The 102,646-nt window shown below is 36.1% G+C and overlaps 2 protein-coding genes across 11 annotated transcripts; both read right to left on the bottom strand.

Moving 5' to 3' along the window:
- Positions 1-33,806: 33,806 nt before the first annotated feature.
- dido1 (death inducer-obliterator 1) lies at positions 33,807-56,935 on the bottom strand. Of its 8 annotated transcripts, none has more exons than XM_056468132.1 (17): positions 56,835-56,935; positions 54,335-54,379; positions 51,633-51,746; positions 50,388-51,297; positions 48,252-48,594; positions 45,803-46,018; positions 45,232-45,445; positions 42,205-42,763; positions 41,789-41,948; positions 41,577-41,693; positions 41,335-41,499; positions 40,847-40,994; positions 40,289-40,739; positions 40,010-40,151; positions 39,835-39,924; positions 39,551-39,746; positions 33,807-38,720 (listed from the first exon to the last, which is right to left on the bottom strand). In XM_056468132.1, the coding sequence occupies exons 3-17, from the start codon at positions 51,712-51,714 to the stop codon at positions 34,273-34,275; spliced, it is 8,241 nt and encodes a 2,746-aa protein (XP_056324107.1). In that variant the 5' UTR covers positions 51,715-51,746; positions 54,335-54,379; positions 56,835-56,935; the 3' UTR covers positions 33,807-34,272. The 8 variants fall into 8 exon arrangements, with proteins under 8 accessions (XP_056324107.1, XP_056324113.1, XP_056324110.1 ...); XM_056468138.1 differs by having other exon boundaries at positions 41,383-41,499; XM_056468135.1 differs by having other exon boundaries at positions 41,335-41,496.
- Positions 56,936-58,405: 1,470 nt separating this feature from the next.
- zmynd8 (zinc finger, MYND-type containing 8) lies at positions 58,406-98,159 on the bottom strand. 3 transcript variants are annotated; one of them, XM_056467929.1, is made up of 20 exons: positions 98,051-98,159; positions 87,538-87,605; positions 85,978-86,129; positions 83,737-83,958; positions 81,456-81,569; positions 80,680-80,772; positions 80,510-80,597; positions 80,369-80,424; positions 80,214-80,291; positions 80,004-80,119; positions 76,469-76,965; positions 72,706-72,834; positions 71,836-71,994; positions 68,096-68,659; positions 65,546-66,049; positions 63,884-64,071; positions 63,702-63,782; positions 63,521-63,599; positions 61,624-61,863; positions 58,406-60,195 (listed from the first exon to the last, which is right to left on the bottom strand). In XM_056467929.1, the coding sequence occupies exons 1-20, from the start codon at positions 98,062-98,064 to the stop codon at positions 60,020-60,022; spliced, it is 3,618 nt and encodes a 1,205-aa protein (XP_056323904.1). In that variant the 5' UTR covers positions 98,065-98,159; the 3' UTR covers positions 58,406-60,019. The 3 variants fall into 3 exon arrangements, with proteins under 3 accessions (XP_056323904.1, XP_056323906.1, XP_056323905.1); XM_056467931.1 differs by having other exon boundaries at positions 83,737-83,880; XM_056467930.1 differs by lacking the exon at positions 98,051-98,159 and adding an exon at positions 95,110-95,258.
- Between the last annotated feature and the right edge of the window lie 4,487 nt (positions 98,160-102,646).

Below are 102,646 nucleotides of genomic sequence, written 5' to 3'. Positions count from 1 at the left end.
TGACTCAGAGTCAAATAAACAAATCGAGTTGGGTTCGGATCTTTTGTTTGATCGCATCAACGTTGATACGGTACATCACCAAATATGTAGTTCCACTTCCGTTAAAATGTGCACGCGCTTTCGGGACTGATCATGACGCGAAGATGATGATTACTGACAGATGGAGATTCGGCTGCAGGGAATAAAGGGTTAAAGTTCATTTTCACATTACCACAGTATAGCCAACCGTGCGCTGTGTCTGTTCCTGTCATTTTTCTGATTTTTTGATACAATAATCTACGCTGCAGGGCAGGATTCGTCAGCCGTTTGCTATTGAAGGAGCAGCAGAGACTATGGGACTTTGTCAGACTTTGACAGGGACTTTGTCAGTAACTTTTACAGTTCAAATGGACCAGTTTCTTCTTCCTCCGGATCATAACATGTGCGTGTCATTTAAATTGTTGCCTCGTTTTGTGTAGTTTGCAAAATATGTGTTTAATTGAGTGTTATAAGTTTTAATCGCCCCGCGCGGCTTGTAATCACTAATCTATTATAGATCAGTGCTTGTGCTGTATCTCTCAGGTCAAATCTTTATGGGGCTGTTCACATATCACGTCCAAAACCACGTTAAAAACGCAACATGTGCTTCTTCCTCTACCGATTTTAAGCGCGTTTCTGAACTGGCAATCCTCTGCTGTTTGCCTTTGTTATGGCTACCACCAGCTGTTCCTACACACGTGCGGCGTGGTCAAGTATCAAAATAGTTCAACTTTTTGCCATTGTGTGGATTAATACTGAATGTGTTTCGTTGTTATTACTTAAGGTTAGGTTTAAGAGTAGAGCAATATGCTGATCTTTAACTAAATTGATTTATTGCATTCCTGCATTGGGCTCTCATATAGACCAGTTACCAACCTGCGTCACACATGACGTCACACGGGTCCCCGGTTGCAAAAAAAACACAGGCTGCAATAGTAAAGATATCGTGTTGTGCGGAAGGATGCCCAATTCGAAAGTCAGAAAACGTAACTTTTACCATACACCACACTGCTTTAGCGCTAACTGCAGACGTCTTTGGCTGAAAGGGAGCTGAATGAAATGACAACCTTCTTCTTTCCTTGTCTTTGGCTAAGCAGAACCTCGGTTTTTAGCTCTACATAATGTTGAATCTGGTCATCCTGGAGTATTATTTCTTGCACATAACCACACAGAACAATATTGTTGGCATCCAAAGACTTGTAGATCTTTAACTTCTATCTTGTAAAATCACTTGGAGCTTCAATGAGATTGTATATTTGAGGCTGGATGCTTGGTTATTTCGTCTTACCCAATATTCATTGGGAGGGTGCTATTGCAAATGGACCTGTCACACGAACACCGCTCACTTTAACGTTAATTTTGCCGAATCACTGTGCTTATCATTATAATATGCTGAAAGCATTATGTAAATAATATAAATAATGTGTAATCAATATATCTTATTTCTAAGACAACAACAAACTCTGTACCGCATCGGATGTCATTCCCTCGCTGTAAATGCTAGTGCTCCCTGTTTCTTTCTTCCACCTCCCTGCGCGTGCATCCTGAATGTTTACAAACATGGTAATTGGTCTATACTCTATGGCTGCTATTTCATAGCCGTAGTGGGCTTTTCTCTCTGTCTCCTGCTGAACGCAGTCAACCAATTGCTACAGACTGTGTCATCGGACCAATCAACGCAGATTAACTTTGTGCTAAGGAGGGGTTTGGGAACAAATAAATCACTGAACGATTCATATGTAAGTCACCGGGATAATTAGGTAAAAATAAATGCACATTTTAAGCCAATTGAAGTGTTTTTTGAAGTGATGTTGTTGGAGACCCCTAAAACCAAAATATGACCTTTTTAATGCAAAATAGGGGCTCTTTAAAGCAGTTCACTTTTAGCCACATCAACGGGAGAGTTTTAAGATCTACCTGAGCTCAATCTCCCCTCTAGCCCTGCTAACGGGAGGGAGACCTGGGCTCGAAGATCCATTGAGCTCAGGGCTCTCTCCTGGGACAGCATGCCAAACAAGCTTATAAATGATCAGCTAAGTGTGAACTCTTGAAACATGAGTTGACACAAATAGATGGGGTTAGCAATAGCATATGCAATTCTACAGTTGTAAATTCATTGCATATGTAACAAAATCATTGCCAAAAGTATTGAATTAAAAAGCTTGTTGAATAGCACAAACTGAAAAAATAATACACTGAATTAACAAGTGCTTGCATTTTAATGACTTGAATTCTAGGGTTTGTATTTTTAGGTCCTGAAATTTAACAAAGCTGTTTTTTTAAGCAAAAATATTTCAAAGATGTTTTCATACTTATAAATTTACTAATTCATATTCAATTTCCAGATTTCACTTTAAAAATACGATGCATAATATTCAAAGGGCAATTTTCAGTATATTTTATTTCAGTTCAAATATTCGCTTTCATAAATTCAGTGGATCAAATTCGACTGTTAAAATTCTACATTACATCGGGAACTGCAGGAAAAGCAATAGATTGCAGATTGAAGATCACCAACTGATTTTTCACCAGCAGGTGAAGATGGAATAATTTAAGATATTTAACCCAGTAAATAGGCGAGAAAAAAGCTAACAAAGGCATAAAAGTAGCATTTAATAAAGATAGAGCTATCATTATTAAATGCTACTTTTGTGCCTTTATTAGCTTTCTGAAATAAAATGAACTGAAAATTGAATTCAAGTCATTAAAATGCAAGCACTTGTTAATTCAGTCATGGTTTCCGCTACATTCATTCTTCCATAGCGGGGCGCTACGCCAAAATTCATCTCGCCACGGCTACATTACAGCTTCTCATTCAAAACATTTTATTTTTTTAAAAGCGGGTGATAATCGCAGAAAATGTATTAAAGGGTAAGTGAATTATAACCGCGTGAACTTCTGTAACCGACCGTAGTAGTGCTGTGCGTTATTTGTATAACCCTTTAAGGTTACGTGCTGACTGACTGGCTGACTGACTGGCTGACTGACAGGTGCGTGATGCGTGAGGCCAGCAAACATGACGTATAGCTGTTTCACTTTACTTCAGGACGCATTAATGCCGCTCTGTAGGTCTATTGGAGACATTCATAAAATATTTCAAGCAAATCTAATAAATGTTGGAGACATACTCGTTACATAAACGCACTAAATCACACTTCAGCAGCGTTTAATTGAGAGCACAAGATCTGCGCTCAGTGTTGCCAGATGATGCTGACTGTTTCCAGCCCAAAAGCTGTCGAGATCACAAGCGTTTATACACTGTTCTAAGCATATGTATGCGAAGAACAGGGGCTATGGCATCTCTTTGGGAGATCAAAACAGGTTTATGAGGGCAGACCGGGGCTGGCGGGCACGCCGTTGCAAAACCGCCCAAATTTTCACTACCCGCCTTTGTCACTTTTTACCCGTAAAAATAAATTCAAAACCGCCCAATTGGGCAGGAAAACCGCCAAATCTGGCAACACTGTTTGCGCGCAAGAAGCTTTGTGCACGAGCAGAGGAAATCAGTGCGCAAGCAAAGAGATTCGCATGCTGTAGGCTATTACGTAAATGCGATCTGGACTCGTAAGACTGCGCTTATGACATTTGTTATTGAAATAACACCACAAGTAGTTAGTTGATCTGTGTAAAAAAAGGCTGCTGCCACAGCTGGAAAAAATCCTAGAGGAAACACTGTTAGGGTATTATTTTTTCAGTTTGTACTATTCAAAAAGCTTTTTAATTCAATACTTTTGGCATTGTTTTTGTTCCATTCATATGCTGTTGCTAAACCCATCTATTTGTGTCAACTCATGTTTAAAACACCATGTTTAGGTGCACTTCAAACTATAGCTACAGAAAATTCATAGCGTAGCACTCAGAAAAGCGCACCAATATGGTTCTTTAGATCCACCCACTCCCTAACCACTAAGAATACTTGAATTTTTGTATATTAAATTGTAATTGCAGCATTCCAGAATCATTTCGTTATATTAGAGAAGAAAACCTAATTGGTGTACATTCACAAATACTTCAACACTGCACAAAAGGTAATATTAAAAAGCATAATAAAAGTCAATGTGCAACGTGCTACTCAAATTCATTGAGCTTTTAGTTGACAAATTTGTCATGTTTTATTTCCAATTCTTGGAAGAGCAGTTGCAAGCCTGTTCAGACTGGTTAAAACACTGTAGGGGCTCTCACAATATATAACAACAGCATGATTTTATGAGTCTCATAATGTTTTTCTTCTAATGCTGAAGGGGAGAAGAACCCATAAAAGCACACAAACCATCCTCAGGGCATATACTGTCCACTGAGCTGATATTGAACCTCCATTCCCACTTCCAGCCTGTGTTAATGCTGCCACATAAAGCATTGCATTTCAAACAATTCTCCTTTATTTATTTATTTATTTAGTGTGTGTGTCTGATGGGGAGGACCACTACGGCGGTACATTATGCGTCTTTCATTATGCCGCTTCACAATCACAGGGTTAGGCTTGGGGTTAAAACTGTGGGAATGAAGACTGATCTTCAGAACATGTACTCCAGCAATGAGAGTGCATATGAAAAAAGGCCTTTTTTCTATTTTAATGTATCGACATAGCGCCGTGGAGCACACAAAGGGGGAAATGAATGATTTCTAGCTGTGTGGCAGCATGTGGAGATGTCTCGGACTGATACTGTGGTTTTAATTACCTGCCGAATGAAGCAACTGTAGTGGGCTGGAGCTAAGAATGTCTTTACTGTGGAATACAGTGGCCGAAAGAGCTCAGTCCACTGCATGCAATGCACTACATGCAGTTAGAAAAAAACACCAGCAAATTAAGAAACATCTTGGTTTGACAGTACACGTGTTGCACACAACACATATTTAGGTTATGTTTATTTAGGCTAATAAAATACAATAGACAAGGAAATCAGGATGTTAAAATAAACAAACAAAAAACTCACCTTTCAAAGATCACCTACAACTTCACTGAGCAATAGTCATGGCACAGCAGCATCCTTCACGTTTTTGGGTCCACTTACAACATTTCCGTTGTGTTTTTGCAAGTGTTGTCAATTTTTTGCATTGTGAGAAAATCCAGCAAGTTTTCAGATATTGTTTGTGTTGTAAGAAAATGCATCTAGTTTTCATAAATTGTTTGTGTTGTGAGAAAATGCAGCAAGTTTTCAGAAATTGTTTGTGTTGTGAGAAAATGCAGCAAGTTTTCAGAAATTGTTTGTGTTGTGAGAAAATGCAGCAAGTTTTCAGAAATTGTTTGTGTTGTGAGAAAATGCAGCACATTTTTGTAAATTGTTTGCGTAAATTGTTTGAAACTGCAGCACGTTTTATTAATTAGGTTGCATTGTGAGAAAATGCAGCGCGTTTTATTAATTTGTTTGCGTTGTGAGAAAATGCTGCAAGTTTTTGTAAATTGTTTAGGTTGTGTGAAAATGCAGTGCGTTTTCGGAAATTGTTTGCATTGCGAGAAAATGCAGCGCATTTTATTTATTTGTTTGTGTTGTGAGAAAATGCAGCAAGTTTTCATAAATTGTTTGTGTTGTGAGAAAATGCAGCAAGTTTTTGTAAATTGTTTGTGTTGGGAAAAATTGCAGCAAGTTTTCGTAAATTGTGTTGTGAGAAATTGCAGCAAGTTTTTGTAAATTGTTTAGGTTGTGTGAAAATGCAGCAAGTTTTCGTAAATTGTTTGCATTGCAAGAAACTGCAGCATGTTTTTTTATTTGTTTGTGTTGTGAGAAAATGCAGTGTGTTTTCATAAATTGTTTGCGTTGTGAGAAAATGCAGCAAGTTTTCAGAAATTGTTTGTGTTGTGAGAAAATGCAGCAAGTTTTCAGAAATTGTTTGTGTTGTGAGAAAATGCAGCAAGTTTTAAGAAATTGTTTGTGTTGTGAGAAAATGCAGCACATTTTTGTAAATTGTTTGCGTAAATTGTTTGAAACTGCAGCACGTTTTATTAATTAGGTTGCATTGTGAGAAAATGCAGCGCGTTTTATTAATTTGTTTGCGTTGTGAGAAAATGCTGCAAGTTTTTGTAAATTGTTTAGGTTGTGTGAAAATGCAGTGCGTTTTCGGAAATTGTTTGCATTGCGAGAAAATGCAGCGCATTTTATTTATTTGTTTGTGTTGTGAGAAAATGCAGCAAGTTTTCATAAATTGTTTGTGTTGTGAGAAAATGCAGCAAGTTTTTGTAAATTGTTTGTGTTGGGAAAAATTGCAGCAAGTTTTCGTAAATTGTGTTGTGAGAAATTGCAGCAAGTTTTTGTAAATTGTTTAGGTTGTGTGAAAATGCAGCAAGTTTTCGTAAATTGTTTGCATTGCAAGAAACTGCAGCATGTTTTTTTATTTGTTTGTGTTGTGAGAAAATGCAGTGTGTTTTCATAAATTGTTTGCGTTGTGTGAAAATGCAGCACGTTTTTTAATGTGTTTGCATTGTAAGAAAATGCAGTGCGTTTTTGTAAATTATTTGCGTTGTGTGAAAATGCAGCACTTTTTTTATGTGTTTGCATTGTGAGCATTTGCAGGACATGTGCTGTCAAATGGATGAAGACTGATCTTCATCTTTTCTTAGTTTGCTTAGTTAGATCTTTTCTTAATTTGCTGGCGTTTTTGTAAATGCATGTGGTTTCCACTGTTCTGGCCACTGTACTCTGTGCTTGATTTTATTTTTATTTACACAATTATGCCATTAAACTGTTGTATAAAAGCTGTATCACTCTTGTAGCACTGCAATATGGCTGTATATCAGCTCTGCTGTTATTTCACATAACAGCATAACAGCATTGCTCATACTCAGCTACAGTATATCACAGTGCTACAAGTGTGATATTCCTCATATATCTAGACTGAAATATATTTTGAGTGCACAATGTACTATAAAGCAATGTTTTACATTCATTTAAACAATATATAAAGACATCACTAAGGGATAAAAGTTGGAATTGCAAGCACTCAAGTATTGACGTTTGTATCTAATAGGTCCATCATGAAAGCCAACAAGAAAACAAACATAAAGATGATGAGTGGAACTAATATATGGGTCCTACAGATCGATCTGCCGTAAACTAACTTCATCCTGATTCTAAGCACAGTGTGAAGCTTTACTGTCTCAATTCTTTCACAGCCATAAACGTGCAGTCTAGACCTGCAGTGAGCAGAAAAGGTTAAAAAGGCTTAAAAGGTTTATGTGTCACAAAGGTTTATACAGTAGCAGATTTAAATACAATTCCTCACAATAAACCACCACACATATGAATAAAAAGATAAGAAGACCCTCAACGTATTAACACAAGCGAGAATTCAGTCAGTTATGAAAATGTGTGACAGCAAATGTGACTTTAATGCAATATTTTCTCCAGATGGATGTTTAGCAGATGTGTGAATGCTGTTTGTTTATACATTACTATAAAGCACTGTTCAGAGGAGAATTACAGGATATTAGAGGATTATGATTGCATGACCGAAATAATATTTCAGCTATTCCACGGTGACACACATTTGAGGAAATGTCAAATAGTTGTATTTTTTCGAAGGAAAGATTAGATAAAATTGGGATTTGCACAGATGGATTTGCTGGGATTCAAACACTGACCTGTATTTCACCTCGGCGTGAAAAAAAGGAAATAAACTATGATTAAAATGTCATGACTGTTTTAAGCCACCACCACATGTGAGCTCAGAATTCAACATTTTCAGTCACTGGCTAAATGCTGAGAAGATTGGATAATGGTATAATGATTTAAGTGATTAATGACAATCCAGCTTATGAACTTATGATCCACTTTAGGCCAAAACATCTTTACAATGTGTTTACTGAATATTGCATTATATTGCTTGGATCTACTGGACACATCAAGAGCCTCGTAATATGCATTTTTAAGTAGTTTTCTCATAAATGCTGCATTTTAAATGTTTCTTTGTACATCTGTTGATAACTTGATGGCCAATTTTTCAGATGCAAAAATATGTAACTCTGTTTTGATTATTCATCCATTTGTGTTTGGCAATCCACATCAGTAGTTTAATGCAGGCTAAATGTATCTGACAGTTCACACTTAGCTGATGATTGAATATAAAGCTTGTTTGGCATGCTGTCCCAGGAAAGAGCCCTGAGTTCATAAGATCCTCGAGCCTGGGGCTCCCTTCCATTTGCAAGGCGAGAGGGGAGTTTGAGCTCAGGTAGATCTCGAGAACTCCCCTGCTGTAGTAGCTAATAAACAGATAGTGATTGCTCTTAAGAGATAACTACTTACTAGGAGCATGTCTATGGTGCTGATTTGGATTAGACAAGTAACTTAAGTTGCGTGTTTTTGGATGGTGGGAGGAAACCGGTGAACCCGAGGGGGAACCCAAGTAAGCACAGGGAGAACATGTAAACTCTCCACAGAAATGTCGGCTGGCTGGGTAAGGACTAGAACCAGTGAAGTTCTTGAGGTGAGGCAACAGTGCTAACCACTGGGCCACTGTGCCACCCATCTAGGAAAGGAAGAGGAGTAGAGGTGGAAGGGGGGATTCTTCAAAATGAAGATGGCTGTTATTTGGAACTTAAGGTATTTATAGGGGCCAAGGAATCGTCTGATTGGTGAATCATAAATTGAATAATGCAGGGCCGGCTGCAAGCAATGATAAGCACGTGATCCTCTCGAAATTAGTTAATAAATAAACTTCACTTAGTATTGCGTTTAATATAAGTACATCATTTTGGTCTGTTTAAGATGTACAAATGTGTAAAAATAAGAGAGAAAATGCTCTTTCTTTACTAATAAATACCTTGATTCTGCTTGTGGCGAAAAGGTTGTGTATGGTTGTATATATATTTGTATTCATTCATTAATTTTCCTTCGGCTTAGCCCCTTTATTCATCAGGGGTCGCCACACCTGAATGAACAGCCATATATTTACTTTATATAAATATAAATTATATGTTAAAATATATTTATATAGGGCAACACGGTGGCTAAGTGGTTAGCACCGTCACCTCATAGCAAAAAGGTTGCTAATTCGAGTCCCAGCTAGGTCAGTTGGCATTTCTGTGTGGAGTTTGCATGTTCTTCCCATGTTGGCATGGGTTTCCTCCGGGTGCTCCGGTTTCCCCCACAGTCCAAAGACATGCGCTATAGGTGAATTGAATAAACTAAATTGGCTGTAGTGTATGAGTGTGTGAATGAGTGTGTACGGATGTTTCCCAGTACTGGGTATGCAACTGGAAGGGCATCCACTGTACAAAACATATGCTGAATAAGTTGGCGGCTTATTTTGCTGAAGGGACCCCTGACCCCTGATTTATATATATATATATATATACACGCACACAAAAAAACATTTTCCTATGCAAGGTGAGCATATTGTCTTATTGCTTTCAGTGTCAGCATCAGTTTCACTCTTAACTGGTCATCGCTGTAATTTTATGGCCAGCTTTCTAATCACAGTGAAAAAGGGCCAGGACAAACACTACACTGACCAACTTTAGCCCTATTCTTGGTACACGCTGTACAACATCAAACACAGCAATGAAAAAGTGGAAGTTAGTTGATAGTTATTATAAAAGTTAATATTGCTCTATTCTGACAAACAAAAAAAAACAATGTAAGAATGCAAAAAAATTCCCTGTAAGCTTTAGGTTTATGCTTTATTTAAACCATGCCTATGGAAAGTCACCTCAAAGGAAGTTTATTTATAAAGTACTATAGAATCACATGCTTATGATTGACCATGGCTGAACTCGTATTAACCATCGCATGATTCTCCAATCAGATGTTTCCTAAGTCACTATAAATAACTATATGCCGTGTCCCAATTCACAAACTTATACTATGCCCTAAAAGTATGTACTTTTTTGTGATGGAAAATATATTCTTTTGAGTGACATACTACTTCCTCATTAACAGATCGCTATATTGCGTAGTTATGAGCCCTTGCAATCAATTACACATCATCCACATTTCTGTCATAATTAATACCTTAATGGAGAAGCAGAAGCAGGATAATCTTCCATTCACGAGTCTTTCATGCAAATCTCCTCAGGTCTTTGAATAATTATGCACTCAGATGTTAATGTTCAATCATATCTTGATATACGTTCACATTGTTGTTGCAGATGAAATATAATATGGAAAACGCAATTTAATACTTTCCAGTGGAATAGATATTAATTAACAGTCATACAAACTTTCAAACTTTATCAAAGCCTCTCTACTTGACGGTTGGTCTCGCGCATCTGCCATGTTTGTAGTTTGTTAACACTTTTGTAGTTTTAAACAAATTCACGTACAGCACGTAATGTATTGTGGGCAATATCAGCGGTTAGCGTGTGGATGGTTCTACACTTCAAATTCTTACCGGAAATAGTAAATCATCCGGGAACCATTGGCATACTCTTTTCAACATACCATGATTAATTCTATTGTCAAATACTATTTAGGACGGATAGTAAGTGAAATGGGATGCAGCAATAGTCTTCCTAGCACAGTCATCTTCGTCTTGAAGAATCCCCCATTCCTCCCCCTTTTACCTAGATTGGGTGGCATGGCGGCCCAGTGGTTAAGCACTGTTGCCACGCAGCAAGAACATCACTGATTCTAATCTTTACTAGTCCAGACGAAGTTTCTGTGTATAGTTTACATATTCTCCCCGTGCTCGCGTGGATTTCTTAAACCAAATTGGCACCACAGTCAAGTTCTTAGCCAACAGTATTTTTCCCTCATAAAGCAATTCATTATTAGCCACAAATAAGCGGAGATCTACCTGAACTCAATCTCCCCTCTCGCCCTACAAACAGGAGGGAGCCCCGGGCTCGAGGATCTTTTGAGCTCAGGGCTCTGTCCCAGGACAGCATGCCAAACAAGCTTATAATCAATCATCAGCTAAGTGTGAACTCTTGAAAATCACAAAAACAAACGTGTGCGTGTGTGTGTGTGCGTGTGTGCGTGTGCGCGTGTGCGCGCGTGTGTATGTGTGTGTGTGTGTGTGTGTGCGTGTGTGCGTGCGTGCGTGCGTGCGTGCGTGTGTGTGTGTGTGTGTGTGCGTTTAAGTATGTATAAATGGACATCTATTATTTAGTTTGTCCTCTTGAGGTAGATCAACAAGATTTATCACCCCATTTCCCTGGCAATTTGCTGAAAGAAAAAAGAAACAATTTTATAAGAGTGCAAGGGTACAAATCCAGCAAGCAGTTATGGATTTACAGTAACTGTCACTCCTGACAGTGATCTATGATAACAGTGCAATCTGTAATACTTCTAAAAATTACAGAGATCAACCTACTTTACTGCATTCTTTTACAATAGCTACTAACACTGGCCATTGCTGTTTTTATAGTTTCATAAAGTGATCATAAAATTGACAGCAGCCGCTGTGGTATTCACAACTCTACACTCACAATAATCCAGACCCATATGACCCTCCACATTCACGGCTGTGATGATTTAGTGGCTTGTGGTGTTCACAGAGAAAGCCAAAGGTCTTTTGTCTCTTTAAGTGTTGAACATCATCAGTCATGACACTGAACTGATAGGAGAGACAGAAGAAAGATAACTGTGCTGTCCTGTTATGATGTCTGCAAATGGAGTGTGAAGGCTTCTTTTGGCTGCATCATTTCATGGCAGGAAACGGCTCAATGATAAGAAACTTGATGCTCTCCAAAGCATTTCTGTCACATGCATCAAAACACACTGGTAACATCAACCACGCTTCACAATGTTTCTTCCATGGCCTTCAAAATGTTACTAATAATCACTAATATTGTTCTTGGTTTGACCATATATTAATTACCATAAATATGCTTGCTTATCAAACTCATTCATTCATTTTCCTTCAGCTTAGTCCCTTATTTATCAGTGGTCACCACATCGGAATGAACAACCAACTATTCCAGCATATGTTTTACGCAATGGATGCCCTTCCATCTACAACCCAGTTCTGGGAAACTCCCATACACTCCCTCATTCACACACACTCATATGCTACGGCCAATTTTGTTTACCCAATTCACCTATAATGCATGTCTTTGGGATGTGGGGGAAACCGGAGCACGGGGAGAACATGCAAACTCCACACAGAAATGCCAACTAGTTTAGCTGGGACTCAAACCAGCGAACTTCTTGCTTTGAGGCAACAGTTCTAACGACTGCGCCACTGTGCTGTACTGCTTATCAAACTATTTGGTATTTATTATTTCAATTTCCAAACAGTCATTTTGCTCAAATTAATGAAAGGTGTTGTTTCCATTAGCAATGCTAAATGTGGACTACTAACCTATTAGCTGTTTGGCAGGGTAGCCCAGGCACACATGAATAATAGTCTCGATACTTGCTCTGCTCTAATAATCAATGCATCAGCAGCAAAGCAGATCTATAAATATAAATACAAATATTGCAGCTCATAAATATTACCAATATACACATCTCTCAGGGAGCTGTCATGACAGAACTCTAATCGCTTGAATAAAAAAGAAAAACTTTACAATAGTGTTTCATGACTCTCAAAAAGAAATAGAAGAGAGATCCATATTTTACAGAATTACCTATTTTTTTGTTATTGACAGCAAAGATTAAATAATAAAAAAATATTGCTTTTTAAATGTATATTTGTACATATATATATTTCAAGGATTTAAGATGCTGATGAATATTGAAACATGAAAAGAGTGTATGTGCATTTACTGAAACAGTGTCTTAATATGTATTCAGATATTCTTTTGGTTAACTTGAACAGTCTAATGTAGCATTTTAGTCTGTCTAAAAGTAGTATGATATGTTAACAACTAAATGAAAAAAATGATCATTACCTGCAGTTTCTAAACTCATTTGACTTTGGTATAGATTAGAAAAGTGCATTTAAAGTATTTCCTGTGTTTATTTATTTTTTGTTTTGCTTTGGTTAACTACCATTAGAGCCTAAATAAAATAAAAATTTTCGTAAACATTATCCAAAAGTATTTTATTGATATCAAATGTAAAATAAAAGGGAAAAAATAATTAAATTAGGTTTTCAGTTAATATTTTTAGAGGTTTGCAGGTAAAGTTCATGCATCTATTCACATTCAAAAACAAAATTATGCATTAAAAAGCTAAACAGATAAAATTTTGGTTTCATAATAATAAAATAACAATGTTGTCAATCAGTTTCAAGTCTCCATTTTGCAGCTGCACAGATTCAGATTTAATACCTCACATCACTGAGTGTTAAATAATGCACCAACAACTGACTCAATAATACACGTCTGCATAAGTGCTTTCTCTTTTGCCCGAGCTAATATGAAAAATCTTTTTCCTCAAAAAACCCACCCACCCAGCACAGAGTCCCGAGATTTACTCTCCTTATTACTTCTGTAGAGCATTTAATTTCCTGGGCATTTAGGGCTGTTATTGCAACAAGCACACACACAACGTCACAGTTGGCAATCACTCTGGGCAATGCAGCACGACAAAGACACACAGCTGCATCACCTCACGTGTGTGTGTGTGTGTGTGTGTGTGTGTGTGTGTGTGTGTGTGTGTGTGTGTGTGTGTGTGTGTGTGTGTGTGTGTGTGTGTGTGTGTGTGTGTGTGTGTGGTCCTACTATTCACTACCCACATTAAAAAAATCATTGAAAGTAAATACTACAGTGTTTTTAAACCATACTATGGTAAAGTTTATTTTAGTATTTAAAATGATAATGAATTATACTGTAGCTTTAAGTGAAGTAATGAACTAATAAATACTGAAGTATACTTAATTTTTACTACAGTAAATGGTGGTGTACTGTAGTATAATACTACTGAAAACTTAGTGTATTGGGTAATTTGTTTATATTACTATAGTTGTATTGTATATTTGTGTTACCATAGCAACTATAGAATTACCACAATCAATTAATTCAATCACTTTACTATTGTATGGTTCAAAAACACTATAGTGTGACCAAATGTCCCCACAAGTATAGCAAAACCAGTATATCTGGCCTCGTGGGGACATTTTCTTGGCCCGCATGATGAAAATATTTCACAAATCATACAGATTGAGTTATGTGAAAATGTAAAATTGAAGAATGTTTTCTGTGAGAGTTGTGTCCCAATGTGTGTGTGTGTATGTGCATTACACCAGATGCTTATACTGACTAAACACACTGGCTACCATCCATTACTTCATTGATTGGTGTTGAGAAACACCTATGCTTTAGAAAAAAAGGGGCAAATGAAGTGTGTGCCATGGACTGGATTGATTTCAATCAAAGGTCCTCAGAACAGTACTATAATGAATATGTTGTGAGCCTCTGAGGAAATTCTGCGGACTGGTTTGTTTTCTCTGGGGAGCAGGTTGATGATCTCTTTACTGGGCTAATCATAGTCAGAGCAGGTTTTCGTTATGTAGAAAGGTGCTATCAAAATTCTATTCCAACAATGCAAAACCAACTATTCTAGGATATGTTTTACGCAATGGATGTCCTTCCAGCTACAACCCAGTTCTGGGAAACTCCCATACACTCCATCATTTTGTCAATTTATATAGTAAAGTAAAAAGGAAAAAACAATAACACTTTATTTAGATGGTCTTTTTGAGTATTAGTAGACTCTCTGCTTAATATCTGTTGATACTGCTCCTTCAACAGACATTTAACTGACTATAAGAAACTTTGCAAGTACATGTCAACTTACACTAACCCAACCCCTGACACCAACCCTAACAGTCTACTTGTAATTTAATGAGAATTAGTTGGCATGTAGATGAAATGTAACTTAAATTCAACAAATGGACCATCAAAATAAAGTGTGACCGAAAAAACAACAATGGAAAATGTACTCATTTTTTGCAAGACATTGGACATTTCTGACATGTAAGGACATTTTAGTAATTTTGAAAGATGTTTGGTATGGTTATGTACATTTCTATTGTATGGATTTTTTTCTGTTTATGCATTATTTTCTGATACACACTAACATTTTCTGAAACACACTAACATAAAATGTCAGTAAAAGTCACTGTTAAAGTACAATTTTCAACATGTCAGAGTAAAGATCAAGCTCTCATAATGCCATTTTCACAGATGAACAAAAACGAGCTTCTGTTAATTAACACATTTTAAAGTGTGCAAAGGAAACATAAAAATAATCAAATCAAACTAATCAAGCATCAGTTGAACAATCATCCACAGACTCATCACAAAACCTCGTAAAAACATGTTTATGAGAGTTCATTTGCACAATGAGCTGCAATTTAGTTTAGTACAATACATTAGTTTTACAGTGTCAGCCTGATTACGCTGGTTTGTCAGAGGTAATGGGATCAGATCTAAACCATTTAACAGACCAATAAATATTCAATCTAACCATACTGCCTGTGTCTAAATAAAATCTATTGGCATGTAAAACATAAAGGGCTAAATTTCCCCATTTTCACCCTCCCCCTGTTTAAAATGTCCTCAAACGGGAGGAAGGATATACTCTACTTCCCTGAGCTCCACACCCTGCATGTGCTCCGCTCACGGGGAAAGAAGAGGAGAGAATTAAATAGTGGCTTAAAGACTCCCGGGGGGATTAACCTGTGGGTGGGATCCTTCACAACAGGCAGTTTGCTGGATCTGTGGAAGTGAACACATTCCTTCATCATCTCGGTGTGCTAAAGTACATCTATTAGCCTTGTGCTGAAAGTTTGGGCTAAACTAAAATTTGTTTGGTGGCAGAGAGAGCATTGCAACCAACCCAGGCTCATTCTGATTGCGTGCCCCTATATACATTTCTGGAGAGAGCCAAATACGTCCCAGGAGATACGTTTTTTGCAGTTTTTCATTGGGTGAATCCACCAGAGGCCGCTGTGTATGCTTTTTTAGATCTCAAATTTCTCTCGTGAGTGCCATTGGTGCCTGCTGTTCTCACACAAATCCACCAGAGGCCGCCGTCAACTGACTAAATTCCTGACTGATCAATTGACCGATCCCCCCACCCTCCCCCTTCCCTAAACCCAACCAATAGTGTTTTCAAAAGCACCGATCGACTTGCCTACCCACTTCCCTAAACCCAACCGCAGTGTTTTTAAAAAGCAATCCAGAAAAAGAATAGCCCCCGGATTTTTACTATGTTTTAAGATTTTACCACATTCTCACTCTGTTATTAACTTGTTTATTTTATTTTTCAGCTTTTGTTTTTGTCTTACCTGCTTTTTGGAAGTGTTCTTCACCAGACTCAAACCCCATTGTTGCGGCCAACTCTGCTTTGCTTCTCAAGTCCGCCGACGTACATGTCGAGCTACCAGACAAACTGCTAATTGTGGAAAAGATGTCCATATGAAGGTAAGCGGTCAGCTGGTAAGCGAGAAAAGAAATGGCGTCTTACTGCCTCGTAGCGTTCTTTTTAAAGATGAAATGCAGCCATATGTAGCAGTGGCTACACAATTTGCGATCTCCAGAAATGTAGATATGGCAACGTTTTCAGAATGAGCCTATGTTGATTGCAAGACATGCATATAGAAAAACAATAACAAACTGAGGAAACATATTCAATTTGACAACACACATGCATGTAAATTCTTACAACACATGCAAATAGTGCTGATGACAACAGAAATGTCTTCAAAAAGTGACTGCTGGCTGCTTCCTGTTAATAATGCTACCCAGGTCATTATTAATACGTGCCTCTGTATACACTTTTGGACAGCACAAAATACGTCCCAGAATGTACTTTCTTTTTTGCAGTTTTTGTTTTCGGGAATCCGCCAGAGGCCGCTGTGTACGTTTTTTCAGATCTCAAATTTCTCTCGCTAGTGCCATTCAAGCCTGCTGTTCTTGTGTAAATCCTCCAGAGGCTGCTGTCAACTGACTGAATGACTGACCAACTGACTCACTGACCAACTGACAGATCCCCCGACCCCAAACCTTCTCTAAACCCAACCAATAGTGTTTTCAAAACCACAGATTGACCCAATCATCCTCTTCCCTAAATCCAGTGTTTTCAAAAGCAATCTAGTAAAAGAAAAGCACTCACGGCTGCCTGAGTTCTACCACGTTTTCAGATTTTACCACATTCTCACCGTTATTTACATGTTTATTTTATTTTTTTGCCTTTTGTTTTTGTTTTACCTGCTTTCTGAAACTGTTCTTTGCTGGATTCAAACCCCGTCATCAGTCAACTTCTTACTGTGTCTCAAGTCCACCGACGTATGCAGCGAGCCATTGGGCATACAGGTAGCAGCAGAAAAGCTGTCCACACAGAGGTGAGCTGTCAGCTGGTAGCACGAAAAAGAAAACAGAAACCGTCAACGGCATCATACCGCCCTGTAGCGTTCATTTTAAAGACAAAATGCAGCCATACGTAGCTCTGGCTACATAATTCGCGCTCTCCAGAAATGTATACAGGGTTTTGTATTCACCATAAGCCTGTATTGATTTAATCAGTGGTGTTACCGGAGATCTGAGAGGTGAGTTGTTTATTATTTTATTGTCCTGATCATATGGTTCCTTGTTGTTTGTATATTTTTGCTTCTGAGAGTAACCCTTGCTTACATGACATTAAATTATCGTTTCATTTAATGTTAAGTCATTAGAGCTCAAAATATACAAACAAAAAGAAACAGTATGATCAGGACACTAAAATGAACAAAGGACTCACCTCTCTAAGCCGGTTCGTCAATTTTTAGGGTCCCCCGACACTCTTGCGTTGTCATCAACATTATATGGCATGTGTTTCTGTCTTTGCATGTGTTGTGAGAATTAACGTGCCATGCGTGTGTGTTGTCAAATGGATGAAAACGTTTTTACAATATGTATTTTTTTTCTACTTGCATGTGTTTTCTTAACTTGCAGTGGATTTGAGCTCTCTTGGTTACTGTATTATAGGCTAATGTAGTGTACATGTTTTCATTTATCTAGCAAACTAATAAACCATGTATATTCTCTAACAAACTAACAAGATGTGGACAGAATGACTTTTCTGAGGTAAATTGTACACTGTAACTAGCAAAGATGAAGGAATAGCTGTGTTCCCTCACATGCTTTTGCTTTTTGCATTTAGGTTCTGAAAATAACAAAGCATAGACAATGTCATTTAATTGTCTTCTCAGTAATTCCTGAGTGGCTCATCCTAAACATCTTCAGGTAAAGCAGAAGAGGAAGTAAATGGAGGTAGACAGGAAACAGGACGCAGAGGCAGGAATAAATGAGCTGAAATAGCGAAGCATGTTTTTTCCTTCACTCAGTGCAAAACTCTACAGAAGAATGACAACAACTCTGAACAGAAAAGTCCTCAGAACAACTTTTATTGGGGTCCTAGAGAGTAGCATTCCAGCCCAGAGTAAACAAATATCAATTACTCCGTCAATAATAAGAGAACTTTTCAAATAGGTAATAGCCACAATATGAGGTTGTTTTTAACCAAAATAAAGCTTATTATTATTATTATTATTATTATTATTATTATTATTATTGTTACTATTATTATTATTATTATTATTATTATTATTATTATTATTATTGTTGTTGTTGTTGTTATTATTATTATTATTATTATTATTATTGTTGTTGTTATTATTAGTATTATTATTATTATTATTATTGCTTTTTAGAGAAATAGTACATAGAATATTGTATGTTAATATTAAATAAAAATAAAATGAAAATAATATCATTGCAATATTCAAATATTATTAGCAGCAGTAAAATTATATATTATGGAACTCAAGAAACCTGGTTTATTTTAAAGTAAAATTACAAAATAGTAGAGGTATTTTTATTCAGCACTCTGTCATATAATAATAATTGTTGTTGTAGTTAATTTGTTTTTTATACAGTGATGTAGATATATAAATAATGTTTTTGGCCAAACTGTTCTGAATTGTGCAGCATTACTACTTTATTTGTTAGATAAATTAACTTTAGTTAAGTTATTCATTTTTGTCAGTGGGTGATCACACAAGTTCAGAATGAAAAGGCTTTATTCACCTGTATTTGTTTATTTATTTATTTTGATTGTTTGTATGGGAACAGGCTTCAGCAAATGTCTTCTGTTCCTCTGATACTCCTGCAATGCAAAAAATGTTTTCTGCAAAACAGTTTTATCTTGTTTCTAGTCCAAATATCTACAAATTCTTGATCAAGTGTACATTTCTAGACAAGTTATGTTTTGAGATATAATGTGCCAAAATTGAGTCAGTTTTTCCTTAAAACAAGCTAAATAATTTGCCAATGGAGTAAGAAAAACGATCTTGTTTTCGATTTAAAACATTATTTTTCTTACCCCATTGACAGATTATTTTGCTTGTTTTAAGAACAAACTCACCAAATTTTGCCATATTATTTCTTAAATAGCAATAGGTTTTGCTTGTCTAGAAAATGCTTCTTGATTTAAGAATATTTAGATATTCAGACTAGAAACCAAACAATAAAGTTAGGAAAGCATTTTTTGCAGTATGTGTTTCCTCCACCAGTCTGAGTGTTGCTGTGTCCCCTTCTTACAGTGTCTCGATGGGATGACCCAGCGGGACAAACACGAGGCAAGGTCACAGTCCACCCTCCACCCCTCCTGCAGGAAGTGCCGAAGGGCCTGGCCATCAGAGACAGGAAGAACGAAGTGCAAACCAGCATCCACAACCCACCCCTTCAACCAGGAACAACACACAAAACTCACCCTTACCCGCATACCAGAAACAGACCTTTAACATAGACTTTCACACACAGGGAGACATCCTATATCTTACAGGTCTACTTGACAGTTTAAAAACATTGTTACATTCTGAATGTGTTCGTTTTGTGCTGCTGCTGTTGTTGTTGACTTTGGGGGTTTTTTTACCTTCAAATGTGTGGGTCCTAGCAAATTGACCACATATATTTTATTCACAAAGACTCGTAATGTCTGTGTGAGACCAGTAAACTGTTATGAGAGACTAACGAAAGGCTGGTAATGTTTTGAGAGACTAGGGATCTTTATAAGAGACTAGTTATTTTTTTTAAAACATTCATTCTTTCGTTCATTTTCCTTCAGCTTAGTCTCTTATGTATCAGGTGTCGCCACAGCAGAACGAACCACTATGTTTTACCCAGCGGATGCCCTTCCAGCCACAACCCAGTACTGGGAAACATCCATACACACTCTCACATTCGCACACGCACTGTGGGGGAAACCAGAGCATCTGGAGGAACCCCACATGAACAGGGGGAGAATATGCGAACTCCACACAGAAATGTCAACTGGCCCGGCTGGGACTCGAACCAGCAATCTTCTTGCCATGAGGCAACAGTGCTAACCACCACTAAAATCATTTTTTTACAATAAAGATTAAATAATTTCTATTAAAAAGTCAAAAGTCAACCAACTGGCTGTATGAACCATCTGGCAACATATAATAAGATGTAAAATAAGTGTCTGATGTCCATAGAGTGTGTATGTTAAGTATCAGCTAAAGAAAAACACTCAAATAACTCTTTGAAACTGCCCCTTTTAGACATTGATCTAAATTGTGATGTTTTGGTGACTGTCGCTTTAAATTCAAATGAGATTGTGGTGTTTTTAAAGGAGGAGGGGGCTAAAAACACCTATGCATCACCATTACGGCAGATTCAACAGGACCAACATTATTTCTGTGATATACTGAAAATGTCAAAAGAAGTGTCTCAAAAGAAGGCCATCTATGGACTCCACATTTATACTCCTCTTAAGCCCTGCTCAGATCACACAATTTTGTCACGATTTCCTTGACGTAGGGAGTCGTGGGGAGTCGTAAATGACAAATTGGCATCATGACACAAGATTCAGTCGTTTCTTCTCGTGTAATGTGTCATAGTTCAGGACAGCCGATACCATATCATGTCTAGCATGTTTAATTTTTTTTCCTATCTTCACGACGAGTTCCATCACGTGGGTGACAGTGGACAATAGGAGCACATCATTTATATTTATCAGTTATATCCGCAGGTGCTGCCTTTAATATTTGGGTCAGATAATCAATAGAACAGGCTGCATATTTACTTATGAGAGGATCTCATCATTGGTTATGCAAACTTTAACTACTTTCTCTAAAGTATTAAAGTGTTTAAGCAATTTTATCTGACAGACTGGCACAAATATGCAGACATCTCCAATCTCACAACAAGTTTCTGAGTTTCTGAGTTCTCTTTGTCTTCCAATCAAGTTTGTTCTTCCGAGGTAATCTGGAAACACGTTCAGTGATGCTAATACTTTGTAAACGACTGTCTTGCTTGTTCAAATTACTTTATTAAACTAATTAAATTGAAACTCACCGACAATGGATGATTTTGTCATTAAAAATGAAAAGTTTAATACAAGTTTCTCTGAAACTGTGAATATTTCATTTTAATTTTATTTAGGCTAGATTATATTTTATTTAACAAACCAATTGATGTTTTGGTGTTGAAGCATATAGCGGACTTGTTTTGAAGCACTTCATGTTATTCGTTATTCTTGTTTATAGTAGATAACAGACCAACAAAAAAATACATTAAAAAATAAGGATACAAATTACACAAAATTTGTTTTAAAAAGATATTTTTCCTTGAAAAATTCACAAATTATATTCTAGTTTGAGCCTTTGTTTGTTTGAGTCTTTGTTTCGCTCTGTGGAAAATAAGGATTTAAATAATTCTTTACTGTAATTGTTGTATCACAAACCTCTGTCATATACAGTTGAAGTCAGAATTGTAAGCCCCCCTTTGAGCTTTTTTTTTTTTTTCTTTTTTATATATTTCCCAAATGATGTTTAACAGAGCAAGGAAATTTTACAGTATGTCTGATAATAATTTTGTCTTCTGGAGAAAGACTTATTTGTTTTATTTTGGCTAGAATAAAAGCTTTAGTTTAAATTAAAGTTTTTAATTTTTTAAAAACCATTTTAAGGTGAAAATTATTAGCCCCTTTAAAAGCTATATAATTTTTCAACTGTCTACAGAACAAACCATCATTATACTATAACTTGCCTAATTACCCTAACCTGCCTAGTTAACCTAATTAACCTAGTTAAGCCTTTAAATATCACTTTCAGCTGTATAAATGTGTCTTAAAAATATCTAGTCAAATATTATTTACTGTCATCATGGCAAAGATCAAATAAATCAGCTATTATAAATAAGTTATTAAAACTATTACGTTTAGAAAAACAAGTGAAGATTTTATCAAGATAAAATTGCATAATCTGACATAGTGACTTTCGTAACCGACAATAAAAATCATGTGATCTGACCAGGGCTTTAGTCATTGACATTATCTTCAGCAGGTGAAAACTCTAATAGTGGACGGCTGCTTCTCGCTTAGGGCTGTTTATGCTAATGAGGAAGAGATTGTCACTAATAGACAGGGCTTTCCCCCACAGATGACATGCACAAGGGGAGAATGCCAATCAACGTGTTTCTGCAGACTGTTTTTTAAAGTGTGATTACAGAAAAATAGAATAATAATAATTTTAACCACAAGAGGTCGGATATATTCACACACAACCCCTCATAAAAGTGATTTTTGAATAATAGGTTCCCTTCAAATGAACATATTTAGTTTAAAAGATCACTAAAATAATAATGTGTGGTTCCACGCAGTCTTCTCAGAAAAATGAATTGGATGAAGCGCACAGAAAAGTGGCCCAGACACACAACTGATGGCTGCTAAATGATCACACTCTCGGCAACATCTGCTTGAAGTAAACACATCCATCAAATATTAAATAACCTAATACGCAAAGTCCCCGCAACAGGGGATGATTCCCATTTTAATATGAGGTGTCAGTAGAGGGGAGAAAATTTATCGAGAGGACCGCCGTTTATGCAAACACCCTTGGCAGGCCTTTGTATGTGATATTTTTAGCATGCAATTCAATATACCCTTAGATTACACACACACACCCATACATTTACACACAAACACTCACACACAGATACTGTACATGGTGTAATGATGTTGTGAGTGGTGCAGATAAATCACCGACGCTTTAATCAAACCACAAAGGTATAAGAGAATAATCAATCATTCAGTGCTCACTCTCTCTCTCTCTCTCTCTCTCTCTCTCTCTCTCTCTCTCTCTCTACCTCACTCTCTCCTTCTTAAGCAGCATCCCTGCAGTGTCCATGGGTAATAAACGTGTCAGATCATTTCAAAAATGCTATTATTATGGTTATTTGTATTTGCAGATGGTGCAATTTGCTTCAAGAGCCTGGTGCACATAAAAAACACCAGTTTAACTTTAAGTACATAAAGAATGAATCAAAACCTCCCTGCATATCAAATAATCAAGGTACATCGTCTAAATTTCAAAGAAATAATTCACAATATCCAAAATGATTAAGACTATAAGTAAGACTATAAATATACACATCAACTGTGCCACATAGACACAATGGTAACACTTTACAATACGGCACACATAGTTAATGTTTTTACCAACATGATAAAAAATGAACAATGCTTGTACAGCATTTAATAATTGGTTCAATATTTACTAGTGCATTATTAAAATCCAACACTATGCTTGTTAACATTAGTTAATGCACTGTGAGATAACATGAACTAACTATGAACTGTATTTTTATTTACTAACATTAACACAGATGAATAAATACTATAACAAATCTATTGTTCGTTGTTTGTTCATATTATTAAGTAAAATTAACTGTGTTCCTGTATTTTAAATTGTTACCATTCATTTTTAAATGGCACCTATGATGAAAATCAACTTTTGGAAGCTCTCTGGAGAAGTTGTGTGTAGGTATAGTGTGTCCACTGTCTTGTTGGAGTGATATAAACACAACAAGTCTCTTATTTTATATTTCTTGACATTAAAATAGGACCCAAATCCCAGTGATTTTGAGGCCCACCTCAACATGACGTAGGAGTGCAGTTTTCCTCGCCCACCGAATTGATTGACAGGTGCCATGTTTCTATAATAACATATATATATACACACAAGTCCAGAGAATGTTTTTTTGCAAAGAAAGTAAGGTTTAAACATGTTAAACATGTTAAACAAGTCTCTATGATCATCGGCACTTCAATAATTCATTTTATAAATGTAAAATGTTTTTAAAACAGAGCAAGTTTGTAATAAAGACTGTAAAATCAATATGAAATTAACCGCTATAATCACCACGGCCCCATGGTGTCAGTAAATGGGTGTGTGTGTGTGTGTGTGTGTGTGTGTGTGTGTGTGTGTGTGCGCACTGCAAAACAGAATTTGTGTGTGACCCATCGTTTCAGAAAGGCTTCAATAAACTCCACCACAAATACATGAAATAACCTTACTTGGTATTTTTGACTAATGAGCTGTATTTCAGCTTCTTCCCAGTCTGTCTCTCCCACTGACAGTAGGCAGGGAGAAGCAGCTCAATTGGATTTAAAGCCACAGGCTACAAAAACAGCTATAGTTTTCAGACACTAAAATGGGCAGATTCTACATTGTATAATAAATAATCTGGTATTTTGAGCTGAAACTTTACAGATATTCTGGAGACACCAAAGTCTTATCTTACATCTTGTAAAAGAGGTAAAATAGGTGCCCTTTAATAAATAATAAATAGCTCATAACATAAAAGTTTAGAAATATTGCATATAGTATCATAAAGTATCATAAATCACAAATTCTAAGTATTAATATTAATTTAAAAAAATCAATAAACTAAAAAATATATACTCAACTGATTTTCCTGGAAGAAAATAAATATTTAAAAGCTACCTTTCAAGGTTTCATTACTTTTGACCACGAAGGAACCAAGAGTGACCACTAAACAAAACCACTCTGAACTGTTTTTTTGGCTTTTTTTGACATCTGCTGCATAAAACGTGCTGGATAAGTTGGCGGTTGATTCCGCTGATGGCTACCCTGGATTAATAAAGAGACTATGCCGAAAAGAAAATGAATGAATGAACCGTTGCATGCTGTTGGGAAGGTTTTTTAAATTTGGCCATAACCTTTTCCATGTTTCAGCTAGCGGAATGATTTTTGGTGACAAAATTTTTAATAAGCTCAATGACTGGAGTGTTTTTGAAGCTGCAGCAAGCGATCTGGATGACCTCACAGAGACTGTAACATCTTATATCAGTTTCTGGGAAGACGTGTGCATTCCTACCAGGACTCATCTCACATACAACAATGACAAACCATGGTTCACTGTAAAACTCAGACAGCTACGTCAGGCCAAGGATGTTGCTTACAGGAATGGGGATAGGGCCTTGTATAAGCAGGCCAAAAACACACTGGAAAAGTAGATCAGAGTTGCAAAAAGGAACTATTCTGAGAAACTAAGGAGTCAGTTCTCTTCCAGCGAGAACTACAAGACACCATCCCCCACCACTGTAGACAATGAACGACTTGCAAACGACTTGAGAAAACCCCCCACACCCACTCTGAACTGCTCTTCACGCCACCTTTAACACCTCCACCACCCCGCCTCCCCCATACCTGCACTTCAGTTGAGTGAAGATGAGGTGCGCCAGGTCTTCCGGAAACAGAAGAGGAAAAAAGCACCAGGCCCAGATTTTATAACACCAGCCTGTTTAAAATCCTGTGCTGACCAACTGGCCCCCATCTTCACCCTGATCTTCAACAGATCACTGGAGCTGTGTGAAGTGCCCTCCTGCCTCAAACGCTCCACCATCATCCCCATCCCAAAGAAACCCAAACTTACAGGACTAAATGACTACAGACCGGTGGCACTAACATCTGTGGTCATGAAGTCTTTTGAAAAACTGATGCTGGCCCACCCGAAGGACATCACTGAACCCTCACTGGACTCTCTTCAGTTTGCCTACAGAGCAAACAGGTCTGTGGATGATGCAGTAAATATGGGACTGCATTATGCTCTGCAACACCTAGACAGACCAGGGACCTATGTGAGGATCTTGTTTGTTGACTTCAGCTCGGCGTTTAACACTATCATCCCAAAACTTCTCCTGCCCAAATTAACTCAGCTCTCTGTGCCCACCTCTGTCTGTCAGTGGATCAACAGCTTCCTAACGGACAGGCAGCAGCTGGTGAAGCTGGGAAAATTCTCATCCAGTATCCAATCAGCACTGGCGCCCCCCAGGGGTGTGTCCTCTCCCCACTGCTCTTCTCCCTGTACACGAATGACTGCACATCAAAAGACTCCTCTGTGAAGCTCTTTAAGTTTGCAGACGACACCACACTTATCGGCCTCATTCAGGACGGTGACGAGTCTGCTTACAGACAGGAGGTTAAGGAGTTGGCTGTCTGATGTAGTCACAACAACCTGGAGCTCAACACGCTCAAAACAGTGGAGATGATAGTGGACTTCAGGAGAAACCCCCTACTCTCCCCCCACTGAGCATCATGGACAGCATTGTGGCAGCAGTGGAGTCATTCAGGTTCCTGGGCACCACCATCTCTCAGGACCTGAAGTGGGACACTCACATTGACTCCATTGTCAAAAAAGCTCAACAGAGGCTGTACTTTCTTCGTCAGCTGAGGAAGTTTAACCTCCCAAAGGAGCTGCTGAAACAGTTCTACACCTCCATCATTGAATCAGTCTTCTGCACATCAATAACTGTCTGGTTTAGCTCAGCTACTAAATACGATCTCCAAAGACTACGTCGAATAGTTCGGATGGCTGAGCGAATCACTGCTTGCCATACACTTTTATACACATATACACTTATTTAACAACACACTTTACATGCCAATTTGCACATAACAGCTGCACATATAACGTTGTATATAGTAATATAACTGTACATACACTTTACTACCTTTTTGTTATGTTCGAGATAAAAACATCCACTAAATCAAACTTCATTATTATTTAAAACTTTTTTTTACCATAAATCTGTTAATCAACCTCAGTCCTGATCAAAACTACTAAATGTTTTTAAAAATTACATGATTTCAACTCTTTAATTGCCAAATGCATAAATTATGTCACTCATTTGGTGAAAAAACTTTGAAATTACTTATTTTTAATATAAAAAGTAGTTGTGGACTTTTTTATACCTTTTATCACAGTCTTGGACATTATTTCAAAGATTAGTTATAAAGGTTAGTAGCAAATAGATTAGTAACAACATTGCCCAAAGGTACACTCAGAAATAAAGGTACATGAGCTGTCACTGGGGTGGTACAATTTCAAAAGGTACAAATTTGTACCTAAAAGGTCCATATTGATACCTCATATTAGTACAATAGTACAAAAGTGTTCCTCTTTAAATTTTATGCACTAATATATACTTTTGAGGTACCAACATGGACCCTTTAAGTACAAATGTGTACCTTTTGAAAAGGTACCACCCCAGTGACAGCTCATGTGCTTTTATTTCTGAGAGTGTAGTAAATTTGAACAGTGAACAAGGGTTCATCGATTTGTGTTGCACAACCTGCATGCATTGTGTGGAACCTTGCCTTTTTACAGTGTAGTTTTCTAGCTCCTTTTTAGATTTTCTAAACAGGAGTGACACAAATATTGAAACACCATTTCACTATAACAGAGAAGACTCATAAAGCCGTTCATATCAGTTTTTTGTTATTAATATAAATATATGTTTTATAAGTGTGAATATAAACAGCTTTGGATTGCTCCATTTACATAAGACTTACTGAAATAGCTGCATGAACAGATTTTCTTGAATGATCCTTTCATTAAAAATAAAGTTAAAACCACAGTTATCTGGGGTTTTTTTTTTTGGTAGTTGTTGTTGTTGTGGTTGTGGTTGCTGTGGTTGTTGTTGTTGTTGTTGTTGTTGTTGTTGTTGTTTGTTTTTTTTATTGGACAGCCAGCTGGTCTGGCAGCATAACCAAATAAAAGTGTTCAAAATCCCACACACATACAAAAAAACTGACTAGAAGTTCAGTTATAACAGACAAAACATGTTTAGACTGGTTTGTTTTTTTGTTTGTTTTTTTTGTTTTTCTTGATGGACAGTCGAATATCATCAACCTGTATTCTCAACACAGGTGTAGGAGGAGCAAGACTAAGGCCATTATTAAAAATCTCCAAACTCTACAAAAACCTCTTTTCACTGCTGCTGTTGACAAAATGTCACAGCAGCTTTAGGGCCAAACATGGGGCAGTAACTCCTGCTGAAGCTCTCCAGTGCTATCTAGATCTTTAATGAGGAGCCTGTGCAATACTCAGTGACCACAATACAGTAAAACAACAGGACAGACCATAATACAAAGCCAAGGACACCTTCATAAACTCTATAACACAAACACACTCTGGCATTTTCAACAATGTATCAAGTCTGGAACATCTTATCAATGTTTTGAATTGCTTATGCCATCCTGCAGCAGCCTTAAAGGTTTTCTATACTGCCATTGATAATTCCATGTAGAATTTTATTTTATTATTAATATTATTATTTGCAAATAGGCTCATTTTATGAGTCACCTGGAATTAAACAGTTAAGTTTTATTATTTTTCAATCAATTCAGCTGATCTCCGCTTCTAGTGGAAGCCCTTTTAGCATAGCTTAGCATAAATAATTGAATCAGATTAGACCATTAGCATCTTCCTCAGAAAAAAAACAAAAACTTTTGATAATTTTCCTATTTAAAGCTTGACTCTTCTGTATAATAAAACTGGAAAATTATAACTATTTTCTAGGTCATTATGGCTATTGATATCAATGTCAATATCGGCTGAATGGATTCCAAAATGGTAAAACTCAACAGTTTAATTCTAGGATAGTTGTAAAATGAACCAAAATAAAGTGGAGTGCTCCTTGAAGATGTTGATTTAATATAAAATATACAGAATAATGGACATCAAAACGTCACCATTTAATAAAAACATCATTATTTTAAAATATAAAATGTAATAACATTTAATAACCTATTCCAAAATTAATCACAAAGGTTTGTTATGCACAAATCCTTATTGAAGTCTATTTCCATGCTATCTCTGATATATTTAGGTTCTGGTGGGATTCACATTACAAACACGCAGATAAAGGTCACAGTATGTGTGTGTCCGTCTATAGGAGTCTATGTAAGACAAACCACCAAAGCTCACAGATCAACAGAATGATGGAGAGCTTCTGTAAAAGGAAAATGTTATTCTGGGTTCAGTGGGCATTTGGTGCTATTTAAACAGTCTGGCTGTGATAAATGATAAGACACCAGAACTGCACTGAAATGACATTGAGGGTATCGTTCTGAATGACCTTAAAAAGGGCAGGATTGATAGATATCACAGATAGATACCATACTTGTGCGAACAGGATTTAAAAAAAGAGAAAAGAAAAGAAAAAGCTGTTACAAGAATACTGGTACTTAACATCGAGTTAAAATGCTGTCATAAATGAGTTACTTCTAATAAATAAATACACACAAAATATTATTTATACATTTTATTAGATTTTAAAATAATTCTAAAGTTCTTGTTTCATTAAATTTCATGAAGAGTTCTGAATTCATCTAGTTGCATCTGTTTCTTTTCATCAAAGAGAGTGAGATTTAAAATATTACGACACACCATCCAAGCTCTGCCTATTAAGCTGTATTGGTTGATTTAACTCCTGTGATGCAGCGCTTTCAGTCTTACCCACAATTTCTTCTCTGAGCATTTACCACCACCTGCTGATGGGCTTTTGCAATGACACAGGATCATGAAAGGGATAGTTTACCCAAATATGAAACTCATGTCATAATTTACTCACCCTTAATTTAAACCTTTTTGAGTTTCTGTCTTCTGTTTAAAACAAAAACAGATATTCTGGAAAAATGTTAACCATTAACTTCCATTTTAACCATTGACTTCCATATTATTTGTTTACCCTATACTATGGAAGGCAATGGTGGGTTTAAGATATTTTTACAAAATCTTCTTTTGTGTTCAACATAATAAAGAAATTCATAAACATTTGAAACCCTCTGGGGTGAGTTTTTTAAGGTTGTGCTGTTAAGTTTTATAAAAATATATAGAGAGATTAAAAATAATCATCATATAATAATGTGTTGCTCTTAATTACAAATAGAATTTGCTATCAATGAAATACACAGTAAAAAATGGCCGCGATTTCAACGGTAAAAAAAACTGTAAAAATGCTACAGTACAAATACGTAACCTGGTTAACGGTATGTTTTCTTAATGGATGTTTCCCAGTACTGTGTTGCAGCTGGATGGGCATCTGTAAAACTTATGCTGGACAAGTTGCAGTTCATTCCGTTGCAAATGTATTCTAACATCCACCCTAATTAAGGAATGTTAGGTTCTTTACTAATTTTACTAATAAAAAAATCTTAAAACATTTGTAAATTGTGTAGATATAATAAAAACAAATGCTAAAAATCTACAAAACAAAATTCACAGGTAGGCTACACTAAATAAATTGGCAAATTTAAATCTACTAGCCATGTTTAACAGAATACATCATATGTATCTGAAAGACATTTCTTCAAGTTTGATACCAAAAGTAAATATTTCCATAAAAAAATTACAGATTTTCTTTCAAGTCATAATCTAAAACCTTTTCTTTATTTAGGACAAATGGTTAATTGGAATTCTGTTAAGGAAAACAAATTCCATTCGAAAGTTCAGTGGTTCCATAAGCGAATATTTTAAGTTTAAATGTTCTGTAAAGTGCTTTGAAATGTGCATCTTTATTCGACGTTTGACAATCTCAACTGAAAAATTAAGAGAGGGTGGGGCGTAAATATAGGTTAAAAGCTACTTGCCTTAACTCATGCAATTTATTTAAAATCTGGTCTTCATTGTATTATTGGTGAAACACAAAATGGTTTGAAAAATAGACATATTAGCTCTAATATAAGACTACTTGATCTTTGACTACTCAGAGACCATTGACTCAGAATCTATTATTTTGTTTTTAGACTTTTATAAAGCATTTTATTTTATTTAACTTTCTTAGAGCTTTTTGGGAATAACTTTGTTAATATGGTTAAAATGCTTTATAATGACATTAACTCTTCGGTTTTGGTTAATCTGCAAACCACTAAACGTTTTAGTTGTGATAGAGGTGTGCGCCAAGGCTGCCCCATTTCCCCATTTCTTTTTCTTTTAGACGTTGAACTGTTATTTCTTAACATCTTACAAAATCCAAATTTGAAAGGTCTCACTTTGTTTGACAAAGAATTAAAAATTTCTCAACTTGCTGACGATACCACTTTATTTCTTAAAGATCAAACTTAAATTCCTATAAGTCTTAGTATATTCAATCTTTTTCTGAAGCCTCAGGCTTATATTTAAATCTTACAAAGTGTTAAAATGTTTGTCTCTATAATACACAGTAATCCTACCTGTTAAAGAAAGATATGCAACATACCTGTTAAAGATTGTGTGAAGTACCTATGGATTTTCCTTACTAAACACAAATTATTTAATTCATGGCTTCAACGTGACTTATCATGGCAGGGTGCATAAATCCAAAGCTGAAGGGCTGTATCGTTGTGTTTATCCTGCGATGTCTCTTTTTGTCAGTGACAAAATTGCTGATAATGTAAAAAAAAATGTCATTGAATGTCATATAGAAGAAGAATAAATCCCATAAAATTAGGAAATCAGTCTTATCTAACAGCCGCTCAAAGGGTGGATTGGAGGTTTTAAATTTCAAAGATTTGATTAATTAGCTCATTTGGAATTAATTGGTTACAAAGATGTCTTCGTAGTAATTACTCAATTTGTCACTATATTCCCAATGTTGTATTTATATTTGTTATATTTGAATTCGTGGGAAACCTTTTTATTGATTGGTGGTTCGAAAGAGGAATTGTTTTTGTTTTGGACTTATTTCAAAATAATGGCAATGTTCTGGAATATGAAGAATTTATGATATTGTATAATTTTCCTCTCCCAGCCAAATCCTTAAATTGTGTTATAAAGAGTTTTTCACCAAGTTATGTGCATTTATTTAAACTGTTTCTTTACTTTAATGAAAGGAAACAATTATGCCTAAACTTTTTATGGATGGAGTGTCTTTTTTTGAAAAAAATAAAATAAAAAATAAAAATGTGACAACAGACATGTCAGACGATTGTTACATTACTCTGTATATACCTCCCCAAGATGTAAACTTTCTGGACCAATTTTTCTGACAGCATTCAATGGAAGAGAGGATGCCTGAGAAATTCAGCATATCCATCAAAATAAGAGATACATTTTAAGATCTTGCATTGTGTACATCCTACAAATTCCCAAATTGCTAATTATTTTGATACATCTAATTTGTGTACTTTCTGCAATATACATAGAGACTTTATTTCACTTATTCTATAGTTGCACTCACGTTAAACATCTTTGGAATAACATTGTTTTTATTCATCAACCTTATTTAAATACGATTTAAATTTGGCCATAAAAGATATATTTCTGTGTTTCTCAGGTAATGATCATGCTCTTGATCTTATTGTTAATTTTTTTGTTATACTGTTATTTTTTTATATACAAAAACAAGTTCCTAAAGGCAATTTAAAGCTTTCCTTGCTGAAATTTTGTTCAATATTGAATCTCTTGAGCTTATTAGTAATAAGTTTCTTAAAGCTTTTGATAATCTTTTTTCTTAATGATTGAGGCTTTTTTTATCTCTCTTCTTATTTTTTGTTATTGTATTTTTTCTTCAATGCAGTGATGTTATTCTTGTATACAATAAAAAAAAAGTGGGACGTAGTGTAGCCTCTTCCACTCTTAAAAAGTAGCCAGTAGAGTTTTGTTTTTAATCACAGCTCTGCCAGGTTTGATAGCTCCACCGCATCAAATGAAAAGCAAATGAGAAGCGTCTTGAAGCGAGCGGGGCATGTCACACTAGAGAGCATTTGATTGATTAAGTTTTGATGAGAAACTGAAGTATGAGGTGATGTGATTTTAGACAGAAGTAAACTGCAAGCTTTACATGTTTACATCGATTTTATATCTACTAAACGCGAAGTTTGTCACTGTTTTGGAGCGAACAAACATAGATGTCCTTAAAACTAACAAACTGAAACATCTCATTTTTATTAATTTTAATTTAATGTGACATTTAAGTGGGTGTAGCTATGGAGGTCTTGGCCAGAAATTACAGAGATTAATAACAGAAACGAATTGGGAGATTTGCCTTTTGCCTAAATTTTAATGCCTTTTCACAGTCCAGCAAGCTAAAAGAGACGGGGGATAGTTTGATGTTAAAGTTTATAATTAGCTTTAAAGCTATGTTTACCCTCGTTTACAATGTCGATTTTTAGAATATGGTTTTAAATGTTTTTTAAAATATTGATCGGTTTTAGTGCAACCAAATGTGCAAAACGTTGAACCTCATACTGACAACATAATGTGAAGCAAAAGTATACTATTTTTACAAAGTATATTGCTGACAATAACAAACATATACATACATAACCAATCACTGTATTTGTCAAGTTTGCACAATTGTTAAAAGCTGTGTCCTAGTGTGGCGGTTCCTATCTGACCCTTCTAGAATATATTTAAAATATGTATTCAAAAATAATAACTTTGTTTCTGTTTTGAAATCTGACCGTTAACTTTTATGATATATCCCCTATAGTTCTTTAGTAACAGTCACACGAGGCATTATGGGCAGCATTAGCTGAAAAAAAAATCCTGTATGTATATATATATATATATATATATATATATATATATATATATATATATATATATATATATATATATATATATATATATATATATATATATATATATATATATATTTATTTATATATAAATCTACTTAGAGTGGAATGATAAATTTTGGATTAAGTTGCTGCTGTTCACGACTGTGATGCCTAATCAACCTGCTGCACTGTAAAGTGTTTACTTCAGTGTTTAAAAAAAATAATAACTACTTACATTAATTTGTTACATTATATAAACAGACCATTCAGCCCATAAATTAATCATTTAAAGAATTAAAAAAAATACCTCAATAACTTAAAGATACTCATTATGACAGAATTTATTGAACAAATGTAATCTCTGAGGTCAATCATTAACAATAGCCTTTAGAGACATTCATTAAATGCTGGTTAAGCTTTTACCATACAAAGACCTTCTTTTGAAGACATTTTTTCCTTTAAACATAATTTCAAAGCTATATGGCTTATGAGCTCTCTATTTAGAAAAAAAAACAAGTAGTTAAAAACGTACCTGTATTTACACAAATACATACATATTTACATGTCCTGTTTTATCCTTATCTGTTAAGGTTTTCATAGTTTTCTTTAAAATAGCAATACAAGAAAAAGTGTTGTGCTGACAAAATTATCACATACAAAGTACAACGCTTGTAAGTAAAAAGCATAAAATATTCAGCAAGAAAATATACAAAAGAGACTTAAGCACAAAGTTCAAACCCATGCAAATTTAGAAAGGAAAAAGTATCACTCAAGATTGAATATGAATGACCTTTATGATGGGTTTTCAGAATCTGTAGACTTTGCTCTTGAGCTGTCAGATCTTTCCTTTCTGTCATCTTTCCTTTCTTTGCTCCTGCTTCTATCCCGTCTGTCTCTTTCTTTCTCCTTGCCTCTATCTTTGTCCCGTTCTCTGTCACGATCTCTTCGGTCACGCTCTTTACCACGATCTCGTTCACGACTCCTTGAGCGTTCTCTCCTTCTGTCCCTGCTATCCCGATCTCTGTCACGGTCTTTTTCTCTCTCTCTGTCTCTGTTTTTCGCTCTGTCTCGATCGTGGTCCTTTCTGTCTTCTCTCTCCCTGCCACGCTCTCGGTCTCTGTCTCGATCTCGGTCTCTTCTTTTGTCTCCATCTCCATATTTGTCGGACTCCTTGCCTCGGTCGGACTCCTTGCCTCGTTCGGACTCCTTGCCTCGGTCGGACTCCTTGCCTCGGTCGGACTCCTTGCCTCGGTCGGACTCCTTGCCTCGGTCGGACTCCTTGCCTCGGTCGGACTCCTTGCCTCGGTCGGACTCCTTGCCTCGGTCGGACTCCTTGCCTCGGTCGGACTCCTTGCCTCGGTCGGACTCCTTGCCTCGGTCGGACTCCTTGCCTCGGTCGGACTCCTTGCCTCGGTCGGACTCCTTGCCTCGGTCAGACTCTCTGCCTCTACTGCGATCCCTCTCTTTGCTGTGTTCTCTCTCCCTTTCCCTGCTGTGACCCCGCTCCCTATCTCTTTCCCTGCTCCGGTCTCTTTCCCGATCCCTTTCTTTGCCTCTGTCATACTCATGTTCCCTATTCCAGGCCCATGATCGTCCACCATGACCACTTTCTCTGTCTCTGTCTCTCCTCCTGTCCTCAGACAATTCACGCTGCCTCTCTTCTGACAATCTTGAAGGGGCATCTCTGTCACGTGGACCACCCTCAAATCTACTTGGGCGGGTATGTGACTCTGAACCATCTCTGCTGGAACAGCTTCGTCTTCGCATTTCAGGGGAGTGCCGTCTCCAGGGTTCATCACGGTGGGTGTCGGGGCTGTGTCCACCTATACGAGCCAGTATTGGTATAGGACCTTCAGGAGGTGTTGGTAGCAGAGGTCCACGAATAGGCCTAATATCTCTAATGTCTCGGATGTCTCGAATGTCTTTTAGATCTCTGACGTCTCTTACGTCTCGAACTTCTCTTGCATCTCGGACGTCTCGAACTTCTCTTGCTTCTCGGACTTCTCGAACTTCTCTTGCTTCTCGTACGTCTCGAACTTCTCTTGCTTCTCGGACGTCTCGAACATCTCTTGCATCTCTGATGTCTCGGACTTCTCTTGCGTCTCGGACCTCTCTTGTGTCTCGAACGTCTCGAACTTCTCTTGCGTCTCGGCCATCTCGAACTTCTCTTGTGTCTCGGCCGTCTCGAACTTCTCTAGCGTCTCGAACCTCTCTTGCATCTCTGATGTCTCGAACTTCTCTTGCATCTCTGATGTCTCGAACTTCTCTTGCATCTCGGATGTCTCGAACTTCTCTTGCATCTCGGATGTCCCTTACATCCCGAACATCTCTTGGGTCCCGGACGTCTCGAACATCTCTTGGGTCGCGCACATCTCTAATGTCTCTTGCGTCCCGGATGTCTCTAATGTCCCGTATGTCTCTAGGGTCCCGGATGTCTCTAGGGTCCCGGATGTCTCTAGGGTCCCGGATGTCTCTTGCATCCCGGATGTCTCTAATGTCTCTTGCGTCCCGGACATCTCTTGCATCTCGGACGTCACTCTGAGTATCATCTTTATAGTTAAATCGTATTGGCTGACCAACAGCTTCCTTATCATAATGTCCCAGTGGTGGACCTCTTGGCCCGCCAAACTGCGGCACTGCCAGTCCCAGGTGCCTTTCAAAGTCTTGAGATGAAGTTCCTCGTGGTTCCTCAAAAGATCCCCTATGCTGAGGTGAACTACGAAATTGGTTCGGAAGTGGAAATCGCTGCCCTGATATTTCACCTGTAGGACCTGTAGGTCCTCTTCGCCCATCAAAGGGGTTTGGTGGAGGGCCTCTAAAAGAAGAAACTTGTGGGAGTATCTGGGGCTTCTCTAATCCCTGACGATAAGTGTTTCCACTATCTTCAAACTGATCTGCAGACCCTCTTGTTATACTAGATGAAGGGCCATGATCCACAATGTTATGAAGCGCAGGCGGACCTCTTGTAGCGGAGAAGTGGGATGGTGGTGGTGCTCTATTATCAAAATGATTTGGAGGGGGACCGGGGAATGGTGGAGGTGGGCCTCTGGGTGCAGAGAAATTAAATGGGGGTGGAGGCCCATTAAACCTTTGTCCATCAAAATTGGGAAGGGGTGGCCCAGGTGGTGGAGGGCCTGGAGGTGGTCCTCTCAGTCCAATATGCTGAGGGGGCAGTGAATTAATAGAATTATCAAATATCTGAGGAGGTGGACCTCTCTGACCTATTGGTTGGAATGGAGGTGGTCCTCTTGGTGTAAAGTTTGGAGGTAGTGGAACTCTAGGAGCAGCATCAAACTGAGAATTGCTACTCCATTGATTCTGGAATAGTGGATAAGAAGATGGTGGTGGATATTGAGAATGATCCTTATCTCCAAGGGGACGAGGTGGACCTTGCATTGGGGGAATCTGCATTGATAGCGGTCCTGACATTGGAGGAGGGAGATGCATGGGTGGAGGAACAGTTATTGGTGGAGGGCCTTGTATGGGAGGTGGACCAAGAATAGGGGGAGGTCCAATACGTGGAGGGAAAGACATTGGAGGTGGAATGTTAGCAGGGTTTGTTGTTGGTATGTGTTGAATATGGGAACTAAGTGATTCCATATAAGACGAGTTGTCTTGGATAACATCTTGTGGCATTCTTGAGTGTGCAGATGCAGATAAAGTATTGATTGTTGAAATGTTATAATATGTAGTTGCAGTGGTCTCAATAGGGTGCCCAACTGATGTAACTTCATCAGTTTGAGAAACAGACAGTCCAGTGGACAAAGCTTGGTCAACTTTTAAAATACTGGCAGAATTAGGCCAAACCTCTTCAAAACTTTTCAACTCAGACTCAATGGGATTATCCTTAGTTTTGTGTTCCTCTTCAGGTTCTTTGTCCATATAACTTTCAACTAACTCTGGGTCAATTTTTTCCCCTAGTAACGGAATAGAAACTTCTGTGCTTTCTGTATCAAAAAAAGGCATCTCTTCACACTTGCTTTCTTTCTTACTCTCCCCTGCCTCCTCAGACATGGATACTTCAGGGTCCACAATGGCAGGCTGCACTGAATCCAAGGTGCTAGTGACTTGCATTATGGATATATCTGCAGCTTCTGAAGGTTCCTCTACTGATGTTTCCTCAGTAGGATCCAGTTCAGGAGTTTGTGTGTCAGCAGCTGTGGCAGTGCAGGTTTCGGTTTCTGATATCTCTGTTTCCTGTTGTGTGGATGATTTGTCTGTAGTAATAAAAGATTCCTCCTCCATTTCTGTGGAATCAGACATCTGTCTTCTACTTGCAGCTGTCTGTCTAGGGTCTCTACTCTGCCTTGGGTCTCTTCTTTGGTTAATTACTGGAGTAGCTGAACCCTTTGTCACCATCTCTTCAACCTTTTTGCCAAGTTGAAGCAATTGATTGTTAGCCAACAGAGATGTAATAGGCTGGGAAATTAACGTCTCTGGTATGTGCTGATGAACTGGTTCCTCATACTTCTGTTCCACCATTTGTTTATCTTCAAGCACTTTTTGATGCTCAGGTAATTTCTTTGAACCTGGATCAGTCTCAACCTCATCAAACAGAGAGTCATCCTCAGGGTCATAAGCAACATCATCTACCACAGACGAGACCTCTGCTTGCTGAACAGCAGATGCTTTTGTTGTATCATGGGTGTTTTCTGTATCATACCCAATGGCCGGATCATATTCTTCTTCAGGATCATATGGTCTATCATCCTGTACTACCTCTTTCCCCTTAATTATTGCAAACTGCTGAACAATTGGATCTAGCATGGACACTGAAGGCAGAGAGACATCTGCAACACTTTGATCAGAAGGTGATAATGAAACATCAGAATCTTGCTTCTTTTTACCAAAAAGTGTTTTCAGGATAGTCTGAAGTGGTGTGGAGGAAACTGCAGATGCTGCAATAGAGGATGGAGAATTACTGCCTGTGCTGACACCAGTTGCTTTCACAGAGGAGAGTAAGGACAACACAGAAGAGACAGAACTTGAAGAATCTGCGACACCAAGGGGTGGAGGGGAGCCTGGCGGTGTTGTACTTATAGCATCCAGACTAGATCGATGAACTTTGTCCTGTTTTATTTCAGATTTACTAATCGTAGATGGTTTTGGAAGGCCCGTCTCTTCATCTCTTAACGTTTTAGATCGTTTTTCTTCATTCTCTAAAGGGGCTCCAGAACGTTTCTTGTCTTTCTGGCAAATCAACAACCCCAAAAGCAGATTTGGACGAGCTGGTTCCAGCCCTGAAAAAAGAGAAGAAAAAGCAGCATTATTTTACAATTGATTATTTCCAGCTCTGTGATAAGTATCATTACAGCTTTTTAAGATAACACCAATATTCTATACATTTCAGGTAGATCTTTAATAGGAAGGAAAGAGCTTGATCCATAAAATACAGAATCCTACAAAATGATAACACAACCTGTAAAAACCTATTCAATTTATTAACCTTCAAGACATATGCATGAGTATATGAAATATACTCAATGCAACCTACAATTCCCATCTAAAAATATTTACAGCAATATAAAGGTTCTCTTACACACCATTAAAAGCTCTAACAATTACCCATTGTTTCTTTTTCTGTAAATTATTTTTCTAATTATGTAAACTTCATGCAACAATTTGTCTCAGGATAAGAAACTTGTTGTTGAACATCATAATCACTGCTTGGGCAGATCAGACATCTTGTTTTCTTTGAAGGAATAGATGTGGTCCAGCATACAACTTACAGCTAGTCTCAGAGAATGTTTAGCTGTCATTAGTTAAATTTATAGCTCGCCAGTTTATTATTAAACTTATTCATAGAGTAAAATATAAACCTAGGAAAAATAAGACTGACAAAAATATCTAAACGAAAATCTCAATTGGATCCAGGACATAATCAGAAATACTTTATAAGGAAATACATGACCATTTGCTAAAACATCACGAAAAAACAAATCTGTTTGAAAGAAAATAATATAGCAAATGTTGTGTGAAACAAGATTTCCATTCAAAGAATAAACTGTTCTGACAGGCTTTAATCATACTTTTTTCATAGAGATTTTCAAAAATGATTGTGTATGCTTACCTGGACCATCAAACGGCAGAAGCTTTGAAGGAAGTGGATCTTTTGAACTTAGAGGGATGAGGTAAAGGTCTTTAATTCGCTTGTTGCCATTTGCCACTACTCCAAATCGCTTGCGGCTACTGAAATAAGAAAACAGAGACACGTATGCCACCTCCTCCTCCTCAGTCGCTGGATGGAAACGAATAAGACTTAGTTCCTGAAAAAAGAACAACACTCCGTATCAAAAAAACCCCCCAGCAATCAACATATAATTAAAGTACAAGTTAGAGTTCATTTTTTCATACTTTCGATAATGAAGTCTTCAACTTTCCCACATAATCCCACACAGTGTGCGGTAATATTCTACCACCAATGTGAATGGTGTCAGGCAAGTCCTGCAAATAAAATAAACAGTTGTTAAATGAACCAACTTAACATGAATCCCACAAAGTAATATGAAGACTCTTAAATGAAACAGACCTCTTTAATATGTTCAAACGATCCAGAAACCAAGTAGGCTTTTGTGACAAACTTGGCCACGGAGTGCATGTTTATGAATCCTTTCCACATCATTTCTTGTCCAGACAAAAACAAAGCAGTTTCACCTTCAGGAGGGGGCTCACTGATGAAAACACAACAGAATTACAAATATTACTCAATTAGCAGCAAGCTAGAGAGAGAGAGAGAGACGTTTAGATATTAAAAAGATATTTAGATATTAAATATCTAATATGTATTATATTAAACAGAGTGATGTACCTAGTTGGTTTTGGCACCACAGGTCTGGCTAGAGATGCTGGGGCAGGAGGGGGCATTGGCAAAGGAACCTTTGCTTCCACAACTGCAGGTTCAACAGAGATGGGAACATTTGCTGGCATAGTAGGAACAACATCAGGAACTATTTGTGGCACAGATGATCGGTGACCAGCAGTACGAGGGTCCCTTCGAGTTATTGTTACAGAAGACACTGCCGGTACAGCAGCAGCCACTGGGGCCTGAACTACAGGAAAAACACTGCTCAGATCTTCCATCACAGTCGTTGAATCAGGTAAAGTTGTCTCATGACCAGAATGAGAGGAAACTTGAGGGAAATCAGCAGGGGGTTTGGATGGTCGTGGCTCTGGTTTAGACTTAAAAGATGGCTCTGGCTTTTTAGGTGCAGACATTTTGGTTTTCTTAGATGGCGGTTCATCCTCTGCAGACTTCTGGCCTGAAAAGTTCATTTGAATTATTAGCAATTACAAATATATAGATATAAATTCAATCAACAGTTCTTTCCAGATAGTAAGTGACTTTTTTGTGGTGAAATAATCCCACCTGTACAGATCTTGCAGTTCAGGTCAAAGAGATGAGCCCGGTGCTCTGCTGTGGTGTCTTTCAGCATACTACTAAAGATATCTGGCATCGAGTTACCTTTCCCAGTAGAAGCTGGTGCTGAAGTTGGTCGTGTGTCCTCTTGGGAGTCCTGTTCAAAATAAACAATTTAAAAGAAAAAATTAAAGATCATATATATATATATATATATATATATATATATATATATATATATATATATATATATATATACACACACATACATACACATACATACATACACACACACACACAGAAACATAAGTCAGTAAAAACTAAAATCACTTGATATTCTCACTCAACAATCAACATTCATGTGAAGAAAAAAACATTACGAGTACTAGGCAGTTATGAGAAAAGCAAGTCGCTTTGCGAAACTGAAACGAAGGAGACATTCAGAGAGGTGTGTGAAAGAACATACACATCAGGAAAGCAAGAAAGCTAGCACTTACAGCAGCAGAAGCCAAGTGAGGAGATTGGGAAGTGGCAGGCATACATACATCTCCGTCAGACATTGGAGGAGCTTCCTCCATATCAATATCTAGGGGAGTAGCCTCCTGTCTGGATCCACTTTTGAGCTGTCCTGACTGGGATCTTCCACTTTTATCCAAACTCTTCTGTATACATACACAATTTATGTAAACAGCATGGCAATCATTTAAATTTACACCAACAAACTCAATACTCATTTTACCTCAGAGCTCTCAGATTTTCTCCAGTCTGACAGCTCCTTGGACAGAAGTTCTTCTGGACTCAGTCTCACCAGCCTAAAAGGACTGATTTCTCCCCCAACTACGCGGTAGAACAGGCCCTATCGCACAGTGAAGTAAAAGAACAGAACTATCAGTATAACTAATTTCATCAAGCTGATTGAGACCAATTTTCTATTCAACAAAAGTGATTAACCTTGTTTTTGGGATCCTTGAGGTTGAACATAAGGGATCTGTACTTGTTTTTGTACTTGTTATCAGTGTTCATGCAAAGGTTAAACATCTCCTTCTCAATGCCTACGGCCAACTTTCCCACTTCGCTCTCAGACATTGAGAGATCATCACTGTCACTCACTCTGTGGCACAACAACAAATAGAATATTAAAAATGCCTATCAAAACAATAGGTGTCAGAAAAGTTACAAATAATTTCATATCAAAACATGCAAATAGACTATTCAGGAGAACATCTAAAATGCAAAAGCACTACAATATTACAGACTTTTTTCTTTTTTGGTTACCTTAAATTTGATCAATTTTAATGTGTATTTTTGATTAAGTTTCATATTAACAGACACTATTTTGATCCAGTGAGCAAAAAAAAATCTCTCACCTTTTATACAGAATATCAGTCAGTGAGCGTCTGATGTTGGATCTCATCTGGTTGTTGGGTGGTGCCGATGGAGGAGCAGCAGGAGGGGTAGGTTTAGGTGGTGGGTGTTGGGTAGATGACAGTGACGATGGTGGGGTTCTAGAGGTGGGTGAGGGACCCGGCTCTGCAGATTCCTTTTGCCCTGCCTGTGGCTGTTTTTTGGGTATAGTAAAGGTGCTCTTGGTCACGCGAAGAGCTCCAGAGGCATGGTGACGAGATCCAGGACCTGATGGAGATAAAAGTGGAACTGGGGGTGGTGGAGGTACCGGTTTCTTTGCTTTGGCCGGTGGTATCGGCTGTTTTCTTAATTCTCTGCCACTGCTCACAGGTGTCGCACTTGTTTTGCCTTTGGGAACAGAGGAGGCCGCAACAGGTGTCTTTGTCCCTTTAGAGCCAGGGGACTTTTTACCACCTTTGGGAGTAACATTTGGGGTGGGAGCTTTCTTGTCAGGGGTTGCAGTCTCCTTTTCTGGTTTGGCTTCTACATGGTCCTCCTTTTCTTTGTCTTTAAGGGCAGCTGCTGGAAAACAAAAATAAACCAATACATGACACAGAAATGGCTAAATCACAAAACACCAAGAGTTTTAGAATTTATGTAATTTGATTAGGAAAATTTTGTACAAAAATTAATAATAAAATACAAAAGAATGCTATTGTAGTGCCTTGCCTTGATATTGTAATAAGTTTGAGCAGTTGCTGATACGAAGACATCAATTTCCAGTGTAAAATTGGTTTAAAGACAAAAAACAGGAAAAGGTTGATTGTATAAGCTTTATTTTTTTTAAGCTTTTACAATCATTTTTATGACAGTTTTAAGAGTTAAGAGCCGACTTGCATAACATAGAAATACTTCCAGAATATTAATATAGATTACTAAGTTGGTTCAATCTTTATTTACACACAATTTGGAGCATATATTACATACATAATTAAAATATGCAAATTAACAAATGTTTTAAAAATGTGAATAAATTTGAGGTACAACAGCTCATATAATGTGCATCTCACAAAAGATTTAAAAAAGAAATTTCCATATAATTTTATGACATGCACTTGTATCCCAATTAAATCATTTGAGTAAAAAAAAAAACTATATTGTTGATTACCTGCGAGTAACATGACAGATTTGGCATGTCAAACAAAAGTGACATACCCAATCTATATCCCAATAATTTCATATGTAACCCAATAATCTATTAAAAAGACCTGTAGAAAACGGATATTTAATCAGTTGTACATCAGATGTCATAGAATATTCAATATTTCAAGATCTGCATTCAAGCTTGTAAGAGCATTGCAGAAATAAACCCTTAAAAAACACATTTTCAAGTACATGTGCACAATGTGCCAAAAGCATCAAAGTAATGCCATTCATGTGTTATCTACGTCAATCCCCATATTTTTTTTTAATCAACAAAAGACAAACAACCCAAGATAGCCTCAAACAGACTAAACTTGCATTCAGAAAAAGCTTTTAGAACAAAAACAATTTAGTGGCAATAATTTTAATTTTCTGACTCATGATTTTATGTATCAAACAAAAGCCTACAATAAGCCTTATCAATTTTTTCTTCCTGTTTTTCATATTGTGCTTTCCAACAGTCAATTTTTTCTTCTTCAAACTCATGCTCTGTAAAATCCAAAACAAACAGCACCGAGACTTCACCTGGTACATCTCAGTAAGTCCTTTGATCAAATATATAAATGAAGTAAGCCTACCAGCATGTGTCTACATTGTGTGTACATGTATATAAATGAAGTCAGCTTGAAATTTCCCTTTGTGCTGCAATTATGTGGCATGTGAATTCGGTCGTTGTCTGTTGTGAGGTGTTTATGATGTCCTCAGCTGTTCTTCTTTATGGTGCCTCTTTACATTTTTCTGGGATCTTGGACTTTCCTGAAATGCCACAACTCTTCTCACTGGCCGGCTCCAAGGACTGTAGTCTTCTTATGTCAAATCATGCCATGACATTTAGCAGATAGCTGACAAAGGCCAAAAACAGACAGAAGCCCCGTCATCCCATGTTCTCATCCAACAACCAAGACTTCTCTCATAATTGAAGCACAGGGGCCAGCAGAGTATTATCCGCAAATTCACTTTATTTTGAATGCCACGTTTCCACTGAGAACGCATAAATTCAGTGCATGCATGTCAAAAGAATATCAGCTGTTAATAAAAGGTACATGGTTTCATTATTATGAAACAGCAGCACTGTGGTCAAATGTCCATGTTGGTTTAGAGACGTTCTATTTTTAGTCAGGAAGGAGGGCAGGAGAAAAAGACACCAAACCTACCTGATCTGGTGTGTGGTCAAGTACATCTTTTCGGTTGAAGTTAATGCCCCGATGACAGCAGGGATTGGAGATAAATGGCAATGGTATTCCATACATTAAGAGATTTAAAAATCACATGCAAAAATCCTTTAAAATGCTGTTCAGAAAGCTTTACAAAAGCATATCATGGCAAGGCACTACAGTCTGGACTCCGATCCGTAGGATCTACATTATTAGGTCACTTTAGCATAAGACTTAATATTTACTTAACTTAAATATCCAACTATAGACAAAGAAAAATACAGTCTTTATGGTTTTGAGATCTTAAATACCTAGTTTGTCAAACTTTTTTTTTTTTAATTACAAAAAAAAAAAAAAAAAACTTACCTGTTCTGCAGCTCAGAATAACCTGATACAGGTGTTTTCCAAATATTAGCATCTTGCAGTGTTATATAAAAAAACACTGACAAAATATTTTAGGATATAGCACATGGTGCCAAACTTAAACTCAAATTTCCAGCACTAAAATCACTTCACAAAGAATTTCAATAATTTCAGTCCAATTTACAACAGAAATGAAATGCGTTTTAGATGTGACTCCCATAGGTTGCAATTTCAACAATTTCAATCTGTTGTTCTTGACAGTTCAACACCCCATCATCATTAGTTGAGATAGGTTAATAAAATGTGGAAAACCCTCAGAAAGATACATACACGCTTTGTTTAACACAGATGCTGATATGGCTGTAGTCTTTTCAGGCGTTACTGCAATGTAATTATGGTCACTGGACCAAGACGACATGGCTGGTGGTGGTGGATGCTCCTCTGCGTGCTTGTCTTCATAGTCGTCATCTTCCTCAGCCCCAGATGCTGACTCCTGCTCCTGACCTTGGTTAGAAGAGGACCTCCTTTCAGGGCCAGAGCTTTTCTATTGAAATGAACAAAAAAAGCACTATTTAAGCAAATAGACAATACAGCAGTTCATTACACCAAACATTGACACATTTACAGCAAATTGTTACTTCAGTGCATTAAAAAAAAAACTGAATTTAAAAATCACAAAGAAAAAAAAATGATACGATACCAGTTTTCCTGATTTTTAATGCACCTGAATTAGCAACTACTGGATTATCAACTTTGGTCACTTCATAAAAATAATAATAATGCAAGTGTATCCTCACAGAACAGTCATTAATCCATAATCTATTTTCCATATCCGCAGCAAGCAATCCTACGATTAAAGCCTATAAAATGTATATTTTTTTCAGGTGCAAGTAAGTAATACCTTCTGTGGTGATTTATTTGTGGTCTTTTTCTGTGCTTTGGATTTGCCCTTCTCTTTCTGCTTGGAGTCTTTTCCATCTGTGGTGATGGTCTTCATGGCGGCTGCAGCGTGTCGGAGTATGCAGTCATTTCCACAGTACACAGAGTCAGGGAGGGCATCTCTCTCACAGCCAGGCCCGATGCACTTTGGGAGGGATGATCCCTCTGCTGCAGGCACCTGATGGAAACTCAGGGATGTCAAACTTCTGTGGCCACTAGATTATGGCAACAGATCAACATACATCTGTACTGTCATGTATGCTAAAAATACTATCAGACTTTGCAATAAGGTTCCATTAACGTATTTACTAACATGAACTAAGAACGAACAAAACTTGCCAAGAATTTAATAATCAGTTCAAGATTAACTAATGCATTATTAAAAAGCAAAGATGTGCTTATTAACAGTAGTTAATGTAAGAAAACAAAAACAAATAATGAATGACTTCATTTTGAATAAATACTGCAATAAATGTAGTGTTCGTTCAGGTTAGTAAATATATAAACTAATCTGAACCTTACAATGAATGTAACCCAATATTCTAAAAAGACTACTTCCATTTAAAAATAGGCACGGTTCAGTAAGCATTTTAAACTGAATCCAACTTGATGCCACGTGACACTCAAAATAACATTATACAACATCTAAACCTGTTCTGATGAGTTAAAGAAAACTGTGGCCAACTATTGATATTACTTCAAAGGTCATTCAATGCAACTGAAATAACAACTTAAGTCACAGAATTGTTAAATACTACTTTTAAAGCACATTTTAGTCATTCGAGCATTTTATTTTGTGTATTTTATAAACTGAACTGTTAACAGAATTATGTAGCATAAAAGTTGCACGCTAGTATGTGTAATAGTAATTCAAACAGTCACAGACATTGAAATTCTAATTTCTCAAAAAAAAAAAAAAGAATTCATTTTAAATAGTTTAAATGCTGTTTTAAAGATTTGATTTAAGATGTGGCACCAAAATATTTTAAAACAAGAATTTACACATTTAAATCATCTTTAAATAAGCAATTATCATCAACAGATACAGCACAAGATTAATTAGGTACGGCACTTTCTAATTAGGTAATTTAGAAAGTAATGGACATTGTTTTTAGACCAAAAACTGTACAAAATTTGAGGGCCCCCAATTACAATCACCTGTTAGTTTTAATATTTCAAAAGCAAAATCAAGGTTTCTCTTTACTTACCACACCTTAATAGTAAACATCTCTTAGGAAGTTAATTTCAAGCGAATTGATTACAAAGTCCCTGTATATGATAGAAAAACACCCAATAATGATATAAAACCCATTTCTATTATTACTAATTCATTTATACAATTGAAGTCAGAATTATTAGCCCCCATTTGAATTTTTTTCTTTTTTTAAATATTTCCCAAATGATGTTTAACAGAGCAAAAATTTTCACAGTATGTCTAATAATATTTTTTCTTCGAGAGAAAGTCTTATTTGTTTTATTTTGGCTAGAATAAAGGCAGTTTTTATTTTTTATAAACATTAAGGTCAAAATTATTAGCCCCTTTATGCTATATTTTTTCAATAGGCAAGTTAATGTATACCGATGGTTTGTTCTGTAGACTAATTACCCTAACCTGCCTAGTTAACCTAATTAGCCTACTTATGCCTTTAAATGTCACTTTAAGCTGTATAGAAGTGTCTTGAAAAAATCTAGTCAAATATTATGTATTGACATCATGGCAAAGATAAAAGCAATGAGTTATTAGAAATGAGTTATTAAAACTATTATGATTAAAAATGTGTTGAAAAAAATCTTTTCACCGTTAAACAGAATTTGGAGCAAAAAATAAACATGGGGCTAATAATGCAGAGGGCTAATAAAAGCATTCTGACTTCTGAATTAATCTGAATTAATATCCCCCTTTTTGAATTATTTTTGTGTTTTTTTTATTATTTCCCAAAATATGTTTAACAGAGCAAAGATATTTTCACAGTATGTCTGATAATATTTTTTTCTTCTGGAGAAAATCTTATTTGTTTTTTTCGGCTAGAATAAAAGCAGCGTTTAATTTTTTTAAAACAATTTTACTGTCAAAATTATTAACCCCTTCATGCCATTTTGTAGTGAAAGATTGTAATTACTTCTAAACTTATAATGCACAACAATTAAACTAAACATTGTACACACCTGACAGCCTTAAAAATTTGCTTATAAAAGCCTAAACATGTCAATCAAATACTTATCGTAAACATATCAATCCATAAGTGAAACTTGAATGCATCAGACAATATCCTGTGAAAAAAGCTCTCAAACCTCATGCATAAAAGCACAAACAAAAATTAAAATAAAACCAACAGAAAAAATTCTTTCACCTCAATAAATTAAATGTAAACAACAGCGCAGCATTCAGACTTGTTCATACAGAGACATACCGGCTGGAAAATCTTTATTTTCTTTTTCCCACTAGGATTGGTAGCCTTCTCGATCCTGCCCTTGATGCCCAGGTCATCAGCTTTTTCTTCTGCGGCAGCTGCAGCATTGCTAGATGGTGCAGTAAGACCAGTCTCTGTTTTACGAGGGCCAACTACTGGCCGTTTGCCATTCTCTGCAGCTGCAGTGGAGGAACCGGCCTTGGAAATCTGTCCTTTTTGTGTGTAGCAGTTCGGACAGACATAATCCTCTCCATTTCTCTCCATCAGCCGGCCACGTGCCTCAGAGATGCCAACACAGTCACCATGAAACCACTCCTCACAGCGATCGCAGCAGATCATGAACCTATGGCACAAGGATTTAAACAATGACCAAACACACGGAATAATTATTAAATCCACATGAAGCAAACTCTGCTAAAGCAAGCAAGAATCTGAATATCTCTGTATCAATTGAATAATACAAGTCTGTACTAATAGCACTTAAAATGATATCCAATTGCATTGTTTGGTCCCTTAATGTTGCACTTTTTTTATTGAAGAACCATTACCTAAGTATTTGAATTGTGCTATGAACACAAGTAATGTGACCAAATCCTCATTGCTGATCTTTTGACATACAATCAAAATAAAAAATAGCATAAAGATCATGCTATAAAAAAAATTTTTATAAAAAAAAAAAAAAAAAAAAAAAAAAAAAGTGTAGAATCTTTAGAAATTCTCGTCAATGAAAATGCACCATTTACATGTTCCTAAACTATGTGTGGTGTAAAAATACTGACAAGTTAGTAAATAACAGCAACATTATTATTGCACTTGTTATACTTAATAATACTTCAATAAAATATGGACTGTGACATTTACTTGCTGCTGATAGTTTGGATAAATTGATACCAAACACAATATAACATAAGATAAATCTTGAATAAATCCTGAAAAACCAACATTAAATGACTAAAAAGGTGCATCTTTCTGGGCCACACTTATGCTTACATCATATGCATATACCATGCTATGCTATCCAATACTTGGTGTGATTTTCATGCATCTACCTCATCCCATATAAGGGGTTGTAATGTAGCACTATGCAAAGCTGATTTTATTTGTCCAGTGTGCACGATACTAATGATTTTCCAAAGATCTAGTTTTAGCATGCAAACTACGTTCTAGCACATAATATATTGATTCATCTTGTGCCTAAAGTCAATATAGGCATTAGGCTTTAAGAGAAACACATAATTTAGTTTAAAATAATCAAGCTGATACATACTTTATTTTATTACTTTTTATTTATTTCTTTATTTATTTTAATGCAAAGCCTAACCAGGGACAAGGGCTGCAAATTAACTTTATGCTAAATGCCCCATGTACGCAACATCGGTTATCTTTGTATAACAATGTCAAGTGTATTGTCCCTGTAAAATAAACACGCAAATAAAAAAATAAAACTCACAGGGTATAAAAATATTAGAATTTTAGTCCTTTAAATTAAACCACATATCCATATATTCGTTGTTTCCATTAAAATAATTAGCTTAATTATTACAAACTCTGCTGGGATTGAGCACTTAAGACATTTAAGCTCTTCTTGACTAATAAAAGTATCATGACATGTGCGCACATACATTAAATGCAATTAGCCCACACAGCATTGCTTTGAAAGTTCAGTAAGTTTAGTCATTTATGATAAGAATCAGAGGGGTTTTTTTTATTTATATTTTTTGATCTGGTGTTCTGTTGATTTTGTCCTACCTTGTCAGATTGTCCTTCCTCCCAATCAAAAAGTAGGTAGCACATTTTGATGACGCAACCCATTAAATTTTGCTACCAATGTAAATTTTAATGTGGATTAGTGTAATATGAAGCTGTAATATCGTCCTAACCAACCTAATCACTAACCCCAACCTCAGAACCAATCAAATACAGTGTTGGTAGCATAATCTAAAAGGTAAAATAAAATGGCAGGACACCAGGACTGAATGGCTCACTTTCTTTTTTTGATCTTGACCAAATAAGCCAAGTTAACCAAACTACAATTGTAAACATTATTAAACATTTAGATTTTAAAGTCACGCATTTTACAAATTCTAATATAAGTAATGCTATTGGCCACAAATACTGGTACACAAAGAAACATACCTTTTGTTGTGTTTCTGCCTGCAGATGCAGTAAAGTGCATTAGGGTCATACCCATCACTGTCGGACTCACTGGATGACGATGACTCATCATCATCGTCGTCATCATCATCATCATCATCCTCCTCCTCTCTTTTCTCTTTGCGGAGTTTCACTCCTACTTTGGGTTTAGTGTCTCGTTTAGAGTCTTTACAAGCTCTGGTAGGACGTTTATTTACAGACTCGTTTAAGGACTTCTCATCATTCTTACTACCCTCCTCCAAATCCTTCTCTTCTTTTGTTACCACATCTATTGGTTGCTCCTCTTTTGCTTCCACATCCTTTGCATCTTCAGCAAAGGCTACAGTCTCAACATGTTCTTGAGTGTCTTTAGCTACCTCTTCGCCAGCCTCCTCTTCATTTTCAGAGCTGCCATCATCATCACTCACAGAGCCTCCACCTGCTTTGGGCTTCACTGCCCTCTTTGCCCTTCCTTTGCCCCTTTTCTTTTTCTCTGGTGAAGCTACTTTTTGTTCCTCTATTTTGGCTTCTGCATTTCCATCAAAGCTGGCCTCGGAAGCAGTTTCAGCATCGGTTGGGGTCTGGGATGGAGGATCCCCTCCCTCAATTCGTGAAGGGCAACTTCTCCTACCAGCTCCTCTTCCTCTCTTCACTGTGACCAGAAACTCTTCCAGTTTGTCTGTGCGCTTCGCCTGTCGGCCACTGCGACGGACAGGTGCGCCTTTGCTTTCTGGGGTCTCTGCTGCCATTTCTCCAGGGATTTCTCTCTTAGCAATGGTGGTCCGACGAAATCCCCAAGTCTTCTTAAAACCACATGCAGGCTTCAAGGATTTGTCAGGGTCTTCTACTTTGTCTTCACTAATATCACCATGCTCCTTCTGATCTTTGACTTCTTCTGAGACCGGTGATGGTTCTGTGTGTGAGACGTAGCATAATTACAGTTGACAACAAATGTTTAATTGTCAGAACGCAGCAGATATAAAATGTGGATCACAAAATTATGATGTGAATTTAAGATGATCAATCTAAATGCCAAAAAAAAAAAAAAAAAAGTATGTTGACACCACATTACACACACAAAAAGGCTTACAACCATTTACAATTTTCCAGTGCATGCTGAGAAAAAAATTAACCAACATTTAAATCTCAGTGATTGTATCATGCTACAGTAATTTCCCAAATTAAATCCCTGATTATAGTGAATCCCACGGCTCTCTTGTACAGGAGTGCATGTGGTGGAGTGGGCACCTTGTGAGCTGGTATCCACGGGATCCTGGCTGGGCTCAGGCACAGGGGCTTGAACCAGCTCAGGGCTCACACTCTCCTCCATAGCAGAGAGACACTATTGTTCAAACAGAATATCTATAATTAAGAAAGAACAAAGATTCACTGGAGAGCACAACTCCAAAATATTACTACAAATTGTTATGCGTACAGTCTTCTCAGCTGAAGTCAAGTGGCTTCCTAGTAGAAGGTGCCAGTCAGTCTCCTTCCGATGTGTAGGGATTTGGTAAGTTGTTAAATTAGATTTTAAAAAAAGATGTAACACGCTACAAATGAGCTTCAATGTCTGATTTATTCATTAAAGATCTGTCAAATCAACAGACACTGCAATAGTGTAAAGTGGTTCCCAACCTTTCGTCCTTGAAGAACGCTCTCCTCACAAATAAGAAAACCTTATTCATAACAGAAATGTTCATACACTATTCTCATGTTTAATATGCACACTAAGCTGCATTAAACCAAAATACTTACACATTCTCTCATTCACCCTCCCACCTAAAATTAATAAAAAAGTAGGTCATCTTTGTTAAAGTTTAATTAGTATAATTGCCAGGTGTCAAATCCAGTTCCTGGAGGGCCGCAGCTCTGCAGTTTAGCTTTAACCCTAATTAAAACACACCTAATCAAACTAATCAAGTCCTTCAGGCTTGTTTGAAACCTACAGGTGTTTCAAAAAATATATATACCCTTAACACCAACAACACCCTGAATGCATAATTAAACATTTCCAAACAAATGACAAAATCTACTGATTCTCAAGAGACAGTAAACAAGATTTAGTTTTGTCTGTGAACCGTGTAGAAGTTAAATTAAAAACAACTGAAAGCATACACACAGACACAAATGTTTGCTTGAATAATAAAGGTTTTCTTTTCAAAGAAATTAATACTTTTATTCACTAAAGGCACAAATAAATGTCCATTTTGCCATTACTTTATATGAGAAATTATACCTAATCAGAAAGCATTTTGTAATATTAATATTTGTTTTACTGTATTACAGATAAATGCAACTTTGTGAACATCAGACTCTTCTCATAATCTCATTTATAGCCACTCACATAAATATAATACCACTAAACGTCTTATAAAAAATATTGCAGAACAATTTTCTTAAAAAACAAATATATAAAACTAAATATCAGTAGGGAACATGATCTATTAATTTCTAGACAAGGGTTTCACAACACAGACCATGTGACTTGCCATTTGTGTGTTTAATATACATTTCACCTTGGAATATCCTTCTGAAAGGGACTTCAGAAAACAATCCATACTTGTTCCAAATGAGGATTACCACTGAAAAATTACTTTTGCATGATAAGCTACACCAGCAAGAAGGCAAAAATTATTACAATGGGTATTATAGTGGTACTCAAAGAGAAATTGTTTATTCTTTGTAGGGCTGCAAAATATACTGAATAACTGGCACTGAAATATTTTATTTTTTGGTGATGTGAATACAATTTCTAAAGGTTTCTTAAGTCTATTGGGAAAGAATTAATTATATTGGAGATTGCATCAATCATGAATTGCATAAATATGATAAACATTACAAACACTGACACAAACAATAGAGCAAAGATACAAATTAAATAAGCAGTGCTTTATGGAGTCTATTCCTGTAGAGAAATGGAATAAATCGGCTGGAAATGAACACAGTATAATCTTCACTGTATAAATAAACTATAATTTCTTGTGCCCAAATGGTTTACATTTGCTTGAAACATTACACCGTCACAGGTATTAAAAACACATCCAAATTAAAATGGCTTCCAATATTTGGGTTAAACGTTACAACAACTCCACAAATCATGTGTTCTGAACTATGGTTACTGGTGAATTATAATCCCAACTCAACATTGCAAATCCTGCAAAGTGACTTGCCAATTCACAAATTGCAATATTTATGCTGAAATGGTATACTGATAATTAATATTTTTTCTCCAACAAACAAAATAAATTAGAATTACTGAGGTGAGAATGTGACTATCCACGGGCTCTGCAATTGGTACTCCACCCAAGTAATGTTATTTTAATGAAGCACTTTATAAAGTAGATTGCTTTAAAACAAGTAGCTTTACAGTATTAACAAAAATGCATGTGTCGCTATCATAAAAATAATTTCAGTTTAAAGCAGATTATTCATGTTTATACATTTACTTGTCAATATTTGACCTTGGCCATCTGAACAGGAAAGATTTCCATGTCACAGAAGGTGGAGCTCCACAGCCACACCTACCTACTACCAGGATCAATGGTAGTTCAAAAGTCGATAATGCATTTTGATCTTCACAATGCATTTTCCAAATGCATTTGGTTTGGGGATAACAGAACTCAGAAAATCAAAATTAAAGCTGTTTAAATGGCAACAGATGCATGAATAAAGTCTATAAATATCTTAAACCTAGAAATATCTATAAATATCTTATATCTAGAATGCAATCTAGAGGGAAACAGAACTACTGTTATACTCGAGGTTGACTCTTGCAGGCACTAACATGCATTTGGCAACAAAGACAAAGTATAGGTCACATTTATTAGATTTTAGTTCCCAGGACACAACTGCTGCCAAACATTCTCACTGTAATAAACAGTAATAGTGTGACTTCAGCTGTGTCAAAAATCATGTGGAGTCTCATATTATCATATGTGAAATGCTGTTACCTGTTCGCTAAGATGATGATTGGAACTCTTCGTTATGAAGCTGATCTAAAGACAACAAAAATAATAGTTAAAAATTAGCAACAAAACCCTCCGCTTGCATAATATTAGCTTGTCCTTTCAACACAGCAAATAAACTGTTTTTAGTATATATAATCGGTTCATATTCAAACAATTGAAAGTCTACCAAGGAACAAAAACTGCTCCATGCATCAAACTATTGCATAATGTAACAAAATATTAAATGACTTAACAGTGAGCATGGCTTGTTTTTCTACTGCGAGCTGATCAGATGCAGTAAACAACGCATTTCTTTCAGAAAGATGGGGAAAAGGGTTTGGGAAGAGCTATTACAACCTAACAGACACCTCCTCCTCACCATTTCTGTTTGTTGCCAAAAAAGACAGTAGCAGTAATTTGTGTAAATATGTATTAAGTACATATGTTAGCCACACCCATTACTAAGATCTACATAATCTGACAAATTAACCGAAAAAGAAAGTGCTTTAACAGATTTCAATTTAAGATTATACAATTGTTTTTTTCTTTCAATGACATGCACAGACGAATTGTTCACCACAAAACTGTGAGCTAACAAAATCATATGGTTAGTTTTTTGGGGACTTTAAAATACTGATTAACCAAAGCACTATACACAGACAACTAAAGCTGATGCCAATCTTTAAACTTTAAAAATTACTTTTACTAATATTGTAAAATATGCATTATATTTTACACCAACACAAACAAGTTCATAACAGCTCATACAAAAGTGCTAAACTATTACAAACGCTCTCATTCCTCTGACACATTTACCAAACATGTAATACAAGAAAAAAAATCAATGCACATTTCAAACGTTTGGTGTCATTCAGATTTCACAAAGCAATGCAACCGAGATATGGAAGAAATTTGCTTTTGAAATCTTTTTAACGTTACATTTTAAAACGTGTTCAAGGCCCAGTTTTCAAACGTGTCTGATATTCATTAAAATCAACCTTTCAATAAAGTCTGCTGTTATTCTAATTAGAGTAATCCACTTTCTCGGGGACTCGAAGCACAAATCCTGCACATTACATTAACGTTAGTCGTTTTAATATAACGTTAAATACAGCATTGGTGTGCGTTGGCGTGGCCGCCCAGTGTCATAGTAACACACGTAACATTGTGCAAACAAAACTGACCGTCACGAAATTAACATGCCCATAATACATAGAAACGACAAAATGAGACAAAGCGACAGCTCTGGGGATTAAATATCGACATAAATTACTTGCCCGTTAGCTTTAGCTAATAGCTAGCGCGCGACCTCCATTTCGCTGTCCCGTTTGTTCGCAGTCGCTCTTTACACAAAACAAGAAATCATTTTCCGGCAGTTTTGTTCTTTGGACTCATTTGAGTAAATCGTGCAGATGACGTCAAAATAACTCAATGTAACTATTTTAGCATTACATCTTATAGTAGCGGTGCGAAATCTAACTAATCCAGGAATCGGTTCATTCGAGCAGTGAGTTTCAAAGAACCAATCCAATCCGATGCTCTTCTTCGATGTAATCACGTGGTTCATATAACATGGCGTTCCTTGTAAACAATTTGTACGTTCATATTTCTGTTTTTAGTACGTGTTTATTATGTGTAGAACGTTATGCTATTCTGTGCGTCGTAACAATAACGTTATAAATTCAAATGAGTTTGTAATAACTCAAAACGATTTGCGTGCAAATCATAATATATAGGCTATGAAGTATAGGTTTCGGTCACGGATACATGCCACGTGAGAACGGTCTGCACATAATATATATTGTTTAATGCCAAAGTAATTAAGAAAGTTCTTGTTAATGCAAAACGCGGACAACGTTTAAAATGAATTTAACAAATAAAAGACGCACATCGTTATTTGCATGGACTCTCTTTCCAAAAAATTCCATTCGTGCAAAAAAAATCCACAGCTAAAAAACTGCAAAACACTAAATTATTGACGTTAAGCAGACCAACAACAACAAAACACGTTTAACGTTAGCATGAAACCAGAGTGCACACACCCACTTTGTCGATATGACTCAAATCAAAAGTAGATTGTATTTAAAATAAAAAATAGTATTATTAACATTTAAAAACGACGCAAATAATACAATCAGACACACAGAAATCTGTTAGTGGTTCAGAGAATAAGTTAACGTTACGATCAAACTATAGAAAAGGCGACTTCCACGCATTTAAAAACAATACAAAAATGAGCATTCAATATGAAAACAAAACTTGTGTTTTATTAACATCCAAAAAAGGCAAAACGTGTGCTGTGTACTAGGTTGTTAAACTCTACCTGGAATAATCTTTCTTATCGTATCGCATCACATAAACATGGAGGCTCGTGGCGCCATTACTGTAACGCGCGTTTCACTGCTGTAAATCTGACAAACGGCGTTTAATGTATTCATTTAGCACATAAGAACGGGGAAATAGTGCGTATCAGTATTTATTACAACTGCAACTTTATACTCACTTGTTAGCATTGGTATCGTTTAGCCTGCAGTCAGTGCAACGGTATGACCTCCATTTTCTTTTCTTGTTGATGATGGTGGCACATGCAGTATTCGCTTTCGCCTGTAGTGCTCGAACCAACAGATAGCATGAGGCGAAGCACATTGAGCTTAAAGTTCAAGTACGATGTCGGACAGCGACACGGTGTCGTGGAGGTGAAATGCACCGTACAAAGGTGCACAAATGCGCCCTCTAGTTTTGAGTAATAATTGACCACTTCCGGCAGGTATCTCTGAAGGGATATGTCACGGGGGTATACCTAAAATAATTTGAGTTAAATTTACTCACAGACCATTGAACATTGGATAATATCGAAGTTTTAGCAAAAGGACGTTGATTTGTATGTTGCCTGCACTTTCAGAGAAGAAAAACATACAAGCAAAGCAGAAATAAGGCATACCCTAACCCCCCCCCCCCACCCCCGCCCCACAATGATATTTTACTCACTGTTTACTCACCCTCAGTTGGTTCCTAAACCTGTAAGACATTTTGAAGAATATTAGAAACTGTAAACATTGACTACCTTGTTAGAAAAAACTAATTGGCTATGACAGTCAGTGGTTAGCCTACTGGTTTCCAACATTTCCAAAATATCTTGGAATATTAAGGGTGAGTAAATGGTGAGACCTCTCAGTTTTGGTTGAACTATTCCTTTAATAGCAGTGGCTCCTAATGATACATTGATGAAGTAGTCTACATTGAAATGTCGTAATCTGATCAAGGACTTAGGGACTTATCATTGTTGAGAACATACTTTATGTCAATATTTGATTAACTATTTCAGTTAAAATATTAATGTAACTGGTCACATTTTATTTATTTTTGATTACTAAATCACAACATTTCTGTAGTATTCAACACATTGTCAGACTTTCAAAATCATTCATTGCTTGAATTAAGCTGATAAGAATTTAATTTTAGAGCACAAAGCCATTACAAAATAATTTTAGCAGTACTCTTTGAGATTATTTGGAGGTTAAATGCAGATTTAAAATCATAAGATATAGCTTAATAGCTATGAGACTAAAAATTCCTTGGAAAATACCTTCGAGGCATTGTGCATCAACAAGTGAACATTATTCTAATTAACATCCTTGATTTGATATAGAAAATGTTCACTATAAACCCCTTTGAAATTAACATTTTTTAAACAAGTAGCTGTAATTAAATTACTTTTATTTTCTCAGTAAATGTAATGGATAGCAGATAAATTCATTTAATTAAAATACATTACATGTAACTATATTATTCCCCAACAGTGCAAATTATTAGAGATGATATTACACACAGACTCAGACGTGCCCTTGTGTCTTTTTTCAGATCTAACCATTGTTAAAAGATTTGACAGCAATTCTAACAGTTAGAATAGATAGAATATGTATAAATACTTTAGAATATGTTAGAATAATGCATGTACTAAACAATATTAGTTACCTCAGCTGAAACACTACTTTTAAGAATTACATTTACACCTAACAGGCTTAATAGTGACATCCAGAGTAATCTCAATCACTCATCAAAGTAGAACTTCAGTTTGAAACGTTTGCATCAGGTGTTCTCTTTAATACACTTGCACCATACAAAAACTAAATTACAATTTAGACCACCAGATCTTTATTTATATACAATATGTAAACATCTATTGGTTCTTCATTAGACCGAAATCCCCTTTGCTTTTTTGAATATGGTTTGGAATAACATATTTATGCACTATTAACAGCATAACACAGGAATGTTTCTGTTTGCGGTTCACATATACAGTATCTTATGGGGTCAAACGACTTTGCTCTTCACTCACAAAGAATACAGCATCAAAATGAATGATATATGCAAAATTATAATTGACAAAAACAGCATTAAACAAGTTCCTCCTTACATTACATACATCATATGTGAAGTTACAGTCATGTTAAAATCAGATTTAAAAAAAAAAATCTGTAAAATTGGCCAGTGTTTAAATAAAAAATATTCAGGTCTTTTGAGAAGGACACATATGACAAAAACATTTTTGACACCAACAATATAGTCATTCAACACTGAATTTTCAACTTTAAGGCAAATTTAAATGAAAAATAATTTATACTGATGACAAAAACTATAACATCAACAGTATCTCAGAGGTGAACAAAAATTGAAGGCATTTAAACAGATGGTTCATCCCAAAAAAAATTTAATTCAGCTATCGTTTACTCACCCTGCACTCCCCCCCCCCCCCCCAACAACAAATCAGTTCATTCGAACAGTACATTTCAAAGAACCAATCCCATCCGATGCTCTTCTTCGATGTAATCACTTGGTTCACTTAACAATATGTACGTCCATATTTCTGTTATTAGTACGTGTTTATTGTTTATAAGCAAAAGAAAGAATCTCTTACGTGCTTAAAACAAGTGGAAGGTGAAAAAATGATGAGAATTATCATTTTTGGTTGAACTATCCCTTTAAGACACAACCGGAAACCGGTCTCAGATTTATAATACTCTTTTCTATCTGTGATAAAAGATTTTTCAGCATGTCGTTGCATCCTCTTTTCACAGAGATGGACAACTGAACAAGAAAATAATCATATTTTTTGAAACAGTGTTTAAACTCGTCTAAGTGAAGTGTTGATAATGTAGTCTCATAACCAAATGGTCTTTTCATAAATTATCATAAATAAGATATTCTAAGAAATACAGCACAGTACTGTACTTTAAAATACAAAAAATAAACATTTCTGATCTGAAATGAAGATTAAAAAAAAAAACTGCCACTGTGAATGATCTTGATGATATTACAAATAAAAAACAACAACATTCTGTACTAGTTTTTCAGACTGAACATAAACAATTGGCTGTTACTCATTCTAGAAAATTTTCAGACAATTAGGTGTTCTCAATATTATAAATATAACTTTGGCGACTCTAACTAAAATGTCAACAGACCTCACATACGCAAAAGAAATAAATTTGACAACTCTCTCAGTTCTACAGCAGGAAATAATCTAGTGGTCTTAGATTTGGAACATTCAGACGTAGTCGTAACATAAAAGTACATTCAAACAAGACAAACGTAGTTAAAAGGATATTGTAATGAAGAGCTTGACAACATCTATGTACAGCTGTACAGATGTAAGTGCTGTTGTAGTGTGCGTTTTGTACATGTGAGCTAGGACATTGTGACAGTGACATTGTCCTTGGCTTTATCCACTTCACCGTCTTTGTCTGCAGGTGTGGAAGATACAGTCTCTCTGGGTGAGTTGGGTCCATTGTTTGGCTGCCCGGGAGCCTTTGGAGTAACATCTGTGCTGCCTTCTGACTCTTGTTCTTGCTGCGATGATGTTGCTGGAATGTACAAAGTATATTCATTATTTAGTTCATTCTTTAAAAGTATTGTATCCATATACACAGAGGTAGAACAATTTATAAACACTTTAGTTTTTCAGAAATAATGTTCATTGTTTCATGCTTATATACAGTTATTATATATAAATTATTAGCCCTCCTGAATTATTAGCCCCTGTATATTTTTCCTCAATTTCTGTTTAACAGAAGAAAGAACACATTTTTAAACATAATAGTTTTAATAACTAATAACTGATATTCTTTATCTTTGCCATGATGACAGCACGTAATATTGTACTAGATATTTTTCTAGATACTAGTATATAGCTATAATGAAAATCATCTTTTTTTGTAAGCTGTTTGGAAAGAACTGTGTGTAGGTATAGTGTGTCCACAGTCATATTGGGTTGATTTAAAGACAATAAGCCTCTTTTTTTTTTCCCTGACGTTAAAATAGGATCCAATTCTCTCTCATTTTAAGGCCCATCGCATTGTGACGAAGGCATGTGGTTTTCCCACCCCCAATTTGATTGACAGCTGAGTATTAACATATTTTTGTTGTAATGCATATAATCATATCAACAAGACAGGATGTGCGCAAAGCAACTGGGACTCTGTTGAGCTCGCTGTGATCATCAGTCATCATCAATTGTGATCAAGAATGAGTTTTACAAGTTTGAAACGTTTTTAAAACAGTGTATGTTTGTAATAAAGTAAAGACGGTAAAATCGCTGTACTTTATCACCACAGCCGTGTGTCAGTACAATTATAAAAGAAGACGCTTCAATTCAGGTTTGTGGATGTAAGAAGGCAGAAGGACTCCACAACAAATACATCAAATAATCACTGATAAAGTTCTTACTGTAGTATTTCTCACAAACGTTACGTGAGATCTGCTTCCTTCATGTCTGTCACTGTGCTGTTTATCTGACGCAGCCTAGTCGGAGATTGAGGCACACTCTGACAGGCACATGGGAACGGTGGGCGGGGTGAACTAGCATTAAAGGCACAGGCCACAAAAACAGCTACATTGTGTTCAGAGCAGAAAATTTGAATATTCTGAAAGGTATTATAAATAATCTGATGGGTGTTTTGAGCTGAAACAGACACATTATGGAGACACAAAAGACTTAACTTAAATCTTGAAAAATGGGTAAAATAGGTGCCCTTTAAAGTGCAATCTAAAGACTTAACTAGGTTATGTAAGTTAGGCTAATTAGGCAAATCACCGTATATTAACGGTTTGGTCCGTAGACTATCGAAAAGAAAAATATTGCTTAAGGAGAATAAAATTAATGACCGTAAAATGCTATATTTTATATACCAATATTTGGAAGAGAAAAAAAATATAACAGGAAGGCTAATAATTCTGACTCTTTTTTACTCCTACTACTTAAATGTTGATTCTGAGCATCTGCTACATCTTACCAGACTGTGTGCAGGACTTCATGTGTTCAGGCCAGTGTGCTTGCTGGCAGGGGTAGTCGCAGTAGCTGGTGTTCCAACAGCAGTAGAAAATGGCCTCCTTTCTGCAGTTTGCACACCACTGCTTCTTTTTAGTTTCATCCACAGCCTGCTGTTTCTCCACCTCCATCTGCTTCTTGACCTCAGCTACGATCCGTTCTCGCTCCTGCTCGAGACTCTGCCTCATCTCTGCCATGGTTAGCTCTGAGCAGATCACATTTACCAAACATAAAAATACAAATATGGATTATGGATGAAAAGCTAAAATAAAGGATACACAATATATTGTAGTAATATCAGTTCTCAGTAGGGATGCTCCTATCAGAATCTTTGCAGCTGATACCGAGTACCAATTCCTTGTCATAGTGATTGGCCAATACAGAGTGTCGATTCTGATGCTTCAAGCTTTATAATGCATAAAGCACTTTTTTCCTCTAAGTATGATAATTAAATGGAGATCTCTCCTTACTTAAGAGAATAATGCATATTCTCATAATGCATAGGAAGTTAAAATGCACACTTATAAATCCCTCACTTCTTTACTAACAGGAAACTGTTATAAGTTTTGTTGATTTTAAAATGTCTATGGATCCTAATGTTTCCTCACAGAACTATCAATGCCAATAAGGAGCCTTTTATTTATAAGAGTGGATCTGAATTTGTATTTAGGAATAAATAATCTACACAAAGTCACGAAATTAACATTTATTTTTCACATTATACATTAAGATGTGATTCACTTTTGAATTTGAGCATCATAAATAAACGACTTCAGGTTTTTATTTTGAATTTAAATAGAAAAAATAGAACTGTAATATCAGCAGATTTATATGAAAGATTGTTTCTGCCATTCAGAGTTTATATTTCTCAGTTGCATTCATGACTTTCTCATGCAATTCTGAGATTATCTCTTAACATTCAGAAGTGTGAGCTATTACTTCAAAAATGCAAGATAAAAAGTCACATTGTGCGATTTAAATTTTTGATTCTGTGGTGGAAATGGGCTTCCATACTCCCATACATATCATTTAACTATATAACATATACAGTGCTCAGCATAATTGAGTGCACCCCATTTTGAAAATGAATATTTTTATCCATTTCTCAGTGAATATAGGCAATTTATTTTGGTGCATTTAAACAAAACAGATTTATTAAACAGATATATTTAATAAAATAATATTTTAGTCACCAAACATATTTAGAAATTGAAAGATAATGTCGGCACAATAGCCAAGTGGTTAGTGCGCCCACATATGGTGCAGTAGCACGAAAGGGCGTCCTGAGTTCGAATCCCAGCTTGGGGACATTTCCCTACTCTATCTCCCTCTTCGCTTCCTGTCTCAATACTGTCGTATCTTATTAAGCCAAAAGTTCAAAAAATAAATATAAAAAAAAGAAAGAAATTGAAAGATGATACAATTAAATTCAAGCAAAAAATTGCTAAATAAATTACAACCTACAAGATTTCAACTACATTTTTCAAATTTTTTGCTTCTCTTGATTTTTCATCTTTTTAAAATTTGTATTTAATATTATTCTATAACAGATAAATTTGGGTGTACTACTTTTTGGACCGTTATCGCAAGTTATTTTGTTAGATAAGCTTCAGATTTGGCTTGAGTACTGACTAATTGAATGTATATGCACAAATATAATATTGTATAGCTTCCTATTAAAAATATGAATTTAAAAGATCAAGAAGTGTGAGTGGTGTACTCATATATGCTAGGCACTGTAGATAGTTAACTATATGAGCTATAACAAGATTTTAATTATCACTTCATTGGTCATAATATTAATGCTGGTGCATTCATAAGTTAATAATAATAACAAAAACAGTATAACAATAACTACATACCTAAATTGTGCTTCATCTCTGACAGCTCTTGTTGATGTAGCCACTGCAGTTTTTCAATTTCAATTCGCAACCGTCTAATCTGTAACAGTGTAAAAATGCTGTATTATTCATATCCTCAAGTTGTTAAATTATTCACAAACAATACTTTGTTCATGTCCCGAGTACCAAAATAAATCCTAACCTCAGCTATTGTGTTTCCTGATGTACTCTTGGTAAGATCATTATATATCTCATTCATCGTTCCTTTAATGGCATCCATGATCTGTTAATAAAACACAACCGGTAATAATCAGCTATTATATTTATGGGCCAAATCTAAATGATTTTGTCTTCTGTTGTTAATGTGAACCCCAGCAATCTCACTTTGTTAGTGTACTTGGCTATATCAGCCGCTACGTCTGCAGAGGTGGTGGGGATCTGGAAGTCTCCAGCTGTGGCTGATGTTGATGAAGAGCTGACAGTGGATCCTGCCATAATGGTGGCCGACACCGGTGTGCTGGTTACCAGTGTGACCGCAGAGGTGGAGGTGGTGTGAGAGGAGTCTTTCTGTACTGTTGAACAGAAACACACCACAGATTATTATTTTTTTTATAATGGTATTCGGGGCTTAACATTAAAATAACACTCCACTTTTTTGGAAATAGGCTTATTTTACAACTCATAAACAGTTGTGTTTTACCATTTGTGAATCCATTCAGCCAATCTCCGGGTCTGGCAGAAGCACTTTTAGCTTAGCTTAGCATAAATCATTAAATCGGATTAGACCATTAGCATCTCGTACAAAATTTTTTTTTCAAAAAAGGGTTTTGATCATTTTTCCCATTTAAAGCTTGACTCTTCTGTAGTTACATCATGTACTAAGACCTATGGAAAATTAAAAGTTGCTATTTTCTATGTCATAAACTACACTCTCATTCTGGTGTAATAATCAAGAAATATTGCTGCCGTACCATGGCTAATGAGCCTATTTTCAAAAAAATTGTGTTCCTTTAACACCTGCCAATCCACCAAATGCAAGTGGATTTCAGATGTGTGTACCACTGACAATTGCAGGAAGGATTCGCTCTACAGAATGGGGCCATTGACAAAAATGATCAAAGTAAACAACTCACGCTTGAGAAGACGCAACAAAGAACTTCATTTGATACTTCTGTGCTGTTTTCTGTGCCCTGCACAAAAAGGCTGAGATAGTGTGCAATTACTTTCTCATTTGTGTGTTTTTAGTCCATAGACAGACAAACACAAACAAAACTTTGTCAAAATACCTGTCTTGGCAAGTTTTCATGTGAGCATAGGTTATGCCCTAAATAAAGATTGAAAAGTTCAGGAAAAGACACATATGTATCAGTCTACTGGGTCTGTGCTTATGTTACATTAGTAAAGATTAATTTATATAATTCGCTGGATGACTTTAATCATACAATGTTACAGCACATTACATGTAATTTCCTAACAACAAATTGTGGCCAGAGAGCAATAGGTAGCACAATTGCCTAACTGCAAGGTCGCTGGTTCGAGCCCCAGCCGGGTCAGTTGGCATTTCTGTGTGGAGTTTGCATGTTCTCCCTGTGATCACATGGGTTACCTCCGAGTGCTCCGGTTTCCCCCACAAGTCCAAAGACGTGCTATAGGTGAATTGAATAAACTAAACTGGCTGTAGTATATATGTGTGTGTGAATGCAAGTGTATGGGTGTTTCCCAGTGTTGGGTTGCGGCTGGAAGGGCATCCGCTGCGTAAAAACACATGCTGATAAATTGGCGGTTCATTCCGTTGTGGTGACCCCTGATTAATAAAGGGACTAAGCCGAAAAGAAAATGAATAAAGGAATGAAATTGTGGCCAGTGAAAATAATGAACAGCGTTTAAAATAATTGAATGCAATAACTGAATGCAGTCATTATATTATGCTGATTAAAATTGCTATTCATATTTTATATTTTTATAGAAACCATTATTTTTAAAATCATTTTATGGACAATTAATGTAACAGTATTAACGGTCTTCATATCTACTATGACTGCACACCTTTCATAGACTGTCGTGTTTGGTATCTGGTGCTGGACGAAGCCTGCTGTCCCGACGAGGAAGAGGAGACCTGTGCCTGCTGCTGGGGCTGCTGGTTGCGCTGCACCTGCGTCAACACCTGGGCCTGTGTGGCCGGTTGTGTTTGGCCCTGCTGCTGTCTCTGCACCTTCTGCATGTGCCACTTCTGACTGGACGTCTGAAATTTAGTGGTGGGGTTCCAGACGACGGCCTGCTGCACCACAGGTACAGTCTCTCTGGGCAGTAAGGGTCGCTGTTTCTTTACTGTGCTGGTAGTGATTGGTGATGAGCTGCTGGCAGTGGAGGCAGTGCTGATGGGCAGGGTAGAGGAGGAGGTCACACTGGTGCTGCTTGCAGCTCCGGTGAGGGGGATTATGTTGAGCGGGACGGCCATGGGGGATTGAGATGGGTCTTTCATAGTTGGAGAGGAGGAAAGGACTGTGTTCTGAGGCTGGGTGAGAGTGCTTGAAATTGAAGTTTTTTTACCTACAGCCAAAATAAATAAATATAAATCAAGATTTTTAACTAAAACCCCAAAAATTGGTGAATTGTTGAATAAACACTGACATATATAAACATTTAATTTAAGATAATTGCAAAGTCAACATGTCTCAATTCATTTTAGTTCAATGTGATGTACTAAATAACTACATAGAAAACTTAAACTTATAAAAAAAAAAACAGTGAATAGGCCTACTAAAATCAAGTTAAATCAAAATAAAGATCGAAATAAAATCAATAAAACCAATAAAATCATATTTCTTTCATTTTTAATAGAATACATTTTTCAATAAATCTTTTTCGATTAATTTCTTTATTCAGCAGAGTTGGGTATGGCCATTTCACTTGTAGCATAATTCAAAATCTCAATAAAGAAATAAAGCTAAATAGACTTGATATCTAATGTAAAGTTACTGCACATTATCGTATACTCGTTAACGTTACTGCATTTAGTTATATAGCGTTAGCATGCCTACTTCGCAAATACATACAAAAGTAGACATTAATTATCGATTGAAATGTAAATGGTTTTATTATTTTACCAGTTTCTAAATTACCTCAAAATTCGCGGTACAAAAAAAAGTCTACAACAACGAACAAAACAATCGGCTGTTGACCAGACGACGAACCGTGAACGATATTCATATTCATACTGACCTCTGAAGTGATTCTCACCACAGTGCTGGACTGAGATGCTAGATGGCGCCAGATGAACAGAGCGAGCCACGTGAACTGACATCCGGTTTGCCTCAGAGGCATATTTTAATAACGTTCACACTAATGAAAAATGTGGTGGCCTGCACTTTTTACTAACTTGTGATTTTAAGTGTTCTAAAATTCTTATTAAGATGTCCAATTTTCATAAACAAGCCTTGAATACATGGAAACTGATTTATAAGCATAACTTTTCCCCCCATTCATGTATTATCTGGAACAATCAGTATATCTTATTCAAAAACAAGTCCATATTTTGGAATGATTATGTTTAAAAAAGCATTAATTTTTGTTACAGACTTATTAAATCATGTAGGGGATTTATATAATTACAATGAATTTATCAACACTTTTGGTTTAAAAATTACTTTGAATGAGGACAAAAATTTATTCAATGTATCTCCCCAAAATTATCTCACCTTATTAAAACCGCAAAAATATATAACCATGTATCTGGTTCTCTTCCAGAGCTTACTATTAAGGGCCTTTCTATCGTGGATGGAAAATTCTAACTGCAGATAAAAGTGTTCCTCCAATAGCAATGGTTAAATGGAAACAAGCATTCCCTTCATTCTTCTTTTCCCCAAAAAACTGGACAGATATTACAAAATACATAATTGATAATAAAGTAAAAGAAACTAATTTTAAAATATTACATAGATACTATCCATGCAATGATTTTATTAGTAGGTTTAAGGTACATGATTAATTTTTGTTGTTAATTCCCTTGTATACTGTTTTATGTATAATTCTGTACTCCCCTGTTTAATAAAAAAAACATTCACATTGGTTGTAAATAGAAATACTTGAATATTTATGAAACATTTCAACATATACTGAACATACACTACTTTTTTGTTTCATTCAATTAGTAAGTTATTAATCGTTAAGCGCATATTCAAACATCAATCTGACAAAAATACTTGATGCAAGAAATGTGTTTTCAAAAGAAGTTGAAAGACAGAAAACTATAGCAACACATCACCCGGATATTAACCATTGATTTACCAAAAAAATGTATTTAACAAACCGTTGCATGGTAATCACTAATTCAAACCATGGTATTTGTGGTAATACTCTGGTAGATATTAATATCTATAAATTTAAAAAACAGTGGCATTTTTACACTAAAATATGTAAGCAACAAAACAAACAAACATGTTCAATTTATGAGAAACCATGGTAACAATTGTGAAAGACAAGAGACAATGACAACCATGACTTCTAAACTAAACAGAAAGCATGACAAATGAACTAAACAAGACACCAGTCAACCAACTTCTGTCACACAGTATTATTTAGTGCTGTAAATCTTACCTTCAGATTTGGAGGCTGTTGGTTCTTTGAGTGTGGTGACAGCGGCTGAATCTTTCCTGCTCCTCTTCCTCTCCTTCCCTGCCTGTTCTTCTCCCAGATCAATGACCAGCTCTCTCTCGGAGTCTGAGTCCATGTCTACATCCACTGATGCGGGCTGACTGGCCTCTTCAGAGCTCTTGCCTTTTTCTCTGGCATCTGGGGATGCGGGAGCAGCTTTCAGTTTTTCAGGAGGTTCTTTCTCTGAGTCCATGCCTGATTTGTCTTTAGCTATCAGGTCAGGGGTGCTTGTTTTTTGACCAGTTTCTGCTTTGGCCGTTGTACTGGCCATAGCACTAGACTTGTTGCTGATGTCTTTGTCCTCACCAGCAGCAGATGGTTTTGACCTTTTCTTGGGTGGCTCTTTCTCCTTTTTATCATCAGTTGCAGTTTTGTTATTTGGTCCATTCTTGGATTTCTGTTCATCTTCGCTGCCATATTCACTGTCGCTGGAGTCAGACTTGTCAGATTCCTCTGAATCGCTATGCTCTACACCTTTATACACGTCCTCAGATATTTCATCTATGCCTGTGAGACAGAGCAAACATTTAACTTTCAAGTTGTACATAAACTCTGCATGATTGTGTGTATATATATATATACATATATATATATATATATATATATATATATATATATATATATATATATATATATATATATATATATATATATATATATATATATATATATATATATGTATGTATGTATGTATGTATGTATGTGTGTCAAAAATGAATCAATAAAAATTCTGACTGAGTATTTTTCCTAAAGTAACAACAAAACAGATATATTCACTGTTAATAATTTCCTGTAGGACCTACAGTAACTTACTGGCAGCAGTTCACCAGTAACTTACTGTAAATCCATTACGGCATAAACACTGTACTTATATTTATAAGAACAATTTATCTTGCTGTTTATGTATTTACAGAATTGCATGTATATGTTGTAAGTGAAGCTCCGGTCTCCTACCTTGCGGACCACTAGAGGGAACTATCACCCGAATTCTAAACAGTACTTTCAGACTCAAACTCCCATACGCCTCTCTGCCTGGGACTATTTGTAAAAGCAGGTGTATCCAATTGATATTCACGCATATAAGCCCAATTTTTCTGAACAGTTCAGTGCGAAGTCTTGATTTGCCCATCATTACCGAACGTTTTTTTATAGTGGTTTTTTTCTTACCTGTGCTTTGACCCCTTTGACCCCTTTGCTTGCCATCATTGGATAAAAACTAACTAACTTTTTAGTCTCTTTTCTGACAATGTCTGAAATGGTTTGTTCAAGCATCCAGTCTTTCTAAACACCGCCTTTTAGAGAAGCTACTTTGCTCTGATTGGTCAGATGACCCATACTGCATATCTGCCAACACTCCTGTTTTACCTGGGCGTCTCCTGTATTTCAGACCCATCTACCGCCACCCTCCTGTTTTGTTATTTCTCTCGGAAAATTCTCGTAATTTCACCCTGCCCCTGAAACTTAGCTTTTTGGTACAGTCTGTAACCCCTCCGACCGGGATGCCAACTTTGGTAAAGTAACCGATCGCATCGGCCAACCAAAATGTGGTCCATAGTATAGTTACTAACATTTACATTTACATTTACATTTAGTCATTTAGCAGACGCTTTTATCCAAAGCGACTTACAAATGAGGACAAGGAAGCAATTTACACAACTATAAGAGCAGCAGTGAGCAAGTGCTATAGACAAGTTTCAGGTGTGTAAAGTCTAAGAAGCAAAGCATTAGTAAAAAATTGTTATTTTTTTATTTTTTTATTATTATTTTTTTTTTCTTGAGAGAGAGAGAGATAGAGAGAGGGCACAGTTAGTGGTATAGCCAGAGAGGCAGTTGCAGATTAGGAAGGAAAGTGGAGACTAAACAGTTGCGTTTTTAGTCGTTTCTTGAAGACAGCAAGTGACTCTGCTGTTCTGATGTAGTTAGGGAGTTCATTCCACCAACTGGGCAGATTGAATGTGAGAGTTCGGGAAAGTGATTTCTTCCCTCTTTGGGATGGAACAACGAGGCGACGTTCATTCACAGAACGCAAGTTTCTGGAGGGCACATATATCTGCAGAAGTGAGAGCAGATACGAAGGAGCACAGCTAGAGGTCACTTTGTAAGCAAACATCAGAGCTTTGAATTGCGGCAGCAACTGGCAGCCAGTGCAAACGGGTGAGTAGCGGAGTGACATGTGCTCTTTTGGGTTCATCAAAGACCACTCGTGCTGCTGCGTTCTGAAGCAGCTGAAGAGGTTTGATAGAACTAGCTGGTAGCCCGGCTAGCAGAGAGTTGCAATAGTCCAGTTTATGTTCAGATAGGAAGGGTCGGACCTTTCTGATGTTGTAGAGTGCGAATCTGCAAGATCGAGCAGTTCTAGAAATGTGGTCAGAGAAGTTCAGTTGGTCATCAATCGTTACTCCAAGGCTTTTTACCATTTTGGATGCAGTGATGGTTGCCCCATCCATCTGGATTGAAAAGTTATGGTGAAGAGTCGGGTTGGCAGAAACTTCAAGCATTTCCGTTTTCGTGAGGTTAAGCTGGAGATGATGATCTTTCATCCAGTGTGAAATGTCTGACAGGCAGGCTGAAATGCGAGCTGGAACCGAGGGATCATCAGGGTGGAAAGAGAGGTATAGCTGGGTGTCATCAGCATAGCAGTGGTAGGAAAAACCATGTTTCTGGATGACTGTTCCTAAAGATGCCGTGTAGATAGAGAAGAGAAGTGGCCCAAGAACAGAGCCCTGAGGTACCCCAGTGTTTAGATGCTGTAGGTTGGACACCTCTCCCCTCCACGACACCCTGAATGACCTGTCCGAGAGGTAAGAACTGAACCATTGAATAACAGTGCCTGCGACGCCCAGTGACTCAAGCGTAGATAGCAGGATCTGGTGGTTTACAGTGTCAAAAGCAGCTGATAAATCCAGCAAGATGAGGACAGATGATTTAGAGTCTGCTTTAGCCAGTCTGAGATCCTCCACGACCGAGAGCAGGGCAGTCTCAGTTGAGTGGCCTTTCCTAAAGCCAGATTGCTTGTTGTCCATGAGGTTGTTTTGAGTAAGAAAGTCTAGGACTTGATTGAACACTACTTTCTCCAAAATCTTGGCCATGAATGGAAGCAGGGATACCGGTCGGTAGTTTTCAAGTAGCGTTTGATCCAGGTTGGGTTTCTTTAGTAGTGGGGTTACCCTAGCCTGCTTAAATGAAGTAGGGAATAGACCAGAGTCAAGAGATGTGTAACACCACAATACAGCTACTAACCCAGTTCTCAATGTGTTATTCAGAATCCCCCCCACCCCCCCACCCACCCACCCACCTCCACTGGTGTGATTGGTCTTTTATTTACAGCAAATGTCAAAAATGAAATGTTCATTAGCATATCTGATTTTCAGTTCCAGAGGATTCCTCAGCACTTAAACACAGTGATATGAATATTAATGATGAGACTGTATCAACGAGCATGTCTTCATCCATTGGATGTTCATGCAAAATAGGATATTCTCAATGTGCTTCTTGATCTTTAAAACCTTACAAATCTTTCATATACACAAACAGCTATATTACACACAACATGAAAGGTCAATGGCACCAATACCAGGTAAGCACTGAAAGCTATTGCGCTGCAATATTGTGCCCTTTTTCAATGTGGAAAAGGCTGATGTGTTTTTAATGACACAGGTTTGAAAGATTTGATCGGAGCTTACCGAGCTGTGCTTTGCAGCTCTCTATGGTCTTGTCCAGGTTCAGCTGAAAGCGGCTTCTGATCTGTCTCTTTGGGGAGGTGAGTGAGGGCTGAGCCCCCTGCTGCTGCTGCTGGACACTTTCACTCAGCTCCTTCAGGCCCATCTCTGCCTTACTACGATCTAAGAGAGATCAAAAGGCTCTGTTATGAGCACATTTAAACATATTAATTTTAGATGCGTTTTTAATTCATTAGATCCATTCTTCAGGTACAGCTCTTATTAGATCTAAGATCATTCAGGAGGGCTTCTTGAGGAATCACATGCATGTCATTTTGTAAATATCAATTAACAAATAAACTAAATTTAACAGTTTGTGGTAAAGGTGAGTAAAATATATTTTTAAAAATTCCACATTTTATTAAGCATGGATTCAATAAATCTTTTGGGTTTTTTTGTTAAAGTGATAGTTCACTCAAAAGCGAACATTTTCTCACCCTTAACTTATGAATTTCTTTCTTCTGTTGAAGAAAAAACCAAGATTTTCTAAAGAATATCAAGGAAAGGAAAAATGCATCCAATGACATGCATTGTAAGGAACAAAAAATACTAAGTCAAGGACTGTTTTTTCAAACATTCTTTAGTGCATCCTCCTTTGTGTTCAGCAGATGAAAGAGATTCAAACATATTTGGAACAACTGGAGGATGGATAAATCATGACAGAATTTTCTTTTTCTGGGTGAGCTATTCCTTTAATAATATGGATAATAAGATTTTTTTTCTTGAGCAGCTGTTGACTTATGAATCAACAAGGACCCCACACTTCTGTATAGTAGTTTAGAAAATAAAACAGGCTATAATTAGATAACAGATTGATTAACAGATCGAAGTTACCAAGGTTGAGGTTGAGGATGCTGCCGGTGGTGGAAGTTTTTTCTTGTTTGACAGGGGTGTTGGGAGCAGGTGAGTGGAAGGGTTTGGGACTCTCTAAGGTGCTTCCCGCTCTAGAAGGAGCAGGCGATGCTGAAAGAGCAGAAATACACTTTTAATAACACATATCACTATTTAAATACCATTAATCCATTAAAGTCTAAAACTCTAGAAGTGCATACATTTGGCAGGTAGAGGTGCGTGGTAATGTTTTGATGATGATTTTAGTGTTTTTTGTCCTTGTACTTTGGCTGGTTTAGGCCTGTTATGGACAATTTAGGCAGCATTCCACTTCTCTTTTAGACGTGCATTCACATGCAAACTTCCCTAAGCACTTTTCCTTAAGGGAATCCCTGCTGCCGTTTTAAAAAGCATTCCACTTCATCAAGTGGACTAGGGAAGTTCACATGGAGAGACTCTCAACCTTCAAATTTGACCAAGGGATCAATTCTGCTTCATATGCAGAGTCTAGCACCTAAATATGTGTCTAGCACCTTAATGTGATGTTAAAACAGAGACTTGCATTCACAGTGCATAGTAAATTTCAAGTGCACATAGGTTAAGGTGGTGCATTCAAAGTGGGATATATTACCTTCCGAAGGGCATTTTCCACAGAATGGAAACAATATGTTAAGTGTCATTACAAACTGAACTACTCAAAACTGGCCACTTTGTAGGCTACTTTAAAAAAAGAAAGCAAAAGGTACAACTGATGGTCCCCGTGATTCTTTGCGCAGACAATTTGTTTGGTGTCAAACAGCGTGTTCCATTTGGAAGGGCTTATCCCTATGCCCTAGACCCTTCAGAGCTGTCACTACAGAGGGTAAACCCTTTTGATTGGATAAGGGCATAGGGATGATGAGTCCTTCTGAAAGGAACGCAGTGAGGGTGTTCCATCCAAGCCCATTTGCGATGTTTCATCAACAGTGGCCACTTGTTCAGTGTAATCAATGATTAGGGCTGCACGATTAATAGAAAAAACATTACGATCTTGATTCGACCCTACACACAATCTTAATTCAGTTTTTGTACTATTCAGCCAATTATATTTTTAAGGTCAGGAGAGAAGCTTAAAGGCAGTCGCACAAGTCTTCTCAGGAACATGAACACCTTCAAATGGCGTTAAAAGTGTCACATACTGTATTTATAAGGTAAAATTCACCCAGTAATGTAATTTCTGTCTTCATTTAATGATGTATTTGCGGACTCAAAATCACACGGGATCTGACCACGAGCTACCAAGAATGCACACACGTGCACGCAACACGCCAGTGACAGCTACTTTAGTGAACAGAACCTGCATAGGCTGTGAATAACAAGTAATAAAGTTGTAAATAACGTTCAGGTTGTTGCACAGAGCAATCGTTTGAGAGGAGCGCTGAAAGAATGATTTGCATGTGTGTGTGTTTTATCACAGTGACGGCAGCCATGAGCCGCACTAGGAAGTGAAAATTAAACTGGCCACACATTATTTAAATTATCATAACGCATTTTACGGTTATGATTACGACAAGCATTTGATATGTTTTTTCTTTCATAGCTATCAATGATAGCTGTCAATGACAAATGAAAAGCACATGTCTCAAACATAATAATTCAATTTTATAATTATGAATAGTTGTAATCTGATGTCATTTTACTGTGAATTAACAAACAGGACATATTGAAAGTCTGTTCAAGTCCACCATAATGACTGTAGAAAATTTAGCATTTTAAGCAACAGTAGACCTACACATAGGCCTAACATTATTATTGTTGTTTTATCATATCGTCACTTTAGAATTATAAGGTTCTATCTGACATTTTTGTCAAAATTGAGTTATTGACATGTTCTTATTAAATGACAACTTATTGTTTACATTTTAAGACTTAAAAAATAAACAAATGCTGCACACATACTGTTTGCTATTTGGATTGCAAAAACTTTTAAGCTCAATATCTCAAAATCATTCAGAATGCAGATAGAACCTTATAATTCCAAGGTGACGATATGTTTGAGAATTAACAATTATAATAGCCTACTCATATTAACCTTTATTTTACATCTAAAGAATCGTGAGAAAGAATAGTGATCTTGATTTTGAGCAAAAAAAATAGTGATTCACATTTTAGCCAGAATCGTGCAGCCCTATCAATGATGTACATCCAAGTAAACAAGACAGAGAAAAACTACCAATTTTGTATAGCTGTTAATATTTTGGACTGGATTGCAGTCATATATAACAGTACAACCACCAGCAGGTGGAGACAAGTCCCTGCTTTTTTGAGAGATTTACTGAATCATTCATTTCGATGAAGTTCTAATCTCCTGTAAACTTCGTTCATCTTCAGAATGCAAATTAAGATATAGAGAAAATTCAGTAAGGGCTGTGAGTCTTTCAAAGTCCAGAAAAAGAACCAAAAACATTTGTCCAAACATTCCATGTGATTCAGTCATTAAGCTTTAATCATATGAAGCTCCAAAAACACTGTGCACTGTTATTGTGACTGTGCTTGCCTATATCTCTCATGTCAGGTCATCGGCATGCATGTTTACTATGGCCAGTACAACATATTCAGTCAGCAGCACAACACAGTAAGCATTGTATTGCCCATTGTAAACATGCACCATCATATGATATGAAAGACATTGGGGAACAATGTTGTTTTTACAGTTTTTTGGCACATAACAGTGTTCTTGGAGCTTTGGAGGTTTGTTGCTCAGTATGATTACAGTTGAACCACTGAAGTCACATGAAATGTTTTGACACTTTGGTTCCTTTTCTGGACTTGAACATCTCTGGACCATTCCTGTCTATGAAGGATGAGGGATCTCTTGGGGGTCTCAGGGGGTTGAAATGATATGAGGGAGAATAATTTAATTTTTTATTTTTTTTTTGGTGAACTAACTCTAAAATGAATCACTGCATTACCACTCAAATGATTCATTCATAAACATAAAATCAGGAACAAAACACAACAGTGACACTATCAGATGATGTGCCTTTGTTTTGAATTATTTTCGCTAGCAAAACAAAAAAAAAAACACCAACAATTTGTTTTTGCGGTTGAGCTCATGCTAAAAAATGTGACATTACTTAACTCTGTCACTAAACTATGATAATTCTAAAAACACAAATCCAATCAGGGATATTTTGGGTTTCAAAGCTTATTTCTAAGAGACTTTCTAACAGGGCATTCTTCAAATAGGGAATGCTTTTTGTCTCTAAAGATTAATTTGTTTGTTTGTTTGTTTGTTTATTTCAGCAAAAGTGATGTACTATGACAAAGACTGCATTATTTCCAGAAAACAATTCCCAGCGGGCACATTGATATCAAAACAACAAGTTTAAAAAAAAGAAGTAAAAAATTTTGTTGAGTGCCTACCTTGATGTCAAAACGACATCAATTTGACATCTAACACTGACGTCAAAACCTGTAATCCATTTTTGATAAATGTTTTGCACCAATGTTAGATGTCAAAGTGATGTTGTTTTGACATTAAGGTAGTTTACGTGCATTGTGGGGATACAAAATCCATTGTAAATTTTAAATGAAAGTTCTCAGATGAATAAAGCCTTTCTTATATTATAATACATTCTGTGTTCTTTTATTAGTGGTCAAAAAGGGCATCAATTTGTGGATGTCAAGGTTTGACATCAAGGTACTCACTGGGTTCAATGCCCACTAATTTTGATGTCCAGTGTGTGTTTAATGGATAAGTAGCACATTTTAATGCTGTATATACCAGTGCAATCCTGAGACTCTTCTCCAGTGCTGTAATGAGGCAGAGCTGCCTTAGCATGGCCTTTCTCTGCCGTCTCCTGTTCGCCATCAGATCCAGTATGAGCTGAAGAGTTTGTACTCATAGGTGAACGCGGCATGTCTGTCATGGAGATTCGTCTTCCTGTCCCACTCCCCATGCTCCCACTGGACACCATGCTTTTCCCCACAAGCAGCTTCGGAGATGCAGTTACATCAAAGCTGAACTTGATCTTCTCCTGTTTTTCAGGTTTGACGGAGCCCGCGCTGGGGTTCGCCGGGTCCAGGAGCATCTGGAACTGGTTGTCTGGTGTGTAGGGCGTGCGAAATGGAGCATAATTAAAGACTCCAAATTTTTTGCGAATGTTTTCTACGTACACCTCCATCTCCTGCATGGCACTGTTGAAGATGCTCTTGGTCTTCTTCACAGAGAACGGGATCTCTTTGGACATGAGGTAGCAGTTGTTAATAGGAACCCAGGCCCTGTTTATAAAAACAGTACATGGGTAGAATGAAATAAAACATATTCTTCTTTTATTTGAAATTTTATTTGATTTTAATTAATAATTGTTATTAATAGTTTCATTTTGTTTTTTATAAATACTTTAATTTCATAAAGTTTTAGTTTAGGGCCCTATCATACACCTGGCGCGTTGTTTTGACGTTTTGCGCCACTCTGTTTAAATAGCAAATGCATTTGCGCTCATATGTGCACCCATAGGCATTCAGTTCTAAAAAAGGAGGTGTGTTAAGGCACATTGCTGGCGCACAGCTATTTTGAGGAACTTAAATAGACGGTTCAATAGACCAGATCAAAGCTGGTCTATTGTCCAACGCAGAGCGCGTTAGTTGTGCCCTTCACTTACACATTGCTTAATACACACAGGATGTACAGCAATACGCCAATATCTTTACAAATGAAAAAGAATTAAAGGATTAAAATAATACGAACATTTTCATTTTCTAGCCTACATAAATATAAAAACCATACTTTCATGCCTTCATCTCGGTGTGCTTTTTCAGTTTAATCATAACAATTTGCTTTTGTGTAATGTTTTCATTATTAGCAGTATTATTTATTATATGCGTATTTATATTTGTTTTATTAAAAAGAAGCTTAGATTTGCCCACTTGTCAGGTTTTAGACCATATGGGGCACAGCATGTGTTTTTGGATATAACTCAGCTTTTTGACCACACTTCGTTATTATTGTTCATTTATTTGTTTGCTGGAAATAAGAACTGAATTTAGAAATAGTTTTCAAACAAATCTTTGCACTTAACAAACAAAATTAATTATGTAGGCTAATGGATATCTGTGCGTACAACACGTTTCCCCATCCACGAGAGTGAAAGCGAAAGTAAACAAGGCTCATCTCTCATTCTCACGCTGTAGATGCTCTGTTTAACTGTTTTCTCTTTAGTGAAGTGTTCAGTTTTTCCACTTACAAAGTCTGCCATGTAAATAGCAAATGCGCCATGGTGCGACGCAACTGGCTCTTAAAGGGAATGGGAGATGAGACTCTGATTGGTTTATTCTCAAATTACACCTATATCTCATTAAGACAATAATCTCAACCCTGTAAGACCATGTGCCACGGCGCAAAGTGGATTTTTCCGTCCTTAAAATATCAAAAGTGGATTCTGACACGCCCTTAATGCGTTTGCGCCCTGCGATTTGGACTTTGCTCATGGATCGTCAAAATAGAGCCCTTAATTTTAATTATTGAGTACAAGTTAAACAAGTTAAACTAAACAAAAATGTGAAATATTTATTGGGAAGTAGCTAAAATCAGATTACTTAATTCATTCATTCATTTTCCTTTGGCTTAGTCCCTTAGTCGCGGCGTCCCAAACCAGCGACCTTCTTGCTGTGAGGCGACTGTGCTCGTTGTGTCGTTTTCTTTTTGGCTTAGTCCCTTTATTCGGCTTAGTCCCTTTATTAATCTAATCCACCGCCTCGCCCTTAGTTTTATTAAGTTTTTTATAATTATTATAATTACGTTTTGGTAATATAGTTATTTATTGGTTTTTGTTTTTGAAATTTTTGTTATTACTTAAGTACATCAAGTTAAAATTTATTAAAATGAGAAATATTTACTTGGCAAGTAGCTGAAATAAAATGAATTTATAATATACTTTATTTCAATAAATGTTTTTTTTAGTTGAATGAATTTAGTTTTTATTTTGAGTAAACAAAAACAGTTTTAGGCTAAATACCAGTAAGTAAAAGAAACTTTTATATTATATTAGAAGATAACATTTATAATAATAACTAAATAACAATAAGTAAAAAAAAAAATAAATAAATAAAACATTTATAATATTAAATAAAACAAATAATATATAATTTGATACAATTTGATTCAAATAAATGTTTATTAAAACAAACAAACAAATACAATAAGATCAAAATAAACAAACAATATATTCAAATAAATGTAAAAAGTGTGTAAGTAAATAAACAGCAATGTGAATATTACGAACCGAACACTGTTTTGCGTGTCTATGTTCTCTCTGTCTATGTCTCCCTCTCTCTTTCTCTCTGACCTGTCATTTTCACAGGTACTGCCTACTTTCAGAGCACTATTGGCTGACAGGACTGCCAATCATAATCAACTGTATGACGACTCATATTCTCTTTGCCAATCATGATAGGTGCAGAGACTTTTCAATCTGAAGCGGCAACAGGAAGAGATCAGATGTTGTTGTTTGACGTTTGGCGTGTTGTCTGTTTGGTGGTGTCCGTGCATTTGTAGCTAATACAAATGTTGACTTTGAGTGAGATCTGTTTGAGTTATCTGTTGTTAAGAGTTCTGTCGTGTGTAATATCTAAGTTCACAACGGATGTCGTGTGTTTTGCACATCTTTAGCCCGCTAATGCTCCATTCAAAATTTTCAGTGACTTGCAGACAAAGGAGACCTGGAACAACATATATACCTTGCATGCAGGATATTTAATTATATATTTATTTTTAGTTAGTGTAAGTTCATGGCAAATCTACGGTGAAGGTTTTTCTTTTCATATTATTTTTTTCTTATTTAGAAGATTGGGTGGAAATTAAGGGTATTTATTTTTGTTATACTTATTTCTTTGATTTGCTAGGGCAACTTTCAGTTCCCTCTCCCATTTGTCTTGGTTTTTCAAATGTATTTTTATATTATTGTTTGTACATATTGCGGTGCTAACTGGTTGTTTTGTGTTTCTCTTGCCACCTTCATCATTAGTTTATTCCTTTGGTCATCTCAATGTTACTCCTTTTAATTTCCTAGACATATTTACATCAAAGGTTGTAACAAAACTCAACAGAAACAACTCCAAATTATATTTTAGATTTATTTCACTATATAATTTGTAAAGTAATAGTAATTATTATTATTAAATCTTATATGTTTAAATAGTGCCTTTCAAACACCCAAGGACACGCTATATAAGGTAAATAATAAAGAAAAAATAATTTAGTTTAATTTAAACGTTTAAATTTAGTCTTTATATACGAAGGTTATGCAACAGTTGTTCACCTGTCATGCTGCCCAAAAAAACGTGCGTCCACTTGTCCGTCTTTGTCCCGAAGAGCTTTGGCAGGCCAGAACGGGAATCCCTTCAGCTTGGCCCAAACCAGAGGATGAGGGTTACTCTGAAGCACACAAATATTTCACAAACAGACGATTAACTCCCACTGCTGACCAAGATGAGCAGGAATTTCACTTGTTCAAGTGCAAGACACTCACACACGGTTCACAAAACCAGTTGTCCCTTTTCTGGCAGGCAGAGAGATAACACTCGGGACAGACCTCGATCTCATTCATCTGAAAGATAACTGAGGTTTAAAACACTGAAACTGATCAAACTTTGGTTATTTTGTCTCAGAATTTACCATACGTACTTCATGTTCGCAGATTTTTACAATAACTTTAGCCGTTGCTGTAAGCTTATGGTTCCCTAAGAGAAAAACAGAAGAAAACAGATATAGTCTTAACAAAACAAACACTCAGCAGAAATAAATCTGACTGTAATGCTAACCAACCTCCGTTATAAATGATACAGTTGTGCAAAATCCACTTCACATCAGCCAGAAAAGCCTCAGTGGAGCCGTACATTTTCTTTTTAATATTCTGAATGTGAGCAAAAATTGAAAATGATAATGAAACGCATTCATAAAAAGCATTTAAATGATTTTAAAGGATCATTTTTCACCTTTTCTAAAGTGCAGATATCCATGGCGTGAAATATATACTCTGCATAGTCAGGATGCTGTTCTAACGACACCGGCTTCTGAAATGGCTCCGTCTGAAGAAAGAAGATAGATATTCTACTATTTAAGGTAATTGCTCGCTCATAATTTGAAATCTTTACTTGTCTTTCAATAATCCAAAAAAATGAAAAGATGTTTAGCAGAATGTCCAAGCTGTTCTTTTGCTTATAGTAAAAGTGAATGGAGGCTACGGGTTGTCAGACAAGATTTTCATTTTTTAAATTTATTTATTTGAATACATTCATTCATTCATTTATGTATTTATTTATTTTTATACATTTATTTATTTATTTATTATTTATTTATTATTTTTAATTTATTTGTATATTTGATTTTTTGTTTATTCATTTACTTTAATCCTTTATTTATTTTTTTAATCATTCATCTTCTAATTTATAATTTTAGAATTATTTTAAATTTATAAATATACTAATTAATATTATTATTTTATTATAATTTTTCTTCTAATTAAAAATATTATTTGTCTTATATAAATTATTTCTGTATTTGAAAACTGTATTATATATATTATTATAACATTATGAAAAAATGTCAATTTCCCAATCTTAAAATCAAATGAATTTCACAATCAAAACATTGTTTAGGGGAAGCCTGTGTCATTTCCAGACTAGATCTAGGCACAACTCTGACTCTCTAATGTAGCCTGAATAATGGATCTGCTAAAACAAGGAGAATGATGGAAAGTGGTGACTTTTACACCAGGCTGCTTCATCTTCTGGAGAGCAAACTTCAGCAGGAACGACAGCTGGTCCAGTGTGAGCATCGTCATAGCTTTACTTTGAGTCTCTATGCACTCCGCAACTGTGATTTTCTGCCAAGAAACAAGAGAGATGAATTAAGATTCATTTCAGTTAAAATATTTGGCATTTATTCATTAAGCAAACACTTTTATCTTTATTTATTAGTCACTTATTTATCAGTTATTCAGATGTGTGACTAGAGATGCTTAAAAGCGTACATCGTTTTGAAAAAGTTACACAAAGCACAGAAATTAAGCAGGTGCATTTGATGACTGCTAACTTTTAGACTTCTATTTATGTTCAGTATTTCACTATTCAGTAAGGGCATGACTAGACCCACACGGAATCTGACTGTGCAGAATTCCGGAGATTTTTAGCCCATCATTGATTCTGTTTATTTACTTGTGTAAATATGTGTAAATTCATATTTATTCAGTTTTTTTAATTAATTGCAGTAATATTATTGACTAATATGAAAATATTCATATGATTTATTAACAATACAGTTTATAAAGTAATATGTTCTGTCTTTAAGTAGATATATTATATAAGAGACTTGCTTTGTTAACCAAACAAGTGGATCTAGATGGATTTGCATTGTAAACATTAAATAAAAGTTAAAAAGGTATTACTTTTTATTTCATATATTAATGTTTTAGTTATGATACTACCAAAATCACTCAGCATAAATCCACAGATTTTTAACACAATTCTGCGCAGAAATAGCAAAAAATCTCAGCAGATTCCGTCTGGCCCTAGGCATGACTCATTTCTCATGCAAAAATAATATGCAATCAATCACATAAGAGCTCATTGTTATTGTTTGAGTAAATTTTTTTCTGTTAAACACAATAGAAGATATTTTGAAAAATGTTTAAAACGGGTTTCCACTGACTGTCATACTTTTTTTTATGGAAGTCAATGTTTATCAGTTTCCTACATTCATCAAAATGTCTTCTTCTGTGTTCAACAGAAAAAAGTTACTTGACAGTTAGTAAGTCATTTAACACTAAAGGTCAAAAAGACTGGAAAATCAATTTCAGAAGTGTTTTTTTATCTAAAACTTTTCAAAAACCTAATATAGGATGTAAAATATGACCTTTTTGGTGCAAAAAAACTTGACCAATATTATTATAAAGTTACTAACAATCCAAAACGTTAAAAAGGGGTTAAATTAACTAACAGATGTAACTACTTCCATGGAAGATTGTTTAGAATTCCTTCTTTTTTATTTATTTTTACTTCAAGATATCTGAAATGTTTTTGTATAAAAATTGAAATATTAATACTAAACAATTCTGTATATATTGTTGCTTGTTTAAACTACATATTTAAAATGAGCTGAATCAACACAATTCTTGAGTTTTTTGGTAGAACTTAATTGTTTTTTTGTTCAATCCACTTAAATTGTTAAAAACAACATTATCTCACAGTAATTCATAGCAGTAATTTTCATTTAGTGGCTCATACAATTCATACAATTTAGTATGATTTGCTAACCCCCAATGATGGCTGGGTTTAGGAGTGGGGTTGGATGCCATGCCTCCTTTTAAAAACTGTACATTTTCGTATGACTGGATTCCACTAAACTGACAAAACTTAAAAAAGTTAGGTTTCCCCGTGAGATCACAATGGCAAAAACAATGGAGTTAACTTAATTTGATTTGTAAAGAAATTGTGTGGAACCCAGCATTTTTTACAATATATATATATATATATATATATATATATATATATATATATATATATATATATATATATATATATATATATATATATATATATATATATATATATATACACATATTTATTATATTATTATATACATATTTATATATACATATTTATATATACATATACACATATTTATTATATTATAGATATATTTATTGCTTTTATAATATGACATTTATATGATATAATTTAAAAAAAGTAAAAATAATGGTACTATTAATTAGGTGAATATGGAATTGGTGACTCTGTATGGAGCCTTTAACGTCCATAAACATTAACATTCCATAAAAGATTCTTTATAGAGGAAAAAGTTCCTTTAGATTCCTTTAAACAACTGGTCTCTTGAGGAACCCATATAGCAGTAGAGTCTACTAGGATATCACAGCAAAAACTTTATTTTAAAACCTTTATTTAAGGATTGTTAAAATACTGCAGAATAATTTAACAATCTGCATAGTGATGATGCGTTGTTCAAGCACAAAGTGTAGCCGGATGAGGCAGTACCTCACATTCAGGGCAGAACCAGTCTCCTTCAGGCTCTGCAGCCAGTTTGAGGCACTTGGCGTGGTAGACGCGCGGGCAGAGCTCACAGCAGAGCACCTGGCCCTCGCGGTGGCACACCCAGCAGTAGAAGTCATTCCGCCCGTCCTGCGGTACAACATCAACAGGGTCTGTGGTGAGTGCGGGCTGCTTCACATAGTAAAAGGGACCATGTCTTAGTTCTGACTGGAATGCGGGCGAGAGAAACAGAGGGTCGGGGTTTCAAAACATAGCTATTATAGGTCACAAGACAATACAAAACAGGCACCAAGGTGATCGATCAGGGTGTGAAAAAAACAGAAGAGGGCAAATGTAGACAAATGAGCACTGAATTAATGGCATTTCGCTCTACAATATGAAAGGTAAATGCATCTTCGTTAGAGGAGGAAACAAGATCAGGTGTAATAATTCATTGCAGCTGCATCGACATGAATCATATTCGGTCTCTGGATGCACTTTTCTGCTTAGCTTGCATGGCAGCCACCTGCCTTACATTTGTTTGGTTGGGCTTATTATCGGTCTCATAAAGCTAAGGGAGCAGACCCGAGGTTGTTGGTGATAATTAATGGCTCTGTCAAAAGATGACACTTTTATGGAGAGTGAAATATTTAGTGTTTGGATCACATGGGGAAAAAAACTGTTGGCAATCAGCCATAGAGGTTTTATCAGTAGAAAACGCTCATGGTGTCAGATGCTTAAAGGGACAGTTCACCCAAAAATGAGAATTCTGTCATCATTTAGTCAGTTTTTTCTCCTTTTTTCTGTTGAACATAAAAGAAGAAATTTTGAAGAATGTTGGAAATGTTGACATCTGCAGTAGGAAAAACAAATACTATGGATGTCAATGGTGATCAATTTCCAACATTCTTCAAAATATCTTCTTTTGTGTACAACAGAAAAAGGAAATTTAATCATGTTTGTGACAAGTGAAGAGTGAGTAAATGATGACAGAATTTTCCTTTTGTCTCTTTAACAACAACCAAAAATTGAAAAAAAAATAAAACTGTGGGTGTGACAAAATAAAAATTTTTTAATTTATTCAAAATTTTGCAACAATGAACAGATAAAACAGTGGATTAGGTTGTCTCCTTGTTTTAATATTTATTTATTTTTTATATTACATTTTGCTCCCTGTGCCCAAGTCACTTTTATAGAGATTATTCAATATAAATAAATATCTTAATAATAAGATTTTTAAAAATAAATTTAATCATGATGTTTTAAATAGCAAGAAATCATAATGTTGAATATAATTCACGATGAAATATTTATAAATATAAAAATATGTAGTTAATTGACATTATTAATTAAAAAATTTACAACAGACCTTCTTAAAGGGATAGTTCACCCAAAAATTTACTCATCATTTACTCACCCCCAGTGTATCCAACCATTCATTCATTCATTCATTGTCCTTCAGCTTAGTCTCTATTTCAGAGATCGCCACAGCAAAATGAAAAGCCAACTAATTCAGCATATGTTTTATACAGCGGATGCCCTTCCAGCCGCAACCCAGTATTGGGAAACACCCTTACACATTCATTTACCCAAACACTCATACCCTACAGACAATTTAGCCAACCCAATTAACGTATACCACATGTCTTTGGACTGTGGGGGAAACAGGAGCACCTGGAGGAAAACCAATCAAACACTGGGAGAACTTTGTATCCAAACTATAAAGAGTTTATTTTTCTTTAACACAAAAGTAGATATTTTCAGCATGGAAGTCGATGGCTACCAGTTTTCAACATTCTTTGAAATATCTTCTTTTGTGTTCAATAGACAAAAGAAACCCAATCAGGTTCTGTAAAAGGGAATTGTGAGTAAATAATGACAGAATTTTCATTTTGGGGTGAATTGTTCATTTAAACTGGTCAAATATCACCCATTTCATCTGTCTAGCTTATATATTACACTAGACACAAGTAAATTCTTGTCAATATTGTTCAGACTTAAGACGTTCCCTTGTTAGTGGGGTCCAAAAATTCAGTTTGACAAACGGGTGCAAACTATTTCCAGCTAAAACATCATGAACAAACTAAGGTACATCTATAGGATGAAGGTAATGATGATGAATACTTGCACTATATCACCATGAAGAAGCCACAGAACAGACAAAAGTAAAAACAGACAGACACTGAAATTAGTAAATAAGCAAATGCGGGACTGAACAAGGGCTTGTAAAGGGAGCAAAAGCTGCACCTGGTCTTTACTGCTGTTGACCGCCCCTGGTTTCTTCTTCTTTCTGACAGGACTGGGGGAGGATTCGGATGGAGAGTGTCCATTTGAGGAGTGAGGAGGGCTGGAGACCTTGCGCTTAGGTACTGTCCTTTCTGTTGACCCTTGATCAGAAACTGCAAAGCAAAATTGTAAATTACAGACATTAAATAAGAAAAAAGCAACAAATTTCATCTGAAAAAAAAGCTGTAAATAACAATAATAAGCAGAAATACTAAAATTGAGTGTTCTTAACAACATACTCCATAAGTCTTGAAAATAATAATGAAAGAATTGCAGAATAAAGTCTGACCATGAAACCTGAACAAATATAGAAGATTAACTGTTAAAGTAATGCTTGAATAGCTTGAATAGGTAAAATAAACAATTAGCCCTATCATACACCTGGCCCAATAAGGCGCAAGACATGTATGGCACGATTTGTTGGTATTTTCAGACCAGCGCTACCCTAATTTTCATATTTTGTGCAACGTTGTTTAAATAGTAAATCCAATTGCGCCACTTTGTGGCGAGTTGCTATTTTGGGGAACTGAAATAGACTGTGCCATTGACCAACTAAAAGCTGGTCTAAAGTCCAGCAACAGGAGTTATGTGCCTATGCAGGTCACTAACACATTGTTTAATACACACAGGATGTACAGCAATACACAAATATCTTTACATATAAAAAATAATAAATTAATATGTATTAAAAATTATTATTTTCTACATAAATATCAAAACCACTACCTCCATGTCGTTATCTCGGGGGGCTTTTTCAGTTTATTCATGACAATTTGCTTTTGTATAATGTTATTATCAGCAGTATTATTTATTATATGCATATTTATATTTGTATAAATAAAACAAGTTTAGATTTATCCATCTGTTGGGGAGACGTCTGCAACACCATAAGGAGGATAAGAATAAGACGTGTGTTTGGATATAACTCAGTTGTTTGACCACACTTTATTATTGTTCATTTATTCATTTGCTTGAAATTAGAACAGAATTTAGAAATAGTTTTGAAACAAATCTTTGCTTAACATACAAATTAAATATGTAGGCTAATGGATGTTGCATACAACATTGTTTCATTCGCCACGAAAGAAAAAGATTAAAGTAGATTAAAAGTAAAGAGTAAAGAGACCGAATGAAGGAGGCTTTTTTTTTCACCTCACGCAGATGGTGTTTAACTCTTTTCTCCCTAGTGAAGCGTTCAGTTTATCCACTTACAAAGTCTGCCATGTAAATAGCAAATGCGCCATGGCATGACGCAACTGACTCTTAAAGAGAATGGGAGATGAGACTCTGATTGGTTTAATGCATGTTATGCTCAAAACACACCCATAACTCATTACGAGAATAAGCACAACCCTGTTGGACCATGTGCCAGCACACAGAGTGTATTTTTCTGTCCTTAAAATAGCAAAAGTGGAATCTAACACGCCGTTAATGTTTTCGCACCATGCGCTTTAGACTTTGCACCTAGATCGTTAAAATAGAGCCCAATGGTGGCTCTTTTATATCAAAGACAATTCTCACCTTTTGATCGTGTTGCGATTTCCATGCCTTCAGTTGCTTCTGACTCCTTTCCCTCTCCTCCAGCCAAACTGATCAAACAAACAACCAAAAGAATAAGGATATTTAAATGTCTGCTTTACACGTATTTCTGCTATTGTGCAAGTGATACTTATTCTGAATACATTCTTTTTGAAAACGAAAACATTTTACTAAAATTTGAAATTAGCTTGAATAAATTTTTCCACATTTACATTTAAATTAAAATGATTTGGAGTAGTAAAATTATTGGTGTGGTAAAATTATTATTATTAATATTTAAATATATTTGGTGTGGTAAAATTATTTGGTGTCCCTATAAGTTTGATACATTTTTAAATTGGACCAAATGCAGTTGTTCTTAAGTCGGCAACTGACTGATTCAAAAGATTAAATCAGATCGATTCTCCAGTTAACAGTTCAATTATTTCAATGATTTGCACAGAGCAAGCATCCATAAAATGATTCATTGACTCAAATGACCTAAACATAGAGTCTCCAGTTCGGCTACAAGACCATTGATCAAATCCAGTCAAAATTAGTCTCCTGTTACGAGTTCATTGGTTCAAATGATTCAGTCAGAGTAAGTCTCCAGCTAACAGTATGTGATTTAAATGATCCAGTCTAAGTGAGTCTCCAGGTCAGAGTTCAATGATTCAGATGATCGAGTCAGACCAACATACTGAACAATACATTTGTGAAATGGACCAAATGCAGTTGTTCTTGAGTCAGCAACTGACTGATTCAAAAGATTAAATCAGAGCGAGTCTCCAGTTAACAGTTCAATGATTCAAATTATGCAATCGGAGCAAGTTTACATTGAACAGTACACTGATTCAGTGTTCATTCATTCTGATGATCCAGTCAAATCACACACTGAACATTACATCTGTGAACTGGACCAATTTAAGTTGTTCTTGAGTCAGCAACTGACTGATTCAAAGGATTAAATCAGAGCGAGTCTCCAGTTAACAGTTCAATTATTTAAAAGATTTGCACAGAGCAAGCATCCATGTAGTGATTCATTGATTGAAATAACCTGACCAGAGCGAGTCTCCTGTTAGTATACAAGACCATTGATTAAATCCAGTCACAGCGAGTCACCAGTTGCTGTAGTTCACTGATTCAAATTATTCAGTCAGAGCGAGTCTCCAGTTAACAGTACATTGGTTCAAATGATCCAGTCAGAGTGAGTCTCTAGTCAATGATTTATTCATTTAAATGATTACTCAAGCGAGTCTCCAGTTAACAAAATCCCTGATTTCAATGATTCAGTCAGAGCGAGTCTCTAGTTAAGAGTTCACTGACTTAGATGATCCAGTCAAATCACACACTGAACAATACATTTGTGAACTGGACCAATGCAGTTGTTCTTGACTCTGTAACTGTCTGATTCAAAAGATTAAATCAGAGTGAGTCTCCAGTTAACAGTTCAATTATTTCAATATATTTGCACAGAGCAAGCATCCATGCAATGATTTATTGATTCAAATGACCTGACCAGAGCGAGTCTCCAATTAGGCTACAAGATCATTGTTCAAATCCAGTCACAGCGACTCACCAGTTACTGTAGTTTACTGATGCAAATGATTCAGTCAGAGTGAGTCTCCAATTAACAGTATGTAGTTCAAATGATCCAGTCAGAGTGAATCTTTAGTGAATGATTTATTCATTTCAAAAGATCCAGTCTGGATAATTCTCCAGTTAACAGTTCAATGATTCAGATGATCCAGTCAGACCAACACACTGAACAATACATTTGTGAATTGGACCAAATGCAGTTGTTCTTGAGTCAGCAACTGACTGATTCAAAAGATCAAGCCAAGGTGAATCTCCAGTTAGCAGTTCAATGATTCAAATGATCCAGTCAGAGCAAGTTTCCAGTTAACAGTTCAGTGATTTAATGTTCACTCATTCAGATGATCCAGTCAGACCAACACACTGAATAATACATTTGTGAATTGGACATAATGCAGTTGTTCTTGAGTCGGCAATTCACTGATTCAAAAGAATAAATTAGAGCGGGTCTAATTTATTTTAATGATTTGCACAGAGCAAGGTTCATTGGTTCAAATAGAGTCTCCATTTAGGCTACAAGATCATTGATCAAATCCAGTCAGAGCAAGCCACCAGTTACTATAGTTCATTGATTCAAATGATTCAGTCAGAGTGAGTCTCCAGTTAACAGTATGTAATTCAAATGATCCAGTCAGAGTGAATCTCTAGTGAATGATTTATTAATTTAAATGATTACTCAAACGAGTCTCCAGTTAACAAAATCACTGATTCAAATGATTCAGTCAGAACGAGCCTGCAGTAAAGAGTTCACTGATTGAAATGATCCAGTCAAACCAACATACTGAACAATACATTTGTGATTTGGAACAAAGGCAGTTGATTCACCAATTGACTGATTTAAAAGATCCAGTCAGGATGAGTCTCCAGTTAACAGTTCAATGATTCAAATGATCCAGTCAGAGCAAGTTTCCATTTAACAGTTCACTGATTCAGTGTTCATTCATTCAGATGATCCAGTCAAATCACACACTAAACATTACATTTGTGAACTGGACCAAATGCAGTTGTACTTGAGTCAGCAATTGTCTAATTCAAAAGATTAAATCAGAGCGAGTCTGCAGATAACCGTTCAGTTATTCAAATGATTTGCACAGAGCAAGCATCCATGTAGTGATTCATTGGTTCAAATTACCTGACAAGAGTCAAAGTCTCCAGTTAGCAGTATACTGATTCAACCTGTCAAAGCAAGTCTCCAGTTAACAGTTCACTGATTCAGATGATCCAGTGAAAGTGAGTCTCCAGTTAAGAGTTCACTGACTCAGATGATCCAGTCAGACCAACACACTGAACAATATATTTGTGAATTGGGCCAAATGCAATTGTTCTTGAGTCAGCAATTGACTGAATATCCAGTTAACAGTTCAATGTTTCAATTGATTCCCTCAGAGAAAGACTTTGTGTAACAATTAATTCATTAGAAAAATCCAGTAAGAGCGAGTCTCCAGTTAAAATTCACTGACTCAGATGATCCAGTCAGACCAAGGCTGTTTCTCAATATGCGTTCTTCAGCGGTCTTGCGTTGTCATGTTCTCGTGAAACGTCATCATCAGCTGCCAAAGTTCAGTTCCAATACTCAAGACTGCAAGAACGAAGGACACGTGAAACTTCCCGGATGTGTTCTTGATATCGAGGACGCACCGATGCACACTGGAGCACTGAACTCGCTCTAGAAGTCCCAGAAGTCATTGCGACTGGAGGTGGGAAGCGCAGCATTTTATATAGATTTATTATTATAGTTCAGAGATATCACTTATTTGTCTCAGGAGTTTCCCTAAATGAAACGGTGAAAGTAAACGTTACCATGAAAATCTTGATAAATTAATAAACACATTAAGGGGGTTTGTTTGCTGAAATTCGTATTAAAATCTGTTTTATTTATATTGTGCAACGTATAATTGTAAAATGTTTATGCATAGTATATATTTTGAAAAGGGGAAAAACAATAAATTGTTGTATGAATGCTTTCAAGGGCACATAGGTTACCCCTTTTTTCATATTTAATATAAGTCTTTTGTGTCCCCAGAATGTGTCTGTAAAGTTTCAGCTCAAAACAACCATCAGATTATTTATTATAGCTGTTTGAAGTGTCTATATTATAGCTGGAAAAAAGGTTTTGCTGTTTTTTTGTACTGGCCCTTTAAGGCTAGTTCTCTCCGCCCACCGTTCCCACGTGCCTGTCAGCAATCGCCGCCCTCGGCTGCCTCAGGAAGCAGATCTCACGTAACGTGTGTGAGAAATACTACAGTAAGAACTTTAACAATCAGTATTTGATAAAATTTTTAGTGGAGTTGCAACAATGAGTCACACACAATGTCATTACAAAGTTTACACACACACACAGCGAGGACACAAACACATAGAGCAGACACATAGACACACATAGCGCAGCAAACACACACAGAGAGAGGGAGAGAGAGAGAGAGAAATAGAGAGATGGAGAGAGAGACAGCGCGCTAAGCTTTCCACTCGTTTTGCACGCATATGTGAAATGATACTGGTTATATCCACTGCTGTATGTATATCTGTTATATTAATGTACAAAATAAACCTGATTTAACGTCCACAAACCGCGATTGAAGCGTCTTCATTTATAATTGTTCTGACGTGCTGATGAAGTGAATCTGAAGTGAATCGCTATAATTCATTACACACGTGCTCTGTTTTAAAACATTTTAAACTTGTAAAACTCACTCTTGATCACGTTTGATGATGATTAATGATCCAAGCGAACTGAACACACCTTTTATTCCCGGCTGCTTTGCGCTCGTCCTCTCTTGTTCATATGATTATACACGTGACTACCGGACATGTTAATGCAGCTGTCAATCAATATTTGTGGGCGGGGGGACCGCACTCCTACATCAAGTTGCGGTCGATCTGAAAACCGATCCAATTGGTCCACCGTTTTTATGTTATTACATTTGAAAAAAAGAGACTGGGTGTGTTTATTTCACCCCAATATGACAGTTTATACACTATACTCACACACATTTCTGTCCAGCTTGAAAAGTAGATTTTTCACCATAGGTGCCCTTTAATATTTAAATAATTTTCAGTTAAAATTGCGTGAGGGTCATGTGACCATCCGGAAGAACGCATCATCTCAATTCTCACAGGAAGCGTTCTCTGTTCTCTCCCAAGTTTGTTCTTCCGAGGACACCTGGCAAGACCAGTTTTCAAAAAAACGCAAGTCCGTTCTCTGCGTTCTTGAAATTGAGAAACAGCCCAAGTCTCTAGGTAATATTTCACTGATTTAAATGATCCAGTCAGAGTGATTCACTAACAATTTATTGATTTAAATGTTTCTACTCAAGAGAGTCTCCAGCTAACAAATCACTGATTCAAATGATTTGGACAGAGTGAGTCTCCAGTTGATGAGTCATTGGCTGTTTCTCAATAAGCGTTCTTCAGCGGTCTTGCGTCCTTGTGTTCTCGTGTAACTTCATCATCAACCGAAAAAGTCCATTTCCAAAACTCAAGACCGCAAGAATGAAGGACGCGTGCAAGTTCCCGTTTGCATTCTTTATATCGAGAACGCATCGATGCAGACTTGAGCGCAAAACTCTCGAGAGAAGTCCCAGAAGGCATTGCGGCTGATTCTGAAAAATACAGGTGGGAAGCGCAGCATTTTATACCGAATTAATAATAAAGTTCAGAGATATAACATATTTATCTCAGGAGTTTCTCTACATGAGACGGCGAAAGTAAACATTCACAATGAAAATCTTAATAAAGGCATAAACACATTGAGGGTGTTTATTTGCTGAAATTCATATTAAAATATGTTTTATTTGTATTGTGTAAAGTATATTTGTAAGTATTTGTGCATGTTATATATACTGAAAAAAGGGAAAAACAATAAATCGTTGTATGAATGCTGTAATGTTTAAATAATTGTCTATTAAAAATGCGTGAAAGTCATGTGACCATCAGGAAGAACGCAGCATCTCACTTCTCACATGATGCATTCTCTGTTCCCGTGGTCTCCCAAGTTCGTTCTTCCGAGGTAAGCTGGTAAGACCGGTCTTCACAAAAACACGAGTCCGTTCTTTGAAACAGCCATTGACTCAATTACTCATTCAAAAAAACAACAGATTCATAGTAGAATTCAATAATGTTTCATTTAAAAAAAATAAACTTTGCAAAGAGCATTAGTTTAGCTTTCTTTTTGTATTAAAATGTTAACCAAAGATAGTTTTTAGCAATAATGAAGCTCAATTGATGATAAACCTAACCTTGTACCTCACCATTTTACCAAATACCTTCATATCTTATTTGACTGAATTCCGGTGTAACTTCGACAGAACAGGAGGTTCACAGTTAAAAAGCCCTTTGACGTCAGATTCACAACAGGCCTCCCTCAAAGTCAACACAATATGCTTAGTCTCATCTCTGTGGGTCCACTGCTAATGTGAATCCAAAATGCACATTTACAATCATCTTATTGAAGAAAATGTATATTAAAAAGTATTATTATAATAAACATCAAGCATGTGTGGAAAAATTTAAATGAACATTTCGCTTAAAATGATTTTGTGGTATTTCCTGATGAATTTGTTTACATTTTATCGGATTACTGTAATTGTAAACACACACCAAAAAAGTGACTGGCTAGAATTTTATGTGAATATGTACAAAGAAAATGTATTTTCTCCAATGTAACAGCATCAACTAGAGTTATAACACTGAAGAAAGATTGTGGCCTTCTCATTTACTGTACGTATGACAGACAAATATTCATTCACATTTGTTAGTTTATGTTAAAAATATGAATATGAAATGGAAATGTTGAATAAATTACATCTACATAAAAACCATGTTAAATGCAAGTACATTTAATTTCCTTTAATGCTCCTTTAATTGGCTCTTTAAGTTTTATGAAAGCTAAAATGGTAAAATATAGGTAAAATAATGTTCCATCATCATGTAAAATAAAGTTCCATCATCAAATAAACAAATACTTATTTAACAAAATAATTACATTATTATTTGACAAGACGTTTTGATTTTATAACAGACACACTTCTATCAGTTGTCCATTTGCAGGCAAACTAGCAAAATATGCTAATCAAAAATGCCAACATCTCTGAAGATGAAGTGATCGTCAAAGCACATCACCAGTTCACCTTAAAACATTAATTCATGCCAAAATTAACTAGATGATACATTAAATCATAATTATGGTATAGGTTTATAAAGCAGTTTGCCACTGTTTACAAAGCACAAAATACTAAAAAGCATCCAAATAACACCAGTTAAAGAGCCTTTCAAGTAATAGTATATTAGGCACAAATATAATCTGGAATATAACTAACCCAAAGCAATTTCCTTTCTAGAAATATAAATGTGCTTTTTTCCATTTTAAAAAACACAGCACGTAACACAATTCAGTTATAACACTGGCAAAGGTAACGCCAAGATGGTTTTCTCTCACTGACAAAACTGAAAGATCTATCAGTAAAACCAATCAATCCACAAGCTCCAGAGCCATGCCTCTAAACCTCAATTTAAGACTACACAAAACAGCTCCTTTCCTGATGCCTGGTTATTATAACACACGCCCACCATATCTCGTTCATGAACACAATGTGCATCAGCAAACCTCCAGATGGATGTTGGAAACACAAAAATCACAGTGTTACTGGCATTTAGGTCAGCATCCTGCTGTGTCCTGCACCTCAAATCTTCAGAGATGCAGATGTTGAGGGCATGAGCTGACAGCATGAACAAACATCTGTAGAGCTTGAGCGTTTGCCATCTTGGCCTCCTCATGTCCATCCTACATGCGCCATCCATTCCCCACCCACATCTCCTTTAATGCAAAGCAATCAGCCGAAAACAGTTTAAATGCAATCCCAAACACACATATAAACTCAGTCAACACACAACCCTCCTTCCTCAATAAAAACGACACACAGCATTGCATTGCTCTCCATGTAAAAACTGACATATATCTATATATATATAATAACAGCATACCTTTTCTTTACAGTTCTTCAGGCTGAGCTTTTAAATGTGTGTTTTTGTTTTCAGATATAAAGGCAGTGAGGGATGAGACAAAGATGGGTGCAGAATTTTCCAGAAGGGCCTTGCTCTCCCTGCTGCTCTCAGAGCGATTGTCAATCTTTAACCTCAGCTGTGTGCTGCCGATTGGTTTGAGAGCCACACGGAGGCGCGTGATTGGGCGGCTGCCGCTGTGTGTGCCACACAGGCTCTCCTCTCTCTGCTCTGATACACTGCTGCAATGCAGGGAGGGCTACTGCTACTGCCATTCAGTGGGAAAATACCCAGATTCCTCCATAAAAACGACTGTTGAGAATCAAGACGTTAGGACAAACATGTCAGATGGTTTGCCGTGACTGTTTTGATCAGATTCTCTGTGCTAAAGTATGGAGATTTCGCAAATGAGTGGCTCTCAGGAATGCGGCAAGGGCCCTGTAAACACCAAGAGACAAAGAATAGGCTGGAAATTGTAATCAGAGTCGTGGTAAATTGCAGGTCTTGGGAATACTCCTTATGCTGTGCCATTCGGTATGCTCAAGACTGACTTAGTCAGGCGGCGGCTGCCAAAATGAGCTCATGCGCCAGCTAAAAATAATTTCAGTTTGAATTGTAATGCTGTATTAGGGGTAGTGATGCGCGTTGTTGTGTCTGGCTCTATTGGTTTATTCAAATGTACTTTTAAATAAAATGTATACATAAAGGTGCATGTTTTGGATTTCTATATTAAAATTTATATAGAAATTTTTTTAAGTAAAAAAAAATTCAGGGTGGGACTGGCCTGAAATCATAATAAATATTTGTAGCTCATTAAAATTTACATGTATGATAAGAAAACCATATTAGTTGAGTAAAAATCTATCATTTAAGTCAGGTGGTGTCACCACAATTTTGAAAAATGAAAACAGGAAATGAAGTCATTGATTATAAACTACCTTCCTGTGTATGACATCTTGAAAAATTATTTTATGTAAAAAATCATGGTTGATCATCATCACATGACATATTTACAATAGCGTTTACATTGTTCAATGATATACATATTTAACATTTTAATTAAAATAATTTGTAATTGCTCAAGCTGTCGTTTGATTTATGGATGTTTTTATTTAGAAAACACACACACACAATATATATATATATATAGTTGAAGTCAGAAATATTAGCCCCCCTGTTTATTTTTTTCCCCCAATTTTTGTTTAATGGAGAGATTTTTTTTTCAACACATTTCTACACATAATGGTTTTAATAACTCATTTCTAATAACTGATTTATTTTATCTTTGCCATGATGACAGTAAATAATATTTAACTAGATATTTTTCAAGACATTTCTATACAGCTTAAAGTGACATTTAAAGGCTTAACTACATTAATTATGTTAACTAGGCAGGTGAGGGTAATTAGGCAAGTTATTTTATAATGATGGTTTTAGTAGTGGTAGACTATCGAGAAAAAATATAGCATAAAAGGGCTAATAATTTTGACCTTTAAATGTTTTTTTTTATTAAAAACTGCTTTAATTGTAGCCGAACTAAATCAAATAAGACTTTCTCCAGAATAAAAATATTATCAGACCTACTGTGAAAATTTCTTTGCTGTTAAACATCATTTGGGAAACATAAAAAAAAAAAACTATTCAAAAGGGGGGATAATAATTCTGACTTCCACTGTATATTTCTCCTTAGACCACCTGTTAATGTGCACATAAATGTTTCATGAAAAACGTAAATTATTTTAAACATTTATATTTTACTATTTATTGAATCTAATATTATGCATAACAATGATCTAAAATGGATAGAACCTATCCTTAGTTATGGCATAGAACTTATGATTTCTTTAAAAATATTTTTTATCACATTTACTGACAAAAAATAAGCCCTATTTCTAAAAATTCTAAGTCATAAGTTGTCAATCCAACAGGTAAAGCCCACCAACTCTGGTTTAATCGATTATGTTGAAAGACAAAATGTTGTGTTGTGACAAAACACAACTCAATCTGATGTGGAAAAACACTGCAGACCCCTGTCCTCTGCCTTGACCTTCTGTTCAGACCCCTGGTATGGCTTGCCATTCAAAAACATAAACCCTCCAAACAAAATATTAATCAAACCGCATAAAGAAAAACGATTTAATTCATCAACAAACATCGTTTTGCGGTCGCACAGCTGAAAAAGGAAGTCTATCTGAAATGGCTGCCAACTCATACCACAACTAAGTTTTGATGAAATGCCTGTCCTGTATTGAGTATATTTACAACCTAAGTAAACAGACAGAAACCGGTATTTAACTCAGAAACCCAAACACAAGCCTAATTCTCTATCTCTATCCCTCTATATTTATAGAAAAACAAAGTCTCTTCTATTTCAAACCCAATAACTCAGTCAGCAAAAGCAATCTGTTGTATGCTTTCGCAAATTAGGCCTGTATCCTGAGCAAAATGGCCATTTAGCCATTATGTCAGCCATTGAAAAGTCTTCCTTTAACCTACAATCTGAGACAAATCTGCAGCTTGATCGTTCTGCCAGTCAAAATGTGCTCTTCCTCTTAAAGTCTGCACCTTCTGCTCCTCCTTAGGGCCTTCATTTTGAGAGGTCTGGCCTGTGACACGACTGTGCTCCTCTCCGGCTCTACAGAAACATTGCTAGGAGAGACACCAGAAGAGGCCATTTTGGTCAGAGTGTTAGCACAGGTCAGCCATGCGATCCTGGAGACTAAAACACAGAGTGAGTGTGATTTCTGAGTTGCTTCTGTCTGCCAGGATCCAAATCTCTCTCTCACTCTCTCTCTCTTTTGGTGTTGGGACAGGTTTTTGCCCCCCTGTCTGTGAGAAAAGCCAGTATTTCTGCATGACACAATTCAACCATTAGCATTAGCAAGTAGTGTAGAAAGCATACAAGCAATGAAAGATCTCTTACCTCTGTGGATGCATGGCTTAAAACACACTGGGTAATGTCAATGCTTATTAAAACATGGAGGACAGACCTCCCTGTCTCTCTCTCTCTCTCTCTATGCAGAGCAGTCTCGGCTTCTCCAAGCCAGGCAAGCCAACATTCTGATAACAGCTATGAAAGAGGCTTACCGATTGGCTGGTTTTTAGAGACCGGATAAAAGGCAGCGGGTGATTGGCTGACATGTTTCCTGAGTGAATGTCTTTTGTTCAGTATAGAGACAGGTTGTGGCAGGATTGCAGACTGAAAGAGGAGCTAGGCCTTGATCCTTACTACTAAAACTAAGTGAAATAACACCATAAAAGCATTATTTATAGTAAAGAACAACTAATATTTGTTAAATTAGCAAAACAGTAACAGTATACATACACTAGGCCTTGACTTTGTAAATGAAACCCTCAAACTGAGAAAGTTTTCAAATATGAAAAAGTTAAATGATAAATATTGAGTAAATATACACTTTTTTGCTTTAATATATATATATTTTGGATACATATTGTTGGTTGGAAAGGCTTAGTTAGTTTGTTAATCATTTACTACAGCTGTTATACCTGTTTATATTTAATCCAATAAATTTAGCATCATGTATTGTTTCTTTAAGCATAGAACCTAGCATAGAAACTATCAAATCATGAGAATATTTATCTAATGTTTCCATGTGTAAATAGGTTATACCAATGTTATAACCTACTTCTTACTGAACTAAATGTCCAGTCTTTCAAATGTATTCTTTTTTAAATTATTGGTTATGCAAATGTGAATAATATATCTATCTGAATAATCTAATTAATCTATCATTTTGCAAACATTTGGGATTAATACTTTTTGTTTTCCAAAATTTAGTAATAATGTAACTATTTATTATTTATTTATTTTCCTTCAGCTTACTCCCTTTATTTATCTGGGGTCACCACAGCAGAATGAACCGCAAACTTATCCAGCATATGTTTTACACAGCGGATTCCCTTCCGGCTGCAACTCAGTACTGGGAAACATCCATACACACTCATTCACACACATGCAATATGGCAAATTTAGTATATTTAATTCACCTTTAGGTCATGTCTTTGGACTGTGGGGGAAACCGGAGCACCCGGAGCAATCCCCCACGGGAGAACATGCAATCTCCACATAAAATGCCAACTGACCTAGTTGGGACTCAAACCAGTGACTTTATTGCTGTGAGGTGACAGGGCTAACCACTGAGCCACCATGTCGCCTTATTAACGTCCAACAAAAACATTTTTTGAAAATATGATATTATCCATGAAAGGTAAATAAATGTTATTTTTGTGCTAACATTTTGGAAACATTATTAAAGAACCAATAGTTTCTGTTAATACTGAAAAGTTGTTCTTTACTGTTTAATGTTCTGAGAGCATTCCCCTTTAGATGGGTAGGTTAACAGAACATTTAGATTGAGATTTTTGGCAAAATATCAAACATTTTTGGTATTTTGAGACAATTTCAGAACACAAAGGTGGCAAAAACCACTCCAGAAAAACAACATGAGCTTCACATGTGCAACCACATGTAAAATATGTGGAACACAGGTGGAACACATGTGAAACTTTTGGTCATGGAACATTTTTATGTGAACCATTGTAAACATTTTCACTTTTTTTCCACATAATCACATGGCTTAATGAAATGTCTCATTGATTTTGATGATCATTAAGTCATGACAACATGCATTTTTGTTATTTTATTTATTTTAAAATTAGTCAATTTAATTTAATGTAATAAAGTCAATTTAATAAAATGTAAGCTGAAGTAATTTGTAAAGTTAATTTGATTTAACCTAAAATGATCGCACCTAATTTTTTACAACATTTTTAAATGAATGATTCTTCTATCAAGCAACAAAATGTTTCTTTCTGTGTGTCCTGAACTTCACCTTGAAAATCTATGTGATCTTCAGTGATTTACTGATACCCTGTGTTTAACCATTCACCAATGCCTACTATTTCAAAATCAGTTCAGATCTGAAAAGTCACAACGGCTTAACGTCTGATATGCCATGATCAAGTGTTTCTGACTGACCTAAGAGGGTGGAGCTTGAACTTATTTAAAACCTGCACCAGTTAAACGGGTTCTCCAGCACCTTTCAATGAGTCAGCTTACAGAACACACCCGCACCTGTTGTCCCTTTACAAAACCAGACTTCATGTTTTAGTATCTAGAAAGAAGTAACAAAACACACACTGAATCAAGAAAACTCAGAGCTGGATTATCTATAAGTGCTACAATGTTGCTTCATAGAAGTGTTTTATTTTTATGCAAAATCATTTTTGTTGTTGTTTACTTGATGTTGCAAATCCATTATGGTTTATAGTTTAAAATGGTGTTTTAAGATGTTGCCAGGGTGTTAAGTTCAGATAGTGAGTCCATTACAAGTTGGTTAATAAAGTGGATTTAGTAATATTAAATATTTACTAATCCTTGGTTCTACTTATTCATGTTGGTTATATGTTGTTTTTCAAGTATATTATTGTTGAGTGTGTAACATAAATGTTCATATCATATAATCGAAGAGATGAAATCTAGCTAACAAATTATGTTCTAAGAAGATTTAACTAATGTTCCCATTAAGTTATGAAAATTTTATATGAAAATTGTCATTACTATCAGGTTGCTGTGGTTTTGTGTGTTGCTAGGGGAATCAAAATGATTGATCTTGATCTGCTTTTCTTTAGTCTCTTCCACAATTCGCTGAATGTAATTGGTTTCTAATCCAAAACGTTGCTGCAAGGATTTTTTTTATCAGTGAATTCAATCAGGTTTAGGTCAGGATTGTAGGCTGGCCATTTCTTTTTTTTTTTTTTTCTTTTTTTTTTATGTTTTCAGTTTCAAGGAACTGGTGTACCCATTCTGCCGTGTTACTGGTCTTGTTGTTCTGAAAGAAAATTACTCTCTGATTAAGCAATGATTGCATTGAAGCAATCAAATGTTGCAGAAGGAGCTTCTGATAAACATTTGCAGTCTCTCTTTCATGTACATTAGCTTTATAAAAGACCAATCCTCTGCTGCAAAATGTATCCCCAAAACATTTTTATACACTTCTTTATACGTGTTGGGTCATTTTCCCCCCAGGTTTGCTTCCTATTAGACATAAATTTAATAAACTTGCTTTTATCACTAAAGTGATACAATTCTCAATTTGTTGAATTGTGCACAACATGCTCCACAACAAAGCGAATACAAGTTATTTGATTCTTTAGGCAGATTAGAGGATTTCAGTGCAAATTGTCTTATACACTGAGACACTGCATGCAGATACAATTTTTACTCTGTTCAGCTCTGAACTGTGATCAATTCCAGCTTCAGTGTTGAACCAATAGCCCATTAAAATTCTCCACATTATCCTGCCCTCTTGTACATTTGTCTTTTGTGGATGACCAGCCTTCTTGGAGAGACTTAAATGAATTAGTGACATTGTAAAGATGAAATACTCTAGACATTGCAGATTTGGGACAATCAGCTTCTCTTTCTGTTGCTGAAAGTCTCATCCCTTTGACCTTCATGTCCTCTGGACTACCTGCTGAGGTTTTCAGACACTTTACAATAGCTCACCATTTTGAAAAGTCGGTTAAAACTGTAAAATTAGACTGCCGGTTAAATAGTGTTTGTCAGATAATCTCCACTAAAACAGAATATAGAGTGTTAGTAATATACCCTCAAGTGTTGATGGAGAAGCTGAATCTGTTTCTCAAACTGTTTCAGATACATACAGATTTATGTGAGAACAAATTTGACTGTTACCTAGTCACAAACCATTTAATTAAACAAATGTGTATATATTTTAAATCAATACACTCAAAAGAGTCATAAAATATGATCAACCAAAAGATCCTTTAGGGTCAAAACCTGTAAAAAAAAAAAAGTCATATCTCAGGCTGTCCACTAGAGGAGGCTATTCAGCTTTCAGCTCCTCGTGTTGTCATCTTTGCTGAGGACAGCTGTCTGAGACTCCCTGCTGCATTAATAAATCAAAACACATACTGACACAGACACACACTCGCACAGCATGGAAGATCTCAAGCCAAAGAAATATCGATGATACAGAGAGTTTTTCCATAGGCGGCACCTTACAATATCCAGATGAGTCACAAGTACTTGCTGGTTTAAACTGCAGTATACTGTACATTTATAAACATAATGTACATACACTGACAGCCTGTATGATTTTCAATACTGCAAGTAATGTATAAACACAGCTTCTCATTTATCTCCTTTATTAAACACTCAATTGCCCTCAAGAGCTTCAAACGTACTCATACAATTTCCTAACCTTGAATTAAACAGATGTAATTATTGCGCTTTCAATTTCATACTCAGTGCTCATCCGCACATTCCTGAAGAGGTGATTTAACCTAGTAAATCACAAAAGCACTTCATGTGGGTGAAAGAAAGAGAGGTTCATGGCTGTGTGTTTGCAGGTAGAGGATCTATAGATGCAGATGATTGGGGGCTAATCTCCTGTGCTTTTAAACTGCTATCTCCTGTCCTTTCAAAGGGGACAGAGGGGGTTGGTGGGTAAAAACCGTCTCACACTCTTGGAAG

The sequence above is a fragment of the Danio aesculapii genome, chromosome 11 (assembly GCF_903798145.1).
Source record: "Danio aesculapii chromosome 11, fDanAes4.1, whole genome shotgun sequence".
In the NCBI taxonomy this organism is placed as follows: domain Eukaryota; kingdom Metazoa; phylum Chordata; class Actinopteri; order Cypriniformes; family Danionidae; genus Danio; species Danio aesculapii.
This window is presented reverse-complemented; position numbering and strand designations above follow the sequence as displayed.

Coding starts and splice junctions, on each gene's coding strand:
- zmynd8 (XM_056467929.1), bottom strand. Junction 86,130..87,537: donor AATCGCAACACGATCAAAAG/GTGAGAATTGTC, acceptor TTTGCTTTGCAG/TTTCTGATCAAGGGTCAACA. Junction 80,425..80,509: donor CTGTATCATTTATAACGGAG/GTTGGTTAGCAT, acceptor TTTTTCTCTTAG/GGAACCATAAGCTTACAGCA.
- dido1 (XM_056468132.1), bottom strand. CDS start 51,714: ATGGAGGAGAGTGTGAGCCCTGAGCTGGTTCAAGCCCCTGTGCCTGAG. Junction 41,694..41,788: donor TCAAGGATCCCAAAAACAAG/GTTAATCACTTT, acceptor ACTGTGCGATAG/GGCCTGTTCTACCGCGTAGT. Junction 38,721..39,550: donor TCTGCCGTTTGATGGTCCAG/GTAAGCATACAC, acceptor CTCTTTTTTCAG/GGCTGGAACCAGCTCGTCCA.